Genomic DNA, 133,564 nt, shown 5'->3' on the forward strand with positions numbered 1-133,564 from the left:
ACACTTTAGGATAAATTGGAGACAGCCCAGAGGAGAGCAACCAAAATGATAAAAGGTTTAGAAAACCTGACCTATGCAAAGGTTAAAAAAAACTCAACCCGTTTAGTCTTGAGAAAAGGCTGAGGGGAGACCTGTGAACAGTCTTCAAATATGATGAAGGCTGTTATAAAAAGGATGTCAATCAATTGTTTTCCACATCTACTGAAAATAGGATAAGAAGTAATTGGTTTAATCTGCAGCAAGCTAGATTTAGATTAGATATTAGGAGAAACTTTCTAACTATTAGGATAGTTAAGTTCTGGAATAGGTTTCCAAGGGAGGTTGTGGAATCCCCATCACTGAAGGTTTTCAAGAACAGGATGGACAAACACCTGTCAGGGATGGTCTAGGTTTTCTTGGTCCTACCTCAGTGCAAGGAGGAATTGATAGGGTGACCAGATAGCAAGTGTGAAAAATTGGGACAGGATGTGTGTGAGTGTGTGTGGAGGGGGCGGCGGTGATGGTGGTGGTAATAAGTGCCTATATAAGATAAAGCCCCAAATATTGGGACTGTCTTTATAAAATCGGGACATCTGGTCACCCTACAAATTGACCTGTTGATGTCCCTTCAAGCCCTGTGAATCTATTATTTCAACACTTAAATGTTAGAAAGGGAACTAAGTGGGGCGGCTTCAGGCAGGATTTGCCATGTTTGTTTGTTTTTTTTTTCTCTCCCTTTTCCTTTTGTCATGAGTGGGTTTTATTCTTTAAACTATTATGGCTCAACAATGTTCAATGAAGATGGTTGTAACAATATTACATTTGGTTGTTATCTCATCTGATTTCAGGCCTAACAGTATATGGATGGGAGACTTCCAAATCAAATGACACAAAATATAACCTAAAATACCTTTTAGAACTCAAATTAACTGACATGTTTCCATGAGTTATCATGAGACATTTTGAATGGTTTGTCAGTAGGTGGCACCAGAACTACATGTTCTTTGGAAGTTTTGTGTTCCTCTGGCATTTCGGTGCTATATGTAGCAAGGATTCAGCAGGTGTGTAATTGCTATGGCTACTTTTTTCTAAGTGTTGTTGTTTCACTTGTAAGCTTACTCTGTTAAGCCTGGTCTACACTACGACTTTAATTCGGATTTATCAGCTTTAATTCGAATTAACCCTGTAACCGTCCACACAACGACGCCATTTAATTCGATGTAAAGGGCCCTTTAAATCGATTTCTGTACTCCACCCCAACGAGCAGAGTAGCGCCAAAATCGATTTTAGCAATTCGAATTAGGGTTAGTGTGGCCGCAATTCGATGGTATTGGCCTCCAGGAGCTATCCCACAGTGCATCATTGTGACCGCTCTGGACAGCAATCCGAACTCGGATGCACTGGCCAGGTAGACAGGAAAAGCCCCGCGAACATTTGAACTTCATTTCCTGTTTGCCCAGCATGGAGAGCACAGGTGACCACAGATACCTCATCAGCACAGGTAACCATGCAGGCTGATAATCGAAAAAGAGCACCAGCATGGACCGTGAGGGAGGTACTGGATCTGATCGCTGTATGGGGAGAGGATTCAGTGCTTGCAGAACTTCGTTCTAAAAGACGAAATGCAAAAACTTTTGAAAAAATTTCCAAGGGCATGATGGAGAGAGGCCACAATAGGGACTCTGAGCAGTGCCGCGTGAAGGTCAAGGAGCTCAGACAAGCCTATCAAAAAACAAAGGAGGCAAACGGTCGCTCCGGGTCAGAGCCGCGGACATGCCGCTACTACGCCGAGCTGCATGCAATTCTAGGGGGGGCTGCCACCACTACCCCACCTTTGTTCGTGGATTCTGGGTCGGGGATAGTCTCGACGCCTGAGGATTCTGCCGATGGGGTAGAGGAGGAGGAGGAGGAGGAGGATGAGCTTGCAGAGAGCACACAGCACTCCATTCTCCCCAACAGCCAGGATCTTTTTATCACCCTGACTGAAGTACCCTCCCAAGCCTCCCAAGCCAGTACCCAAGACTCTGACCCCATGGAAGGGACCTCAGGTGAGTTTACCTTTTAAAATATAAAACTTGTTTTAAAAGCAAACGGTTTTTAATGATTACTTTGCCTGACTTTGCATTCGCGGTCAGTTCAGCTACTGGAAAAGTCTGTAGCTACTGGAAAAGTCTGTTAACGTGTCTGGGGATGGAGCGGAAATCCTCCAGGGACATCTCCATGAAGCTCTCCTGGAGGTACTCCGAAAGCCTTGCCAGAAGGTTTCTGGGCAGTGCATCCTTATTCCCTCCTCCATGGTAGGACACTTGACCACGCCATGCTTGCAGCAAGTAATCTGGTATCATTGCCTGACAAAGCCTGGCAGCGTATGGTCCCGGTGTTTGCTGGCATTCAAGCAACATCCGTTCTTTATCTTGTTGTGTAATCCTCAGGAGAGTGATATCACTCCTGGTAACCTGGTTGAAATACGGGAACTTAATTAAGGGGACAGAGGTGGCCGTTCCTACTGGGCTGTTTGCCTGTGGCGGAAAATAAATCCTTCCCTGCAGTTAGCCAAGCGCAGATGGGAAATTGGCCCTGAAGTTTTCCGCGTTTGGCTAGCAGGGATCTTCCCTGTTACCAGCCATGCGGTGGGGGGAGGGTACCGTGATCATCCCAGAGAATTCATGGCGAGGGGGGGGGTCGGCGGCGGGGGGGGGGTAGTTTGGTGCCTGCAGGGATCTTCCCTGATACCAGCCACGCGGTGGGGGGAGGGGTACCGTGATCATCCCAGAGAATTCATGGCGGGGGGGGGTTAGTTTGTTTTCTGGTGCTGCTGAATGTTAACAGAAAAACCGCAGCACTCTACTTGCCTGAAGGGGCCCAGACAAGCCCCCCCACACTGCCCCCCCCCAACTGGCTGAGATTGGCCAGGCTTCTGCAGCACTCTACAGGCTATGCTTGGTATGTGGGAAAGGAGGGTGCAGAAGCTGTAAAACAATGGCTTACCATGGCCGCATGCAAGCCGAATTCTGTTGCCCAGACCTGTGATCTCTAGCAGCAAAGCCACAAGCACTCAGCATTAAGAGGCAAAATGCGACCTTGCACAGAAATCACATGTGCTATGTAATGTGAACAGTGTTGGTCACCGTGAAAGAGTATAAGCATTGTTCTGCAAAATGTAGCTTTTAAAACAATTCTCTCTTTTTTCCCCTCCCTACAGCAGCTGCAAATTCCTCAAGCCTCCCTCCTCCATCCCGAAGGTTATCACAGATAAGGCGTCGTAAGAAGAAGACGCGGGAGGACATGTTTTCTGAAATTATGCAATCCAGCAGGAGTGACAGAGCTCATCTGAATGAGTGGAAGGAAACAGTTTCAAAGTATAGGAAAGAAGTCAGTGAACGTGAGGAGAGGAGGGACCAACGTGAGGAGAGGAGGGACCAACGTGAGGAGAGGAGAGACGATCGAGATGAGAGATGGCGGCAGGAAGACCAGAGGATGAAGGATGCAACGCTGGGGCTGCTCCGGCGTCTGGTGGAGGTTCAGGAACGGCTGCTGGAAAACAGACTGCCGCTTCAGCCCCTGTTCCACCCTCCCCCCTCCCCATGTTCCGTATCCTCCTCACCCAGACGTGTAAGAACGCGGGGGGGAGGCTCCGTACACCTTCCCATTCCACCCCAGTAGACAGCCCAAGCAAAAGGCTGTCATTTTTTTAACCTTTTCTTTGTGGCTTTCTCCTTCCCAGCAATCCTCCTCCCAAATACCACCCGGGTTCCCTCCCTCTTTTTCTAATCTATTAATAAAGAATAAATGATTTTTAAATGATAGTGACTTTATTTGGTTTGAAAGAAAGCTGGGGGAAGGGGCAGGGTGGGTTCCTTACAGAAAATCAGTCAGTAAAGGGGGAGGGTTTTCATGAAGGAGAAACAAACAGATATTTCACACGGTAGCCTGGCCAGCCATGAAACTGGTTTTCAAAGCTTCTCTGATGCACAGCGCTTCATGGTGTGATCTTCTAATCGCCCTGGTGTCTGGCTGCGCGTAATCAGCAGCCAGGCGATTTGCCTCAGCCTCCCACCCCGCCATAAAGGTCTCCCCCTTACTTTCACAGAGATTGTGGAGCACACAGCAAGCAGAAATAACAATGGGGAGATTTCTTTGGCTGAGGTCAGAGCGAGTCAATAATGAACGCCAGCGACCTTTTAAACGGCCAAATGCACATTCTACCACCATTCTGCACTTGCTTAGCCTGTAGTTAAACAGCTCCTGACTCCTGTCCAGGCTGCCTGTGTATGGCTTCATAAGCCATGGCATTAAGGGGTAGGCTGGGTCCCCAAGAATAACTATGGGCATTTCAACATCCCCAACGGTTATTTTCTGGTCCGGAAAGTAAGTCCCTTGCTGCAGCCCTTTAAACAGAGTAGTGTTCCTGAAGACGCGAGCGTCATGAACCCTTCCCGCCCAGCCCGCGTTGATGTTGGTGAAACGTCCCTTGTGATCCACAAGTGCTTGCAGCACCATTGAAAAGTACCCCTTGCGGTTTATGTACTCGGTGGCTTGGTGCTCCGGTGCCAAGATAGGGATATGGGTTCCGTCTATTGCCCCACCACAGTTAGGGAATCCCATTGCAGCAAAACCATCCACTATAGCCTGCACATTTCCCAGAGTCACTAACTTTCGTAGCAGCACCTGAGTGATTGCTTTGGCTACTTGCATCACAGCAGCCCCCACAGTAGATTTGCCCACTCCAAATTGATTCCCGACTGACCGGTAGCTGTCTGGCGTTGCAAGCTTCCACAGGGCTATCGCCACGCGCTTCTCAACTGTGAGGGCTGCTCTCATCTTGGTATTCTGGCGTTTCAGGGCAGGAGACAGCAAGTCACAAAGTTCCATGAAAGTGCCCTTACGCATGCGAAAGTTCCGCAGCCACTGGGAATCGTCCCAGACCTGCAACACTATGCGGTCCCACCAGTCTGTGCTTGTTTCCCTTGCCCAGAATCGGCGTTCCATGGATAGAATCTGCCCCATTAACAACATGATCTCCAAAGCACCGGGGCCTGTGGTTTCACTGAATTCTGTGTCCGTGTCCGTGTCCATGTCCTCATCATGCTTGTCGCTGCGCTGCCGCCGCCGCTGCCTCCTCGCCTCGTTTTTCTGGTCCTGGCTGAGCATAAACTCCACGAGAACGCGCGAGGTGTTTGCAATATTCATGAGTGCTGTCTTGACCTCAGCGGGCTCCATGCTTGCCGTGGTATGGAGTCTGCAGTGTTCACCCACCCAGGAAAAAAGGCGTGAAAATGGTTGTCTGCCGTCCGTTGCTTTCATGCAGGGAGGGAGGGAGGGAGGAAGTGAGGCTGTACCCAGAACCACCTGCGACGATGTTTTTTGTCCCATCAGGCACTGGGATCTTAACCCACAATCCCAATGGGCGCGGGAGACTGCGGGAACTATGGGATAGCTATGGAATTGCTACCCACAGTGCAACGGTGCAGAAATCGACGCTAGCCCCGGTACTTGGACGCACACCACCGAATTACTGTGCTAGTGTGGCCGCACTCATTTCGACTTTATACAACCTGTTTCTCAAATCCGAATTATCTAAATTCGGATTAATCCCGTAGTGTAGACATACCCTTAGAGTGATGTGATGGCTTTGAACAGCAGGAGGTGCACAGCCTTAAAGGAGTGAAGATACTTAAAAAGGCTGGAATTTAACTTTTCAGAGGGCCCCAGGATGGGATCTAAGTGATAATTATTTTAACCCTGATGATAATTTTACACAGTTATGTTTTTGATTAGATTTGGCCACAGTGACATTTGTCTGTTTTTTCCCCTCCAACCCATTGCACAGCTCAATGCAGGTTCAGTTAATTTAGCAGTAGAAAATCCAACTTTGATTCCAACTCTGCTTTCCAAAAGGTTGTGATGAACTCATCAGCTTTGCTGGCTATGGGCATGTGGAACTGCAAGACAAGTAAACATGGCCACAGATGATGCTGACCATCAGCACAAGAACATAGATTTGGGCTCGGGTTTGCCAGTGGGCCAGCAGCACTGTCCATCAAGTGAACCACCTATCCATGGGGAAATCAGTTTGATATGGACAAGAGTAAGGAGCTGTTAAGAGGGACAAGAAATCCTCTCCATGTAACCATCTTTTGTGTGTGTGTGTGTGTGTGTGTGTGTGTGTGTGTGTTATTCTACACCTTGTCTTCTGTGACTGTCTGTCACTTCAGAGTATGTACAATATTCCCATTCAAATCTAGAAAACTACCTTAATTCATGTTGCAAGGAGCTGGGGAAAGATACTGTATTGTGAAAAGAAAAAAGTTAAGAAATTAGAAGCTAGGTTTTTTGGTTGCCTTTTTTTTTTTTTTTTATTTAAAGCTTAACAGACCAAGGGTTTTAAATTATGGTAGGAGCAGAGCAATAATGAGGTTTAAACTAGAAAGAGAAGTTTTGGGGAAATGAAAGAGTCTGTGGATTCATGCCATTCGCACCACCCAAAGGGAATTCAGTGATTGACATATTAACTCTAAGGCCAGGGTTACATTACAGAGCTATATCGGTATAACTGTCACTCAGAGATGTGAAAAATCCACTCCCCTGAGCAACGTAGTTTTACCAGCTGTGTAGACAGCACTATGTCAATGGGAGTGTTTCTCCCACCTACACAGCTATCACCTCTCAAGGAGGTTGATTCTTCCACTATGCTGATGGAAGAAACTCGCCCATCAGCATAGTAGCATCTTCACTAAAGCACTTCAGCTCAGCTGCGTCGATGCAACTGCACCGCTCTAGTGCTGTATGTGAAGACAAGCCCCGAGTCTGTTTCATCCCGGTGCAAGGATATTTTGCGTCTGAGGCAAAACTTCCACCTTGCGCTTCCCCTTCCCCTCCCCTCCCCCCCCGGAGCATTGCTTATTATAAACTTTCAAAAATGAATACTGCATAATGTGGCATTGTTCATTAAAATTAATACAAGGGGGTCAGAGGAGATGATCACAATGGTCCCTTCTGGCCCGGGGGAATCTATGAGCAAGGAGGAGGCTGAGAATGCTCCCAGCTTGCAGGGTCTCTAAATGTTCCCAGGCTCTGAGTACTTTGCCCTCCGGGGGGGGGAGGGGCAGGACCCAGGGGCAAGGAGGGCAGAACCAGGCTCTCCTAGGGAGCAGGTGAGGATCTCCCTGGGGATTAGGGCTGGCTCCCCGCATTGGCACAGTGCCACTAGAGGAGGGGGTCGGGGTTTGGAAGCGGCACCTGCGCCAGGCCTTTCCCCTCCGTCACACTGCGGGGTTTAGTTTCACTTTCCCTCGCCCCAGGTGCGGTGCGTTGGAGGGTGAAGCTCACCTGAGCTCAGGACCGTGTTCTGCCTCCCCCAACGATTCCAACCCTCTGCCGCTCTGGTCGCTGCGCCCAGCCGGCTGTCTCCTCCTTGCTCTGCCGCAAGCACCCACTGACCATCCTACATAGTGCCCCTCGCTGCAGGGGCAGGTTTGTTATGGAGGCCTCACTCCCCGCCCTGCCCCACTCAGCTGACTCCCACGATGCCGGGCACCGCTTTTTGGCACCCCCAAATCTTGGTGCCCTAGGCGACCGCCTAGTTCACCTAGTGGTTACACCGGCCCTGTTCATCCCTCATTCAGAATCTTACTTTGCTTTGATCCTGTTCATTCAAAATGAACCAAAAATGAACTAGATTTTGGTGATGTGTTAAAATTGTGATCTATTACTTCAAATTCTCAGGGGGTTTCCAGGTCCTGTTTACAAACAGGAGGTTCTGTACGGAAGCACGCTATCAGTGTCAGTCTGCAGACAGCCTGCTTATAGTAATGTGGGGTGAGTTGTGTTTCTGTTTTAGGGAGCAGCCTGCTTTCTCTCTTTCTGGTTTTGGTTTCTTTTGTATTATTATTCTGAATTCCAAAAAAGAAAGTAGAGTCATGGTGCACTTTCGAGCAAGAGTATGTTATGGTTTAATGTAACTTGTCTGTGTGTATGCTGTGAACATAACAGATTTGCTCCTGCACCAATGCATGAAAGACTCAGCTCTTTGGCAAGGACCAGTTCTATCTATGTGGTTTTAATCACTGGGGACAAGAAGCCATGTAATTCCAGTGAGCCTAAGAACCTCAGTGATGGTCGCTATCAGTGCAATACAAATGTTGATTTTGATTCAGAACAAAGATTGATGGAACAATACCACAAGGTAAGAAATGGCTTTTACTTGGTTAAGCAATCAATTCCTTTTCACCATTCTGGCATCTTTTCAAATATTTTTTAGAATTAACTTAAAGCTAGTAATAGGTTGGCAGTGTTGAAGGCTTAGCCACAGACTAGTGAAGGGCTCTCACCTCTAGAATTTGGTTCACTTGGATGTCTTGAGCTGTCCCTCACTGAAAACCCATTTATTTCCTCAGCATTTTGCCTGAGTTGGTGAGGAGAGGTCATATTTGCATTTCTTTTTATTTTATGTGCTAAATTTTGCAGTTAGCCTTGTCACAGTTTAAAAGTTAAGTGCACCTTTGACCCCCGACCCCTCCTCGTCTTCTTTGAGGATGCATATGTAAGGTTTTAGGCTTCCCAGCCATAACTTTTCTTGGGGAGGAGACTTGCATCTCTCTCCCTCCAGACTGGGGGCTTAGGCTTGCAGTCTCTCTGCACCTCACTGTGATGTCTCCAGTCAGGTCTGACCGGGGTGCAGCACCTGTGGTGAACTCTTTCTCCAGGGGCTACAACTGTGTGCCCCAGTTCCCAAGCAGCCTTCACAGAGCGAACTGCATTTACTCTTAAGGCAAAAGCTTTACAGAGGAAAAACATATAAAAGAACTTAACACACATGGTAAAAATTTACCAGAGCTTATCCCCAGATCCAACATAGGGCTCGGATAGGTGTTAGTCTTTCAGACCACACAACTGGGTTTTCCCCCATTGTTGCCAGTCCATGTCAGCTTTTAGATCAGGAACCAGACCCCAACTGCACTGTTCAGATGTTTTTTTTATGCAGCTCAGACCTTTGTTTTCTGGCTGTCGGAGCCCCATGTAAGTGGCACCATCCGGCCGGCTGTCCTGTTAGCCGCGCGCTCTGCATGGGGGGGTGGGGGGAAGTCCGGATATTTACAAATTCCCCCCGGATGCTATTTTTAGCTCAAAAAGCCGGACATGTCCGGGGCAATCCGGGGGAATGGTAACCCTAATTTACAGCATTGTTTATGCTGTTTGTGTTCTAAATGGCTCCAATTTTAAATCCATCTAAAATAAATAGAGACATTTTTAAATTGCCGATTTTCAGTATTTTTACTTTAAAAATGAAAATGTTTATATAGCTGTGAACTGGCCTTATGTTCTTTCAGATACAATGTGTTGACACTGATGCTGGCAGGCCAGGTGCCAATTCATGCCAAGGTCCCCATGCGTCAACGGAATACTGACAAATGCATAGCTGAAATCGGCCTGGCTCACCTGTCTGTTAGTATTGTTAAAATAGGTACTAGAATTATAAGAATATGTTTAGTTTTTAGACATTAGTGAATGCTTGTGAGCTCTGCATGCACTAATTTCACTTATATCTGTATCCCGTATTGTAAGGTAATATTGGAACAGTTGCATTGTGAACCTTTGTAACAGTATAAATCACCGAACAGGAGAGAGACATTAACTAGTGTGAAATGCTGGTCTCCAAAAAAAGGTGTTACATCCTGCACAACAAGGAAGGCCCATCAACACCAGATGGACTAGAGTAGAACATTAAAGAGAACAGTCTTTGTTTATACTCTTTTGCCCCCTTCCCCAATGAAGATGAGTCTCCCAAGTTAATACCTCCCATCAGCTGAGTTTGCAGCTCAAGACAGAAGGGAGGAAGGGAATAAAAACCCCAAACAAGGAGGAAATGTATCTTATTATCAGAATCAGAGGGACTTAAGACTGGAGACATGGCATACTGAAAGGCAGGAGGAAAGGCTGAGACTGACTGCACAGCTTTAGGACAGGGTCTCAGTGCAGGAGCAGGCACTTGCTATGCAGTTTCTGGACCAGCAATGGCAGCTAAGGAAAGAGGACCGAGCTCAGCAGAGAGAGCGCTCTTTGAGTGGATCATATCAGTCATGGCTGCAAGATTACTGACTCCTGCTGCCTCTCCCACACCATGGCCTGATTCTCCTGCAACATATTCTCAGAAACAGTTTGGAAAACTTCATGTCTGGGAGGCCCATGCAATTGGGCTCCATAAGCGGCTAGGCAGGGCAGCTAAAACCTTATGCAGTCCTCTGTCTTGACCCCTTTTCCTGTGGATACCTCCACTTCCACCCCAATGCCAAGTGTGCAGAAAATTGGGCAAGAAGGGAAAAGAGAACAGGGAACCTGGGGATATGCAGTCGTAGGTTTTTTTGGCCATGTTTGCACTTGTTCATGCACTTTTTTTCCCCCTCCTGAAATGTGTTTTTGTAACTGGTGTTTGGGTTTTGTAATGGCAGCTGGCCTGCCTGGCAATGGGAGACTGTTGTTAGAACAGTACGTTTTTATACATAAAGACTTTTATATAATCAAGAAAGCTTATTCCTCTCACTGCATCTCATCATACAATCATGATGTGAAATAATAAAGCTAAATACATGATCAGGAACAATTAGGAATTAGTAAGCAAACACTATTCCTCTGTACAATCAGGTACGACAATCCACACTTCAATCACTTCCGTTATATGAATCCACGCTGTGAATCATCCTCCACCCCCATTTCATAAGTCATGTCATTCATAACTTCATTGCATAGCAATCAATCCCCCACACCCTGCAATCAATTAGCCCTCCTCCCAAGCACATTCATAGAGGTCCTATTCCCCCTCTTCCACTGGGCAATGCAAGGCCAGGGTGTGGGAGCACAAAGCATCCCTGACTTTGGTAACCTGGGTGTATCCAGCATCAGCTGTGGTAGCTGCACTTTCTGGCTGAGGGGACCAGTTCAGCATCCCCTTGCTGCCATGGGTCCATTTGGTGGGAAATGGCTCACAACTGGCTTCGCAAAGATTGTGAAGAGCACAGCAAGCCACAGTAAAGCAGGCAGTATTGATGACACTGGTGTCCAAATAGGTCTGTAGACCTCTCCAAAAGCACATTCAACAATCATTCTGCACCTGCTGATAGTGTAAGTAAACCGTCTTTTCACAGGGCCTCTGAAATCAGGGTATGGTTTCATAAACCCAGGCAAAAGGGGGTAGCTAGGGTCCCCCAAATTAATGGTAGGGATAGTAATTCTGTTTATGACAATGTCATTTGGTGGGAATAGTGTCCCAGCCTATCCATGAATGTAGACTCCTGATTGACGAAAAAAATTGGCATCCTGAACTTTCCCAGTGCAGCCCACGCTGACATTCATAAATCAACCTCTGTGGTCCATGAGGGCCTGCATAACAATGGAGTATAGGATCTTTTGCAATTTATATAGTCACATGCTCCTTGAGGAGGGAAAACTATGGGCACATGAGTACCATCAATGGCTCCAGCTCGGTTTGGAAACTCCATTCTCATATCCAGCACTTACCTCAGGAATATCTTTTATGTCTGCCACTTTGGGGTAAACCAAATGCCTAAGTGCCTCAGAAACCTCTGCCACCACTTTACTCCCAATTGACTTTCCATCACCAAACTGGTTGGCAACAGATCTGTAGCAGTCTGGAGTAGCCAGCTTCCACACAACTATACCAACCCGCCTCTGGATAGGCAAGGATAGCCTCATGCATGTGTCTTTATACTGGAGGGTGGAGGCAAGCTGCTCACAAAGCTTCAGAAATGTAGCTTTCTTCATGAGGTTCTGGACCACTGCTGGTCACCCCAGGTCCATATGATGATGTGCTCCCACTAGTCTCTGCTTGTGGCCCTGCACCCAAAAGCACCAGTCTGTGTAGAGGGCGTCAACTACTTGTACCGAGCATCCTAAGCAGCATCAGCCAGTGCAAGTCTGCCATGCCAGGGTACTCTTTCTCCTCTGCTGTCCATCTGAAGCTCTGTCAGGTGCTTTTGGTGGGTCAGAAAACGCTGCTGAAATGTCCCCTAGTGCCTCACAGAAGCTTTGCCTGTTTCCTGACACAGGAGTGAAAGTGCAAGCGAGAGAACTTCTTGAAAAGGAGTCCCTTCTATGTTGCTCAGCAGGCAGTGTTTGTAAGCTGTCCAAACTGCCTGTAATGTGCAGGAGGGGGGCAGCAAAGTTTTCCCAGAGTGCACCACAGTCAAAGGGCTAGAGTGGGCACATTTAGGGAGGGCGCTAGGGAGTCTGGGATATGGTTGGTTTGACTTGGGTCTGTGTGCTGCAGTGTGAACGCCAGAGCCCCAGGTACCAGCCTGGGTTAGAAAATTCTTAATGTAGGGTTAAAAATCAGTGCAGATGCTTAAGTCCCAGGTTCTCTAGCTCCGATCAGCTGACCTGAGTCCCACTAACCCTGGGCTTACATTGCAGTGCAGACATACCCATAGACCTTGCTTATTATTGAACCTTCTATTATCTGCTGAAACTTAAGTTTGTAACTCATTTGTGTATGTATGTTTACCTGCTTTAACCTTGTAAATAACTCTTATTTCCTTTTCCTATTAATAAATCTGTATATAGTTTATTTTAGAATTGGCTGCAAGTGGTGGCTCTGGTGTGAGATCTAAGGTGCAATTGACCTGGGGTAAATAACTGGTCCTTTGGGACTGGAAGTAACCTGAATATTGCTGTGATTTGTGGTGTAAGGGACCATCAATCACAAAGGTAGGCTTGCCTAGGTGACCATATAGATCGGCGTAACCAAGGGGACGGTCTCTGACTCCATGTTTAGGCTTTTATCGTGCTTGAGGAGTTTACACTTGATAATTGGTTGGTGACATCTAAGTGTAGCATTCACAGCCAATTTGGAGCTTGTGTCCTGGTTCTTAATAGTCTGCCAGTCCTGAGGCTGGTACTCACACTCTTGAGTTACTGCAAGACAGCTTGACAACCACCCCACTCTGTTGAAAACCATCCTGTCTCTCACTCACTGGGAGTGGTATCCATGTACCCAATGAGCCCAGAGCATTTCATCATGATGTGCAACCAGAGGAACAGCCACCTCCTGGTTGCAGAACTGAGATCATGCCCTTGTCTTTCACCCACCTATCCTGTTGCTGTCAACTGGAGCGCATCCATCACAGGCGTTAACCTGTTCTCACCAGATTACTCTACTTTCTTGGGAGCCATTTGCCATGATAAATTCACCTTCACTGAACTCATTGATAAAGAAGGAAATTATACACGTTGCCAAAAAGGCCTCTGTTGCCATGTGATCTATAGGATGGCAGAGAAGTGACACGATGAGGTGTATGTACTGGGGGCTTTGGATGGGCTTCTTGGTTCTACCATCAAATATTATTGGCAGGTGATTTGTCTCTTTTGGTGTGTATGAAAATACAGCTTTTCCTTATGGCAATTTGGAGATTAAAGAATCAAATTGATAAATAATTTTGGTCTTGTTTTGAGAAGAACAAAGACAGTTTTCCTTCTAATATATGCCTGGCTCTTGTTCACTACAATGTTTTGTAAATATGCTGTCCTTGTCGTCTCACCTTGATCTGCACATTATTGAAGTGTAAAAGCACAGACTTGAAAACTTGTGGGTAACTACTGGCTACTGCTCAGGCCAGGTTTGACTCATTATCCTTCAATGGCACGTTTGGCACTAGTTATATCTTTCCGGCAGTCTTGATCAATGGGTTCAGCAGGTCCCTGGAGAATTTCAAGTAGGAGGATGCCCTTGAGCTATTTTGAATGGATCTTGGGGGTGCAAAGGAAATAGATATGGCAGCTAAATTGAAACAAACTCAATGCCAACTGTATTCAGGATAGACCTTAAGCGTTAAAGTTAAGTGTGTGCTTAAGTATTGTCTTTAACAAGGATGCATTCCTGAATCAGGACCTGAGTCCATAAACAAAAGCTTTCAGGGAATTATTTTTATTTTAATGTTTCTGTACAGGGCTAATACTTTAGGGGGTAGGGAAAACAAGTAATCTGAGACATATCTAACCTGATAAGTAGTTGTACATATAGAAAAGTAAAAGTACCATGAGTATCATGCATTAGTGGAACGCATAAAAAAATTAAAAAATGTTGACTTTTTGTTTTATAATGGTTCATTTCAATTGTTTTTTTCCACACAATGCACAGTCAACCTGTGGAACTCCTTGCCAAAGGATGTTGTGAAGGCCAAGACTATACCAGGGTTCAAAAAAGAACTAGATAAATTCACGGAGGGTAGGTCTCTCAATGGCTATTAGCCAGTATGGGCAGGGATGATGTTCCTAGCCTCTGTTTGCCAGAAGCTGGGAATGGATGACAAGGAATGGCTCACTTGATGATTATCTGTTCTGTTCATTCTCTCTGGGGCACCTGGCATTGGCCACTGTTGGAAGACAGGATATGGGGCTAGATGGACCTTTGGTCTGACCCAGTATGGCTGTTCTTATGTTCATGATTTTAACAGAATTTTTTATTTTCATTTAAAAAAAAAACAACAAATTTTTACCACAAAATGTTTTTATTCAGAAACTTTTGACCAGTTCTACATAAGAGATTGAATGAAATGTTAATTAGCTCTGAGGAGAAATCATAGTAAATAAACTGGAATGAGTTTGTGGTGAAAGTTTACCTTACAGAAATGCTCTTGTTCATTTTGTACAGTTGTCTTAAATGGGACTATTGCTTGCTGTTCAGTTTTGGACAGTAAAGCCTAACTGTTCAAAAGTGATTAGTGATTTTGTTTGCCTCAGTTTTTAGGTGCCCAAATTGAGACATTTTAAAAAGGGGCCTGAATTTAGGAGGAAGTCCTCAAGATGAGTACCTGAAAATTTTGAGGCATACAAAATAATTAGTTGCTACTGAAAAATCTTGGTCTGGGCAAGGGCTGACTGTATGTTCTGTCTTGTACAATTCCTGAGCACAGTTGACTCTTAAATAACATACTTTGTCAAGGTCTAGAAAGAGCCTCTAAGTGCTTTCAGGATTGACGTAACAATCACAAATGTGTGACTGTTCACTTAATGAGGCTCATGAGATGTAGCTATTAGCCATAACAGTTTGCACAAATGTAGTATGTCTCCATCATGATGAATTAGCTTCAGAGGCTTCAACATCAAAATGAGGCTTCATTAGCACACTGGAATGTTTTTAAAATGATGACTGTGATTTTTATTCTATTTTTTTCCCACTTCCTTTTTCTTAATGTGTTTATAACTTTGAACAGAAGCTCCTAGGAGACTTGTAAATGTAACAGTCTATCTAGGTATTTATCGGCCTGCATCACTACACCATGGGAGTAGCTCATAAATATGAGGTGAATTTATCATGTAAACTCGCTACCTATGAGGTGGATAGTATTATCCTCATTTCAGATGTGGGAAGTCAGAAAGAAAGGCTGAAGGACTGCTCCAAGGACATACAGGAAGTCTGTGGGAGAGCTGGATGAAATTTTTCAGCCAAAATGTTTTTTCATTGAGAAATGCAGATTTGGTGACACTGAAATGCTTCACAAATCTCTATTAGTTTCACGGGATTATTTTCTTTTAAAAAAAAATCAAAAAAATTGAAATATTTTGCATTGACACTTTTGAAATGAAATGTTTCAAATGTTGGGTTTGAAATGTGTTTTTGATTAAAAATATCCTTTATTTTTACTTTTTAAAAGTCCTAACATTAAAAATAGTCAAAATTAAAATGAAATGTTCTGATTTTGTCAAAATGAAACATTTCATTTGATTTGAACCTTTTTTTTTTAACATTTTGAAATTTCCAACAAACTAGAAAATCCATTATTCTCACAGCTCTGCCAAGATCATCTGAGCTCCAGTCCAGTGATTTAACCACAGATGTATCCTGACTAGTCAGTTTTTGACTTGACAGAGAGATTTAGGTCATGTGTGTCATGTTCCTAAAACTACCTTTAGTTAGACTGCTGCATCAAAGTATTTAACATTTAAGTTATAAACTCATGTCCTTTTATATGTCCGACAATATTACTGCTTTATTAATGGTTTATTTTTCATTCTTTCTTTAACTAGGTATAAAGTGAAAGACTTTTGAAAAGCAAGAGTGGTACATCTAAACCGGTCTTAACAGTGACACTTCTCCGGAGGTGGTAGGAAAAGGACCTACCACACCCACACCATATCTCCCCATGATGTTACTGTAGATAATTTACACATTTGCCATCACTTCAAGATAAGAATTTCCTGTAATGCATCATCTCCTTGGAAATATGGCAATTACTGTTTGTCTTTCATGTTATGCAAACTTATAATCGTGCTTTGCTTTAGTAAATATAGATCAATTTAGTTTAATTGCTTTCACTTACTGAGAAATAAGTCGACTGTCCTGGTATTTTGTGTCTACCTGCCTACTTCTTCCTTAATCACTTTTAAATAGTAGTTACACTTGGCTAATTAATTCTTCTAATTTTCCTGTAACACATAAATTTGGGCCTCACTTTCCTGTTGACTTGATCTTTTTATGGTGAGTGTGAGGTCCCTCAGGGATCTGTTCTTAGCCCTAGTCAATATCTTCATCAATGATCCTGAAGAAAATAAAACGTAAAAAACTCATTGCTTTGTAAAATTTGCAAATGATACAGAAAATGGTGGAGCGTTCACATGAGATGCATGTGTTTTAACGTAGGCAAATGCAGGCTAGATATCGGGGCACAAAGACTGTACATCACACTTGAAAGAGGGGGGAACTGTATCCTGGAATGCATTGACACTGAAAAGGTCTTAGGGTCTATCTGTACTGCAGTTAAACACCTGCAGCTGGCCTGTGTCAGGTGACTCTGGCTCACAGGGCTTGGGCTTGTGCAGCTGTAAAATTGCAGTGTAGCTGTTTGGGCTCTGGTTGGATCCTAGTCTTGTGACCCTCCCCCCTCACAGGATCCCAGAGCTGGAGCCCAATCTCTGGGACCCCATGAGGGGGGAGACTCCCAGAGCACGGACTCCAGTTCAAGCCCAAACTTCTACACTGCAGTTTTCCAGTTTGTAGCCCAAGCCCCATGAGCCTGAGTTAAGTCACACAGGTCAGTTGTGAATGTTTCATTGCAGTGTAGATATACCCTAAGGGGTTGTGGTAGATAGCTAATTGAACGTGAGATCCCAGTGTAATGCTGTAGCTATGATAGCAAACAATCCTTGGATGTACAAGGAGAGGAATATCAAGTAGGAGTAAGAAGGTGGTAGTACCACTGTATATGGCATTAGTGACACCACTACTGGAATACTGTGTCCACACTTCAAAGAGGATATTGAAAATTTGGGATGGGTTCAAAAAAGAGCTTTGAGAATGACTAAAGGTACGGAAAATGTGCCTTAGAGTTACAGACTAAGAAGCTCAATCTATTTAGTTTATGTAAGAGAAATTGACTTGATCACTGTCTACAAGTACGTTCATGGAGGAGAAATTTCTGATCGTGGATGGCTGTTAGCCAAAAATGGATCCAATGCTTGCAAGCTGAGGCTAGACAGATTCAGGCTTGAAACAAGGTGTACATTTTGTTCTGATGGTAAATCCATCATTTAGTTTTACCTACTGATGTGGTAGATTCTCCACCATTTGAAGTCTTTAAACCAAGACTGGATGACTTTCTAACAGATATAGCTTCCAAGGCCAGAAGGTACTGTTGTGATCATCTAGTCTGACTTCCTGTATAACACAGTCCATAAAACTTCCCTAAAATAATTCCTAGAACAGACCTTTTAGAAAAACATCCAAATATATAGCTATATGCTATAGCTCAAACAGAAGCAATAGGTGCAACTGATCAAAAAAATTTAAAGGAAATATTTTTTCATTGGAATTTGCTGATTAGTCAAAATCTATATATTCATAAGAACATAAAAATGGCCATACTGGGTCTGACCAAAGGTCCATCTAGCCCAGTATCCTGTCTTCCAACAGTGGCCAATGCTAGGTACATCTGAGGGAATGAACAGAGCAGGCAATTGTTGAGTGATTTATCCTCTCGCGTCCACTCCCACCTTCTGGCAGTCAGAGGTTTATGGACTCCCAAAGCATGGGGTTTCATCCCTGACCATCTTGGCTTATAGCCATTGATGGACCTATCCTCCAGAAACTGAACGAATTCTTTTTTGAACCCTATTATAGTTTTGGTCTTCACAACATGCCCAGGGAATGAGTTCCACAGATTGACGTTTGCGTTGTGCAAAGAAGTACTTCTTTTTGTTTTAAACCTGCTGCCTATTAATTTCATTGGGTGACCCCTGGTTCTTGTGTTAGATGAAGGAGTAAATACCACTTCTTTATTCACTTTCTCCACACCATTTATGATTTTATAGACCTCTGTCATATACCCCTTAGGTCTTCTCTTTCCCGAGCTGAGAAGTCTTTTCAATCTCTCCTCATATGGAAACTGTTTTGTTGCCCTTCTCTGTACCTTTTCCAATTCTAATATAGCTTTTTGAGATGGGGTGACTAGAACTGCTTGCTGTATTCCAGATGTGGACGTACCATGGATTTACATAGTGGCATTATGACATTTTCTGTCTTATCTATCCCTTTCCTAATGATTCCCAACATTCTGTTAGCTTTTGACTGCTGCTGCACATTGAGTGGACGTTTCCAGAGAACGATCCACAATGATCTCTTTCTCGAATGGTAGCAGCTAATTTAGATCCCATCATTTTGTATTTATAGTTGGGATTATGCTGTCCAATGTGCATGGCTTTGCATGTATCAGCATTGAATTTCATCTGCCATTTTGTTGCTCAGTCACCCAGTTTTGTGAGATCCCTTTGTAACTCTTTCCCAGGACTGACTAGGGTAGGTTTCTGTCTGCCAGGCAAGTTTTGAAACCTGACTGGTTTCCTGTCAGCACAGTTTTTCAGGCTTCCACCTGACAGGGAGTGGAGAATCTGGAAGCCCTGGGAACCCCAGTTTCCAAGCTTGTGACTCCTTGGCTGCTCAGACTCAGTCCCTGGAAAAATCATGCGCAGGTCCTCAAGGAATCAATTCTGAAGCACTTGGAGGAGAGGAAAGTGATCAGGAACAGTCAGCATGGATTCACCAAGAGCAAGTCATGCCTGACTAACTTAATTGGAGATAACTGGCTCTGTGGATGAGGGGAAAGCAGTGTTATTCCTTGACTTTAGCAAAGCTTTTGATACGGTCTCCCACAATATTCTTGCTGTTGAGTTAAAGAAGTATGGGCTGGATGAATGGACTATAAGGTGGATAGAAAGCTGGCTTGATTGATGGGCTCAACGGGAATTGATCAATAGTTCCATGTCTAGTTGGCAGCCGGTATCAAGCGAAGTATCCCAAGGGTTGGTCCTGGGGCCGGTTTTGTTCAATATCTTCATTAATGATTGGGAGGATGGCATGGACTGCACTCTCAGCAAGTTTGCAGATGACACTAAACTGGGAGGAGTGGTAGATATGCTGCAGGGTAGGGATAGGATACAGAGGGACCTAGACAAATTAGAGGATTGGGCCAAAAGAAACCTGATGAGGTTCAACAAGGACAAGTGCAGAGTCCTGCACTTAGGACGGAAGAATCCCATGCACTGCTACAGACTAGGGACTGAATGGCTAGGCAGTAGTTCTGCAGAAAAGGACCTAGGGGTTACAGTGGATGAGAAGCTGGCTATGAGTCAACAGTGTGCCCTTGTTGCCAAGAAAGCTAATGGCATTTTGGGCTGTATAAGTAGGGGCATTGCCAGGAGGTCAAGGGATGTGATCATTCCCCTCTATTCAACATTGGTGAGGCCTCATCTGGAGTACTGTGTCCAGTTTTGGGCCCCACACTACAAAAAAGATTCGGAAAGAGTCCAGCAGAGGGCAACAAAAATGATTAGGGGGCTGGAGCACATGCCTTATGAGGAGAGGCTGAGGGAACTGGGATTGTTTAGTCTGCAGAAGAGAAGAATGAGGGGGGATTTGATAGCTGCTTTCAACTACCTGAAAGGGGGTTCCAAAGAAGATGGATCTAGACTGTTCTCAGTGGTAGCAGATGACAGAACAAGGAGTAATGGTCTCAAGTTGCAGTGGGGGAGGTTTAGGTTGGATATTAGGAAACACTATTTCACTAGGAGGGTGGTGAAACGTTGGAATGGGTTACCTAGGGAGATGGTGGAATCTCCTTCCATAGAGGTTTTTAAGGTCAGGCTTGACAAAGCCCTGACTGGGATGATTTAGTTGGGAATTGGTCCTGCTTTGAGCAGGGGGTTGGACTAGATGACCTCCTGAGGTCTCTTCCATCCCTGATATTCTATAATTCTATGACTTCCTTTGCTACAGGGCAGCTATTCATATACAAGCTGCTGCAGGGTCAGTAATCCTAGGGTCTCCAGCTCCGGGGCAGCCCACCAGGTTCCCTGGCTCTGAGGGCATCCTATCTAGCAGAGCTTCCTGGAGTCAGGGATTCCACTAGAGTTGGTAATTGTATTTTTCAGTAAACCAGAGAATTTTGAATTGGAAGTGAATTTTAGCAAAAAGTCAATTATTTTCCTCTGCATTGTTAGTCTGTCTGAATAAAGATTTTTATTATCAGCTTATCTTTTCAGAATGGTTAATGTTTACATCATCCTGTTGGCTAAGATTTTTCCAACAGACTGTAAAGTAGTCAGACTCATATTGTGCAATGGCTGAACTAGTGAAATTCATGTGGAATGTACTGGAATTGCAGGGTGCTCTGACTTTGTATGAGGAACTAACTATTGAGAAGGTACTGTAAGCTTCCGTATCTTACATTTTGAACAAAGATTTGTTTCTAATCTGATACCTGAGAAGGGAGTTTTGTTTCAAAGCTGTGTATTCTGTGCTAAAGACTTAGGATAGATCAGTTATTCTGCAATGAATATTGGGTTTTATGTAAGAAGCACTGACAAAAATAAGACTTCTGTAGTAACTGAGATGAGTGATGGCTGGTGTGCAATGCACGCTGACAATTTCCAGTCAGTTTGTGTATGGTGTCTAGGGGAACATTGCCAATTGGTGCAAGCTAGGGAAGCCTTCAGGATGTTCTAACTTGTGCTGAGACCAGGACAGGGAGAGAGAATCAGGGAAATGTGACTAGCTAACACAGATTATTATTTAGAACAGTCGCTGTTGAACTTTAAGGAAGTCATTCATCTGTTCATTCACATCCTAGAAAGAAAACAGAGAAGAAGCAACATTTAGTTCACTCTGTGGCCAAAACCCCCCAAACCCAAACAAAATAAATAACAAACAAACCAATTCCCAAACCAAACCCCCTTCTCTGGGAAGAAAGGAAGACAGATTTTCTGAAAGAACTGGGATTTACTTATCTTGAACAGATGTACTGGGGTTGAAGAATCAAATGAAAATATATACAATTTAATAAACTCAACTACATCCAGGTTACTTTGTCTAGTTTCTAAAAGCAGCTCCAGATGGTATTCTAATGAACCACAAAGGTGAGGAAATTTTATGATAGTCTTTTCTGAGCTGGAATAGTTTGCTCTTCACTTGTCAATATTCCTTCCTGACATCCTGAATGCTTGCCAAGGCAAACAAGATCCACCTGTCCATGGCATATCTGATCACTCAGAAAGAAGGCAGTACTTTTGAAAAGGTCCTTAACAGAAGGTATCGATCCACAGCTAAACGTTCAAATGAAATTGTAAAAATGATAGTGTTGAAAAATAGGATGCCACACATTGTTGACTTAGCTATGATTGGTCGTAAATTTAGTGACATTTTTTCTCTCTGACTAAAATATAATGTCTTTCAAGTGCCTTTTTATTGCCTGCATCATACAAGATCCAAGAACTGCTTGCTATTGTAGTCTCTTGAACAAAAATAGACTAGTAAAGCATCATAATAGCTAAGGTTTCTTTTGTTTGTTTGCTTGTTTTAAAGAGAACAAAACCCTATTGCTATGTCCTCTTATGTATTTTTATCCAATGTGACTTCATATGGAATATACATAGTAAAATAGAAACTGATAGTCATGTGAAACAGAAGGTGGACTACAAAAGTTTTGTGATAAAAAAATTTATTAGCCTGTGGTGACTGCTATTAAATTGCAGGTCAAAATTTGAGCCCATTGAAGTCTGTGGAAGTTTTGCCACTAACATTAATAGTACAAGGATTTGACTCAATAAGTTTAATTTATGCAAACTGGATGCCCATCATTATTTTTTCAAAAAGGCATTTTAATTTGGCTTGAAAAATATTGTTACAATGTTACTTATATTGAGCTCTGAAAATCATTATACAAAATGTTAAGCAAAACTTTGATTTTTTTCACATACAAATATATTTTACAAGTAACAAAAACAAAATAAATCAAAGCTCTGCAGATACTTTTCTTCCTTGGATTTTAATTAATATCTTTTAAACAGTTAAAAATGTAGGAAAATAACTCTCAAAGAATGTTTCTGATAAAATTGGTTGGAACTGTTCAAATTTTGAAATTTAAATGAAATTTTTGTTAGTAACAAAAATATTTTCTTTATGTGTATATAAAGAAAACAAGGAGTTGGAAAGTACTGTAGGGAGGAGACAATTTCGACAGGTATACTGTACTTCTTTCATCAGACCTTATCATAAGATTATAGTGTCCTCACACGTGAGGAAGGAAGTAATACATCCTATAGTGTCTTGTAGAAAAGTCAAAAGCAAAAATAGATATTCTTTATAAATCTAGGAAACTCTGAAATACTGGTCCCTTCCATGGATGAATCTTGCTTTATCTTTTATAGTCACAAATTGTCTTATGAAGTTCTTGGCAGCTTGGACTTGCTCGGCCAAATTTTATTCTGAATTTGAAACTCCATGGAACTAGATAAGCAAAGGCCTTTCTAACCTAAGTGTTTTTGTTTAGCATTTATTATTATGGTATCTAAATTCTGTTATCTAATAGCTGAAGATTTCCTTCTACTTTCTCCCTTTCCTCTCCACTAGGTTATCAGGAACCCCAACTGTGACAAGGTATCTGCCCCTTTATTAGGCAGTACTGACCTTGTTAATCAACCCTGCCAGGGCTCTTAAAAAGTTGAAGGGTCCAATTATAGATACAAGGATCTGGGAGAAAGGAAGCGGCCTGGGAGTAAGAAGTATTCGGGAGGAAATCTCGTTACTGTTTCTTTAAGGGAGCGGAGCTAGGAGGCTCCCCTCTCACCCAATCAATTGGGAATGAAGAGATAAAAGGGGACTAGATTGAATACTCCTCCTCCCTCATAGCAGGGCAGACACCAGTAGGAGGAGGCTGCCAAACCCTCAGAGCTTCGGGGCTAAGTGGGGCCAGCTGAGAGAGAAGCTGGATAAGACTCTACAATGGGCTGAATTGCAACCCAGCTCCAGGAGGAAAGCTGGGGACTCCTGGTAAGGAGAGGGATAATAATTACTTGAATTACCCAGCTCCAGGAGGAAGTCTGGGGCTTCTGCCATAAGGAGAGGACACAGAGACAGCACTGAGTGGACACTAGGAAAAGAGCTTAGAGGGCAAGTGTCACCAGAACCCTCTAAGCCAGAAACACCTTGTGTTTATTTGGGACTTTTTGTTATGGATCCTCTTGCATGAAGTTCTATAATGAATGAGCCCCAAAGAGAGTACTATTGAATCAAACATCAAGATTGCTTGAAGTGGAGTTACTGGCTTTCTGAGAAGGGAAACTGAGGCAAGGAGTACATGCAGCACCACGCTAACTCAGCAGGGGGTGTTCCAGGGTAGGCATGCCCTATGACACCAACGTAATGATCATTGAAATGGGTTTTGATAAAAACAAAGGGGGGCAGATTTGCATTTGATGTAAACTCGTGTAGCTCCACTGAAGTAAATGGTGCTACACCAATTTACACCAGATGACCCCACAGCTGTATAGACAGAGATGTTCCCTATTTAGTCATGTATTCGTAGGGTCTCTGGATTTCTTCCCTATATTCAGTCCATCAAAGACCTCAAATCACATTGGCTTGGCATAAGAAAATGGGATTTAGCTGATTCTGGAGGCCAGTAACACTGCTCAGAGCATCAGCTGAAAAAAGGTACTATACTATAGGCATAGTGCTTCCTGGTCCACAGGTGTCCAGTCTTTGGCAGAAGTTGAGCATGATGCCCCTGCAGAGCTCCCAGTCCCAGATAGGCTGTGGATTGCATACATTTAGTTTCTCAAGAGATTTTTTTCTCTCATCACGTGAAAATCTGACACTGTGTGTGTGCATGTGCGTGTGTATACGTACATTGACTTACACACACATGTATATGTACAACATAGGATTTGGGTTTGTAGGTGACCAAAGAATCAAAGCTGCACAGAAATCTGATTGAAAATATACAAGATTTTATTGCTCGTTTCCTCCCCCGCTGCTTAGTATCTCCCTCCTTCCTTTTGTTACTATAGCTTTTATGCTGAACTGCCTTGTAATACATAATGCAAACAACTATGAAAACACATAGTAACGACCCAGTAATTCATCCATAGAAACCTATTGTTTGGGGGGCAGGGAGAGGGAATTGTTTGCCCAAGCAGAAATCAAATATATTCAATACAAGAAGGGAAGAGCTAGTTTTTTAACATGGTCAGTAGAGGAAATTGGCCAGCCTTTCTGGTAGCTAGACTGGAAAATATCAAGTACTGGCAGGTGTGAGTAAAAACACTTGCAGTAGTGCATTACCTAACAGATGTCATTCAGAGATGTTTCAAGAGCCAGGGCATCACGTGACTGTGTATAATGGTAAGAATTGTAAAGAAAAAGCCTAAAATTAGTCTCTCTCTTTTTGTGATATAGCAGAACGCTCAAACAGTCATTTTCTTAAGACTTTATGAAACTCTGCTTAAATGAATAGAGTAGACACTGTATTATTCCATGCTAATACGTTAGATTTTTACCAGACTCTTTGAAAAGAAAAACTTAATTTGCAAGGAATGTTTTGAGTTCTGCATTAACTTTATGGAAGAAGTAGGCATGGAACTTCTGGAACAAGAGTTCTCAGTCAGACCTCTTTATGTGGGTCATTTTATACAATGGGGCTTATATTTTTCATTCCGAACTTTTCTTGTGGACTACCTCCTCTTCTACTTCCAGTGGTGTGGTCCACATCAATCACACAAAACATCGCTGTGACTATTAGAATTATTTCCTTCTATAGAAAAATATTAGGAAAGGCTCTTGTTGGTGTATTTTTAATTGTCTTCTGATTTAATTTAGCAGCTGGAAATAAAGTGGAGGAGACAGCACCATGTGATCAACTAGTTCTCGGCAGACCACCAGCCAGTGTTCCATAGATCACAATTTGAGGACCTGCACTCTAAAGTTTTGAAATGAATTTCTGGGTTACAACTGATCTTCCATTGCATTTTAAAACCCACCTTCCTTGCATTTTAAAAACACCGTGGACTCAGTCCAGCCTTCCATATCTTGTTAGACTTGTCTCACTCCATTTTCCTCCCCACTCCCTATTTAGCACTAGGTGGCTGCTGAAAATATTCTTTGAGGGGGCTAAGCCCGCCCTCAGCTCAGCCCACAGCAGTAGCACCTGTCCCATGGGGCTAGGTCCAGCTCCTCACTCCAACCTGTTGGCTCTTGCTGCTCCCAGATTCGGAGGCGCTTGCTACGGTGTCATTTGATGCATGCATCAATGCACAGGTGGGGCCCTTCCTCTGTGACTCCCTGCCCCTTCCTGTCAGGGGGAGCAGAGGGCTGATGGGGCAAGGGAACTGATAAGAGGGTGCAGGGGCTGATGGGAGCATGGCTGAGGGGAGCAGAGGGAAGTGGAGGGGATAGTGGGGCATCATTATTATCAGAATATTTATGAACATGCCATTTTTTCTGAAGAGAAGCCCCCACCTCCACTCCATGGAGCAGTCCGGAAGAGGAACCCCTTCTGAGTCCCCACCCCATGGAGTTCCTCCCCCCCTCCCATAGAGCAGTCAGGAAGGGGACCTCCCCTCTCATGGAGCTGCCCTCCCAACCCCATGGAACAGTCAGGAAGAAGAGGACTGCCCCTCATATTGGAGACAGACACTGACCCATCTTAGGGTATGTCTACACTGCAATTAAACACCTGAGTCAGTTGACTTGGGCTCAGGCTAAAGGGCTGTATAATTGCAATCAAGATGTGGGGTCCCAAAGCCCAGGTTCCAGCTCGAGCCCAAACATCTGCACCGCAGTTATACAGCCCCTTAGCACAAGCCCACATCAGCTGACACAGGCCAGCTGCGGGTTTTTAATTGTACTGTAGATGTACCCTGGGAGCGCAACAGGCTCTTATTGGCCCTTCCTTCAGGCTCTCCAGGAGGATGGACGGTGCTCACTGCATGAGTAGCTATTCAATATTCAATATTTTATTTTGTTCTCATTACTTAATGTGTAGCCCAACCTTATTTACTGCGCACTATTCAAACTCTGCTCCAAAGACAGAATTATTAATTTCTTCATGGACTTTCCTATGGTGCTCATCATTGTAAAATCTGTGTGACACTGAGTACCTTTCCCAGAAGAGCTCTGTGCACACTCCAAAGCTTGTTTCTGTCACCAACAGAAGTTGGTCCAATAAAAGATATTACCTCACCCACCTTGTCTCAAACGTTAACTAATTTATCATCCTAACACCTCTGTGAGATATGGGGTGGTGCTATTCCCACTGTGCCAATGGGGAGTTGAGGCATAGAAAGATTAAAGTCAAAAGTATTCAAACTAACTTTGAATTTCCAATGTGAGATGACTAGAACCTGTTTTTTCAGAGTACTTACTGTTATATAGCACTTCTTATACTTCAGGGGCAGTTGTAAATGCTCAGCACTTCTGCACTTCCCCAGGGTCTCAAGCCAGGTATTCAGAAAATGAGGAAAATTAGTGACACCTCTGACAAGTTTGGTTTAAGTGACTTGTCAGCATCACACAGGGAACTCTGTGGCAGACACAGGGATGGGAATTCAGTTTTCCAGGCAGCATTCAACTGTCTTAACCATGAGGCCCTCCATTCCCTTCCTGCAACCCCCTGTCTCGTTCACTACACCCCGTCCAACTACTGCAACAAATGAAGCAGGAGTTCTACAAACAATAGCCTCCTTCACTACATAACTCTGATTTGTCCCCAGAGCAGGCCCAGGCACTTCCAGCCCTGTGGTCTCTTCCCTGGCTCCTCATCCAATCTCAGTTCCCCCCACTCTCTCCCTAGCTCCTTGTCCCAGTCTTTTTGCCCAGCCAGTCTGAGTTATTTCTCCACAACCCAGCTCCTGGTCAGCTCTGTCTCTCTTTCCTTTGTTTCCTCAACATAGGTTTCTAGTCCCAGTCTCCTTATCCAGTCAGTTCCAGTCTCCCCTAGGTCCAGTCTACCTCCCCCCTCCTCCCAGTCAGTTTCTTTCTCTTGCAATCCCCTGCAATCCCAGTGTCACTGGACTTCCTGTTCTAATCTACTCATTTCCCACCCTTTGGTCCAGCTTTTACCTCCTCTACATTTGAATCAGACAGTTTCCTCTCCCATGCTGCCTGAGTGCCACAGGATGATCACTGAAATGATAGGAGAGACAGAGTTCCAGGGCCTGTCCCCAGCCTAGCCTGGAGCAGCTATTACAGGGATAGGCCTTCTGAGTCCCTGTAGCTCTGGGCTGGAGCATGTTCAGCCACTCTGTGGAAATGGTGCCTGTGCAGTCTGGTCACTGTAGGAGCCGTGAAGGGATGGAGAATGCTCAGAGAGTATGAAAACTTCAGAAATTTTAGCTTTTATGTTCTAGCAAGTCTCTACTCTGCATGTGAAACTGCAGTTTTTCAAAGACTTATAACTTGGCCAAATTTGGGCACACTTTCATAGACCTGGAAAAAGGCACATCCTGGCCACAAAGACCGCCCATCCCTGCCCAATTTCAACTCCCCAGTAGAAAGCCTGGAGGCACTAGAGCATTTCAAAGAAAAAGATTGACAGAATTTTTTAACCTGGGCAAAATAACATACTTTCCCTAGCCTTGTTCCCAGAAATGGCTGAACCGTTTGAGCTAAAAATTTCCAAAAATGTTCAGCCTGAGGCATACTCAGCATGGACAATTTCAGGCCAAATGGCTAAAGTTTGGCAAAGGGCAACTGAAAACAGGAACTTATAATGGGAAATGTCAGACAACCTTAATAATAAGTAGTGCTACCAGCCATACTGTAATTAGATCACAATAAACACTGGTCTTTATTTAGTATACTTATTTCCATGACCCTGGTGTGGCATTAACAAAAAAGCATTTATCTTCCTCTGTATTGGTAGATTGTCTGAGGAGAGATTTATTATTTGCTTATCGTTTCTGAATAGTTAATGTTTACGTCATCCTGCTACTGAAGATTTTTTCAACAGCCTGTAAAGTAGAATCAGACTCAAATGTCCAACAGCTGAACTAGTGGGATTAATGTGGAATGGGTCACTAATGCACTGGAACTGCAGGTTGCTGTGACTTTTGATGAGGAACTAACTACTGGGTAGGTACTTTAAGCTTCTGTATCTTCGATTTTGAACAGAATTAGTTTCTAGTCTGGTAGCTGAGAGAAGAATTTTGTTTCAAAGCTGTGTATTCTGTGCTAAAGACTTAATAACGTCAGTTATTCTACAATGAATATTGGGTTTGACACAATGACACATTGATAGAAATAGGACCTCTGTAGTAGTGGAAAAGATCAGTAAGAAAAGCCAGTCACAACAGCTGAAAGGATAACACAGCTAATAGTTAAAATTCTGCTTCCAGGTACAGAGTTCTGAATTCAGAATAAATCCATTGCCTTCTGCAGAATTACGCCAGAGGCAGAAGGTGTAACCGAGAGCAGAATTTAGCCGAAGGTTTTACAGTACTTTGGTTTGGATCATATATTGCTGTTCCTTATGATTTTTTCCCTTCAGTTTTTCTTCGGATTTGGGAGATGTTCCGCTGTAATAAGTATGAGACAGCAATGAATATTTGTCAACTCAGGATGCAGACCTGCAGTCCCTGAGCACTCAAAGCTCCCACTGACCTCAGTAAGAGGTTTGAGGGCTCAAGAAATGCAGGATGATTGAGCTCTGCTTTCAGATGTGGTTGGGAGTAAAAGCAAGTCTTTCACACAATGCAAATAGAACAAATGCTATGATTCTGATAATTCTGTGGAGTTTATAAAGCACCACGGAGCTTACTCCTGCTCCCATAGAATCATTGGGAATCTTGGCATTGATTTTAGTGGGATCAGGAGTGGCTCCTTGCTGATGAGTAACAAAATGTGCTATTCTGTGACAGATGATGGATATTAATTATCATGGCAGTGATATTGAGAATGAAATCTCTGTTTTGACATTATGCTCATGGTGTCGTTATGCTAGTGGATTTGGACAGCTGAGTTTTGCTTTGCTATAAAACCTCTTTTTTTTCTTTTTATATTTGAAATTAATTCATTTTATCGTGTATTTAAAGAGGCTTAAATTTTCATTTTTGGGGGGAAGATACATCATCACTTCCCTCAGCACAACTAGAAAGAACGATACAAAATACCAGTTTTGCCTGTAAATAGCTATTCCCAAGTCTTACGCTTGAGAGAAAAAATATCTATTTATACTAGAGTAACAGAATATACTGTGGGAAAAAAATATAAAGGTCAATCACTTACTGCTCTAAATTGCCCTGGTGTAAACCTGGAGTCGCTCCAAATTAACTTCAATGAAGTTACTCCAGATTTACATCAATATACTTTAGAGCAGTATTTGGCACAACCTCTTCTCATTTTATCCTTGTGATTAAACCGTTACTTTGGGGAACAGTGTTTAAATGACAAATCTAGCTCATTCTCCTACAAAGCCCCAACACATTAAAATTAACGTGATTAATTACATTAAATCATATTAATCAAGGTCAAAATCTGAGTACATTTGTTTTTTGTCCACTTCCATTTTCTTCTGAGGGTTGTAGATATGGGTGGGTAAACCTAATGAAGTTTAAGGTTTTGTAAACCTATTTGGAGGTGTCTCAAGATTTACAAAATTAATTTGCAAAGGGTATAAGTTTTTTCTCCAAGGGGGAGTCAATTTTAAGAATGTATTCTAGGTAAAGGGAAACCAGTGCTTTGTATGAAGGATAAAAGATCCCTGACCCTAAAACAGGCAGCTTAACTTAAGTGATACCCTGTATATGGTAGACCTATCGGCCAATGGTATTACATCAGAGATCAGTTTGGCCCTGTCTTCTATTTTTCATTATGACTTTTTCTCACTCCCCTCCCTGATCCTTTTTCACAGTCTTTCCTAAGAAGGACAGAAGCCCAAATTTGGTTTCAAGCTGAATTTTTGAACACGATGCTGCAGTGAGTTTGAAATTAGGTAAAACAGGGTTGCCCATTCCTAATTGTGCTGTTTTCCATTAAAATCATCCCTTATTTTTAAAAAGTCTATTTCTCCCCACATGCAAAACCTAATTGTTTCATGTGACCTGAGATACTCTAGGCATTTGTGTCTTTTTCTGCTAATTAATTTCCTTTCCAAAAACCTGAAGACTGAATAGTCACGGCATTACAAGTATAAGTCTCACAGAGAGGAAAGAAACAGCAATACCTCTTCAGATACACTTTTATTCTGAGTTTTTAAAAAAACACAATAGTGTTCTGTTGTGTGATTGTGATTTAGGAGACCTACCTCAAAGAGCTGTTGAACAGTTACTCTATGTGAGTGCTTTGAGATCTTCTGATAAAAGAAGCTAAGTATTCTTCTCATGAGTACTATAAATATTAATGGTGAGCATATCAGTTTGAATCTAAACTTGCAAAAGCAGCATGAAAATTTACTCTTCTTTTTTATTTCCACTAGTAGAAATTAAATCTCACTCTGTGTTTCCAGTGCCACTCTAATATTATTGAACTGAGCTGACTCTCAGGGAACCCAGAGGGAGCAGTAGAGAACATTCTCCTGTGTTGCCCGGTAGCTCCGTGGGAAAGTCAGATATATATTTTTTGGTCCTTTCTCAAACCAAAGCTGTTTACATTCTTAAGCTGGCAAAGAAATGGTATCAGCCCTTCAGGAATGACAAATACGGTCAAACAAACTGTAAAGGTTAATAAAAATTGAACCATTTACAAAAAGTCTTAAGAGGATGAAGTCCTCTTTGTTTGACACAGTAGGAAAAAAATCACCACTAAAGTGCATTCTTTTTCCCAGATGCTGTTCTGCAGCAAGGAAGAGCTTGGCACAGCTCCAGGAAGGGAGTGTTCAAACCTGACTTTAAGGAACATTTTATGCCCTACTGCTCCTGGCGCTGGTCCAGTCCCTGATGCAAGTTGGAGCAGCCTCAGGGCTGCTCTAATTTGCAACAGCAGCCAACTACCCCAAGGGGCAATTCCATCTGGGGTTTACTGGCGTATAATGATGTCCTGGTCACACCCACTGTACTCGTGGCCAGGAAGGAGATAATGCAACTGCCACTATACAAGCTCTGTGCCCCTCACTGATTCCTTGTGTAAGGGGAATCCAACACTGGCTGGTTACACTGGTTTAAGGACAATTTAGCATCATAGGGGTGACCCAAAGGTGGCCAAGCAACTTGAAAATTTGATGCTAAAGTGTCCATGTGCTGCTTAACATTAATTCACACCTTACTTGATGTTGAGTTAATTTACAATCATTTCACAAAATACACTGTTAAACACCCTTCTCAGCCCTGCTTTAACTTGCACCTTCCTAGAAAGCCTTCGCATGTGCGTTAAACTTATTACACATCAGCAGAGTGAGTCTGAATAAAGTTACTGTAAAGAAATCTAGATTACACCACTCAATTACATCACTTCTGAATTTGGTCCTCAATCTTCCTGTTTCCCACAGGATTTCTTTGCTAATTTATTGGATACTCAATAATTAGCAATGACAAATTGTGCCTTTGGCTATGCACTTTGACCATAAAAGTGGAGTGCATTTGGAGTGTAAACTGTTTAGAATTGGGTACATGTGCTTATGTTGATTTGTCCATTATACATTGCTGGGGTAGCCTCTGAGACCTTATTTACTTGATTCCCAAGAACTCAGCTCAACTCCAACTTGTCACTGAGGTTTCTTCATTGGCATACAATCAAACTATCAGGCTCAAATGTAGAGGGTGGGTACAGGGCATACTACATATCCAAAGTTACACAGCAAACCTCTTCTTTTATATACATTTACACATTATGTTGTATGTACCATACATTGCATTACACATATTGGGATTGGCTTGGTTACTTTGCAGGAATCAATTCTTGTATAGCATGCTATATCTATGTACCACCTATTCTTTACCCCACCTTTATGTTCCCATCTTATTTTGGCCATTGTTATCTTGTTCTTCATAAATAGTTCCCTGGGTATTCCCCCTCTTACCTAAGCTAGTATAGACATTCTGTCTCTTAGTTTACCAACCCATTTACCTCTCTAATCATATCTCCCAAGAAATGAGGCCTTCCCAATGTCCATTTACTCATGTAAAACCAGGCCTACAAAAATAAGTACCTGGAAGTTGGAGTGTCTTGGTCATGGATGAAAGAGTAAATATGCCAATAAAGAAACCTTGGCCCTTCAGCTCATGCCAGGTGACGAGAGAAAGATGGGAGAGGCCACTGCAGCAGGTGTGTGTGTGTGTGTGTGTGTGTGTGTTGCATTGCTTAATTTGTAATAAAAGAGGTGCCCAGGCTCAAGCAATTATGTTCTGGGGCCCAAGAAATTTTTTTACTTTCATAACTGACGCGGCAAGCTCAGAGATGCCGGGGCTATGAATTGCCAAGCCTAGAGGTGCCAGGGCTCAGCCCTGGGCAAGTCCTGACACAAATTAAAGTAGAGGTGTGTGTGTGTGTGTGTGTGTGTGTGTGTGTGTGTGAGAGAGCACAACTCTGACACGTAACTATGTCAGCATGCTGAACTGACTCTCAGACTACCTTGTAACCAATATGTTTGAACGGGCATAAGTAAACACAGAATTTGCCCTATTATCTGTACAATCTAGCTTTATATAATATATATAAATCAATATGATAAGTTACTGAGGGTGGTTTTCACAAAATTACATAGGCACCTAACTCCCGTAGATTTCAATGGGAGTTAGCCACCTAAGTATCTTTGTGAACCCCTCCCCAAGATTATTAAAAAGAGACTGAGCTATTGGGCATTAGTTTAGATCCCTGTGCATACAAAGTAATGTGTCAGGTGACCTATAAATGTGGGGGATATTTTGCTACAAACAATACTTTTTTTAATAGTGGAATAATGAAGGAGCAGCTAATTGTATTTGTCCTGGAAAGAACAAATACTTCACTTTGCATTTGACAAAATCAGCTTATGGCCACCATATGTTATATCAGTGATGTTCAACCTAATACTATATCACTGGTGTTCAGCAACATCACAATTTTAAAGGAATACTGTGACATTTCTATTGGGAAGCAGGAAATTGTTGCTTCTCAACAGTAGATGTTATGCCTCCACTAGTAGGTGGTTAGGTATTTACATTAAACACATTTCTAGTAGCTGCTTTTAGCAAGTAGATAGTAGCTGATTAGGCTGCTGGATTCAATCTAAGAAATGTGCTCCAGCTCTCCATGCTGAAATCTTCCATATGCAGCTCTTGTTTAGTTGTTATGGTCCCTCCCTCGTGTGCTTTGGTTGTTTGTTGTTGCTCTGGCAGAAAGTCACATGCCTGATATTTGTTACATTTTACTATTTTGAATGGATTTTGCTATTTTTAAAAAGAAGGACCCACTAAGATTTTTCAAGATGGCACCATTTTCATGGTAGGTCAGATGTTTAGACTAACCAGTTTCATTTTCAAAGGCAATATCAAGGTTAATAATATTTTATATAAGGAAGAAAACAAATGGAATTATATTTACCAAAGAATCCCCGAATCTAAATACAAATGTACAGGTGACTTTCATTTTTTTACAGTAATATTTTTCTGAACATTAAAAATATCTATACCTTACAAAAATGAAAACTAGTTTTCAAGGGTTGTTATGTATTAAATGCCCTTATAAAACAGGCACAAATGAAATCAAGTGTTACTTTTAAATATGAAGCAGCAATCCAGGAATGAAATTTGTGTCCTCAGGAAAGCACTGGAGCTGAATGAGTACTGGGAAATGTTTGAGAATATTTGTCTGGTTTATTTTTCATTGTTTGCTCCTCTTTTGCGTTTGCCTTGTGAAAATATTTTAGGAAATGAATTTCCTAACATTCACAGAAACAGTGAATGGTAAGTGAATGTTTTAGAATAGTAATAGAAAGTGACTTCTGAATTAGTAATCTTGCATAACCACATCAGAAAACAGATTTATAAGAGTTACTCAGCTAATCGGGAAATAGAAGTAATACATGTGACCCCTATCTCCAGTCAAGATAGCTTGAATTTCAAGTATTGAATGTTTTCAACTAAATGTTTGCAAACAAGGTACAGACTAAAAAATATTCACAGAAATGGTTCAGTGAATAATGGCAAATGATGAATAAATCCAAGAAAATCACTATACTTTCACTGACACTTTTTGATCAGAAAATGAGGTAATTTTTTGTCTAGTAAATTACTTGTTCTGAATTATTTACTCAGTTCTAGTAATCAGTAAAGGTCAAATCTGAAGATGGGCCTGAATCAGAATCCCAGATCTGAACTGCCTTGAACTTTGTGGATTTGGGTTTCACAGCTACATGAAAATTTTCCTCTTTAGCTCCTGTCAAATGTGTCTTATCCTGAGTGGAATCTTTTCTGGGTTCAATTCCAATGAAAATTTTAATCAGACTATAGTCTTACCCCCAGTTTATATGCAATGAGGTTCTGACCCTTGGAAAATGAGCCTATACTTAAAAAAAATTGAAGTTGTATTTCAGGGCATAAAATCATCACATGATGATCATTTATCTGCAGGAAATCCCCTTCTTCTCCATAATTACTATTCTAATTAAATAGAAGACAAAAACTGTAAGTAGTGCTTTCTAATAGCAAACTAAAGGTGGCAAGGATCACAAATGCATTGAATGTTAGAGTTGAAATACAGTAGAATGCAAAAAAGTTCATTAACACAGAGTAAGGTTGTGCAGTGACAACTTATGTCCTCCAGAATGTCAAGTTCAGCAAAACTCAAACATCTGAAAAGGGTCCGAGTCCCCCCATGTGTGTCAGAAAAGGAAAGAGACGCATATGTACCTTGCGGTTCCAGTCTGCATCATTTCAATACAGAATTGTGTAGGTAGCAGGGCACTGAGAACTTCTTGCTATGGGTATGGTCAATAGCGAGGTGGGATATGAGAGCAGTCTGTGGATTTAATGCTGGGTAATGGAAAGTAGAGGTTTAGGTGGTGTCCTATGTGTAAGTGTGAAGGGGATGAAAAAGGGATGAAGTTGTTAAATTTTACAAGTGTGGTATTCTGTCAGGAAGCAGATTCCACGTTTGAGTGTAGCGCAGGAGCAGGAAGTACCTGTTCATTACAGTGAAAAGCCGAGTGGGGGTATGTGTGTTATGGATGTGTTGGAGCATTGCTCAAAGAGGGCAGAGTTAAGGTTGCATGGGCATTTGCTTTAACTCTGTATTTCCTGCTTTCAGAAGTTTGAGCTTTGTGTTCTCGAAGGGCAGGCACTATCACCAGGCAACCTTAACTCTGCATTAGCAATTTACCATTTAATTTCCTAATTTTTTAAACAGAAAGAGAAATGTTCATTGGCAGGTAGTACATTTAGTTGTAGTTCGGACTTACGTTTACAGTTGACGACATGCTACTACAGCTAGGTAATAATCTAAAGACCTACCTTTTATGTAGTGCTTTTCAACAGAGGCTCTTATCCCCATTTTACAGATGGGAAACGGAGGCACCAAGAGGTGAAGTAATTGGAGGGACAGGAAAGACAGTCTCAGATACCTCAAGAGTCACAGGCTTGCCCAGAACACACAGCTCAGACCCCTGCAGAGAGGTGCCCCCCACCCCAGTTTCCAGTAGAAACACAGAAAGGGAGAATTCGGGGCTGAAAACCCACCTACTTCCTCTACTATCCCTGTTATTCTCCACCCTCTCCTGCTTACATTAACCCCCCCATCCTCTCTTCCCTCTCCTCAGATTACATTTCTCCAAATGTATCTATATCAAGAAAAATGATCCTTGACAGAGGCAGATTTTTCCCAAATGTTTTCAAGTCATTCTCAGATTTCTGCCCAGGGTCTTATTAGCCACTCCAAGAGCTGGCAAACTTGCACCAGCAAGGCAGTCAGGCTGTTTAGAGTATTGCATTTAGTTGCCTTTATGGTCATAGGCTTACAGCTGTATTGTAAAATATGCAATCTTGGCCAGCTAAGCCAGATTGTTATTGGAGAGAAGGAAAACGGAAAAAGATGAGAAATAGAAGAAATAAAGTAGGGAAGGAAAAGAACACAGGGGTGGTGGAAGTGTGTGTGGGGGGAACACAACAAAGATTCACATCCCAGGTGGTCTCAGGAGGCAGCCATGATGGTACATCTCATTCCTTCCCCCTCTTTTAGTCAGCCATTGTTGCATTTCACTTTGCCTCCATCCAAAGTCCACCAGTTAGGCCTAATTTCTGACACACCTAATTTTGGTTCATTGATTTTCTGTCGCACACTTCTCTCTCTCTTTTTTTTTTTTAATCAGGTGTGATCTTAACATAGTCCTTGAATTATATCAGTAGGCCTTTTTGTTTGTACTAATTTAGTCTGTTTATCTCCCTTTTGTGCCGTTTCCCATCAACATGTATTGGTTTAGCTTATTGTGACACTTTATAAATTTGAACTCACTTTTTATTGGTGTCCTTATGGTTAAAGTTGTGGGCCCAATTATTACAACCGATCACATTCTCATAAATGGGCAGCCTCTCCCCAGATCCTGGCACACGGGCGGGGGAGGGCAGGGAGCAGGGCTCAGATACCCTGCCCCAATAGGCAAATCCACTCCAGAGCTTGGCTGACATAAGGGAGGACAGGAAAGGAGGTGTGTGTCACCCCTGTAGATGCGTTGTGGGCACCCAGACATGCAGGATGGAAATGTGGGGCTGATGGGCACACCTGCCTCTATTCTCCCCAGTCTCCTTTTCACTCACCCTTATATTCCTCTTCCCAGTGTCCCACTGCTCCCATCCCCTCCCCATCACCTGACTGCCAGCCCATCCCTCTCTATTTTTGCCTACTCTTCCACGTTTAATCGCTCTCCCCTCCCAGTGAACATTTGCTAGTGTATTTTTTTATTTTATTTTCAAAAACTAATTTCAGTGCTTTCTGAATATTCCCCTGTACTCAGATTACATTTCCACAAAATAAAGATTCCCCTTTGATAAAGGCAGATTGGAGCAATATGCCTGCTTTTTTAAATTCAGATTTCACTCCCTATAATGGAGTTGAACTCTCAGTGGCTGCGGTGGGGCTCAAAGTCAAATACTATTATACATAGTCAGATACACCAAGGTCCTATAATGTAGAGGTAGTTTTCCAGATAATTAGCCTCTCTCTCTGCACATGCTCAGTATAATCCATTAGGTGCACAAATAGGCATGCAGACCTTCTCAAGCACCTAGCTGGAGAAGCAAACTCTTTTTGGAACGTTTTAATTTGATTTTCCTGCAAGAGTTGGTGGGTGCCAGGCACTCTTTTCGGGCATCCTTCCAGCACTGGAGACCCTGGTGCATAATGATTAAGGATAGGATTCAGTCATGGAGATCAAGGATTCTGTGACTTTCCAGGAACCCCAGGGCTTCCTCTGGGGCAAAGCTGGAACACCTGTCAGCCCAGGACCACTAGAGCAGCAGCCCCAGGGCTGGAGCAGCGACTGCGGTTGGGTCAGCATCCTTGGGGCTGGAGCAGCAGTGGTCAGGCCCTGTCGCAGGAGCAGTGGCAGGGCTGAAGCAGCTGCAAGTCCCCAGCAGAACTCTTTGTCCCCCTCCCGGAGTATTTTTAGTAAAAGTCAGGGACAGGTTACTGGCTTCCATGAATTTTTGTTTAGTGCCCGCAAACCGTCCCTGAGTTTCACTAAAAATACCCATGACAGAATCTTAACCTTAATGATGATCTGAGCCCTGGTTTAATGTCTATCTGTGAACAGAAATAATTTGCCAGAATCTGTCAACTTTAAAAAAACTTTTTTTTTTCTGGGTGCTGTTCCTCAGGAACCCTGTGATCAAATTGTCCCAAATTTGGATCACTAACAGAACTCCACATCGTCATGAGTCATGCCAAAACACAAGCAATGGTATGGATTTTAGAGCACTGAGAATAATCAAGCTTTAAACAGAATTTGGTCTTAACCATAACTATAGCAGCTTGTTTTACTTCCATGAATAGTCCCATTGACTTCAATGGGAGCAGGATCTTGCCCGAAGTGTTTGTCCGATAAACTAACCAACCAACCAAAAATAAACCCAATTGCTTAATCTTAATGACTTGAGCAATCCAGTCTTCTTTACCATAATAACAAGGCACCCTCTAATTTCCCCTATTGGATAAATAACCAGTGCAAATTGGCAGCAATGGTGTCAGATGCACAAAAGTGGAACATTAAAAAGTATAAATCCCAGAAGAACACAACTGTGCAGCAAACAATTACAATGACTTTGACACAGGGTATTTCATGGGTAGTACTGACTGGAACTACTGGGTGGGTTGAGGTTACATTTCAAGCCATAAAATCATTGCCTGTTAGTCATTTATGGACAGGAATTCTCCATCCTTGCCTTAATTATTATTCCAATCATATAGAAGATAAGAAAATGTAAATAGCTTTTGATAATAAACTACTGTGTTTGTCCTCTGAAAAAACAGAGGACATAAAAGAGATTTCTTCTCTCTTTCCTCATTTGTTTGATGGAAGCCAATTTTTACGGTCATCAAAGCCCAGATTTATCTTCTCTAAAGCACAAAACCTAGCTTCAAACTGGTGTGCTGCTTCCTGTACCATGGATGGACTTTATTAAATATTGCAGGTGTGGTTTAACTCCTACTAGTGATGATGGGGAAAAAATTAAGCATAAACTATACATGAATAAGTACTGCTTGTAATTAATGTTTTAGATCCTTCAAAATGACTTTTTTTTAATCTACAGTTTTTAAAGTTAGAGACTTCTATTAAACCCTGAAGCAAGTGTCTTCTTTTTAAACATCTGAAATAAAATATTTACATGGTTTAACAGCATGATGAGCAAAAGCAAATATCAGATGTACTGTGGAAGGTTCATTGGTAATATAAACATCTTCTAAATGTAATGTTCTGGGGCTTGGGTGCTTTGTTAATGTTAGTATAAAGGAAGCTAGAGTACGCGTTAGTTGAATACAGTATTTACACAGTAATTTTGTATAACAAAAAGGAGCCACTGGCATTGAGATTAAGAAAAAATTGTGAGAAAAGGCAGCTGTTTAAACTATAGTTAATACTTAAGAAAAAATGCTGTTCCATTATATTTTGGCAGTGAGAGTTCACAGAGCTTAATTTTTAATGTTAGGTCTTTCCTAGTATCATATCTGTGGTAGTGAAAGAACTACTAGGGATCGGGTGCTGCAAGTGTGAAAGACCCATGAGGTTGTCTGACTAGTTTTAGTTGGGGGAAGATTGTCAATGTTTCCCTGTGGGGTCAAGGCACCAGCTATTCTTAAAGAAGCAATTGTGAGGTTTCCTTTCAAGAAACAAACTCTCGACACTAACTTTCTTGGGAACTATTTACCAATATCCATCCTTTTTTGTTTTCTGGGGAGAGGCAAGGAAAAGTAATTTAGAAAAGTCCTGCAAGGTCAGCTCCGACAGTATTTTTATATCTGCTGATTTATTTTTATTTTTATTTTATCCTGGACAGTTGAATTATAGGGCTTGCTCGGGAGTGGAATCTGCACTGGTTGCATAAGTCATAAGTCCCATAGCTACAGATGATATTGCTACACTAGGGCCTCTCTACATCCACTTTAAAAGTCCTTTATATTTCCAAGTATGACTGTTCTGATTCTAGTAGGTCCAACAGCCACCTGTGTTACCATTGACCACAAGTTTTTTGTTGAGGCATCTGCAGACCCTAGCAGGAGTGGCTGAAATTGCTTTTAATGGCTCTTCTGCTGTATTTCTGAGTAGTGGTGGGCAATTGTACCTCTGTCCTAGGCTTCTGTCATGCAGGGTACCCAGGAGATTCTTTTGAATGAGTATATCATTGGTAGGGCTAATGAGAGGATATGGGCTACAATGTATTCAGTATTCTGGAAACATCCACCTTTATGTCTATATCATGTCTGACAAAGTTAGTGGCGATTGGATATCTAACATAGTGAACGCCAGTGAAAATGAGGTCGGACCTGAAGCTAAAATAGGGAAAGAACAAGCTAAAAATTACTTAGACAAGTTAGATGTCTTAAAGTTGCCAGGGCTTGATGCAATGCCTCCTAGAATACTCAAGGAGCTGACTGAGGAGATATCTGAGCAATCAGTGATTATCTTTGAAAACTCATGGAAGACAGGATTGATTCCAGATGCCTGGAAGAAGGCAAATATAGTGCCAATCTATAAAAAGGGGAATAAGGACAACCCAGGGAATTACAGACCAGTCAGCTTAACTTCAGTACCCGGAAAGATAATGGAGCTATTAATCATCAATCAGTTTGCAAACGTCTAGAAGGTAATAAGGTGATAAGTAACAGTCATCATAGATTTGTTAAGAACAAATAGCGCCAAAGCAACCTAATAGTTTTCTCTGGCGGGGTAACACACCTTGGGATAGGAAGGAGTAGTATATCTTGAATTTAGTAAAGCTTTTGATGCTGTCTTGCATGACCTTCTCATAAACAAACTAGGGCAATACAGCCTAGATTAAGCTACTATACGGCAGGTGGATAACTGGTTGGAAAACTGGTCTCAGAGAGCTGTTATCAGTGGTTGACAGTCTAGCTGGAAGGGCATATCAAGTGGGGTCCCACAAGGGATTGGTCCTGCGACCTATTCTGTTCAATATCTTCATAACTGATTTAGATAATACCAAAGCAAGTACACTTACAAAGTTCCCAGACAATACCAATCTGGGAGGATAGGATTAAAATTAAAAATGATCTGGACAAACTGGAGAAATGGTCTGAAGTAAACATGATGGAATTCAATAAGGACAAATGCAAAATACTCCACTTAGGAAGGAACAATCAGTTGAACACATACAAAATGGGAAATAACTGCAAAGGAAGGAGTATTGCAGAAAGAGATCTGGAAGTCGTAGTGGATCACGAGCTAAATTTAAGTCAACAATGTAACGCTGTTGTGAAAAAAAGCAAATATTCTGGGATGTATTAACAGGAGTGTTGTGAACAAGACGTGAGAAGTAATTCTTCTGCTCTACTCCATGCTGATTAGGCCTCAACTCGAGTATTGTGTCCAGTTCTGGGCAACACATTTCAGGAAAGATGTGGACAAATTGGAGAAAGTACAGAGAACAGCAACAAAAATGATTAAAGGTCTAGCAAACATGACCTATGAGGGAAGATTGAAAAAATTGGGTTTGTTTAGTTTGGAGAAGAGAAGACTGAGAGGGGACATGATAACAGTTTTCAAGTACATAAAAGGTTATCACAAGGAGGAGGAGGGAGAAGAACTGTTTTCTTTAACCTTTGAGGCTAGGACAAGAAGCAATGGGCTTAAATTGTAGCAAGGGTGGTTTAGGTTGGACATTAAGGAAAACGTTGTAATTGTCAGGATAGTTAAGCACTGGAACAAATTGCCTAAGTAAGTTGTGGAATCTCCATCATTAGAGGTTTTTAAGAACAGTTTAGACAAACACTTGTCAGAAATGACCTAGTTACTATGTATTCCTCCCTTGAGTGCAGAGGACTGGACTACATGACCTTTTGAGGTCCATTCCAGTCTTACACTTCTATGATATGATTCTGTGATATGACTGGCGTAGTGGAATAAATACCTTGGTGTCTAGATGAGCTTGTGGCTTGGATAAGAATTGGTGCGCTGTGTCTCAAGCCATGCACAATGGAGATAATTTTGGTGAGCTGAGGAAAGCAGCAGAAGAACTGATGGAACTTGGCATGCTTGATTGACAGTGTGGGACTGCCATTTGTAACATAGGGTTTGCAGCTTAGAAGTGATACCGGATGCTGGGCTAATCTGGATGTTCAGGTAGTGGTTGTGATCATGAGCACTTTTTTCATCTGTGCCTAATCAGAAGAGTGTGATCTCATCCATCTAATGTAGCTCTTGCTACACATACTCATGCTTTTGCCACCTCAAGGTTAGACTTTACACTGAGACCACTTTGGAAACTGAAATCAGCACAGAATGTGACAGCCCATTTATTAAGCGGAGTGTCATATCAGAAATACATTTTCCACAGTGATCTGGACCTGCACAGGCGAGCAGTCAGATTCTCCAGCTGGAATTCAATGTGTTGGTTTAGCTTATAAAGCCATGAATAGTTACCTAAGGAACTTGTTACCTCTCTCCCCATGATATAATGTCAGAATTAATATTGGAGCATGTTCACAAGCTACATGCCACTTGTCATGAACAGGAAGGGCTGCTGGCAGGGCAGTTTCAATGAAAGGTCTGATCAGAGTCTGGATCTGCTAATCTTTAGGGCACACTGCATCTTTCCTCCCAGGCATTTGGAATGGGGACTGTTGAAGACCAAAGAACATTTGTTGTTCATTGGGGGAGTTATTTTATAGTTGGGGAGGTCGTTGGGAACCTATTGTGAAATTAAATTATAGCCGGGTGCCCAGAACTTGGCATGGGTGTCTACAATGTTGTTGTAGACACACACACACACACGTTTTTGTCTAATACCCTTATAAGGCCTCTGTCCCGGACTTGTCCAAGACATGCCTGCTAAAATGAAGAAAGGCTGCTAAAATTCTAAGTACACTTACGGCTGAAGTTCAGTCTGATTATACATAACCATTTGGCAAGATGCTCATTAGAACTAGGGTGGGTCCTTGCTTTGTTGTTAAGAAAAAAGAATGCCCTTTATTTTAATACCTGGTAATAAGCTACTTTCTTCCTCGGGCATAGCTGTAATTGGGAGCTAAACTGTGATTCTATTCTCTAAAGCTACAATAAAATCAGACACAAAAGACTAACATTAAAGGAAGCTCTGCGAGTAAAGCAGTTCTAAAACTCTTCAGTTTATCATTTATTACCTGTACAAGATGGATCTGTAGAAACCAATCTTTTATGGACCACCTATTTTCTTAAGTAATGGAAGAGGCAGTGGGATGCTACATAAATATCACTTCTGAAGGAATTCTGAGGGATGACTGTCTACACTTAACATTTTTTTAGAAGACAATCAGGCCTGGTTTACACTAGGAAAGTAGGTTGGTATATCTCCATTGCTCAGGGCTATAACAAATCCACACCCTTGAGTGACACAGTTAAACTGACCTAACCCCTGGTGTAGACAACGCTAGGTCAATGGGAGAATCTTCCCGTCAGTCTAGCTACTGCCTCTCAGGGAGGTGGCCTACCAACGCATATGGGAGAAGTCCTCCTGTCAGCATCTTCACTGAAGCGCTAATTTGGTGTTGCTGCACTGCTACAGCATTTAAAGTGTAGACAAGCCCTAAAGGTATGTCTATGCTGCAACTGGGAAGTGTGACTGCAGTACATGAGGACATGTAGATCACGAGCAGCGTATGTATGTCAAAGCTAGCTCAAATAACAATAGCAGTGAACTCACAGCAGCACCATAAGTGCCCAGGGTCCTGGGTGGGCAAAACTAACCCATGCCTGGCTTCCTGCTATTGTTCTGTGAGCCTCTGTAGTAATCTGGTAAGGAGCAGCAGTGTTAGAACTCTGGCACTGGTGGAGTCTCCAAGGGCACTGGGGAAACCCTAGTGCAATGCAGCTCTTTCTACTCATTGAAAAAGGTGCGACTTGTGTTTGCTGCAGTGCTCCACTATTGGTACTTACCAATGCAAAGGGTGGGACTGGAGTGCCATAGTCATGACCGTACCCAATTCAAGCATATATTCTTTGGGTTGGTAAGTGATTCCAATGATACCAGCCTGCACCCATCCTTTACCATGCTTAATGAAGCCAGCCAAATGGTGTCTAATCCCTGTATTAAGTTCACTAGAGTCAGGAAAAGGCTCTTTGGGTCTTTTCCTACTTTAAGTTCACTTGTACTGGGCCAGCCAGAGTTTGGTCCTAAGATGTTATCCTAAATCTATTCAGTGTGTGTGTGGGCCAGGTTCTCAGTTGCAACACCAGAGAGTTTTAGAACTGCTTAGTTGGAGAGCTTCCTTTAATGTTAATCTTTTGTGTCACAGCTTGGTTGAAGTCAATTGAGCTAAGCTGATTTACACCGACGGTGAGGCCCTGACCTTATATTTTTTTCTATGAAAAGACAATGTATTGCTGTGAAGACTGTTACTGAAAGCTAATATTTTGCACGTAGCAATTACAAAGTTCATTTTATTAAAAAACAAAAATGCTTATTAATAATAATACCCTTTATATTGCAGTGGTCTTAAATCAGTTTGATTTTATAAAGAGAAAGTGATACATTATAATAAGCCTATTACAAAAATAGCACAGTCATGATGATATGGCAGCGACCAAATGTGTTTGCATATCAATAAAATAATGAATCCTAGCATGTGGGAATTTTATAATCTAAGGCAGGGGAACTGATCAGAGAGCAGAACTGATTTAACCAGCCTCTGAGTACGCCTGGATATTACTAATTTTATTGAAGATAAACAGAACTGTTGACAGTTCAATTCATTTTCTTACACAAGCAGTATAAAAGAGTGTGGTATGTGTCCAAAATTATGGAATACAGCAGAACTGAGGAGGTGTGAGTTACGAGGTTACAGTAAGTATACAAATAATAAAAGCACAATAAAAGCAGTATCAATATTTTCAGTCCATTTCACTTGGTCAATGATTCCACAAATAGTTCAGTTATTCATCAAATACATGAAGTAAATCAATGCCTCTTAATTATTTTATTTTTGTCAATTGAATTTCTATCCTAGATATTTTGATTTGCAGCCATTGACATGGCATGTATTTACTGCCTGCAGTCATATGGATTCTAAATTTCTTGTTTAAGTACAGGAAACCAGCACATTTCTCTGCTGCTCAGTATTACACAGAAAGGACAGCGGAGGATGTGCAGAGAACTGCTACTAACTATTAAAAAGTAAATGTGATGAAAATCTAGTGAGGCTTGTCATTTAGAACAGATTTGATTAATCAGCTGTCAAGAGAGAGACCCATTTACCAATGTTTATTGGTTTTGGAGAGATAAAGAACATACTTCGAATTTCAGAGACCCATCAGAAAAGAGAACTAGAAAGAGGAAATGCAAGATAATAAACAAATATTAAAATGATCAATTATAAATGGGAACTTTACAGATATAGATACAGTATATATGGAGATTTCTTTAGGAAAAATTAGAATTTGTGTTTGTTGGGATAGAAGGAAAAATATGGCTGTCAATTATAGCTATGTCTAAAATTTTTAAAAGCACTAGTGACTGTCCCTATAGCAATGTTCTATCACTGTGTTTTTTGAGTATTATACAAAATTGTTTGTTGAATTATTTGCTCAGCCTTTTACACAGGTGGCCAAACTTTTGCCATATGGACCCTGGGCTACCAATGAAAGTGAAGGATATGGCAAGCTACATCTCGTAGCAGTTGCTCTGAGTGGTAACAACTTGTGTATGCGGCACCTGTGTGAGTGCACGAGCACTATGTTCACTATAAACAAACAATCTTTACAAAACAAAGTTATGTTGGGTAAAACTGAAAGCTATCTTTACTGAAATATCAGTGAAACATGCTGGGAATCTTTTTCCTAGTAACATGCTGTCTGTATATGATTTAGTGTTTGTTTTCACTGTACAGTAACTGAGTGCAACCCAACAGAAACTCATTCATACCAGTTTCCACTACTTTTATAGATACTGCGCCTGTGCCCAAATAAGAAGGAAAGAACAAAATTAAAAAGGAAAGCATTTAGTTTAGTTTATAAAATTGCTAAGAACTGAAATTGTCAAAGCAAGGGGTGTTTTAATAGTATTATATTAAAGAGATGTCTATATTGTTACAAATATATTCAAAAAAGCATACTTCTAACATCTAGGATTAATAATGACAATAATGTAGACAGTGGCATCCCTTTTCTTCTAAAGTCTTTGAATTAAGTCTTCGCACTTACTGATCACTGCTGTACTTAAACTGTACCATGGTATTGATCTGTGGTGTCAACCAGATAAAAAAAAACACACTGTGCTGCTGCAAATAAAAAATAATTTTTAAAATGGACAGATGTGCATACTTTGGTCCTGATTCTGCTCTCAGTTATCCCATGTCAAATCCAAAGCATCTCCATTGGTGTAACTGAGAGCAGAATAAGGCCCTACATGCCCCATACTATATTCTCTCCACAAACAGCTTCTGTTTCTTCACGTAGGCCCTGAGCTTGCACACTGTTTCATATAGGTACATCCCCGCTCCTCCATGGAGTCTCACTGAATACATTAATAACAGGCCCTAGCTCTTATGTATGGCTTTTCATCCATAGATCTCAAAGCACTTTACAAAGGAGGTCAGGATCATCCCCATTTTACAGTTAGGAAAACTGAGGCACAGAGAGAAGTGATTTATCCTGGGTTCCTCAGCAGGCCAGTGGGAGTGCTGGGAAGTGTTCTATTCACTAGGCCACATTAGCATTTCCACACTATATCATCCCCCACAAACAAAGACAGACATTCTTATTTATTCACTGAGCGGGTGCTGTATTCCGACACTTTAAGAAAGATAGCCCTTAGGAGTTAGCAATCTATAAAAAAAATACAGACAAAGGGCTTTTCATAATACTTATGCAGCCTAATGCAATATTTCAAAAAAACAGAAGACTGTACCAGGATCTCTCACCTAAGTTATAATGATGCTGAAGCAGGCAAAGAGCCCTAATTAAGAAATGGATAGTCTCTGTTGTATAGCTGTGCATCCACAAGCAAGGCAATGGTGTTGAGTGGCTTGTTCCAGAGAGGCCAAAGACTTTGAGAAGAAATGGGAGCTGGGGCAGAGACCCATAGACTCCAAAGCTGTCCACATTGCTTTCAAGATCAAATAAGCCATGATTTATCATCCCTGCTCCCTGATTTTAGGAGGTTAATATTATTATTTTAGATAATATGGGTTATAGGCTTGCCAATTAATTTGATCAGAAGATAATAAGGTTTTTGTCCCAGAATTAGGCTACACAGAGTTTGCAAGGACCCCAGAGATGTATGACATGGACACTCACATTCAGACAAATATAGCCTTAAAGACTTCTATTGAGATAAATTGAATAGTAATCAAATAGTAATTAAATGATAAAAGAATCAGAATTATAAGGCAATAATATTGTTCTAGAGACACATGTGGTATTATATACTATAAAGCTTTTGATTAATATACTTTCTTGATAACCTGGTGGTAAGACACAAAGGACCAACCTCACCTCTGGCAGGCCAAGAGAGTTGAGGTCCAGGTTCCTCAATTCTTGAGTGGGAGGTGCAGAGCTTATGAGACACTAGAGAGCTAAAAGCTACAGAAAGACTAGAAAAGCTGACATGAGAGTTTTACTTAACTAACTGACTTAAAACTTAAGAATTAAGAACTATCAATTAATAGACTAATAAAAGAATGATGAACCCAGAACTAAGAACAAAGAAGCTACCGAGGCATGGTGGGTTACACTTATAGAGCTTGACACTTGCGTCCTCCTTTTATGTTTAAACTTAATTTTTCACCCACAAAATATCAGAGTACACTTACTTTACAGGATGGCATGTTTGTGTGTACGGATGACATATGCATACATATTAATGACCATTAGCTCATTTTTAAATCTGTTATTTTTGGCCTAACCTGTTATTTTCATGTTCTTTGTGGTGTATCTGTTAAATTTAAAGGTCACAACCATATATGGACCTTATGCTTTAGTTCATCACCACATATCTAGGTGAAAGATCCTGAACATATATCCACTAACTTTGCCTAAGTTCAACATACAGGGTGTGGTCTGTAGGTCCCTTGTGTTATAGCCAAAAATACTCTAATATAAATCTATAGACCTATTATAATAAAACAAATAATCAAACCCATATGTAAGCGGGGGAGTGGTCCTGCTATTGTGGGGAACTTTCCTGGCTTCTGCACTACCCTGGTGAAGTGGGCTAGCGAAAGGATCTGAGTCCTCGCTCCCACTTCCTTTACCCAGAGGCCTCCCTGCCCTTGAGGACTCCCCTTCCACTCTCCTGTCTAGCAGAGTCCTCGTAACCCCCGACAAGGCTGGGCCCAGAATTCCTGGGGGTCTCGACCCCCAGCCCTGCTGTGGTCACCCAGGACAGGGGCTAGGGTGTCCCCACTCCAGGGTACTCTCTCTGCACTGGGCACCTCCCCGACCCACTAATCATTTCATACAATTTAAAGCAAATACAAGTTGTTTAATTAACAGTTAATTTAAAAAAAGAATAAGGAAAAATGGGAAAAGTTAAAGGAAAACACATCACCCCACTCTGTGGCAGGGAACATCACAAACAGTGTCTCTGGAACGTCAGGGCAGTTCACAGGCTGTTCCTTGTAGGTCCCAGGCTCCTTCTCAGGTCCTGGCTGTGCTGCAGAGACGCTGTAGGTTGGACACTTGCTCTGGCGGTGGTCACACGCTCTCAGGCTCTAAGTGGCAGGACCCTTCTTCCCAGTGTCACCCCTGCTCCGTCGGGGTTACGGTCCCCCTCCAAGTCTGGCCTGCAAGGCCTCTTGGCTGAGGCATCTCCCTGCCCAGGGTCCCCCTCACTCTCCCCAGCTGCTCACCGCACCCAGCTCCGGACTGCTCCAGCCCCAGCCCTGGCCCCAGCTCCAGCTCCAGCTCCACTCGGCCTCAGCATGGCTGCTGCTGCTGCTGCTCTGCCTTCAGCTCCCTGGGCTGCTTCTCTGGCTCTGGTTGCTGCAGCTCTGCCCCCAGGACAGGTCTGCTCTGCCGGCTGCTTCTGTGACTCTGCTCCCAGCTCTGACCTGCTCCCTGGCGGCTTGTCTGGCCCCTCTGGCTCTCTCTGGGCTGTGCTTTGGCTTTGGGGCTGCAGCTCTGCTTCCAGCAACTTAGCTCGGGCCCCTGCTCTCTCCTTAGCTCGGCCCCACTCTGTCTGACTCAGGCCATTCCAGTTCACATGGAGGACGGGACTCCCCCTGGCCTCCTGACTCCCTGGTTAGCCTGCCCGCCCTGTCAATCAGGCTGATCTGGAGCATTGGCCTCTCCCCATTGTTCCTGGGGACTGTCAGTCTCAGGCTCCTGATTTGCCACCGACCCTTCCCCTTTTAGTGCTGGGAGCTAGCCAACCAAAACACCCCCACTGAGTGTTAGTAAGGGGGCAACAGTCCGCTTATACATAGAAAACCCATAAGAAAAGATATATAGGCAAGCAAGCAGGCTAGCCCTTTAGGCTACACTGATCATAGCCAGAAGGAAGGAGAAGAGTCCTGGGACCTACTGTCAGCATAACAACCAATCAAAGCATCCAGAGACAGGCAGTCTGGGAGGGAGAACAGGATTGATGGACAGAGGGAAGATGTGACTGTAGGTAAGTGATATTTACTAGTTGCAGATCTCAGAGTATTTGTTGCCAGAATGGACTCTTCCTTGACTTAGTGGAAACCTTCTGTTCTCTCCAGATGTTACCATCTGTGTGTCTGGCCTGTCCACTTTGACGTCTATGTCTTTGATTTATGTCTCCAGGAAGCTGCAGCCAAGTGGGCTGCAGAATGTAAAACAAACAGTAGCTGGTGGATAAGTGGGGCCAACAGGTGTCCTGCTGCATTATCCGGGCCATGATTCAGCCCAAGGAGAGTCTCAGTTCAGAAAAATCTAATGATAAAAGTGTAATTCTGTTTCAAAACCAGTTTAATACCCTCCAAGACCTTAATGAATTAAAGAAAATTAATTTCCTAAAAGTTCTGGTAGATTAATATGTTTATTATTTTCTTTTTTCTCTCTGCAGTTACCTTGGCCAGATGAATACCCAGGAAAACAATAAATAACTCTAAATGTATTTCAGCATTAGGACAAAAGTTGCCTGTGCAACATCCAGGAGGCTGAGACTACAATGTACTTAAGTGGGTTTGAGATCTCAGGAAGGATGCAGTTTTGCTGTGAATCTGTAAATGGCTCCTGCATAAAGAGCAGCTGGTCAAGCAATATCCGTATCCCCATGTATAGCTTCATGGTGTGCATCATCCTGGCCACGTTGGCTGGAAATCTGACAGTTATCATCTCAATAACACACTTCAAGCAGCTCCATACGCCTACAAATTTCTTGATCCTTTCCATGGCCACTGTTGACTTTTTGTTGGGGTGCTTCATCATGCCTTACAGCATGGTGAGGTCTGTGGAGAACTGCTGGTACTTTGGAGAACTCTTCTGCAAAATCCACACTAGCACAGACATTATGCTAAGCACAGCCTCCATTTTCCATCTTTCCTTCATTTCTGTTGATCGCTACTATGCCGTGTGTGATCCACTGAGATACAAATCTAAGATAAATACTTGCATCATAGTGGTCATGATCATCATAAGTTGGACCATCCCTGCCATTTTTGCCTTTGGGTTGATCTTTCTGGAGCTAAACTTAAAAGGAGCAGAAGAGATTTTCTATAATCATATCCACTGTGTTGGAGGCTGCTTTGTCTTCTTTAGTGAAACTTCAGGTGTGGTGGCCTCAATGATTTCCTTCTACATCCCTGGATTTGTTATGTTGTGCATCTATGGGAAAATATACGCGATAGCCAAGAGGCAGGCAAGATCCATTAGAGATGCAGCTATCCAAACGCAGATCAGATTTGAAATGAAGCACCACATTTCACCAAGTAGAGAAAGGAAAGCTGCAAAGACATTAGGCATAGTGATGGGTGTTTTTCTCATATGTTGGTCTCCATTTTTCTTCTGTACTGTCACTGACCCCTTTATAAATTACTCAACACCACCTATTCTTATTGATGCGTTGGTGTGGTTTGGTTACCTGAATTCTACATTTAACCCATTAGTGTATGCATTTTTTTACATGTGGTTTCGCAGAGCACTAAAGCTGATTCTGTTTGGTAAAGTTTTCAGACCAGACTCTTCCAGGACTCAATTATTTTTAGAATAATATACTTATAGTTTTTGGACTCACTACATTTAGCAATTGGTTGGAGATTGTACTTACACAGATAACAGCTAAAAGAGACGAAAATCAACAGCTGTTTGTTTACCCATTTGTGAAGTCTGGTTCAGGTTGCAAACTGTGGTACCTTAAACCTTGTCTCAGTACAGACTAGAACTTGCCTCAAATTAGGCTTAGTGCTTTGGTTATTATGATTAATGATTTATTTAGCACTTACAATGTGCTGAGCTCTCTACAATATACAAAAGGGAGCTTGCAGTTTAAAAGAACATTAAATCACTTTGTGAGAGAAATCATGTAATTCTGATATACTAAGCACTGTTTTCTTTTGGAAGGCCTGTCTCACACTTTTATAAAGCAAGCACTCAACAGATTTCGTTGCTGAACTGAGGTTTGTATGAATCTGCAGCCCTCTAAGCAGAACAACAAAGGGCTTTCCTTTTGGATTTCCACTGATGACCCGAAGATGAAAGAACATAGCTTTTATCATAAAGCTATTCTCCTTTCAGTATATATTAATATTTCTTAAGTGATAATTTTAAGATCCCAATGTTAAATGGTATCAAAACAGTACCAAAGGTAAGTGAACTTTAGCAAACAGAACTCAGAAGCAACACTGAACATCTAGGGGCTAGAATCTGAAAATCATTGCAAATTGTATTGGCCAGTGTCCTCTACTGGTTGCAAGTAGATGATACTGTTCTGTTATGTAAAACGAACAATGTAAAATGTGTAGCGACTAAAGGTTTTAGCTAAGATGTATTGTTATTTTAACAAATGGCAACAAAAAATTGTTGATTGACACTTTTTGTTGACTTTTAAAATATAACATTGCTATGCTAAAATGAATATCATGCTCCCAAACTGAAACAGAAATAATATCTCAGGCCTGATCTTGCAAACACTGCAAGGAGTAATACTTACTACTGGACACAGTCATTACTGAGCAGTCAGTGGAGCGAGACTCTATAGTAAGAGCTATACGCAGTAATAAATGATTACAGTATCAAATCCTGTGCTGATATGGATAGGAAAAGTGTGTGCCATTTGTTGCATCTTGTCTCTTAGTCTGTGTTTTGTACAACACCTAGCATAAGGAGAATGCAAGTTGCCTATTAATGTTTCACTGGGAAATTAAAATAATGCTCCCTTTCACCAGACCAAACTATCAATACTCCCTGTTGTCTCTTTTATTCTATTATTGTTACACTGACATCTTGTAAATCTGTATCCCCCAAAACTAACTAAAATAAACAATCACTGGATTATACTGCAGCTGGCCAAATGTGTTATTGAAGGTTTTTATCTCCAATGATAGTATGACTATTTCATTGCTTTATATGCATTTATAAATTATTAAGAAAGTAACTAATAACAGATAAATTAACTGATAATTAAAGAGTAAAAAATCAGCCCTCTTTTCTTCCTTGCTCTATAGAGGAAACAAATCCTTTTTTGGTGCAGCTTACTTCCCTCTCCCTGATGACTCTGATAAGCTGGCTGGCAGGGTGGGTCCTCCTTACTCCTGTCCACTCATTTCTTTCTCACCTGCACAGTAGGGATTTTAGGGATCCTGCAGTGAATGTCCCCCTTGGCCCTGAGACATAGGTAGCCAATGCAGGGAAGAAAGGGGTCTCATTATGTCATGATACTTCCCTGCATAAGTGCACAGCAAGGGTCATGATCTGGCCTTGGGGAAAAAACTGGAAAAACTATGAAGTGTTGTTCTTCGATGGAATCTTTTACAACATATAGAGGATTGAGGGTGGTCTTCTGGTAACAGTTCCCTGAAAAACATCATCTACAGCCAATCACCAAGCAATGAAGTCATCTGCTCTGAACTAGAACATAAAGTCACCACTACCTTAGCATCCTTCAAATCCTTCCTCAAGACCAACTTCTACAATGAAGCTCACAGAAAACTCAACTGACAAAGGCTAGGGATGTAGCCAGGAGAGGCTTCTGATATTTATTTGGTTTATATGTTAAGTATCTTATAATTGCTTTAGGAAATGATCTATTACACAGAAATGTGAATATTGAGATTGATGAGTGGTGTAAGCAAGAAAGACCATGCGAGGAATGTGTGTGTATGTTAGAGCCATGAAGTCTAAGTAACACCCATACATGAACAAATGAGGGATTGCAGGCTCAGACGGTTTGGTCACTGGCGTGACACTCCAGATTCTTCATAGAAATAGTGTTATTTGAATATGGCCTAAGATATATTTTTATACAAGATGGGTCTTGTAAGATATTAGTGGAAAGGTTATAATTTACTGAATGTGATTATCCAATTTGTATGCATGTATCATTTCTGTATCTGATGTTAGGAATATTGACTATGTAACTGTAACCCTTCTGCCCCTCTTAGTTGGCAGCAACAAGGGCCGGGTTCAGTATCTAGGGGTTCCGTTTCAATAACGCAATACAAAACCAGCTCGAGCCCCCACCCAGTGACCTGGGACAATTACATACCACCCCCCCAGGTGCCTCTAGGAGGCAATACTTCCCCTCTCGCAAGCACGGAGTCTGAGTGTAGCAAAAGTCTTTTAATAAAGGAGGGAAACAATGAGGCATTTACATTGTGGAAACACCAGGATTCATAACACAAACCATGAGCAAAAGACCCACCTCCAAGTAAGTTTGGCAGTGTCCTTTTCCCCTCAGGGACTTAAGTCCAATCACCCCAAAGTCCAACAACCCCAAAGTCTCTGTCCCTGGTCAGTGCCGCCCCAGAGTTCAAAAGTTTATCTGCAGGGTTTTACCCCGCCAGCCTGGGCAGAAATGGGATGTTAAGGGGCACCTTACGTGGTCAGAGGCCGACTGCCCCACCTCTCCATGGAGTTCTGCTGCAGCCTTTACCACAAATGGCTCCGCTCTACCCGTCACTCCGCTCCGCTCCTCCAGCCATCCCCGCAAACTGCTCCGCTCTGCTCCCCGTTCCATGGGCCACTCCAACCGTCCCACAAACTGCTCAGCTCTGCCAGCCACTGCACTCCACCAGCTGTCCCATGAACCGCTCCAGCTGCCCCCACAAATGGCTCAGCTCCGCTCCGCGCCGCTCCGCTTGCTGTTCCATGGGCCACTCCAACCGTCCCACAAACTACTCGGCTCTGCCAGCTGCTTAGCAATATATCTTCAGGCTCCCCCACAGGTTAACACAGCACTTACTGATCTCAGCTCAGCAATTTTAGCTCTTTTAGTGATTTCAGCTTGTAGTAGGGGAGCCCCAGTGCTGGTGCACCATTGGCCCAAAGTGAATTCAGTTCAGCAACTTTTAGCTAGACTCCTACAGGGGTCTGTAAGAAGAAATAACTGGAACTCTAAGCTACAGAAACTCTGCAACTTGCCTAAAATAACATTTAGGGTGAAAATTGCTTCTTGAAACAACTCTTTTTAAGATCTTGAGCTTAGTATGCATATTTTGTTTTATTTTCTTAGTAATCATAGATTATTAGGGTTGGAAGGGACCTCAGGAGATCATCTAGTCCAACCCCCTGCTCAAAGCAGGATCAATCCCCAACTAGCCCCCTCAAGGATTGAACTCACAACCCTGGGTTTAGCAGGCCAACGCTCAAACCACTGAGCTATCCCTCCCCCCAATGGAGATATCCCATCGCCTAGAACAGACCTTGAAAGGTCATTGAGTCCAGCCCCCTGCCTTCATTAGCAGGACCAAGTACTGATTTTGCTCCAGATCCCCAAGTGGTCCCCTCAAGGACTGAACTCACAACCCTGGGTTTAGCAGGCCAATACTCAAACCACTGAGCTATCCCTTCCACCAGGGATGGAATCTGCTTTGTTCTGTTTGGTAGTCCTTATAATCACTTAATATTTATCTTTTATAGTTAATAAACTTATTTCTTGTTTATAACATAACCCAGATTGTGCAATTTATAACTGGGGGGGGGGGCAAGAAGTTGTGCATATCTCTCTTCACATTGAAGGAGAAGGCAAATTTTTATGAGCTTGTGCTATGCATATCTTTCTATACAGTGCAAGAGAATATTATCTTGGGTGTATTTTCCAGAGGGAAGCTGCAATTTCCTAGCTGAACCATCTCAGAGAGAGCTGTTTGCAGACTCTGTGTGATTCTACAGCTGGTGCTCCTTACCTGTGTGTGTGCTGCCAGAGGCCAGAGAGCCTGATTCAGCAAAACAGGGAGACAGAGCCCAGGCTAGTGGAGCAGGTGGGCTCAGTGAAATCCCAGTACATCAGGTAACATCCCAGAAGGGGGGTCCAACCTGTCAGTCACCTAAAGCACAGTCCTGGTAACTATCTGGGTAAGAGAGTCCAGAAGATAAGGAACTGAATGGAAAAGACAGAGGCTGGCCCAAGAAGGAGTGGTGGAATGTCATAAAGGAAGACATGTTAGCGTGTGGTGTGATGGAGGATATGGGACAGAACCACTTTCAAGGGAGAGGATTCATAGAGTGGATCCCATTTGATGAAGGAAGAATTTGGTTTAAATATTAATAGCTGACTACAAATCATCTTGCTGAGCTCATAGCTGGCCTATGTAAATCCATGCTCTTATTGTTTCCCTGATTCTCCTGCCCTCATCCCTTCTTATTATTATTATTACATCCACTGTTTCATCATGTCTTTTACTCAATGTTTTGACCAGCACCTAGAATAATGAGTCCCTGAGCCTGACTAATGTAGTGCATTGGGTGCTACCGTAGTACAGATAAAAGTAACAATAAGGATCTGACAGCTGTATGCATCCATATTTTTATAACCATTTGATGTGTATTAGAAGTTCTTCATGGCAGCAACTCTGTATTTATCTGATTTTAGGAGGCATCATGCACATCTAATTGAACTATCTAAGGAATATGTAATATTATTATTTAGGTTACACTGGGGAAAAGGTAACTATGCCCCTCCTTGAAATGTTGAATAAGGTTAACCACATTTGGGGTTATGGTTACTGGGTGGCATAACATTCTACATCATGAGGTAAGCTGGGTTGGTAATGGCATATACAAATCCAGAACTTCACAAGTTCATAAGATTAATTCCCAAGTGGCCCACTTGCCAGTCTAAATTGCTGGGAGCCACTATCCGGGTAGCTGAGTAATGTTCACAGCCAGTGCTGTGTCCCTATTCCTTCCTTCCCTGCACACCTGACCGCTATACATACTTTTCAGGATTGGGTTGTGTAGGTTTGGTTTGGTTTTGGGACATTTGCTCATATGCTAGGTTCTGAACCCTCAAGAAGCCTTATTAAACTTTTCAAAACCATTGCAATGAACAAAGCTGAATGTAGCTGTCTGGTTTCATTTGAGTTTAAGGGTTCTAATAAGCCTCACTCAAAGGCTTTCAAACCACCTGACCTGAAACCAACACAAATGTTCTTTGAAGCCCATACAATACTGGATTGCAATAAAAGTAAATGAGGTTAAAAGGGTTCATTAATTTCATTCACTATTAAATGTTTCCTTTCTGAAGGGCCTGATTTTGAACCCACTAAAGTCAACGAGTTTTGCCACTGACTTCAATGGGAGCAATTTCAGACACTAGATCTGATTATCTCTTTGTGTTTTTTCCTTTAGAACATACTAGCTGTTTCCTTAAAACACATTTCCCTCTCCCCATGTTTGTCCACTCCTTTAAAACCTCTGCCCCCTCTCCTCCAATATCTCATACTGCAACAACCTCTTATTCATTAATCTTTCCTCTCCCCTATATCTGCCACACCTATTCACTTCACCACCACTCTGTCTCCTCCATTCTTATCCTTAGTCTTTCTTCTGCCATCCAAACCCATTACTACAGTCCTAATAGCGCTTCTTTACCAGGCTTCCACTTGCCCATGTCACTGCTGTTTTGGGCCTCTTTCCAGCAGAGAATTTTTTCCCCTTTACACTTCCTTCTCCAGGAAGTACTTGCAGTAGGCAGCACTAGCATTAAGTTAGGGAGTGAGGAGCATCTGTAAGTTTCACATAAACTGAGGGAAGGTTGAAGCAATGGTGAGAGGCCAGTTGGCTTTTAAGACCAATTGTCTGGGGCTAGCACTAAGGATGTGCTCTAGGGATTAGCTACTGACACACACGACCCTCACATTGAAGTTTGAGATTTGGGCAATTATTCAAGGAGGTGAAAGTATAACCCAGTATTGGAGTTTTAGCTGAATATCCCCACTTGCTTTTTTGTGGGGAGTGGAATGGTGGTGAGAGTAGTGGTGCAGGATTCTGGCTTCCTCAAAGCACTGAGGCCAGTCCTGGCCAGTGGGGTAGCAAATGAACCAAAACAAAAGAACCACCCTGCTAGTTTGTTGTACCAAATCATCACAAGCTGTGACTCTAACATCTCAGACAATGTTAATGTGATAGTGATAGTAACAGCATTAACGTCCAGCCGCGCCTGTGACAGAGCAATACCCTTCATACCAACTAGGCCAGCCACAGAGCAGTAGCTGCAACAGTAGCAGCTGGCTCTGGTAACAGCTACAGCAGTTTGTGTATGTCAATTCTCTGCAGAAATCACTAGTAGAGGCCTTCACACAAAAACTACTAGCAAATTGGAATATGGGCCTCACCACACTCAGAAGGCAGATTTTCTTGCTCTTAGTAATTTATGGCTATAACACAAACTGTTTTTGCGCATGGCACAATTGAGAAAAAGTTTCAGAAATAACTTCTTTCTCTTGTGTCTGATTAGCTAAAGTTTATAGTTTCCCAAAGCACCTTGTTGCCTTCTGTTTACAGACGCTGTGGTCCCTGGAGGCACAGCTACTTTAATGAAGTCCTGAACTATTTACTTTCATTAGTCCTAATCACTGCCAGTTATTACTCGTGATGACGAAAGCAGACAAAAGAGGTGTGTTAATGAGGCCCCATGGTCTCTATTTGAACCCAACAATTTGGTAAATTGGAAGTGAGAAAAATGCTTTGTGCTTTTGTCAGATTGGATTATAAATTATGGTCAACCAAGCAGAATATAAGCAAGTGCACCTTCAAAGTGTCATCCTGTAAATGAAGTGCTAAGGGCATTGTTAAATTTGTTATCCACACATCTAGTTACTGACCCTATTAAACACTTCCCAGATGACTGCCTTTTTCAAAACAAATGTGTCTCTAATGGCTGAGATCATGTTTTAACTTTTATGAAAACTTCTTTTAGCAATTATTCTGGGCTTGAGAAAGCATTTTCTCTTGTTAAACATGTGTATGTTCATTTTGTGTACAATTGCCTCCATTTCATAGGTGCTGCTGTACCCCCTGGCTTGAAGTGGTTTCCATCATATCCAGGGTTTACAGTTTGGTTCAATGGTTCTCAGCACCCCCACTATACAAATTGTTCCAGCACCCCAGCTTCATTTTGCTGCTAATAATGTCAAAGGCAAAGGTCCCATTGACCCAAAGTCTATAATTTTGATTTTGTGCTTTATGCATTTCCAGAACCCTGAGACAGATTTACATCCCAACACAGGAGTATTTAAAACAGTTTCATTAAAAAACAAGCACACAACAGCACCAGTGCAACGTTATGACTGACATATTAAGCTGTTTAGCAGTATATCAAGACCAAGCAGAGGAGGCTAGAAGAAGAGCGGGTGAGTCCTGTTCCTGCCCAATAGGCATGGCTGGAACACACAGCGATGTTAGGTGTATCGGTGGGAACTGGCTCTATGGCAGAAACTGAGCCAATTCTCCGTGAGTCTGGACCAGGCCTCCCCGATCAGAACATGAGATCTAAATGGAGATGCTTCTTCCTGTCATGGGGTGAACCCAAATCCTGGACCTTGACACACTGAACGCAAGCACTAGAAATCCAGATCCAAGCCCAGCCTTCTCCAAGCTGGTGAACTTGTCTATGGATTGACTTAGTCTAATACACAGCAGTCGGCAGCTATGAACTTGGATCCAAATACAGCTCCCAGGTGGGGACCTAGGAAGGATGGGTTTGGGCCCATCTCTGATTAATAGTGAAACTGGGGGAAATCTTATTATAAAAACATGAGTGATTTCATGAGCCTCAAGTGATTGCTTTTCCATGGAACCAAGCGCCTTCCCTGTTAGGCCAGGGCTTGCTATATACCTGGATTACCTCATGTAGCTTCCAGACACAGCCCCTGCCTCTATAGCAAGAGGAAATGGAATCATAGAGTCATAGGACTGAAAGGGACCTCAAGAGGTCATCTAGTCCAGTCCCCTGCACTCATGGCAGGACTAAGTATTACCTAGTCCTGACTGACAGGTGTTTGTCTAACCTGCACTCAAAAATCTCCAATGGTGGAGATTTCACAACCTCCCTAGGCAATTTATTCCAGTGCTTAACCACTGTGACAGTTAGGAAGGTTTTCCTAATGTCCAACCTAAACCACCCTTGCTGCAATTTAAGCCCATTGCTTCTTGTCCTATCCTCAGAGGTTAAGGAGAACAATTTTTTCCCTTCCTCCTTGTAACAACCTTTTATGTACTTGAAAATTGTTATCATGTCCCCTCTCAGTCTTCTCTTCTCCAGACTAAACAAACCCAATTTTTCCAATCTTTCCTCATAGGTCATGTTTTCTAGACCTTTAAACATTTTTGTTGCCCTTCTCTGGACTTTCTCCAGTTTGTCCACATCTTTCCTGAAATGTGGCGCCCAGAGTTGGACACAATACTCTGGTTGAGGCCTAATCAGTGTGGAGTAGAGCAGAAGAATTACTTCTTGTGTCTTGCTTACAACACTTCTGCTAATACATCCCAGAATGATGTTTGCTTTTTTTGCAACAGGGTGTTACACTGTTGACTCCTATTTAGCTTATAATCCACTATGACCCCCAGATCCCTTTCTGCAGTATTCCTTTCTAGGCAGTCATTTCCCATTTTGTATGTGTGCAATGATTGTTCCTTCCTAAGTCGAATTCTTTGCATTTGTTCTTATTGAGTTTCATCCTGTTTACTTCAGACCATTTCTCCAGTTTGTCCAGATCATTTTGAATTTTAATCCTATACTCCAAAGCACTTGCAACCCCTCCCAGCTTAGTATTGTCTGCAAACTTTAAAAGTGTACTCTGTGCCATTATCTAGATCCTTGATGAAGATATTGAACAGAACCAGATGCAGGACTGATCGCTGTGAAATTAGGACACTTCAAAAGGTAAGGGTACCCACAAATCACACCGTATTTTATCCTTTACATAAATAGCAAATAATAGCAGATTGATAACAAGGAAAACAGGAGTAGAAAACATGAAATGCACGCAAACATGGCTGTGTTTACTTTCTTGGGAGCAAACCTTGCTTTTGCAATTATCTGTCTATTTTAAGGCTTTTTATAGTGCTCATAACTATGGTGCCTAAGGCCCTGATTCAGGAAAGCACTTAAGCATGTGCTTAATTCCTTTCCTGAATAGGGTTGTTTCCCTGGATCAGAGCCTAGGGCCCAGGTTCTCAAAGGTATTTAGGCACCTAACTTGCACTGATTTCCAGAGGAATTAGGTGCCCAAATACAGGATCTGGACCTACATCCTGAAATTAACATACTTGAAATCCTACTCTCAGTAATGCATTAAGTAGATTTGCTTACACTTCCTTGGTTGAGTGGGATTTTTACTAGAGCTTTTTACCTCCAGCCTGCCAGTTTAAATCTAGCCAAAGTCAGTATTTACTAAAATACTTGTAGGTCATAACTGTTCAGTGGTCTTCATAAAATGAATGTGAGGTCTCAGTCCAATTCCTAGCAGGAAATTGTCCACATCACAAAATCACCCTCCCCCCTCCAATGGGCACACTTGTTAGCAGATTCAGCAGAGATATCAAGAACTGAATAAGCTGTGAGCCTAGTATGCCTACACTGAACAGTTAGCCCATGGTCTTACCTGGGTTTCAGCTTTAGCCCACCCCTACCATGCACCCAGAAAACCTCTGACCTTAGATGTGCTCTAAGCCTGTGGTAGCTTACTCGGTTTGGGTGTGTGGGTTAAAGCCTAATGCTGATAGTCCTTCAAATGCCTTCCCACAATCCTCCCCCCCCCCCGAAAGGACAGACAAGTTCTTTCCCCCCCAGAGCCTCTCAGCACAAAGAACCAGGGGAAGGAAAGATAGAAAATGTGGCAAAAGACCAACTTGGCTTAACCACGAGATCTTGCATGGTCTAAAAAATAGAAAGGAGTCATATAAAAAATGGAAACTAGGACAAATTACAAAGGATGAATATAGGCAAACAACACAGGAATGCAGGGGCAAGTTTAGAAAGGCAAAGGCACAAAATGAGCTCAAACTAGCTACAGGAATAAAGGGAAACAAAAAGACTTTTTATCAATCCATTAGAAGCAAGAAGAAGACCAAGGATAGGGTAGGCCCACTGCTCAGTGAGGAGGGAGAAACAGTAACAGGAAACTTGGAAATGGCAGAGATGCTCAATGACTTCTTTATTTCGGTCTTCACCGAGAAGTCTGAAGGAATGCCTAACATAGTGAATGCTAATGGGAAGGAGGTAGGTTTGGAAAATAAAATAAAAAAAGAAGAAGTTAAAAATCACTTAGAAAAGTTAGATGCCTGCAAGTCAACAGGACCTGATGAAATGCATCCTAGAATACTCAAGGAGCTAATAGAGGAGCTATCTGAGCCTCTAGCTATTATCTTTGGAAAATCATGGAAGACAGGAGAGATTCCAGAAGACTGGAAAAGGGCAAATATAGTGCCCATCTATAAAAAGGGAAATAAAAACAACCCAGGAAACTACAGACCAGTTAGTTTAACTTCTGTGCCAGGGAAGATAATGGAGCAAGTAATTAAGGAAATGATCTGCAAACACTTGGAAGGTGGTAAGGTGATAGCGAACAGCCAGCATGGATTTATAAAGAACAAATCATGTCAAACCAATCTGATAGCTTTCTTTGATAGGATAACGAGTCTTGTGGATAAGGGAGAAGCGGTGGATATGGTATATCCAGACTTTAGTAAGGCATTTGATATGGTCTCGCATGATATTCTTATCAATAAACTAGGCAAATACAACTTAGATGGGGCTACTATAAGGTGGGTGCATAACTGGCTGGATAACCGTACTCAGAGAGTAGTTATTAATGGTTCTCAATCCTGCTGGAAAGGTATAACAAGTGGGGTTCCGCAGGGGTCTGTTTTGGGACCGGCTCGGTTAAATATCTTTATCAATGACTTAGATATTGGCATAGAAAGTATGCTTATAAGTTTGCAGATGATACCAAACTGGGAGGGATTGCAACTGCTTTGGAGGATAGGGTCATAATTCAAATTGATCTGGACAAATTGGAGAAATGGTCTGAGGTAAACAGGATGAAGTTTAATAAAGACAAATGCAAAGTGCTCCACTTAGGAAGGAACAATCAGTTTCACACATACAGAATGGGAAGAGACTGTCTAGGAAGGAGTATGGCAGAAAGGGATCTAGGGGTTATAGTGGACCACAAGCTAAATACGAGTCAACAGTGTGATGCTGTTGCAAAAAAAGCAAACGTGATTCTGGGATGCATTAACAGGTGTGTTGTGAGCAAGACACGAGAAGTCATTCTTCCGCTCTACTCTGCGCTGGTTGGGTCTCAACTGGAGTATTGTGTCCAGTTCTGGGCACCGCATTTCAAGAAAAATGTGGAGAAATTGGAGAGGATACAGAGAAGAGCAACAAGAATGATTAAAGGTCTAGAGAACATGACCTATGAAGGAAGGCTGAAAAAATTAGTTTGGAAAAGAGAAGACTGAGCGGGAACATGATAGCAGTATTCAGATATCTAAAAGGGTGTCATAAGGAGGAGGGAGAAAACTTGTTCATCTTAGCCTCTAAGGATAGGACAAGAAGCAATAGGCTTAAACTGCAGCAAGGGAAAAAGTTCCTAACTGTCAGGGTGGTTAAACCCTGGAATAAACTGCCTAGGGAGGTTGTAGAATCTCCATTTCTGGAGATATCTAAGAGTAGGTAGATAAATGTCTATCAGGGATGGTCTAGACAGTATTTGGTCCTGCCATGAGGGCAGGGGACTGGACTCGATGACCTCTCGAGGTCCCTTCCAGCCCTAGAATCTATGAGTCTATGAATCTATATGCCCCCCAGACTCAATCACAGTCCATTTTGGTCAATTTCACAGTCATCGGATTTAAAAAATACTAAATGTCATGATTTCAGCTATTTAAATCTGAAATTCATGGTGTTGTAATTGTAGGGGTCCTGACCCAAAAGGAGTTGTGGGTGGGTTGCAAGGTTATTGTAGGGTGTGTTGCAGTACTTATACCCTTACTTCTGTGCTGCTGCTGGTGGCAGCCCTGCCTTCAGAGCTGGACAGCTGAAGAGCAGCGGCTGCTGGCCGGGAGCCCAGCTCTGAAGGCAGAGCTGCCGCCAGCAGCAGTGCAGAAGTAAAGGTTGCATGGTATGGTATTGCCACCCTTACTCCATCTCCTTTCTAGAAGGAAAGAAGGAAGCCCCTTCCATGCTGGCTTTCATCCATTCCAAATCACCAGAACAACTCTCACAGGTGAGTGTGTCAGTGCAGATGAAGCAGGCACAGATATGGATCCTGTTATGGAGGACAGAACAATCCCTTCAGGGGACCTGGCTTCATTTATCTCTTGTAGCAGCAACCCCCTAATGATTCTTTTGGCTTAAATTCTCTTGAGACCTGACTGTAATGTCATAAAAGTGCAGTAACATGCATTTCCTGGTTATTCTGGGCAAAGACACCAACGGGCTCTACCCTTGAAATTCAACATTAATATTTCACATAAGCTGGGCAAGAATAAAAAAAATAAACCTTCAAGAATATATTGATGGTGTTATTTAGCCTGATGCAGGTAGGGGCAGGATAAAGAAGCATGAATCTATAGTATTTATTTTAAATCTTGTGTTGCTTGTATGTTTATCTTTTCTTACTTTTAAGACAATATCTGTTGGGACAGAAACAATGGGGCTGAGCTGTTCCCCACATCACATGTTTCTTTACATATAGGCTGACTTGGCATAGATATGGTATCTCTCTCTGCTTTTATTTTTTATATAATATAGGATGATCTCTAGCAGAGTATGCAGAAGGGGAGAAAGTGGTGAGGCTGTGTTTTCACAAAGAAACTAAGGGCTTGATCCACCTCTTGTTGAAATCAATGGGAGTTTTTCATTCACTTCCATTGGAATGGGATCAGACCCTAACAGGGAAGAAAATAGAATTTGCCGTCTCTTGCTGCATAAGCAAGAATCTGCAGTGCAGAAAATAACATGCCATGTTTTTAGAAAAAAGGATTGATATGTCTTAGAGAATTTTTCACTTGACCAGAGCTCAAAGATAATAACCCTTTGCAGATGGTGGAAAGATATTGTAATTACATCCTCCTCAGCATTCACTTGGTTGACAGCCTTCAGATTTCTTCAGGGCTAAAACTGAAAGCTTACGAATAGTACAAATAAGAGAGAATACAGACTTTATTGTTAACTTGTTATATACATTTTGTTCAAAGTAATGTTCTGAAATGGCTAATACACAGGGTTTGATTCGCCTCTCTCTTATACTGGTGTAAATGAAGGGTAACTTCATTTCAATCAGTAGTGTTACAATAGTGCAAAACTGGTGTATTTGAGGAGAAAATAAAGGTAGGGATATTTGTTATCTTTTTTTTGTCTCTTATTTCTTGTTTTTACAACCAATTTTAGTTACAAATGTTCCTGGTAGGTACTTTATCATCCATAGCATGTGAGCTTAGCACCAGCAGGAGTGGCTAAAAGGCAGAGAGTGGAGTTTTGAATTTGTGACACTTGTAAGATCAGTGTTTGTGGAGTGTAACTCATTACCTGACTTCTCAAAGGACTCCAGGGAAGTGTGAGCTGAGTACAAAACTCCCCTTACTGAACGGGCTTGCTCTGAAGTAGTCAATTTGTTAAAAATAGCAGCTCTCAAACTGTGGTTTGTGGAAAAGCAGTGATCAGTTCCACGCAGTAGGAGGTAAGGAGAAGAAATAGTCCATGTGGGAGAATTAATTTTACAAAGTAGCCCATAGAATGAAAAAATTGGAGACCCAGCTAAGTAGAAGTCAAAATTCCAGACCAAGCGCAAACCCTCTCACCACCTCACAATAATAACTGTAATTCTTTGCTTCCCCGCCTCCCTTTTGAATGTTTGGCATTAGTTAAAAGAGCTGATTTTGACATCTGTAGAAAATAAATAGCTTTTTAAAATGTGGAACTTAAGTAATAGATTGCAGAAAAGAAATGTGATACTAATAGTCAAATTAATGATGTGAAAAAAGTATGTACTTTTAACAGTTTTATTTAAAAACATTTTTGTAAATGATATTCATCATCATTTCCAGTGTCAACCCATGTAAATTACTTCAGCATCTATCACAGAAATGATGGATGAAAGCCTGGCCCTACTGAAATCAATAAGAGTTTTGTCTTTCACTTCCATGGGACCAGGATTTCACCTGATAACTTTAAACAATGTTTAATGGTTACTTCCAATTAACTTTACATTGTATTCTATGTTAGGAGTTGTAGTCCATTGAAAACGCCTGAACATTAAAACTGCACATAAAAACATTAGGGGGGAGGGATAGCTCAGTGGTTTGAGCATTGGCCTGCTAAACCCAATCCTTGAGGGGGCCACTTAGGGATCGGGGCAAAAGCAGTACTTGGTCCTGCTAGTGAAGGCAGGGGGCTGGACTCATGACCTTTCAAGGTCCCTTCCAGTTCTAGGAGATAATAAATTAATGGAGATATCCTATTATTTTATTTATTATTAACATTGTCTATCTTAACAGGAAAATATCTGATAACAGATTATGGCTTTTCCTAATATCTCCAAGCACTGGATTAATTGCTTTGAATTTGGAAATGGATCTTGTCCTGGAACGTTCAGATCATCAGGTATTCGAGGTGCAATGTATTTGTTCATGACTGGAGCGATCTTCATCACCATCTTTGGGAATCTAGCCATAATCATTTCAATCTCCTATTTCAAACAGCTTCGCTCTCCAACCAACTTCCTGATCCTCTCCATGGCTGTCACAGACTTTCTTCTGGGACTCACCGTTATGCCCTACAGCATGGTCAGATCTGTGGAGAACTGCTGGTATTTTGGGCTCACATTCTGCAAAGTCCACTATAGTTTTGATGTGATGCTCTGTGTAACTTCTATCTTCCATCTTTGTTCCATTGCTGTTGATCGCTTTTATGCTATCTGTTACCCACTGCATTATTCTAGCAAAGTAACCATCTCTGTGATAAAGCGAATGCTAGCAGTTTGTTGGTCAGTACCAGCTGCTTTTGTTTTAGGGGTGTCTTTCTCAGAAGCATATGCTTCTGGAATAGAGGGCTATCAGATTTTAGATGTATGCTCTAGTTCCTGTCTAGTTATAGTTAATAAATTATGGGGAACAGTTTTGTTCACAGTTGGCTTCTTTACTCCTTGCTGTATTATGCTAGGAATTTATGTCAAAATTTTTTTAGTATCCAAAAAGCATGAACGTCTTATAAGCAGCATGCCTGAAAATGCAAATCACAAAAAGCCAAATCAACTTTCCAAGAATAAAGACAGGAAGGCTGCTAAGACACTGAGTATAGTCATGGGGGTGTTCCTAATATGCTGGTTTCCATGTTTCTTCACAGTTTTAATTGACCCATTTTTAAATTTCTCTTCTCCTGCACTGTTGTTTGATGCCTTAACATGGTGTGGCTATTTTAATTCTACCTGTAATCCATTAATATATGGTTTTTTCTACCCATGGTTTCGAAAAGCACTGAGATACATATTAGGTAAAATATTCCAGACACACTTCTATACAGCTAGTCTGTTTCCTGAAAATCAATAATGTGTCTGGTTATAACAAATGAATCCAGTGGTGATTTTCAGTTAAAAAGCGGGCATTGTTTTGTTGAATATTATAGTGTAAAATTAAAGATGTCTTATTCATCTTTCATAATTATTATTACAGAATGCTATCATCTAATAGTTTTCACTGATTATCTCCCAACAGTATGAGTGGCAATACAGAGTGAATGATTATGTTTAAGTAAGCTCTTAGCAGAAAATGTCAGTACCTGTCTCTCATAATTCAGTAATATATACACATCTACCTCAATATAACGCTGTCCTCGTGAGCACTGCTTTACCGCGTTATATCAGAATTTGTGTTATATCAGGTCGCGTTGTATCGGGGTAGAGGTGTGTGTATATATATATATATTTGCAAAGGATTATCAATCTAAGTGAACATTTGCAACCAGAAAATGATGAAGCAGAGCAACACCTTCAACAAAAGAATGGATTAAGCAAAGCTGGCACAAGGTGAAAATTTCATGTTAAGTTCTACATGAAACAGATTTATAGATGTGGACTTGGTAACAAAGAGCTATCACCTGACTTACCAAAACAAAAACCCTACTTATGATTAATAGAGCCCTAGGGAGGCTGCGCAGCAGGCAGTCAATTAGAGAGAGGCTGTGTGGAGCAGCCAATCAGGGCCAGGCTGGCCCATATAGGAAGGGCTGCAGAGCAGCTTCAGTCACTCCCGGGAGCTTGAGGAGAACTGGCTGTCTTGCAGGCTGAAGGCAGCAAGCACCCTGGGCAGAGCAGTGCTGCAGGCAGAGACCCAGGGAGTTTAAAGGCAGCTCCTGGCAGGCTGGAAGGATCTGCAGGCTGAGGCCAGCACAAAGAGGGTGCTAGCAGGGCCATCCCTAGCTAATCTGAGGTCCTACGCAGACCCCCTGTGGGGGGAGGGGGGCAGGCCTCTGTGGGGGGGGGGTTGGCTTGGGGGATAAGGGGGGAACTGTTCACAAGCGGTGCGGCTGGGGCCGGGTTGCTGCACTTCCTGTCACCGGTGAGTGCAAGCCTGGCTCTGCTTCAGTCCTCGGGGGAGTGGGGGCGGGGCAGGGGCAGAGCAGGGGCAGGAAGAGGTGGGGCTGGGGTGGAGAAAAGGTGGGGCTGGGATGGAGGCCATGGGGAAGAGGCGGGGCAGGGGCTGGAGCAGCATGCAGCTGTACAGGGCATCAGGAAATTTGGTGACCCAACTTTGTGTATGGGTAAGGATGGCCTTGGGTGCTAGGGCCACAGGGAAGTGGCCCAGAGAAATCTATTGAGGAGTGGGAGGAGACGTAGCAAGTAGTGGCCATCTCCAGGGTCCCTGGGCCAGGACCTGGGGTAGTGGGCAGGCCTGTGTCTCTCCCCACAACTGAGGAAGTAGCAGACAATTGGCTGCAGTAGCCACTGAGAGAAGTGGCTTGACAGCAAACTGCGATACTGTCCCCTGGAAAGGGGGAAGCACAGAGTGCAGCACAGTCGGAGGGCTGTGTCATGAAGAGGACACCGCAGTCCTGGGAGTGACCTGGGTCCAGGAGCAGAATTGATGGCGGCAAGACATCACCAGAAGAGGGCGCACTGGTGAACAGAGCTAATCCCCAGAACAGCCAGCAGGAGGCGCTGCAGTGGTGAGTCTATCCCGTCACACTACTGAAGTCAATAGAGCTCCATACAGGCACAGGACTCCACCTCCACAAGTCAGCACACAGGATCCAGGCCCAAACAAGCAATTGAGTAGATGTGGACCAAATATAAAGAAATATTTTAACCACTACAAACTGTATTTGTCTTATTATTGTTTGCAGTGTGTAGTAGCCATATTAGTCCCAGCAAATGAGAGAGACAAGGTGGGTGAGGTAATATCTTTTATTGGACCAACTTCTGTTGGTGGAAGGGAGAAGCTTTCAAGCCTCACAGAGTCGAAGAACTCTGTGGAGTTTAAAAACTTGTCTTTTCCACCACAGGAAGTTGAGCCAATAAAAGATGTAACCTCATCCACCTTGTCTCGCTTTTATTATTGTAATTCTAGTACAGCATTGTAATTCAATTTTCTCTTTATGTTACTTGTCTCAGACTTCATCCCCTTAATTTCTATTCTTTCCTTTTGTTTCTTCAGTAAGTGAGCTATCTACATTCTAGTCTAACATGCCATACAAGTGTACAGCTGGGAGCTATAGTAGGAAATATGGGGTGAAATTCTGGGGAAATATGGGGAATTTTTCCATTGACTTCAAAAGGGTTTCACCCATGTAGTCTCCTGCAACATGCAGTGTAATCAGTACATGCATTTCACTATTTTTTTTAAGTTCTGAAATTAAGATGATGGTGGAAGGAAAAAAGCAATGAATTTCATAATCTTCATTTTAAAGCATAGGCAGAGTGTCTGGGTCACACAATAACGCACAGTGGGAGGCAGTGACTGCACCTTCTCCCTCTCTGCTCAGGATTTTGCAAGTGTGTGATATGTCCATCTTCCTCACCTCCCAGTCCCTTCCCACCTCTGTGGCTTCCTTCTCCTTCTCTCTTTTGTCTGGTGTGGAGGTCTCCCATGGTCCCACTATCCTGAACCTCTCAGCTAGTCCCCTTGACTCCACCCCCTTTAATCTCCTAACCAACCTAAATTCTTTCCCTCTTGTCTCGCATCATTTTGAAAGAAATTAAACCATTTTTATTGCATTGCAATACTTTTCTTTCATTTTGATTCAATTTAAAAATTTGGTTTGTTTCAATTTCATTTTAAAATGGTTTTCATGTTTGTTTGTTTTTTCCTTTTTCTCTCACTTCCCCTTTATTTGACTGGAGAGGGTAGAGGGAGGGACAGAAAGAAGGGGAAACAAAACAAAACAAAAAACCCACCACACCACCACCACCAACCCAACACAATAATGTTTTTCAATCAAAATGAAAATTTTAGTTCCAATAAAATTTCAAATATAAACATTTTCATGAAAATGTTCATGTAGTCAAAAAAGCCATTTTTCATCATAAAAACTTTAACTGAACATTTTTGATTATCTCTAATAAGCCTCATTTCAATACTTTAATACAGCTCACAGCACAAGATAAACTTTTTTTTTTTAAGAAAAAAGAGAGAGAGAGAAGTTCAATCCCACAGAACAGAATAGTCTTAGGAACTCATAAGAAGCACACTAAACACAACTATTAATTCTCCTTCCTTGTATATTGCTTCTTTCCCGCTCTGGTTTTCTGTATTTTGCTTGTTTAAACTGGAGGCTGGCTTGGGCAGGGGTCTCTTTGGTACACTTCTGTAAAATACCATGCAGTAGTAATAACAATGATCTTCAGGGCAGGCAGCAAGGTCTAACAGACCAAGCATTAGCTGGGGACTCAGGACACTTGAGTTCTATTTGCAGCTATGCCACTGCCTACTGCGTGACCTTGGGCAAGTCGCTTTAGCCCAGACAGATCCACAAAGGGATTTAGTCACCTCATTTCCAGTTTTAGGTATCATTGTGATCCACATAACCCTGCCTGGCTGCCACCTATCCTGCTAGCTGCCTAAACTCACTCAGCACCAACGTTTTTGCTATAAAAGGTCCCCTAGGCACATACCTCTGAGCATGAGTACTGCTGCCACAGGCAGGCATCCCGATGCCTGTCTTATGACTAAGCCCCAGTGTGATCCTCAAAGCAGATGAAGAGAAATTGTGCAATGTCTATTTCCTCCATGGGGCCCAATTCATTAGGCATGCTCAGAGCACATCTACTGCCACAGAAATTGGCTGTGAGGGGAAGAGGTGGTAAACTCCCTTATAGCCTTTAGCCCAGTGATTAGGGTATTCACCAGTATGTGGGAGATCCTGGTACAATTCTCCCTTTTGTCTAATGAGGAGAAGGCATTTGAACAGGTGGGTGCCCTAAGCACTCGACTGCAGAGTGATTATCACTCTGTCGCTAGCCCAACTAACATTTAATAAAAGAGGAATGACTTCAACAAGAGAGACTGAGCAAGACCCACATCAGAACATACCATAATCTAGATGCTCATGCTGCCACCACCGGGCCTTCTTCTCTTCCTCCACCCCTTCCCCCCCCCCCCCCCCCAGCCAGCCAGCCATTTTCTGTGGAGTTCTTGCAAGAAATGGCTTAGGTGTCTAAACTGCTCTGGGAAAGGGATTCCTCGCTGTGGGTCACAAGCAGCAATAGGTACCTTCCTGCAGGCTGGATTTAGGTGCCAAATATTGTGTGAGGGGTGTGGCTTAGGACACATGCCTCTCATTGGCATCTTCCACTATCTAGTTTTGGATTTTGTAGATCCCATTCTTTGGCCCCTGTCTTTCCCCAGGTACTGTATAGGCAGCCTAGGCACCTAATTCTGACTTTGTGGCTCCCATTGTTGTTCCACTAATTTTCAAGACACCTAGAAGTTAGGCATTGAAATGCCTAAATTCCTTTTTGGATTCAGGCCATCGCCTCTCTGCACCAGTTTCCCCATATGTAAAATGGGGATAATGATACTGACCTCCTTTGTAAAGAGTATTGCAATATGCCGATTAAAAGTGCTATATCACAATATAATTTAAAACAGTAAGGAGGAGAGATCTTGGGCAGGAAACATGGAAAGGATACCCAGGGAAATGGACAAAGAAAGAATACATCCATGTAAGTACTATTAGCAAAGTCTGCCAAAAGTTGGTTTATATGTAGTACCTTAGACTCTACACCCACCCTGATCTGCCGTAGGTTCAATGCTGTAGACAAATTTCACATAGCATTACTATGTAATGCTTGACTCATCCTAACAAAGGTGTAATGTGACAAAGCACACTCCAGTGAAAAATTAAATACGAGGATAATGTAGCCATTGTGAAGATACCAGTACAATGGTATTAATATTATATATTTCATTGTGCTTTAAGCTGCTGATTGAGAAAGTTTTAAAACCTCATTCTAGAAGTGGAAAAAGATAAGAGCTTTGATTAACTATGCACCAGGATAATGAGGCTTTGGAGTCTATCTACTTGTGTGGTTTTCATCATTACACTATTTTGTCTCTTTCCAGTCATTAGTGGATTTATCCTCAACACACCAATGAAGTTAGTAAACGTTATTTACAAATGGGGAAATTGAAGCATGGAGTAGATTAAACGATTTATCCAAGGTCATGCATGTGGCCACCTGCATCTTTAGGCTCCTAAATCTGTCCCTTAGCCTGGTATTTATAATCTTTTCTATGTTTTTTGTAAACTTCTGTATCTCTGGAAAACTGAGAAATTCATGCTCTATCCAACTTTTTAAAAGAGAAGTATATTGTAGGTTATACTAGGATTTGCTACAATATTTATAATTGTATTTATAATCTATAATTCATAATTTATAAATAATATATTATAATATACATTTAAATAATCTATTTATATTTATATAATCTATACTTTATATATTCTATAATTTATAATTGTATGATAATATTTATAATCTTTTCTATTTTTTGTAAATCTCTGGAAAACTGATAAAGACATGATCTATCCAACCTTTTAAAAGGGAAGTATATTGATACCCTAATTTAAAATGACCTTGATTACCCACTGTGACATTACACCCCACATTCTTCATAGAAATATTGTTATGATATAAATATGGCATATCTAAGATATGTTTTATGTAAGATCGGTCATGTGAGGTATCATTGAAAATGTTTAGATCTACAAAATATGTTTATCCAATTTGTATGCATGTATCATTTCTGTATCTGAAGTTAGGAATATTGACTATATAACAATTACAACTACGTGTGTACTTGGGGGAAATGCTCACCAGACAGTAGGCAATCAGCCTGAATGAGCCATTTAAGAAGGACAATAGAACTTTGAAGATACTAATCTCCCACCTTCTTGAGGAGCTGCCTGGGATGTTGCTTTGATATCACCTGGTATGAAGTACCACCTTGGACACTGCTGGCATTTTTCCACTGGAAACAAAGGATTGCCACCTTATGTAAATCCTACTTAAGGCTAGGAAGTAAGTCAATCAGGGCTTTTCTCCATTGCCTCCCTGCCCAAGAAAAAAGACTGCTTAAAGCACCTGAAAAGACAAAGGAACTAAGCTGGGGAAAGGCAAGGGCTGAGTCCAGGCTGAGACAGGGGTCTAGTCTGTAAAGAGAAATAACTGGAACTCTAAGCTGCAGAAACTCTGCAACCTGCCTAAAACACCATTTTGGGTGAGAAATCACATTTTGTTACCCGTTTCTTTAGTGAATTAAGATTAGGTTGTGTGTTTTGTTTTATTTGTTCAATAATCTGTTCTGTTTGCTAACCCTTATAATCACTTAAAATTTAACTTTTGTAGTTAATAAACTTATTTCTTGTTTATTTCAAAACCCAGTTTGTGCAATTCATATCTAAGGGGGCAAAAAGCTGTGCATCTCTCCCTCCACATTGAGGGAGGAGGCGATTTTTATGAGCTTGCATTGTACATATCTCTCTATACAGCACACTACAATATTATTTGGGGGTTTACACTCCAGATGGTGTGTACACTGGAGTGCTAGCCATTCCACTAGCTGAATCCTCCTACACAGAGTTGATTTCAGTCTGTGTCTGCAGCTGGTTGTGGCCTTGCCTGGGTGTGTGCTGGAAAGAGGCTTGACAGGGGCTGGCACAGCAACCCAGTGCAAGGGAAACCCAGGCTGGTAGGACTGACAGGCTCAGTGGGACCCCAGCACATCTGGTGGCACCTGGATAGGGGGGTCCAACCCATCACACCCACCTTTGGGAAGACTGCAAAAAACCCATGGCTTGGCACTATTCATCGCAAAGACTTAAGCCTGGGATGAGGACATCAAAGAATGTAACAAGTCAGGATTGAAGTTGATTGGCAAGAACAGTGTAGGGAAATATACTGTAGGGATAAATTGTGTCTCCAGTTCATTCACCATAGGCACTGACTTTCCCATGGGTGGTCCCCACTCTGCCCCCACCCCCGTTCCACTCCACCCCTTCCATGAGGCCCCGCCCCTACCCTGCCTCTTCCCACCCCTGCCTTGCCCCCATCCCAACCGCTTTCCCAAAGTCCCCGCCCCAGCTCCGCCCTCCTCCCTTCCCCTATTCCAACTCCTTCCCCAAATCCTCGCCCCTGCCTCCTCCTCTGAGCACACCACGTTCCCACTCCTCCCCCCTCCCAGAGCATGCTAATGCTGCCAAACAGTTGTTTGGCAGTGGCTGGGCGAGAAGCACTGGGTGGTAGGCGGAGGAGTGGGGACGGGGCACACTGAGGGGAGGGAGAGGAGGAGGAGGAGACAGAGGTGGGGGGTGAGGGGAGCTTGGCTACCACCCAATTACCACCACTAATTTTTCCCTGTGGGTGCTCCTATAGCATTCACCATTAACTGATATCTAGATCCTCAGAGGTATTTTTGGTTCCTAACGTCAGTTGATTTCAGTAGAAGTTGGAAGCCTAAATACGTTCGGGAATCTGAGCCTGTTTGGTTAAATAATACAGGATTTGTCCTACATTATGCAGATATACATGATCCTATACTCTAAGGAGCTCTTATCTGACCCTCATTATCTTTAGCATTACATTCACTTTAATATTTTTAAAAGAAAAAGAGAGGCTTGTCTTTGTACCTAGCACTTAGTGCAAAGAGCGTGTTTTAGCTGCAGAGCAGTTCACTATCGTACCTCAATCTTCACACCCTTTTGTGATGTAGGTAAGTGTTTTACATGCCTGTTTTACAGAGGGGGAAACTAAGGGCTGGTCTACACTAGGAAATTAGATCAGTATAATTACATGGCTCAGGGATGTGAAAAATCCACACCCCAGAGTGACGCAGTTAAACCGACGTAACCCCCAGTGTAGACAGCATTAGGTTGGTAGGAGAATTCTCCTGTCAACCTAGCTATCACCTTTCAGGGAGATGGATTACCTATGCCAATGGGAGCAGGGGGCGGCTCCAGGCACCAGCACACCAAGCATGTGCCTGGGGTGCAAGTCGCGGGGGGCAGCCTGCTGGTCCCTGCGACGGTGGCAGTCAGGTAGCCTTCGGCAGCATGCCTGCAGGAGGTCCGCCGGTCCTGAGGCTTTGGTGGCAATTCGGTGGCGGGGACGCCGAAGGCGCGGGACCGGTGGACCTCCCACAGGCATGCCACCGAACCCATGCTACCAGTGGACCTCCCGCAGGCGTGCCACCGAAAGCCACCTGACTGCCATGCTTGGGGCAGCGAAATACATAGAGCCGCCCCTGAATGGGAGAACCCCATCTGTTGGCATAGGTTGTGACCTCACTGAAGGGCTACAGCTGTGTTGCTGCAACGTTTTAAGTGTAGACAAGCCCTAAGGCAAAGAGGGTAAGTGATTTATCCAAAGTACAGAAAAAGTCAGTGTTAAGAGTATGAATTAGTACTCAGGCAATCCTGTCAACCTGTCTTCTGTTCTAATACCGGAAACATGCTATTAACTTTTATACAACACACTGGAGCATAGGACAAGAATGAAGGACAATTGTTACTGAGTCAAATTTCCATAGTGGTAATGTTTCTGGAAATATTCTGTCGGATAGTGAGAAGCAGGACATAACATACTATCAATACTGTAGGAAACAAAGGAAAAGATGATAAATATCTCCTGCCATTCAAAATGATTAGAAAGGTATTTAAACTGACTAACCACAAATGCACCAAAATTCAAACATTGTGTATTTTTGTTTAGGAGCAAATCTTGTTTAGTAGTTGCCTTTGCCGCAGGTCTGTTGTGCACTGTGACCAGAAGACAGTAATTACATTTCATAGAAAAATCACCATAATTTTAAAGCCAGAGCAGGGCTCTGTAATTACGTTAACAGAAATCATGGCTTCAAAATGATGGTATTGTCTTAAGAGTCACCTCTAATCAAAAGATTGGAGCCATTTAATTGCTGAAGGTAAAAGAAAAATATGGAGGAGGCAAAGGAAGCAAAAACCAATGTTGAGATCTGGGGAGATCACATTAGTACCCCCCAAGAGATTTTCCTTCATTTACTTACTAAAGGCCAAATAGTTCTAGGTTTTTTTCCCATTTGGTTCCAAATCTCCTGAGATCTGTTTGTAAAGCCATAAAAGCACAGCGTGTTGTATCCATTAGTAATCGTCTACACTGGCAGACCTCCAACCCCTGCTGAGCTCCACTGATTTCTATGCGGCTCTACTGGGGCTCTGGGTCTACCCACATGGAGCCACTTCCAGGACCACAGCCTAAGAGTTTTTCTTTTCTCATTGAAGTTAATGGCACAGGGCTGCCCAGAGGATTCAGGGGGCCTGGGGCAAATTGCCCCACTTGTCTCCCCCCGACCCCCACCCGGGCAGCCCTGTAATGGCAGAGATCCCATTGAGCTCAGTGGTGCAGGATCAGGCTCTAAATGCCGCTTTATATGAAAAGTTGAATTAGGCATGAAAGTGAAATCAGCTTCTCCTTTTTGGTCTTATTTTAATGTAGAACATTAGTTTCAAATAGGGAATGCAGAATGATGTCAGTAGTTTCTCCTAGAGACATTGTTACATGGGAGAAAACAGAATCTACCCCTTGTGTGCTCTCCCCAGACCTGAGTGTCTGCAATTCAGAAATAACATGCATTGACAAAAGATTAAGGTAAAATATGAACTATGTGGGCAGATGGCATATCCTACTTACACTGTGCATGCTGCCATACCAAGGGTTACAAACAGAGGGCATTCCAGGTGAATTGTGAACCCAAAAGAAATCCTCGATATCCTTTACTGCTTATTTATGATGCCCCTTCTCTGCACTGCCTACGCTAAAACTGAGTATCCTTTCCTCATTCAGTTGGAAATGAGATTAAAGTCAGTTCTTTCCCAGATGTCAAGTTCCCCCAGGGAGGAGAATAACTGATTATATAATGTGACAAAGTTCCTCCTCTACCTTGGTGGGTCCTGCGCTTACTGGCGGATTTGCTCACTTCACAGATTCACCCTGTGGGTCACGAAACAGTCCAGAGACCTTCCCCTCTGGTAGAAGCTATAGTCCAGGTCAATTCCTCCTGTGTTTGATCAGGAGTTGGGAGATATGGGGGGGAACCCGAGCCTGCCCTCTACTCCGGGTTCCAGCCCAGGGCCCTGTGGACTGCAGCTGTTTAGAGTGCCTCCTAGTACAGTTGCACGACACCTACAACTCCCTGGGCTACTTCCCCATGGCCTCCTCCCAACACCTTCTTCATCCTCACCACCGGACCTTCCTCCTGATGTCTGATAACGCTTGTACTTCTCAGACCTCCAGCAGTACGCCTACTCACTCTCAGCTTCTTGCACTCCTCTTGCTCCCAGTTACATACATACATACATACATACATACTTACTTACTTACTTACTTACATACATACATACATATATATATATAGACACACACACACACCCTCTCCCCTGGAGTGAGCCCTTTTATAGCATCAGAGGGGCCTTAATTAGAGTCAGGTGCTTAACTGCCTCACCTGACTCTTAGCAGGTTAATTGGAGTCAGGTGGTCTATTAGCCTGGAGCAGCCCCTGCTGTGGTCACTCAGGGAACAGAAAACTACTTATCCAGTGGCCAGTATATCTCCCTTCTGCTACTCTGCTGTTCCCAACTGGTCTGGGTGTATCACAATAAATATAAATGTAAAAATAAATAGATTGAAGTTCTCCCAACCTCTTGGCTGCCATCTGACCCGGGTTTACAAAAATAGTTCATGAAGTTGTCTTGAAACATCAGGATGGACCAGCAAAGACCAGAAGCAACTTTTAAAATAATTTTGCTTCATAGTTCACAGTTTAAAATATGTAATGAGAATAAAAACCACAAGCTGTATTAGTAGTGGAAACATGAATGTTTCCAATGTCTGATAAATTACAAGATATATTTTAATCTAATATTGTCAGTGAAAATCTGGTGACCTTTATGTTAGCACTTCACACGGCACATAGGGAGCTGGTCTTGTTTGGGATTCAGGGCATTACTGTAATACAAATAATAAATAACTAATCAGTTTATTAAAGCTAATAATATAAAATAGGGATGAAAAATACATGATATTGAATTCACTACTCTTCCGTTCCCTCCCTGAATGCTTACTATTTAATTTGTTTAATTTTTTCATATTGTTTTACATCAGCTGAGATCATTAAATAGTTACTGTCAACTAACTGTATGTTTTATTCTAATATATGAGCTATATTGCTACGAATATTACAAGTCACATACAAATATTATTGTCTGACCATATTAGCTAAAAGATTATGGTTTCTTCTAATACAACCAAGAACTTTATTGATTGCTCCGAATTTGAAAATGGATCTTGTCCTGAAATGTCCAGGTCATCAGGTGTTCGAGGTGCAATGTATTTGTTCATGACTGGAGTCATCTTCATCACTGTCCTTGGAAATCTTGTCTTATCTTGGAAATCTTCAATCTCCTATTTCAAACAGCTTCACTCTCCAACCAACTTCTTGATTCTGTCCATGGCTATTATAGACTTTCTTTTGGGATTCACCATTATGCCCTACAGCAGGGATGGGCAAACTTTTTGGCCCGAGGGCCACATCGGAGGGCCGGGTAGGAAGGCTGTGCCTCCCCAAACAGCCTGGGCCCCGCCCCCACCCACTTCTCATCCCCTGACTGCCGCCACCCAGTACCCCCTGACCCAAATCGCCCCCCCCGGGATCCCACCCCCTATCCAACCCCCCCTGCTCCCTGTCCCCTGACTGCCCCCCTGGGACCTTCTTCCCCCTATCCACCCCCACCCCCTGCAGCATGGCTGAGGGGGAGGGAGGACAGCAGGGGAGGGCCAGGGGGCTAGCCTCCTCGGTTAGGAGCTCAAGGGCTGGGCAGGACAGTCCTGTGGGCCAGATGTGGCCCACGGGCCGTAGTTTGCCCACCTCTGCCTTACAGCATGATCATATCTGTGGAGAACTGCTGGTATTTTGGGATCACCTTCTGCAAAGTCCACTATAGTTTTAATCTGATGCTCTGTTTAGTTTCCATCTTTCATCTTTGTTCCATTGCTGTTGATCACCTTTATGCTATCTGTTACCCACTGCATTATTCTAGCAAAATAACTTTTCATGTGATAAGGCAATTGCTAGCAATTTGTTGGACAGTGCCAGCTGCTTTTGCTTTCGGGATTGTTTTTTCAGAGGCATATGCTTCTGGAATACAAGGCTATAAGATTTTAGTAGCGTGCTCTAGTTTGTGTCCTATTGTGTTCAACAAACTATGGGGAACAGTTTTGTTTACAGTAGGTTTGTTTGCGCCCAGCTGTGTCATGATAGGGATATATGCAATTTTTTTTGTAATATCCAAAAAGCATGCGCGTGTTGTGAACAACATGCCTGATGATGCAAACAATGATGTTAGAAGTCAACTTTCCAAGAAAAAGGACAGAGAGGCTGCTATGACTTTGAGTATATTTATGGGGATGTTCCTAATATGCTGGTTTCCATGTTTCTTTACATTCTTAATTGACCCATTTTTACATTTCACTACCACTTTAGTTCTGTTTGATGCTTTAAACTGGTTTGGTTACTTCAACTCTACCTGCAATCCATTAATATATGACTTTTTTATTCATGATTTCAGAAAGCATTGAAATATATCTTAAGAGGTAAAATATTCAATCCACAGTCTCATACAACTAATCTTTTTTGCTAAAAATCAACCACAATAGAATATCTGAACTTGAAAACAAAATCCAATAGCAAAAAAAAAAAAAAAAAAAAAAATTCCCTATGAATTACTAGATACTCATTGTTCAGTATACATGGTCTGAAAGATGCAATATACACTTTCACCAAACACTTTAGTTAAAAGAAGACCTTATGTTTTATCATGATTTTAATTTATTCTTTTTTTCATATACCCCTTTTCTAGGGTAGTATTTAAATTCTTAATATTGAATACGTCTTTTTAAACGTATGGTTCCAGAAATCATTTGAATAATAGGTAAAATATTTAATCCACATTCCTGTATGTGTACAGCTAATCTGTTTTCCGAGGCACACTATAAGTGGCTTCTTAGAGCAAACATAACTGATACTAACAGTGTAACTCTCTGTCCTCCTCTAGTGGCTGGACCATGTGTAGATGTTTGAGGCTGCTATTGCCGCCAAGCAAATAGATCTGGTGTGAAACTCTGGCCCCACTAATATCAATGGGAATTTTGCAGTTGACTTCTTTGGAGGCAGGATTTGAACCCAGTTCTTTTAGCTCAGACAATTGAAGCTGATGCTTTCTGGTCCAGGAGGCATGTATTCAGTCCTCACAGATGACCCACTCAGATATGTTGTTATGCAATATTAATATTTAGTTAATAGAAGCCCCCATTATATTCATGGTAACATGTATTGTAGATCTAGATTTAAATTTGACATTAACGATTTAATATACTGTAAATGCATTGCATTCTGACTGCTAAACTACAGCGTACTTACTTATTTATTTACTGTTTTGTTATATTTTTAGTGCTCTCTTATTGCTTCAGTACCAATACACGTCTTTGCTGAATTTTTAACACAGGTGCCATGAATAATATCCATTTGGATCTCAGAAGGGGTGGGCTTAAAACCCAAAGTGTCAATTGCTTCCTCAAAAGCAGATGGGACTGAAATAGGAAGGACATATTTGACAGGCTGGCTGCTTGCAACCCACTGATGAAAGTTAGAGATTGGAGTGTGAGCAAGTCCCACCTCCCATGAGCAGGTATGGAAACCAAGGGCCTGATCCAGTGCCCTTTAAATCAATGGAAAGATGTGCAGTGAATTCAGTGGGCATCGGACCAGACACCAAAGCAGGGAATGGAGCTCAGGGAAAGAGAGATTTGGCATCTGGAGAGGACAAATGGCAGGAAAAAAAGCCATCATCTACATTTTCAGTCATGAACAATGGCCTCTGAAACCCTTTAAGGGAGGCACTCAGATCCCATGTGCTAAAATTACATGGATAAATAGTATGGAAAATCTCCTGAGCAGTAAGAAGTCAGCAGAGGGCACTGTGATGAAACAGCTCTGGGTGAATCTGCTACTGCTTTTCTGGCTCCTGACCAGATAGAGCAGCCAGGAGAGGAAAGGTTCCCTGGCAGCTGAGATGGCTGGAAATCTGTAGCAAAGTGACAAAGGCAGCTGTTCCTGGCGAGGTCTAAGCATGGCAGAGCTGGGAATGGTTGTGGGTGCAGGTGGTGATTTAAGACTGAAAGGGCATGTATGTAAATAGTATAGATAAGGGTATATGCATCATGTAAATAAACAAATTGCACTTAAGATATTTGACTCTGTGATGTTAAGTTCTCTCCACCAATGGAAAATGACCTGCTGCAAGGCCTGAAAATTCACCACTCTCAGTTAAAGGGCAACAATACATTAGATAAAATATCAGGATTTGGAGGCAACAAACTACAAATGTTTCTGATGTTTGTATGTTAAATGGCTTCACTATAGTCGCTGCCAGAATTACTCTGGTTTAATATAATGATTTAACAGATTTGGGAGTTCACACACACACACACACACCACACCACACTCTATTTCAAAATGGTTTTATAGCTTCCTCTTACTAATTCAGTAGCCACACTGAGGCCTAAAGTTCAGTTCCAAAATCCATATTTAAACCCTGCATAAACTCATAGTACCTTTTTAGGTGCCTAAATATGGATTCAGGAGCTAACTTTAGGTACCTAAGTTATTTTAAATGTTGATCAGAGTGTGCCATCAACATACCGCACAATTCCTCATTAGTTGGCCCGGTCAGTACATAGCATGTACTCCAATAACAACATTGCTTCTGGATTGCAAATCCTCAATTCTAGCTATGAACCTTCTCGATAGGGTAGTACTTTGACATTGGAGAAATTGCAACATACTCTTTTTTGGCTGTAGAAGTGTTTCTTCTCAGCCAGCCTTTGTCCTATATGAGACACAGGAGATCTTAACAATGCACTGCTTCTGATGAACATAGCTTTTGTGGAATGGTAGCATGGAAGTATCTTTGCTGTTGGGGGAAAAATACGCACTTTTAATTAAATCAAATGTGTTATTCTCTCCTGCATATAAACACTGCAGATCTGCCCCATTTTCCATGGTATTCAGTGATATGGAAAATGGCTTTTCAATTACATGTCAGCCTATACATCAAGACATAGACCTTGTTGATCTTAATGGACCAAAGGTGATATTAAGACATTTCCCTCATTCCTTTCCACCTTCAGTGAGTCTATCTGGACTTTTGTTAGTGTCTAACTCCTGCTCTGCCTGTCTAAGCAGTGACTGGTGCTGTCTGCAGATCCAGTGATTTTTGTTCACACAAGTATTCTATTCGTTAGCCTTCCTTATTCTGATATATTATAGCTAAGAGATGTTGCAACTCACAAATCCCTGTAGATTTATACAATGCCTTCTTCTGGCAAGGATATAGAATCTTTATCTGTAAATACCTGTGTACTGTTTGTATGATCCTTTGTGTCACAGTAGGAGCTGTTATGGACTGGTGTTCTGTTACCTTCTGGAGAATATAACAGATAACGCAAGCAAAAATGGGCAGAACATATCTTAGCTTTTCTGCTACATATCCATGCTAGAAGAAAATTAAAGAACATCCAAACAAGCATAGCCATTTAGTTTTTTGATGAGAAATTGTAAATTTCCATTGAAAACAGACACTTATTGCAAAAAAAAAGAAAAAACGGGGGGGGGGGGAAGGCGTAGCCAAAAACCCAGTTTTCCAACTAAAAACAGTTTTGACAGAACATTTTCAACCGGCCCTACTCAGCAGAGTAAATGACAGCCCCATCCCATAAATCTTATAATGTAAAAGACCTTTCATGGCTTTCTATTTAACATATTTAAGTAGAGGCAAAGTTCTTCCTCCCATTTTCCAGTATGACTGTGAATCAAATCAAATAATCTCCTCACTGGGATGTTTGTGCATAATTTTTTTCAGTTGTGGTAGCAGAATGAAGAGTTACAGAGTAAAACTGCCAAAGGAAAGAGATGATAGGAGACTAGTGAACTCACCAGAGACAACTACAGGTCTTCTCTGCTGTATATATACTAGCAGCAACCCAGTTAATCTAATAAGAAAAGAGGAAAAAATTCAACTGCATTTTCATTGAGCATTTCCAGAAGGAGTCATATGGAGAAAAAAAGCAATCAAACAAGCTTTGCGAGTTATTACGAAAAAGAAGATTTATACACACTTTGCTGGTAAGTTCTAAAACTGTTCATTGATTTGAGTCAGAAAATTTTCAAAGTCAAATCAAAGATTAGAAACAAAAGCAAAAATCCCAGCCAAAAATGTTTTCAATGAAGAGATGAAGTATGGAGAGAGATCAGGTAAAACATTTTTACTCCAATGTACTGATGTAACCAACTGCATTTTGTAAAGTACTAGAAGAACTGCAATTTATTTGATTTTCCAGTCTCAATAGTGGAATGACTATATGACAAAGAATTTTCTAATGATTCTTTCAGAGGACATGTTTGTCTCTATATCATAAAAATAATTTGAACCACTATGTAAAATAAAGAAGTCCATTGAATCTGAAAATGTTTGGCAAGATCATTTTGAAACTGACTAGAGAAGAACAGCTGGATCATCTTCAACAACTTATGCTATGCCAGTGACAGATAGAACATCTGTAAATTGTATTAATGAGCTGATAATTACCAATGTGAGGACTGCAGGGCTGGGCTAGAAATTTTGTTTTTCATGAGATTGCAATCTATTACTGAGCATACACACTGTGCTATTTCTTATGCATGTTAATGTCATATGTCCTTTTAAAGCACTAAGGCAAGATAATATACAAAAATCCTTTCCTGAAAGCACTCTTATTCACTTGTGGGTAAACTCAGTAAACACTGGTGCTACTCATAGGAGTAAAGTTATACACATGCTTAAATGCTTGTAGGAATAAGCCTTATTAGACATAAAATCTAATATTGATTCCATCAAAGTCAGTGTTAAAACTCTCGATGACTTTAATGGGGTAAGGACTTGGATTACAATAGACCTGATACTTTCTATATCTTTGATGTAAGAGGTAGAGAGGTGAATGATCACAAAATGTTAAGCATACACACAGCATAATTGGCTTTTGGGTGCATTCATATTAGAGGATTATTTATATAAAATAAAGAACCCTACTATAATGGCTCTATATTTTGATATCAGCCTGGCATACCTGTTGTAAACCTGCAATATGTTTATAATTGCAAATGTTCATATTCTTATCATACAATGGAGTTTCAAATGGATTTTAGAAAAGTATGCCAGAAAGCTTTCATGTACTCTGTGGTACAGAAATAGCCTTATATGAACCTGACATGCTGGGAGAAAGAAAAGAAAAGCAGGAATAGGTGAGGGACAAATAAAGGGGATAGATAACACAGGAGAAGGCATATGGACCCATAGAATTGAAAGGAGGAAGAAATGGGGCTTGCAGAGGGGGTAGTTGATTTGATCAAAATCTGTATTCTATTGAAGAACGAGTGTCTGACATGCACAGAATCTAAGTATCTAATTAAATTTGGTGACCTTGTAGCATGAGAAACGCCCAAAACTTGAGTATTGTGGTTTATGATGTTGCTAGAAACTCTTCTTGGCATTACTGGGGAACAGAATTCCTTAGTTTACTACTGTGAAATAATGTTAATTAAACTCCCAAACTCTAATAACATATATATAGCATGTGTTTACATTCATGTATATGTGCGTATGCATGCACACACTAGCATATGGGATGTACCTTCTCAGGCCAAACTCCATCACTTTCATTCTATTGTACACAAAGAACTGTGCACCAGTTTGCTGGCATAAGGAATAGCATGTAGAGGAGAGTGTGCAGACTGTAATGTGACATCTTTTTTTTTCTTACACATGTATATTTATGATAATAAATACTGGTTTAAATAAAAAAAACACAGAAGTATTAAATAACAATTATCCATAATAAAGGATTAATACAGTTCACTAAACTGGTGTTGTTTTACCTGTTTTTCAAATCTTTCAATGCTTTGAGGCACAGATTGTTCAGCAAACCTCCGGACTCCTCAGCACGATGCTATTATATTTCTCTTAATCCTAGCCAAGTATGTGTTGAGGATATGCACCTCAGTGGATTAATATTACAATCAGAAACATGTCTACAGGTATACATTCAGTGGCCTACTGGCAAGCATGCTAAAACGAGGATGGTGTCAATGAGTTTGTGTCACTCTTTTACCTTGAGGTCTGGCCAGCTTCACAAAGTGTTGCATGTTAAAATCTTTATAGCATCAACCAGTTTGGGTTTCCTGATGCTGTAATGTCTCTCCTGGAAGTATGGGCAGTACCTAAAGGAACAAAGATCTCCAAGATGATGCGTAGAACTGTGCAATCAGTGGTGGATTAGCCACTGGGCCAATGAGGCCCATGCCCTGGGGCTCCGGCCAATTGTGGGGGCTCTGGAAAAATGAGTGCCCTCACACCCCGACCTGCTCTGCCTCCCTGGTGCTCCTGCCAGGAAGCGGGGATGGTGGGGTGGAGGCTTTCCCTGCTCTGAGTGCCTGCCCAGTGCTCCTGCTGGGGAGCAGGGGAAGCCTCTGCACCTCGACCCTGCTCCCCGGCAGGAGAACCAGGCAGGCAGAACAGGGCAAGCCTCCCCACGCCCCAAACCCATTTCCATGGCAGAAGTGTGGGGGAGGTGCGAGGGGCGGGACTGCAAGCGGAAGGCGTGGAGAGGGGCCCCCACTTACTCTGGCCCAGGGCCCCACAAAACCAGAATCCGCCTGTGTTTGCAATACAGGGGAGTGTCATATGTTTGAGGCTTTCATTGTGCAAACCTCTTATCAAGGTGCTTAAACTGTTGAATGTAAACTCCATAGCACAAATATCCAATATTACTTAGAATTTTTGAGCATCTTAAGATTCAAAAGTATTTAGGAAAAGATTCGGCCCTTTTTTCTTTTTTTATCATTGGGCCAAATTCTGCTATCTCTTATACTGGTGTACATCTAGATTAACTCCTCCGAAGTAAATGGGGATTGTTCTGAATTTATGTTATTGCAACTGAGAGTAGAATTAGACCCATTATTTTAATGTTAGGTGTTAATCAACTAATCTGAAACACAGGTCTGCAGATGTTCATGTCACTTTGTTTAAATTTTCTTTTCCCCCAGGACTGGCTGCATTGTAATACTTTTGAAAAAGTTACTGTCGATGATCCCAAATCATGAATTCATCCAACCTCTGGAGTCCACAGAAAGTGCAGTATTGCTTTGACTTTGTTAACAATTCATGTCCTAGAAATGTAAGGTCTACAATCAGTCTTTGGGCAATGTACATCTTCATGGTGGGAGCAATAGTGCTCACAATGGGTGGGAATATGCTTGTGATCATTTCCATCGCTCATTTCAAACAGCTTCACTCTCCGACCAACTTCCTGATCTGCTCCATGGCAGCTACTGACTTTTTGCTTAGTTTCATGGTTATGCCCTACAGTATGATCAGGTCTATTGAGTCATGCTGGTATTTTGGAGACCTCTTCTGCAAACTCCATACTTGTTGTGATATAATGCTCTGTACCACCTCTATTTTCCATCTATGTTTTATCTCTGTTGACCGTTACTATGCAGTTTGTGACCCATTGCATTATGTCACCAAAATAACTATCCCTGTGATAGTATTATTTTTATTAATTAGCTGGTCTGTCCCATTCTTATTTGCCTTTAGCCTAGTTTTTTCACAGTTGAATACTGATGGCATTGAAGAATATGTGACTTCTATTGACTGCAGTGGTTTCTGTGCACTGATATTTAACAAGCTTTGGGGAGTGCTGGCTTCTCTTATAACCTTCTTTTTCCCAGGCACAGTGATGGTGGGGATCTATGTTCACATATTTACTGTGGCAAGAAAACATGCTAAACAAATTGCTAAAATCCCCAGTGCAATAAAATGTGTTTCTGCAATGAAAAACAAAATCTCCACAAAAAAAGAGAACAAAGCAACTAAGACTTTAAGTGTAGTCATGGGGGTGTTTGTTTTTTGTTGGCTGCCTTTCTTTATTCTTACGATAGCTGATCCTTTTATTAACTTCTCAACACCTGAAGACTTGTACAATGCCTTCCTCTGGCTGGGATACTTCAATTCTACTTGTAATCCAATCATTTATGGTTTATTTTATTCTTGGTTTCGCAAAGCATTTAAAATGATTGTGACTGGTACAATCTTCAGACCGGAATCCTCTACTCGTACTTTATTTCCCGTATATACTTAATTAACCAGGTAGGGCTTTTATGAATAAAAATAGATGCCTATGCTGTTTCCAGAGATCTTTTAGAACAGTTCACATAGTGCCCTATATATTGACAATATTTACAAGAATCTGCACATGCTTTTGGAGTAACTCATTTGTAGCGTGTCTCTATAGGTATTGTTTAAGGATTAGCATGCTATCTTAGTGAGCTGTCTGGATAATAGGAAGTGAGAGAACAGTCTGGCAAACTATACACTACATTCTATCCAGCTTTGTTCCTGTATATACAGTGATCATTTTGACAACTATCCTACAATGTCATTTCTGTGCAAGTACCAGTTTGAGACTCCAAGTGCAGCATTTAAGTATTAATTTATCTAGTTACCCATGTTTGAAAATGGATTCCCTATTGTTGTGGGCCCGATAACGCCAGCCTTACTCCAACTGAGAGTATTTTTCTCTAATTCTCAGCATGAATAAGGGTAACACAACTCAGCCCAAAATATTTTCTCTGGCTGAATAACTGGTCTTTATCTACATACAATCTACCCAGGCCAGTCTCATATACACAAGTCAATGAGTTATTAAGTCTCTAGCGGGAAAGTGTTCTGAATGTTCATTGAGTCAGTGTTCATTTTGGGTTGTAGCTGCTGCACTTGAGAAATCACCTGTCTCCATGCATTACCAAAGTAGCTGAGGTCAGCTGAGAACCTTAGCAGTCCTGATTAACATGTGGGAGTTTGGAGGATGCCAGGGGATGTTGTGAGAGTATGACTGGGTTAAAAAAAGAACTAGATATGTTCCTGGGGGGATAGGTCCATCAATGGCTATTAGCCAGGATGGGCAGGGATGCAACATTATGCTCTGTGTTTCCCTAGCCTGTTTGCCAGAAGCTGGGATTGGATCACAGGGGATGGATCACTTGATATTGCCTGTTCTATTCATTCCCTCTGAAGCTCCTGGAATTGACCACTGTTGGAAGACCGAATTCTGGACTAACTGGACCATTGGTCTTATAGAGTGGGGCATTTCTGAGGGAGGGCAGATGGTGGTGCCTAAGTTTGTTCTCTTTACAGTCTGATCCAAACTCCACCTGTTTATGCTGGCTCCTGCCAGAGGGACCAAGAAGACCTCTTGTGGTGAAGGGCTACTGCTAGTTCGTATTTTCCATACTAATTTTGTACTGCTTATGAAACAACATTGATAAGATAGAGTTTAAAATATGGGAATAAATAAAATCACTGATAAAATATCTTATATTTAAGGCCTTTGCAGAAATTGCAGATCCCACAATATTAGGCTTCCCCTGCAATTTTGCCAGACACCGGGGAATGACAGCAGGAGCCCTGGGCAGCTAACACCTGGGGCTCCTGCTCTCAGCCACTGGTGGCTGGTGGCCGGGACTCCCACTGTCAGCCCCTTGCATTAGTAGTTGCCACAAAATGTCTGGTTATCAAAAAAAAAAATTAGCAGGCATAATATACTTTAGTGTTTATATTGTTCTGGAAAAATTTTCTTTCACAAATAGGTCTTCTCTGGCTTTTCTAAATTTCTGCAATTAATAAAGCTCCATTGTTACTTTTTCAAGATTTTCTATGTCTTGTCTGCGACTCAGCCATGATTATTTCACAATTATCCCACGATTCAAGTAGGCCCTTCCTTATATTACTATACGTCTACATATTTGCCCACCAGCATATATCTGGGATGGTATTTGTTATGTCTGTTAGAGGGTGGATAGACACTAGAGGAGTCTTAACCAGAGACTGGGTTCCCCTTTCTGGTGATTGGACTCACTGTTTATGTATTGTGCACATTACTGTAGTTGGGAATCAAACATGAATAGTTCAAAAGCAGCTGCTCTATTATGTGAGTATGGGATCCTCTCTTAGCTGAGCCAATAGGAGTTACAGTAGGCTTGTCTCAGTTCAAAACTATTCTGTAAATCTAACACTATTATTAACAAAAAGTGCTTTCATATTCACCATTCTATGTGGCCAGAAATCACCAATCTATTCAAGTGCCAGTGCTGACATTGTCAGCAATGGAAGGAGCTGGAGATATCCCAAAGGCTTGGTAATGAGCCATGAAGTGCCTCACATTTCAAACCCAGCCCAGTTTACTAAAGCTGCTAATATCTGATGGCTCATTCAAGAGTTTATTGAAAAGAGTTGCACTTCCCGATTTTCTGAAAATGGCAGTGAACACACAATCAACATTGAAACCTTGTTTAAATGCACTAAACAAACATTTGGGGTGTAATCATCAGCTTGACGCAGCTTATGGGGTCAAGCAACGATGGCTGTCACCCACCTTTCTAAGCCAGGACTGCACGGGGGCCAGTCAGAACAGTCAACTAGAATGGTCCCGTGATACAGCCCCCCTCCAAAACATTCCCTTCTTTTCCCAGCTGACCCTGCCATGTCCCCAGACCCTGGAGAGCCAGGAAGGAATGAAGTGAGGCTGGTTATACTGGCCTTTGTATACTTAGATATGTAGGGCTTCGTTAGAGAGAAGAGCCACAGAGAGTTGGCTGTAGCTCCCAAATCTGAGGTTGCCCATCTCCAATGCAAGTTATTTCTGTACAGTGATATTAAGCTACTGGAGGATTGGACATAATGGATCACTGCACCCTCCCTCTCCTTAGGCTGGGCACTGTGGGGTGGGGATGCAGGAGGCAGCTATGCTACCCCTGCCAGCTTTATGCCAATGCAAAATTTCCTTGTTTAAAGGGAACTCTAGGCTGGCCATCTCCACTTTGTGCTGCTTACATTTATGGAGGACAAAGCAGACTGGAGAACCTGGTCTTTGATTCCTTGTTATTCAGGACCTCTACCATTTTGCCCTTAATGTACCATGCCACTCAGCATGGTAGCAGCTTCTTTTTTCCCAGATTCAAAGTGACTTTTTAAAATAAATTTAGTGTTTAGTTTTGATATGGAGTGAGATTTTACAGGAGCTTAAACAATGTTTTAAAAAACCCTGAACACTGAGCAGGACATCAGACAATGCTCATGGGATAGACCTATGGAAGCTGTTTTTCTTTAAGGGTTCCCATGTGAGATTCATGTTCTCTCAGTAGCAAAAAGCAGCAAAACAGCCAAGGGAATCAGTGAGAGGCTATAAGGGGTGTCTCATGAACCGTCTTTTTGCAGACCTTAAATACCCATAATTAATGTGACTCTTCTTAAGAGAACTTTTCAACTAAAGCTGTTTCAGATAGAACTCTTTGTTACATTCTGGCTCCCGAATAGTTGGCAGAATGAGTACTTTGTTATTATACAAAGGCCACAAGTCCCAGGAATTGCCTGCAAAAGAAAGATAATGCATGATAATCTCTCTCCCATATCTTTTGTATTTCCTCTGCTGGTCAGATTTCTGCAGTGTTCGTCGTGCTGGTTTCATCCACAGTTGATGTGGCAGTGAACAAGCAATGCCAGTGCACTGGTAGCTCCTCCACTCCCTGCTTGGAGATTGTTTTTTTACATTGTACTATTTAAACCTACATGACTGAATCATCAGCAGAGGGTGTACTGAAAGTGCAGGAAAAATGCCCATGGATGGAATGCACTCGCAACCCCCCACCCCCATTTGCTCAATTAAGTGGATATTTGCATACATAGATCAGGTGATGGCATATCCATGGGCATGATAGCACAAAAACTGTGTAATGTTATGTTAGGTATTTTGCAGGTGTGTGCACATTTCTGTGGCTACAACAGCTGAGTCACTCTGAAAAACGGACACAAAATTAGGGTTACCATACGTCCGGATTTTCCCGGACATGTCCGGCTTTTTGGGCTCCAAATCCCCGTCCGGGGGGAAATCCCAAAAAGCCGGACATGTCCGGGAAAATCGGGACATGCGGGGCCAGCGGTGCTGGGCTGGGGGCCGGGCCGGCAGTCGGCGGTGCCGAACCGGGGAACGGGGGGTGGCGGTGCTGAGCTGGGGGCTGGGGACCGGGCCGGCGGTGCGGTGCCAAGCCAGGGACCGGGCCGGCAGTGCGGTGCCGGGGGCCGGGGGCCAGGGCCGGGGTCGGGGGCCGGGGGATGCTGAGCCGGGGGCCTGGCTGGGGACCATCAGTGCTGGGCGGGCCGGGGGTGCTCGGCCGGGGGCCCGGGGGCCGGGGCTCGGCAGTGCTGGGCAGGCCGGGGGTGCTCGGCCAGGGGCCGGGCCCAGGGCCGGCACCCCAGGGCCCGAGCCGACCCAGGCTGGAGACGCCGGGGGGGCCAGACTGGGCCGCACCTCCTCCCCCCACTCCCCCTCCTTACCTGCTTCAGGCTTCCCGCGAATCAAATGTTCGCAGGAAGCAGGGGAGGGGGCGGAGTTGGGGCGAGGACTTTGGGGAAGGGGCGGAGTTGGGGCGGGGGGGCAAGGGCAGGGCTGGGGGCGGAGCTGGGGCCCCGTGGAGTGTCCTCCTTTTGGAGGCTCAAAATATGGTAACCCTACACAAAATGGTCTATACTGACTGCACTGGATATCAGAAGCCGCTGTTCGTTCAATCACATACAAGATATATATAAGATACGGGTAGTACTCTGATGGAGATACTTGTACATGTGGATTGGAATGAATTTCTTGCATATTGAGATAATAATGGAGATGCCAAAAAAAAAAAAGGACTAAAATCCAGCAATGAAAATCCTGAAATTATGGGAAACTGATTACATGGGATATGCCCACTTCATCCTAATAGATAATCCTTACTCAGTGTTGCAGAGGATGATGAACGACTCCTAGATAGGCCACAGGTGGTTATTAGGCTTGACTGCACTACACAGTTTTGTTAACAAAAGTCAGGTTTCATTGACAAAACAGTGGAGATGTACACTCTACAATTCTCCTTCTGATGACAAAACTCTCCTGCTTCCTTGCTGACAAAGTTAAACCACCATGACGAGTGGTGTAGAGCTTTTTGTGGCAAAGTTATATCAACAAAGCATTTGGTTATGTCGCTGTAAATGGCCTCCAGGAGGTGTTCCACAATGCCCATCCTGACAGGGGCGTGCACAAGGTTGGGGCAAGCAGGGGCACAGCCCTCCCCTTCCCCCCCTCGCCCCCGCGTAAACATTAGGCACACATAACTTCTCCCGCCCTGGGGCCACAGAGGTAGGGAAGAGAGAGCTCCTGGCGAAGGCAGGGCGAGGTGGGGAGGGAAGTTAGAGCGAGTTCCTGCCGGTGCCAGGGCATGGGGGATGGAAGGGGGAGCTCCTGCCAGGGCCAGGGCAGAAGTAAGAGTGTGTTCCTGACAGGGACACCGTGTGGTATCTAAACTGACACTTGGTCAATATAACTTTGCCACTAAAAGCTCTATACCACTCCCAAGCTGACCCGTTATATGTCTGTTATACATATATATTATATGTGTATATATATGGGTCGAACAGCACTTCCAAGCTGTCACCCTCATATGCCCTGGGCACCGCACTGGAATAGAGCATGCCTGAGCAGGCTGGGTCGAGCAGCACTTTCAATCTGCCACCCTCATATGCCCGAAGTTGACCACGTCCCTATCCCCTCTTTCACGTTACAATTGTTCTGGTAGTAACCCACTTGATGAGCAAACCCCAAAGGATATTTGGGCATGCAGGGATCTTTAGCTTAGGTATGAGAAGTGTTGCTGCAGAGCAAATGAGGAAGCCAAAAAACACCCACGAGAAAGAAAGTAAAGTAACCAGCTTAACCATGAAAGTTATTTATTGCTAGGCAATAAACACACAAGGGGAGCCAAACAAACAAAACAGTTATAATATTAAATCTAACTTAAATTTGATTATAAAAGTCAGGTTTAGAAAACTATAACTGATCACACAAGTCAGGGTCAGAAGGCTATAGCGAGAGAGAGATAGAGAGAGAGTGCGATAGGTTCTCAATGCTCCGTGAAGCTTGAATGGATCAGAGTTCCCAGGTGGTGGTGGTATCTGAGGGTCTGGAGTGTTGGAGACAGACAGAGCCCCCAGCATGATCAGTCAGGAGAAGATGAAGTCCCAATGGAACTGATGCAGATTTTGGATCCAGGCTTCGGAGCACTTACTTGAGCCTGGGTAGGGGTTTTTGTAGGGAAAGAACAGGGGTTCAAGGGAGAACACAGATTTGTTTATGGGTAAATGAATGGCTAAAGGGAGAGGATGGAAGATAATATACAGGTAGCATCTGATGAGAAACAGTCAAATGAAAAAAAGTCTCATTCAATTACATCATGTAATGGGAAACAGATAAAAAGTGACAAAAGTGCTTACATGCCAATGCTAGAAGTCTAAATAATAAGATGGGTGAACTAGAGTGCCTTGTATTAAATGAGGATATTGATATAATAGGCATCACAGAAACTTGGTGGAATGAGGATAATCAATGGGACACAATAATACCAGGGTACAAAATATATCTGAAGGACAGAACAGGTCATGCTGGTGGGGGAGTGGCACTATATATGAAAGAAAGTGTAGAATCAAATGAAGTAAAAATCTTAAATGAACCAAACTGTACCATGGAATCTCTATGGATAGTATTTCCATATTCAAATAATAAGAATATAGCAGAAGGGATATATTACCGACCACCTGACCAGGATGGTGATAGTGACTGTGAAATGCTCAGGGAGATTAGAGAGGCTATAAAAATTAAAAACTCAATAATAATGGGGGATTTCAACTATCCCCATATTGACTGGGTACATGTCACCTCAGGACGGGATGCAGAGAGATAAAGTTTCTTGACACCTTAAATGACTGCTTCTTGGAGCAGCTAGTCCTGGAACCCACAAGAGGAGAGGCGATTCTTGATTTAGTCCTAAGTGGAGCACAGCACAGGGATCTATATGATGCAAGCTCATTAATTAATTTGCTCTCCCTCAATGTGGGGAAGATATGCAAGAAGCCTGTGTTTCCCAAGTTGAGATTTCCCCAGACAATTCACTTAAATACACGCTGGTTAAGATAAAGTCCCAATGGATTTTAAGTAATTATAAGTGGTAGCAAACAGATCAAAGCAGATTACCTACCAAAAAAACAAAACCTGAAACTAAGCATAATGTACTAGATAGATAGGATTTGAATCAGACATGCCAAACCTGTGAAAAAAAACATAGAGATTTGTCTTGTTTTTGGCTTAATTGGCTTGTGAGTTGCTTGTTGGCTAGTTTTTGGCTTGTAGCTTGTTGCTTCTTTTTTTCGATCGGCTCCCGGCAAGCAGGGGCAAAGCGGGGTAAGCAGGACAAAGTGGGGAGAGAGTCAGGGGTGCACAGCAGGCCCACCACAGCCCCAGACTGCACGCAGGGGGGATCTAGTCACATAGAGTGTTGGGATTCTTAGGGATTGGCTTGTTTTGAAATGGAATTAGCTTGATTTTTGGCTTATTGTGAAAGTGGGGTGTTTATTTACCACATAAAAGTTGGCAACTGTGGATTCAATTAGCAATATCTCAACCTGACGGACGATACAAGCAGGCTTGCAGAGTCTTAAGGCACAGGCTGCAATTGCTGTGCAGCCTGGGTTCCTCTCCCCCATTCCAAGTCCTTTGTCTTCCAGAGGTTCTTTCGGTTGTTAAGTTGTGGGGAGAGTGAAGACAAATCATGATGTCACTTCCCATGTTATATAGTCTCTCCATATGGTGGGAACCCTTTGTTTTAAGCTAAGTTCCCAGGCAGTTTGTGGAAAAATACAAGTACCAAAATGGAGTTTAGTGTCATGTGGTCTGGTCACATGCCCTTGTATACCATGCTGAGTCATAACAGCCATTACTCATAGGCTGGCTGAAATGCTCCCAGGTGAGACAAACCTTTTCCATGGTCCCTTGTCTTTCCTGATGGACCATTAGCACTGTCTAGCTTCTTCATTGTTGTACCTGAAAGGCTAGCTGAGGGTGTTTTAAACTTCACAACATCTTTCAGTAACAAATACAGAGCAAAACTTTATAACTTCACATACAATGATAAAACATACAATCCAACAGCTCTTAATGTTCAATGGATCAAGACTTTTAGAGTGATACCTTACAAGGCGTACTTAGTACAAGATGCCACAAAATTATACCATAATCATATTATATTGGTGAATATGGAGTGGAGAGTGTCATACCCCTGTTATTGGGAGTGTGGAAGAGCTGAAGGAGGTGTTGCCAGCTGGTAAGGAAGAAATGAGCTCTGTCCAGAAGCCCGGCGCTAATGAAGTGGTGTCCTCTCCATTGTGCTATGAAGTGAATGGTTCCTGCTCCAGAACGCTTCACACCAGGAATGACCAGAGCTTTTAAATAACACTGTATGTGAACATAGCTCACAACCTTAAACATGGCCCCCAGGAGGAGACCCTTTCCTTTTAGTTATGTATTAAAGTGGTAAGAAATGAGAAAAAATACTGAGAACATGATAAGAAATAAAAACTCTAGGAAATGTTACTGACAGATTATTTCTGCCCAATGAAAGGGTGAGGTTTTCAAAGCAACCTACAGTGTTGGGAGGCCCAATTCCTCTAATTTTATTTAGGCATCTTTGAAAATCTGAGCCAAAATGCTGAAAGACAACAACCTAAAAAGTCCAGGAAATACTGAACTACAAATCATCAAAGGAGTTTTCATAATGGTTACTGGAACATTCAGTGAGCTGCCATTATTCAACTCAATCTCCATCTTTTTCAAAGCAGTTAGATTGGACAGACCCCTTACTTGACAATACATCCTTGTCATTTACCTTCCAGAACAATCATGTCTGCATCTAAATTGTCAAAGCCTTTTGTTTGTTTTATAGAGTTGGTAAACTTTTAAAGCTCTGATATTATCAGTAGACTGCTCTGAATGTACTTACCAGAAATTTTTCTAAAAATCTGTTAAATATAGTAAAATCTCTTTTACAAAAATAAATGAGCAACTAAGTAATTACTTAAGTATTTTTTCTATTTGTTTTCGATTGTTTATTTAGTTGTATATAAACACATTGTTGATATGAAAACTGGTAAAAATTTTAAGTCTGAGGATTTTTTTTAAATTAAATCGAGACTTAATTATTACAATTTAACATCTACATTGCAATAGAACACAGAGACCTCTCAGACAGGCTAGGGTCCCATTGACACTAGAAAATAAGGGTTTTTCCCCTGTGACATTGTGCAGTCTATATGGTTTTATAAAAACATGATAATAAGTGAATATAATGTAACTGGGATAGTTTTATAAAGATTTGATAATAAGTGAATATAATGCAACTGGGATATGCGTCATGCAAAAGGTCTCTTGTAAGGTATCATTACAAAGCTCATAATCTACTGAGTGTAATCATCCTATTTGTAGAAATGTACCACTCTTGTATCTAAAACTAGAAATATAAAACATAACTCTGAAGGCCTATTGTAATTATGTAAAGTGTGGGCCATTAAGGATGGTTTAGAATCTTGATGACTCCCATTAACCAGGACCATTGTCTGCAGATGGCTGTGTTTACCTGTGAGTCTTCCTGTATATGTGTGTGCTGGCAAGTTGGTAATGAAGTCTTGCAGAGACATGATCATGTCACCTGAACTGGAATCCATCTTACCTGGTGCTTTTCCAGTGAGGAGGGGTGGAAACCCAGAAGGACAAAGGGTTCCCGCCTTATGCAAAAGATATATAAAGGGGTGGAAGAGAACAAAGGGGGTGAGGAGCCATCATGAAGAATCCCCTAGCTATCACCTGAGCTGGAACAAGAGCTGTACCAGGGGAAAAAATTGGGCCCAGGCCTGGAAGGTGTCCAGTCTGAGAATAACTTACTGAAGCATCTCTGAGGGTGAGATTATCTGTATTTAGTTTGATTAGACATAGATTTCCGCATTTTATTTTATTTTGCTTTGTGACTTACTTTGTTCTGTCTGTTACTACTTGGAACCACTTAAATCCTATTTTCTGTATTTAATAAAATCACTTTTTATTTAGTAATTTACTCAGAGTATGTATTAATACCTGGGGGAGCAAATAAATGTGCATCTCTCTCTATCAGTGTTATAGAGGGTGAACAATTTATGAGTTTTCCCTGCATAAGCTTTATGCAGGGTAAAACAGATTTATTTGGGTTTAGACCCCATTGGGCGTTGGGCATCTGAGTGCTAAAGACAAGCATACTTCTGTGAGCTGTTTTCAGGTAAACTTGCAGCTTTGGGGCAAGTGATTCAGACTCTGGGTCTGTGTTGGAGCAGAAGGGAGTGTCTGGCTCAGCAAGACAGGGTGCTGGAGTCCTGAGCTGGCAGGGAAAACAGGAACAGGGGTAGTCTTGGTACATTGGGTGGCAGCTCCCAAGGGGGTTTCTGTGATCCAACCCATCACACCCCCCATGGAAAATATCAATGAAAATGAAAAATAATTCATTTTGGTTGGAAAATGTTTGAGTTCTTTGCTACTCTAATGCCTCCTGGGTGCTCTAGTTCAAGTGCCTCAGGCCCCATTCTCCTCTATAGGCTGCGCTCCCTTGTTGGACTACATCTTCTGTGATGTGTGTACCACAGTCTCCGCTCTGGCTGAGTGGAGGTTATATAGCATGAGAGTTCCATGGCCATGGTGCATTATGGGAGATGAAGTCTGGCTGTGGAGAATTGGAGTGGAGTGTGAAGAGAGGAGAATTGGAGTGTCAGGCACTCGAATTACAATTCCCATGAGACCCTGTGGCAGCACTTCAGAACTGAAATATTTTGGGTTTGGGATGAAATATTTTTGCGTGTGGCCATTCAGTTTTTGGATGAGAAATGGAAAATTTCCACTTATTGCAAAAAATATATATAAAAATGTGTTTAGCTAAAAAAACAGTTTGCCAATGAAAAACAGTTTTGACAGAACGTTTTCAACAGTCCTACTCCACAGAGTGAATGACAGCCCCCATCCTATAAACTTTCTAAGGTAAAAGACCTTCCATGGCTATATATTTAACATATTGAAGTAGAGATAAAGTTCATCCTCCCATTTCCAAGATGACTGTGAACCAAAACAAATAATATCCTCACTTAGATGTCTGTGCATCATTTTTTTCAGTTGCGGCAGCAGAAAGAAGAGTTACAGAGTAAATCTGCCAAAGCAAAGACACGATAGGAGAGTTGTGAACTCCTCAGAGATAGCCACAGGTCTTCTGTGCTGTATATATATACTAGCAGCAACCCAGTTAATTTAATAAGAAAAGAGGAAACATTCAAATGCATTTTTATTGAGCATTGCCACAAAGGAGTAATATGGAGAGAAAAAAATAATCAAATGAGCTTTGAAATTTAATAAGAAAAATCAGATGTATACACACTTTGCTGGTAAGTTCTAAAACTGTTCATTGATTTGAGTCAGAAAATTTTCAAAGTCAAATCAAAGATTAGAAACAAAAGCAAAAATCCCAGCCAAAAATGTTTTCAATGAAGAGATGAAGTATGGAGAGAGATCAGGTAAAACATCTTCTACTCCAATGTAATGATATACCCAGCTGCATTTTGTAAAGTACTAGAAGAACTGCAATTTATTTGATTTTCCAGTCTCAATAGTGGAATGACTGTATGACAAAGAGTTTTCTAATGATTCTTTCAGAGGACATGTTTGTCTCTGTATCATAAAATAATTTGAACCACTATGTAAAATAAAGAAATCAATTGAATCTGAAAATGTTTGGCAAGATCATTGAGAAACTGACTAGAAAAGGACAGCTGGATCATTTTTGAGAACTTATGCTATGCCAGTGACAGATAAAAACATCAATACATTGTATTAATGAGCTGATAATTACCAGTGTGAAGACTGCAGGGCTGGGTTAGAAATGTTGTTTTTCATGAGATTGCAGTCTCTTACTGAGCACACACACTGTGCTATTTCTTATGCATGTTAATGTCATATATCATTTCAAAGTACAAAAGCATGACAATATAGCATAATATACAAATATAAGATCCTTTCCTGCAAATACTCTTATTCACTTCTGGGTAGACCTATTGATTTCAGTGGTGCTACTTGCAGGAGTAAAGTTACAGAGATGCTTATATGTCTGTAGGAATAAAATGTATTAGACGTAAGGTCCAATATTGCTTCCATCAAAATCAGTGTTAAAACTCTCAATTAATTTAATGAAATAAGGATATAGCCGAAAATAAATCTGATATTTTCTAAATCTTTGGTGTAAAAAGTAGAGAGAAGAAAGACTACACAAAGTTAAGCATACACACAGCATAATTGGCTTTTGGGTGCATTCATATTAGAGGATTATTTATAAAAGATAAAGTACCCTACTATAATGGCTCTACATTTTGATATCAGCCTGGCATACCTGTTGTGAACCTGCAATATGTTTGTAATGGCAAATATTCATATTCTTATTCATATGCAATTGAGTTTCAAATGGATTTTAGAAAAGTATGCCAGAAAGCTTTCGTGTACTCTTTGGTCCAGAAATAGCTTTATATGAACCTGACCAGCTGGGAGAAAAAAAGAAAAGCAGGAATAGTTGAGGGACAAATAAAGGGGATAGCTAACACAGGAGAAGGGATATGGACCTATAGAATTGAAAGGAGGAAGAAATGGGGCTTGCAGAGGGGGTAGTTGATTTGATTAAAATCTGTATTCTATTAAAGAACGAGTCCCTAACGTGTACAGAATCTAAGTATCTAATTAAATTTGGGAACTTTGTAGCATGAGAAACCCCCAAAACTTGAGTATTGTGGTTTATGATGTTGCTAGAAACTCTTCTTGGCATTACTGGGGGAACACAATTCCTTAGTTTACTACCGTGAAATAATGTTAATTAAACTCCCAACCTCTAATAACATATACATAGCATGTGTGTACATTTATGTATATGTGCGTATGCATGCACACACTAGCATATAGGATGTACCTTTTCAGGCCAAACTCCATCACTTTTATTCTATTAGAGTAGAACCTCAGACTTATGAACACCATTACGAACTGGCCAGTCAATTACACACCTCATTTGGAACCAGAAGTATGCAATCTGATAGCAGAGAGGGGAAAAAAGCAGATAATATACAGTACAGTACTGTGTTAAATGTGAATTCTTAAAAAAAATAAAGGGAAAGTTTTAAAATAGGGATTTGACATGATAAAGAAACTCTTTCTGTGCTTGTTTCATTTAAAAATAAGAAGGTTAAAAGAGCATTTTTCTTCTGCATAGTAAAATTTCAAAGCTGTATTAAGTCAATATTGACTTGTAAACTTTTGAAAGAACAACCATAATGTTTTGTTCTGAGATACGAACATTTCAGAGTTATGAACAACCTCTGTTCCTGAGGTGTTTGTTAACTGAGATTCTGCTGTATACACTAGGAATTGTGTAGCAGTTTGCCCGTGTAAGGAGTAGCATGTAGATGAGGGTGTGCAGACCGTGAGGTGACATATATGGTTTTTTTCTTCTTACACATGTATATCTGTAATAGTAAATACTGGTTAAATAAAAACAGTGTCTTAAATAACAATTATCCATAATAAAGGATTAATACAGTTCACTAAACTGGTGTTGTTTAACCTGTTTTTCAAATCTTTCAATGCTTTGAGGCACAGATTGTTCAGCAAACCCAAATGACTCCTCAGCACGATGCTATTATATTTCTCTTAATCCTAGCCAAGTATGTGTTGAGGGTATGCACCTTGGTGGATTAATATCACAAAGAGAAACTTGTCTGCAAGTATACTCTCGGTGATCTATTGGCAAGCATGCTAAAACGAGGAAGGTCTCGGTGAGTTTTTGTCATTCTTTTAGCTTGCACTCTGGCCAGCTTCACAAAGTGTTGCATCTTAAAATCTTTATAGCATCAACCATTTTGGGTTTTCTGATGCTGTAATGTCTCTTCTGAACGTATGGTCAGTACCTTCAGGAACAAAGATCTATGAGGTGATGGGTAAAGCTGTGGAAATCAGGTGAGTATCATGGGTTTGAGGCTTTCATTTTGCAAACCTATCATCATAGTGCTTATAGTGTAAAATGTAAACTGCATAGCAAAAATATTCAATATTCCTTAGCATTTTTGAGCACCTTAAGATTCAAAAGTATTTAGGAAACGGTTCAGCCCTTTTTTTTTTTTTTTTTTGTTATTGTTGGGCCAAATTCTGCTATTTCTTATACTGGTATACGTCTGGAGTAACTCCTCTAAAGTAAATGGGAATTGTTCTGATTTGATGTTATTGCAACCGAGAGTAGAATTAGGCCCATTATTTTTAATTTTAGGTGTTAATCAACTAATCTGAAACACAGGTCTGCAGATGTTGCTACTGTTCATGTCACTTTGTTTATTTTCTTTTTCCCCAGGACTGGCTGCATTGTAATACTTTTGAAAAAGTTACTGTTGTTGATCCCAAATCATGAATTCATCTAAACTCTGGAGTCCACAGAACGTGCAGTATTGCTTTGACTTTGTTAACAATTCATGTCCTAGAAATGTAAGGTCTACAATCAGTCTTTGGGCAATGTACATCTTCATGGTGGGAGCAATAGTGCTCACAATGGGTGGGAATATGCTTGTGATCATTTCCATCGCTCATTTCAAACAGCTTCACTCTCCAACCAACTTCCTGATCTGCTCCATGGCAGCTACTGACTTTTTGCTTAGTTTCATGGTTATGCCCTACAGTATGATCAGGTCTATTGAGTCATGCTGGTATTTTGGAGACCTCTTCTGCAAACTCCATACTTGCTGTGATATAATGCTCTGTACCACCTCTATTTTCCATCTATGTTTTATCTCTGTTGACCGTTACTATGCAGTTTGTGACCCACTGCATTATGTCACCAAAATAACTATCCCTGTGATAGTATTATTTTTATTAATTAGCTGGACTGTCCCATTCTTATTGGCTTTTGGCCTAGTTTTCTCAGAGCTGAATATTGATGGCATTGAAGAATATGTGGCTTCCATTGACTGCAGTGGTTTCTGTGTCTTCATACTTAACAAGCTCTGGGGAGTGATGGCTTCTCTTATAGCCTTCTTTTTCCCAGGCACAGTGATGGTGGGGATCTATGTCCACATATTTACTGTGGCAAGAAAACATGCTAGACAAATTGCTAAAATCCCCAGGGCAATAAAATGTGTCTCTGCAATGAAAAACAAAATCTCCACAAAAAAAGAGAACAAAGCAACTAAGACTTTAAGTATAGTCATGGGGGTATTTGTTTTTTGTTGGCTGCCTTTCTTTATTCTTACGATAGTTGATCCTTTTATTAACTTCTCAACACCTGAAGACTTGTACAATGCCTTCCTCTGGCTGGGATACTTCAATTCTACTTGTAATCCAATCATTTATGGTTTATTTTATTCTTGGTTTCGCAAAGCATTTAAAATGATTGTGACTGGTACAATCTTCAGACCAGAATCCTCTACTCGTACTTTATTTCCCACAAATACTTAGTTAGCCAGGTAGGGCTTTTATGAATGGATTAGCATTAATAGATGCATATACTATTTCTGGAGATCTTTTAGAATAGGTCACATAGGGCCCTATATATTGACAACATTTACAAGAATCTGCACATGCTTTTTGGAGAAATAGTTACGTGCTGGCTGCAGCTTCCCGCAGCTCCCATTGGCCAGGAACGGTGAACCACTGCCATGGGGAGCTGCAGGGGGCTGTGCCTGCGGATGGTCAACATCCTCAAAATGTCTCGCAAAATGTCTCATGGTCCACAATCAGCTTACCCTGTTGGGCCGCATGTGGCCTGCAGGCCGCAGGTTGTCCACCACTGCTCTATCGGTATTGTTTAAGGATTAGCATGCTATCTTAATGAGCTGTCTGTCTAGATAGTAGGAAGTGAGAGAACCGTCTGGCAAACTATACAGTACATTCTGTCTAGCTATGTTCCTGTATACACAGTGATCGTTTTGACAACTACACCACAATATAATTTCTGTCCAAGTACCAGTTTGAACCTCCAAGTACAGTATTTAAGCATTAATTTATCTAGTTGCCCATGTTTGAAAATGGACGCCACCCTTACTCCAATTGAGAGTATCTTTCTCTAGTTCTCAGCATGAATAAGGGTAACAGGACTAAGCCCAAAGTATTTTCTCTGGTTGAAAAACTGATCTTTATCTACATAGAAGCTACCTAAGCTAGTCCCATACAACCAGTGAAAGAGTAACTAAGTCTCTAGCGGGAAAGTGTTCTGAATATTCATTGATTCAGTGTTCTGTTTGGGTTGTAGCTGCTGAGAAATCACCTCCTTCTCCATGCATTACCAAAGTAGCTGAGATCAGCTGAGAACCTTATGAGTCCCCAAAAACATGTGGGGGCTCGGTGGATGCCATGGGATGCTGTGAAAGGCCAAAATTATCACTGGGTTCAAAAAAAGAACTAGATATGTTCCTGGGGGGATAGGTCAATCAATGGCTATTAGCCAGGATGAGCAGGGATGCAACCCAATGCTCTGAGTGTCCCTAGCCTCTGTTTGCCAGAAGATAGGAATGGACGACAGGGGATGGATCACTTGATGATTATCTGTTCTGTTCATTCTCTCTGAAGCACCTGGAATTAGCTACTGTTGAAAGATCAGATACTGGACTAAATGGACCTTTTGTCTGACCAAGTATGGCTGTTTTTTGAAGTGGGGCATTTTTGAAGGAGGGCAGATGGTGGTGCCTAGGTTTGTTCTCTTTTACCGTCCAATCCAAAATCCACCTAGCCCCTGCCAGAGGACAAAGAAGACGTCTTGTGGAGAAGGGGTAGTGCTAGTTCATATCTGTCATACTAATTTTGTACTGATTATGAAACTATGTATCTTCATCCAGAGACAACAATGATAAGATAAAGTTTAAAAACTGGGAAAAAATTAAAAAACGGATAAAATGTCTTGTATTTAAGGCCCTACTTTATTTGTGATATTGCAGAAATTGCAGCTCCTGCAATATTAGGCTTCCCCTGCAATTTTATCAGCCACTGGGGGCTGACAGTGGGAGCCTCTGGCTGCTGATAGCCCCACTGTCAGCCCCCAGAGGCTGGTGACCAGGGTTCCCGTCGTCAGCTCCGCGCATGGCAATGCTTCTGTATAACCCCTCTCCAGAACATCCCCTTTTTTTCCCTGCTGCCCCTGACATGGCTCCTGACCCTGGGGAGCCAGGAAGGAATGCAGTGAGGCTGGTTATACTGGCCTTTGTATACTTAGACATGTAAGGCTTGATTAGAGATAGGAGCTGCAGAGAGTTAGTTGTAGCTCCCCGATCTGGAGCTGCCCATCTCCAGTGCAAGTTATTTCTGTACAGAGATATTAAGCCACTGGAGGATTGGACATAATGGGGCTCTGCCCCCACCCCCACTGCACCCTCCCTCTCCTTATGCCAGGCATTGTGGGGAGGGGGCAGTCGATGCAGGAGGCAGCTGTGCTACCCTTGCCAGCTTTGTGCCAATGCAAAATTTCCTTGTTTAAAGGGAACTCTAGGCTGGCCATTTCCAGAGACTTTAAGGCCACTTTGTGCTGCTTACACTTATGGAGGACAAAGCAGATTGGAGAAGCTGGTCTTTTAGTCCTTGTTATTCAGGAAGTCTACCATTTTGCCCTTAATGTGCCATGCCACTAAGCATGTTAGCATCTTCTTTTTTCCCAGATTCAAAGTGACTTTTTAAAATAATTTCAGTGTTTAGTTTATACAGGGAGTGTGATTTGTCAGATGTATAACAATGTTTTAAAAAACCTTGAACACTGCTCAAGACATCAGACAGAGCTCAGGGAATAGACCTATAGAAGCTGTTTTTCTTTGAGGATTCACATGTGAGATTCATGTTCCCTCAGCAGGAAAATGCAGCAAAACAGCAAAGGGAATGAATGAGCTCTGGGGAGAGGATATAATGGGTGTCTCATTAACAAACAGTCTTTTTGCAGAGTTTTCATGATCTTAAACACCCATAATTAATCTGACTTTTCTTAAGAACTTTTTGACTAAAGCTGTTTCACATAGAACTCTGTTAAATTCTGGCTCCCAAATAACTGGCAGAATGTGTACTTTATTATTATACAATAAGACCTTGAGTCCCAAGAATTGCCTGCAAAAGAAAGAGAACGCTGCATGACAATCTCTCTCCCGTATCTTTTGTATTTCTTCTGCTGGTCAGATTTCTGTAGTATTCGTCTAGCTGCTTGCATCCATAGCTGATGTGGAAGCTAACAGGCAATGCCAGTGCACTCATAGGCAGCAACTTCCTCTCTACCTCCCACCACCCGAAGCCCTCCCTCACTCCACCCTTTCCCCCAAGTCCCCACCCTGCCTCTTCCCACCCCTGCTCCACCCCCGCCCTGACTCTTCCCCGCCTCTTTCTGCCCCTCCCCCAAGCACGCCCCATCCCCACTCATCCCACACCCTCCCAGTGCCTCCTGCCTGCCGGGGAACAGCTGATTGCGATGGGCGGGAAGCACTGGGAGGGAGGCAGAGGAGTTGATCAGCGGGCTCACCAGCGAGCAAAAAGTGCTGGAGGGAGCCGGGGGCGCTGGCTGCCAGTGGATGCTAAGCACCTGCTAATTTTTTTTCCATGGACATGGAGTTGGAGCCTGTGAGTGGACCGCTACCTCCTCCACTCCCTGCTTGCAGATTGTTTTTTAAAACTGTACTCTTTAAACATACACAACTGCTACCTATGTAGGCTAGAAGAAAATTAAAGAACACCCAAGCAATCTAAATACCTGGGGTATGAATCCCTGGCTGAAAATATCACAAGAACAAGTTTTCTTTTCACCTATGTGTTACTTACTGTTTTGAGTTCTAATTCAGCAGAACAACTTAAGTGTTTGTTTAACTCAGTAGAACCGAACCTTGTGTTCAAAGTGAAGAACATGCTTTAGTGCTTTGCTCAGTAGGGATGGTCTCCTGAAGTGAGGCCTTGGATAGAGATAGGGATACAGTGAGAACAGTTTGCCTTGTGGTATTTCACTACTTGTATGTCTAGTTGTGGCTTGAATTTAGACGTGCAGAGACACATGGTGTTATACCAATAGAATAAAAACCAGCAGGATCTTATTAAGAGGGATAAGGCAAAGATGCCACATTTATTGTAAATATACTGATAAAGCAAAAGATAAAAGTAAACAACATTGTTTGACTACTTATTTCTTATAGACACACACACACATATATATATATACATAGAGAGAGAGAGGTTCATTCACACAATCATTCATTCAAGTTCTGTCTAGGTGTTATAGTTACCAGGCTAAAAGTTGCTCATGCCAAGTTACTGGCCAGGTATCTTGGTCATGAGGATGGAGCCGAGTCTGTGTCAGGTGCACCTGATGCTCCTGGAGGCTGGCAGCAGAACCAGAGACTCAAAGTCATCAGTCTTTAGAGTCCATTCTTATTGGAATTAATTCCTATGTTAGTCTATGGGAACTGTTTCATCCTGCTGTTGCTGACTCAGAGTGGCACATTCCTGGTGGCTCCACACTGTCCAAAGTTTGTGTTTTTCATCCTTCTAGGTGATGGGGTGGATCCCAGTTTACCCTCCGGGGGTTGTCTGGTGGTCCTACTTGACACATTCTTCAGCCGATGGATACTCCCTTTCTAGGCTGGCACCTCCCTAACCATTTATGTGCATCAAGCATTCATCAACATACATTTCATATCTTAACCATATTTTAATTTACTGTCTCCACCACTTTCAGTGTGTGTGCTAATTCATTTGAGACTCCCGGCCCTTTAATCACAGAGGGTGGGGATCTGTCCTAGGAGCCGTTGAATGAAGTGAAAGTCACTTAACAGCTTATAGTGTTTGTTTACATTGTATCAATTACTTCAAGAACAAAGTCAATTAACTTGTTTGTAAGTTTTACATAGTAATAAAGTATCTTTCACAGGATAGATATAATCAATGGTTTCTACAGACAGTAGCTTACAAGTTTTAACAGAAGACCCAAGAGATTTTTGTACTTGGTGAAACTGTTGGATTTTAAAGTGTGGGGGACAAATTATGAGGGGGTCACTGCCACTTGGGGGAATCACTGTTAGTCCTTCTTTTATATCCCTACAATGGTGAGCACGATCATTCAAGACCCTTCATAATGTTTAGGGGATTGAAATGGTCAAAGGTTGAGCTGTGAAAGTGGAAAAAGGAGAACGAGACACTTATAATTTCTAGCATATTTTGCCCATCCATAAATGTAAATCACCATCTTTAGATTCCCTTTCTCTTATGAGGCATTCCCCTGTTTTAGAAGTCATTAAAGTAGTTCCTTTTTTCATTTATATCAATTGAAACTTAATTATTATAATTTAACATCTACATTGCAATAGAACATAGAAACCTCTCAGAAAGATTAGGGTCCCATCAACACTAGAAAATAAGGGTTTTCCCTCATGGAAAATATCAATGAAATTGAAAAATCATTCATTTTGGTTGGAAAATGTTTGGGTTCTTTGCTACTCTGATGCCTCCTGGACACTCTAGTTCAAGTGCCTCAGGCCCCATTCTCCTCTATAGGTTGCGCTCCCTTGTTGGACTACATCTTCTGTGATGTGTGTACCACAGTCTCCGCTCTGGGTAAGTGGAGGTTATATAGCATGAGAGTTCCATGGCCACGGTGCATTATGGGAGATGAAGTCTGGCTGTGGAAATTGGAATGGAGTGTGGAGAGAGGAGAATTGGAGTGTTAGGCACTGGAATTACAATTCCCATGAGGCACTGTGGCAGCACTTCAGAACTGAAATATTTTGGATTTGGGATGAAATATTTTCGCTTGTGGCCATTAAATTTTTGGATGAGAAATTGAAAATTTCCACTGAAAACAGGCACTTATTGCAAAAAATATGTCTTTAGCCAAAAACCCAATTTTCCAACAAAAAGCAGTTTTGACAGATTATTTTCTATCAGCCCTACTCAGCAGAGTAAATGACAGCCCCGTTCCATAAATCTTATAAGTTATCATTTAAAAGACCTTCCATGGCTTTATATTCAACATATTTAAGTAGTTGTAAAGTTTATCCTCCCATTTCCAATGTGGCTGTGAACCAAATCAAATAATCTCCTCACCAGGTTGTTTATGAATAATTTTTTTCAGTTGCAGCAGCAGAATGAAGAGTTATAGAGTGAATCTGCCAAAGTAAAGACACGATAGGAGACTTGTAAACTCACCAGAGACAGCTACAGGTCTTCTTTGTTGTATATATACTAGCAGCATCCCAGTTAATCGGATCGGAACAGAGGGAAAATTTCAAATGCATTTTCATTGAGAATTGCCACAAAGGAGTCTTATGGAGAAAAAAGCAACCAAACAAGCATTGTAAGGTAATAAGAAAAAAATTATGCACATTTTACAGATAAGCTCTAAAACTGTTCATTGACTTGGATCAGAGGATTTTCTAACTGAAATCAAACACTGGAAACAAAAGCAAAAATCCCAGCCAAAAATGTTTTCTATGAAAAGATGAATTATAGAGAGAGATCAGGTAAACCATATTTTACTCCCATGTAATGATGTAACCAGCTGCATTTTGTAAAGTACTAGAAGAACTGCAATTTATTTGATTTTCCAGTCGCAATAGTGGAATGACTGTATGACAAAGAGTTTTCTAATGATTCTTTCAGAGGACATGATTGTCTCTGTATCATAAAATAATTTGAACCACTATGTAGAATAAAGAAATCAATTGAATCTGAAAATGTTTGGCAAGATCATTGAGAAACTGTCTAGAGATGAACAGCTGGATCATCTTCAATAATTATGCTATTCCAGTGACAGATTAAAACATCTGTAAATGGTATTAGTGAGCTGATAATTACCAATGTGAGGACTGCAGGGCTGGGCTAGAAAGTTTGTTTTTCATGTGTTTGCAGTCTCTGAGAGTTTACTTTTACAAAATCTGTTACTGAGCAAACATTGTGATATTTCTTATGCATGTTAATGTCATATATCATTTCAACGTACTAAAGGAAGATAATATACTAAGCTCCTTTTCTGTAAACACTCTTATTCACATGTGGCTAGACCTATTGATTTCAGTAGTACTGTTCATTGGAGTAAAGTTATACACATGCTTAAATGCTTGTAGGAATAAACTTCATTAGACATAAGGGCTAATATTAATTCCATCAAAGTCATTTTTAAAACTCTCAATGACTTTAATGGGGTAAGGATTTGGCCTTCAATAGACACTATACTTTCTATATCTTTGGTGTAGAAAGATCACAAAATGTTAAGCATACACACAGCATAATTGTCTTTTGGGGGAATTCATACTATAGGGTTATTTATATAAAATACAGATTATAATGAAGCTACATTTTGGTATCAGCCTGGTATACCTGATGTAAACCTGCAATATGTTTATAATGGAAAATGTTCATATTCTTATCATGCAATGGAGTTTCCAATGGATTTTAGAAAAGTTTGCCAAAAAGCTTTCATGTACTCTTTGGTTCAGAAATAGCTTAATGAACCTGACAAGCTGGGAGAAATAAAAGAAAAGCAGGAATATGTGAGGGACAAATAAAGGGATAGATAAAACAGGAGAAGGGATATGGACCTATAGAATTGAAAGGAGGAAGAAATGGGACTTGCAGATGGGGCAGTTTGTTTGATTAAAATCTGTATTCTATTGAAGAATGAGTCCCTGATGTGTACATAATCTAAGCATCTAACTAAATTTGGAGACCTTCTAGCATGAGAAACTCCCAACAACTTGAGTCTTGTGGTTTATGATGTCACCAGGAACTCTTGTTGGCGTTATTGGCTGTCATGGAGTCTGAGGGAGACAAGGCCCTGCACCCCCGGCTTCCTGCGATTCACCATGACTCTCAGCCAGCCAGTAACACAGAAGGTTTATTTAGACAACAGGAACACAGTCCAAGACAGGTCTTGCAGGTACAGACAACAGGACCCCCTCAGTTAGGTCCCTCGGGGGGGGGCGGGCAGGGAGGCCAGAGCCCCATCTAGGCTCCCCTCCATTTTCCCAGCCAGCTCCAAACTGAAACTCCCTCCAGCCGTCTCACTTAGCCTCCCCCCATCTCCTCCCCCAGCCTTTGTCCAGTTTCCTGGACAGAGGTGTCACCTGGCCTCCAACCCCCTTCCTGGGTTCTCATGTTACGTGTTCAGGTATCTTCCCCCAAGGAAAGTCTCCCATCCCCCCATGCAGACAGTCCCAGCAAAGCTCCCCTGCAACCTTCCCAGGCCAACACTCCCCACTCAGCATTCAAAGAACACATTAAGAACATTCCCACTTTGTCACACTGGCAGAATACAATTCCTTATTTTACCACTGTGAAACAATATTAATTAAACTCCAGAACTCTAAGAACATATAGATAACGTGTACATTTATGTATATATGTGTGTGCACACACTATCACACATCAGGGCCGCCCAGAGGGGGGGGGCAAGTGGGGCAATTTGCCCCAGATCCCGGGCCCCACAGGGGCCCCCACAAGAATATAGTATTCTATAGTATTGCAATGTTTTTTTTTTATGGAAGGGGCCCCCAAAGTTGTTTTGCCCCAGGCCCCTGAATCCTCTGGGCGGCCCTGTCACACATAGTCGCCACTTTCAAACTCCATCACTTTAATTCTATTACAGTAGAACCTCAGAGTTACGAACATCAGAGTTACAAACTGCCCAGTAACTCACACACCTCGTTTGGAACTAGAAGTACATAATCAGGCAGCAGAGACCCCAAAAAAGGAAATATTGTACAGTAGAGTACTATGTTACATGTAACCTACTAAAAAGAAAGATTAAAAAAAAGGGATTTGACAAGGTAAGGAAATTATTTCTGTGCTTGTTTCATTTAAAATAAGAAGGTTAAAAGCAACATTTTTCTTCTGCAAAGTAAAGTTTCAAAGCTGGATTAAGTCAATATTGACTTGTAAACTTTTGAAAGAACAACCATAATGTTTTGTTCTGAGATACGAACATTTCAGAGTTATGAACAACCTCTGTTCCTGAGGTGTTTGTTAACTGAGATTCTGCTGTATACACTAGGAATTGTGTAGCAGTTTGCTGGCATAAGGAGTAGCATGTAGATGAGAGGGTGCAAACCGTGAGGTGACATATATGGTTTTTTTCTTCTTACACATGTATATTTGTAATAGTAAATACTGGTTAAATAAAAACAGAGTCTAAAATAACAATTATCCATAATAAAGGATTAATACAGTTCACTAAACTGGTGTTGTTTAACCTGTTTTTCAAATCTTTCAATGCTTTGAGGCACAGATTGTTCAGCAAACCCAAATGACTCCTCAGCACGATGCTATTATATTTCTCTTAATCCTAGCCAAGTATGTGTTGAGGGTAAGCTCCTAAATGGACTAATATTACAAAGAGAAACTTGTCTGCAAGTATACACTCAGTGGCCTACTGGCAAGCATGCTAAAATGAGGAGGCTGTCGGTGAGGTTTTGTCACTTTTACCTTGAGGTCTGACCAGCTTCACAAAGTGTTGCATCTTAAAATCTTTATAGCATCAACCATTTTGGGTTTTCTGATGCTGTAATGTCTCTTCTGAACGTATGGTCAGTACCTCCAGGAACAGAGATCTATGATGTGATGGGTAGAACTGTGGAAATCAGGTGAGTGTCATGTGTTTGAGGCTTTCATTTTACAAAACTCTTATGAAGGTGCTTATAGTGTTGAATGTAAACTCCATAGCAAAAATATCCAATATTACTAAGAGTTTTTGAGCACCTTAAGATTCAAAAGAATTTAGGAAATGATTCAGCCCATTTTTTTTTGTTAGCATTGGGCCAAATTCCGCTATCGCTTATACTGGTGTAAGTCTGGAGTAACTTCTCTGAAGTAAATGAGAATTATTCTGAATTGATGTTATTGCAACTGAGAGTAGAATTAGGCCCATTATTTTTAAGTTTAGGTGTTAATCAACTAATCTGAAACACAGGTCTGCAGATGCTGCTACTGTTCATATCACTTTGTTTATTTTATTTTTCCATAGGACTGGCTGTAACTTTTGAAAAAGTTACTGTCGTTAATCCCAAATCATGAATTCATCCAATCTCTGGAGTCCACAGAATGTGGAGTATTGCTTTGACTTTGTTAACAATTCATGTCCTAGAAATGTAAGGTCTACAATCAGTCTTTGGGCAATGTACATCTTCATGGTGGGAGCAATAGTGCTCACAATGGGTGGGAATATGCTTGTGATCATTTCCATTGCTCATTTCAAACAGCTTCACTCTCCAACCAACTTCCTGATCTGCTCCATGGCAACTACTGACTTTTTGCTTAGTTTCATGGTTATGCCCTATAGTATGATCAGGTCTATTGAGTCATGCTGGTATTTTGGAGACCTCTTCTGCAAACTCCATACTTGCTGTGATATAATGCTCTGTACCACCTCTATTTTCCATCTATGTTTTATTTCTATTGACCGTTACTACGCAGTATGTGACCCACTGCATTATGTCACCAAAATAACTATCCCTGTGATAGTATTATTTTTATTAATTAGCTGGTCTGTCCCATTCTTATTTGCCTTTGGCTTAGTTTTCTTAGAGTTGAATATTGAGGGCATTGAAGAATATGTGACTTCTATTGACTGCAGTGGTTTCTGTGCACTCATATTTAACAAGCTCTGGGGTGTGATGGTTTCTCTTATAGCCTTCTTTTTCCCAGGCACAGTGATGGTGGGGATCTATGTCCACATATTTACTGTGGCAAGAAAACATGCAAGACAAATTGCTAAAATCCCCAGTGCAATAAAATGTGTCTCTGCATTGAAAAACAAAATGTCCACAAAAAAAGAGAACAAAGCAACTAAAACTTTAAGTGTAGTCATGGGGGTGTTTGTTTTTTGTTGGCTGCCTTTCTTTATTCTTACAATAGCTGATCCTTTTATTAACTTCTCAACACCTGAAGACTTGTACAATGCCTTCCTCTGGCTGGGATACTTCAATTCTACTTGTAATCCAATCATTTATGGTTTATTTTATTCTTGGTTTCGCAAAGCATTTAAAATGATTGTGGCTGGTACAATCTTCAGATCAGATTCCTCTACTCTTACTTTGTTTCCCACAAATACTTAATTAACCAAGTAGGGCTCTTCTGAATGGATTAGTATGAATAGATGCCTATGCTGTTTCTGGAGATCTTTTAGAACAGTTCACATAGTGCCCTACATATTGACAACATTTACAAGAATCTGCACATGCTTTTGGAGTAACTCATTTGTAGCGTGTCTCTATAGGTATTGTTTAAGGATTAGCATGCTATCTTAGTGACCTGTCTGTCTAGAAGTGAGAGAACAGTCTGGGAAATTATACAGTACATTCTGTCCAGCTATGTTCCTATATACACAGTGATCATTTTGACAACTACTCTACAATGTCATTTCTTTCCAAGTCCTGTATCTAAGCACTAATTTATTATCTAGTTGCCCCTTTTAATAAATGGACTCCCCAACATTGTGGGCCCACTAACTCCACCCTTACTCCAATTGAGAGTATTTTTCTCTAAGGCCTGGTCTACACTACGAGTTTAGGTCGAATTTAGCAGCGTTAAATCGAATTAAGCCTGCACCCATCCACACAATGAAGCCATTTTTGTTGACATAAAGGGCTCTTAAAATCAATATCTGTACTCCTCCCCGACGAGGGGAGTAGCGCTGAAATCGACATTGCTGGTTCGAATTAGGGTTAGTGTGGATGCAATTTGATGGTATTGGCCTCCGGGAGCTATCCCACAGTGCACCATTGTGACCACTCTGGACAGCAATCTGAACTCGGATGCACTGGCCAGGCAGACAGGAAAAGCCCCGCGAACTTGTGAATTTCATTTCCTGTTTGTCTAATGTGGACAGCTGATCAGCATAGGTGACCATGCAGAGCTCATCAGTACAGGTAACCATGTAATCCCAGAATCAAAAAAGAGCTCCAGCATGGACCATACGGGATGTACTGGACCTGATTGCTGGATGGGGTGATGAATCCGTGTTATCAAAACTCCATTCCAAAAGACGGAATGCCAAAACATTTGAAAAAATCTCCAAGGCCATGATGGACAGAGGCCGCAACAGGGACTCAACATAGTGCCGCGTGAAACTTAAGGAGCTGAGACAAGCGTACCAGAAAGCCAAAGAATCAAACGGACGCTCCGGGACAGAGCTGCAGACAAGCCACTTCTACACTGAGCTGCAGGCAATTCTAGGGGGAGCCGCCACCACTACCCCACCGACAGCCAGGATCTTTTTCTCACCCTGACTGAAATACCCTCCCAAGGCGGTATCCCAGACCATGAAGCCGTAGAAGGGACCTCTGGTGAGTGTACCTTTGTAAATCTAAAACATGGTTTAAAAGCAAGTGTTTTTTAATGATTAATTTGCCCCGAGGACTTGGGATGCATTCGTGGCCAGTACAGCTACTGGAAAAGTCTGTTAACGTGTCTGGGGATGGAGCGGAAATCCTCCAGGGATATCTTCATGAAGCTCTCCTGGAGGTACTCTAAAAGCCTTTGCAGAAGGTTTCTGAGAGCAGCCTTATTCCATCCTCCATGGTAGGACACTTTACCACGCCATGCTAGTAGCAAGTAATCTGGTATCATTGCATGCCTGGCATCATATGGTCCCGGTGTTTGCTGGCATTCAAGCAACATCCGTTCTTTATTTCTCTGTGTTATCCTTAGGAGAGTGATATCGTTCATGGTAACCTGGTTGAAATACGGGAATTTAATTAAGGGGACCTTCATAGGTGGCTGTTTCTACTGGGCTGTTTGCCTGTGGGTGAAAAGAAATCCTTCCCGCAGTTAGCAAAGCGGTGGGGGAGGGGGCCATTGGCGCTGAGCTGTTCGCGTTTGGCTAGCAGGGATCTTCCCTGATACCAGCCACGCGGTTGGGGAAGGGTTAAAGCGATCATCGCAGAGAAAAGATGCGGGCGGGGGGTATTAGTTTGGTTTCTGCTGCTGCACGTTAACACGAAAACTGCAGCCCTAAATGGACAACTCAACGGGCTTTGCTTGGTATGGGAAAGGAGGGTGCTGCTGTTATGAAGGTTGCAGAAGCCAAAAGACTATGGTTTACCATGGCTGTCTGCAAGCCGAATTCTGTTGCCCGGCGTGTTTGATCTCTAACACCAAAGCCGCAGGCACTCAATATAAGATGCAAAAAATGACCTTGTACCGAAATCACATGAGCTATGTAATGTGAATAGTGTTGTTCACCGTGAAAGAGTATACCCATTGTTCTGTAAAATGTATCTTTTTAAATACTTCTCTACCTTTTTTTCCTCTCACAGCTGGAAATGTTTCAAGCCTCCCTCCTCCGTCCCAAAGGCTATCTCAGATAAGGCGGCCAAAAAAAGGCATGCACGATGAAATGTTCTCTGAGCTCATGCAGGCGTCCCACACTGAAAGAGCTCAGCAGAAAGTGTGGAGGGACACAATAGCACAGGACAAGAAAGCGGCCAGTGAACGTGAGGAGAGGTGGTGGCAGGAAGATCAGAGGAGGCAGGATGCAATGCTGGGGCTACTGTTGGAACAAACGGACATGATCCGGCATCTGGTTGAGGTTCAGGAATGTCAGCTGGAGAGACTGCCACTGCAGCTCCTGTTTAACTGCCCTCCCTCCTCCCCAAGTTCCATGCCTCCTCACCCAGACACCCAAGAACGTGGGACGGGGGAGGCTCTGGGCACCCAACACTCCACCCCAGAGGACAGAAGGCTGTCATTCAACAAGTATGGAAGTGGCCTTTTCATTCCCTCCTCCTCTCCTCCCACACCCCACCCAGGCTACCTTGTGAGTTATCTCCCTATTTTTATAATCAATTAATAAAGAATACATGGTTTTTAAATGACAGTGACTTTATTTCCAAGCTGTGATCAAAGGGGGGAGGGAGGTTGGCTTACAGGGAATTAGAGTCAACCAAGGGGGTGGGTTTTCATCAAGGAGAAACAAATAGAACTGTCACACGGTATCCTGGCCAGTCATGAAACTGTTTTTCAAAGCTTTTCTGATGTGCAGTGCTTCCTGATGTGCTCTTCTAATCGCCCTGGTGTCTGGCTGTGCGTAATCAGCGGCCAGGCAATTTGCCTCAACCTCCCACCCCGCCATAAACGTATCCCCTTACTCTCACAGAGATTGTGGCACACACAGCAAGCAGCAATAACAATGGGGATATTGGTTTCGCTGAGGTCTGAGCGAGTCAGTAAACTGCTCCAGCGACCCTTCAAACGTCCAAATGCACATTCTACCACCATTGTGCATTTGCTCAGCCTATAGTTGAACAGCTCCTTACTACTGTCCAGGGTGCCTGTGTATGGCTTCATGAGCCAGGGCATTAAGGGGTAGGCTGGGTCCCCAAGGATAACTATTGGCATTTCAACATCCCCAACAGTTATTTTCTGGTCTGGGAAGTAAATCCCTTCCTGCAGCCATTTAAACAGACCAGAGTTCCTGAAGACGCAAGCATCATGAACCTTTCCTGGCCATCCCACGTTGATGTTGGTGAAATGTCCCTTGTGATCCGCCAGTGCTTGCAGCACCATTGAAAAGTACCCCTTGCAGTTTACTGGCTGCCTTGGTGGTCCGGTCCCAAGATAGGGATATGGGTTCCGTCTATCGCCCCACCACATTTAGGGAATCCCAATGCAGCAAAGCCATCTACTATGACTTCCACATTTCCCAGAGTCACTACCTTTGATAGCAGTAGCTCAGTGATTGTGTTGGCTACTTGCATGACAGCAACCCCCACAGTAGATTTGCCCACTTCAAATTGATTCCCGACTGACCGGTAGCTGTCTGGCATTGCAAGCTTCCAGAGGGCTATCGCCACTCACGTGTGAACTGTGAGAGCTGCTCTCATCCTGGTATTCTGGCGCTTCAGGGCAGGGGAAAGCAAGTCACAAAGTTCCATGAAAGTGCCCTTACACATGCGAAAGTTTCGGAGCCACTGGGAATCATCCCAGACCTGCAACACTATGCGATCCCACCAGTCTGTGCTTGTTTCCCGGGCCCAGAATCAGCGTTCCACGGCATGAACCTGCCCCATTAACACCATGATGTCCACATTGCCCGCACTTTGAGAGAAGTCTGTGTCCATGTCCTCATCACTCTCGTCACCGTGCTGCCGTCGCCTCCTGGCCTGGTTTTTCAGCTTCTGGTTCTGCATAAACTGCACGATAATACATGAGGTGTTTACAGTGCTCATAACTGCTGCGGTGAGCTGAACAGGCTCCATGCTTGCCGTGCTATGGCGTCTGCTCGAGCAACCAAGGGAAAAGGGCCTGAAATGATTGTCTGCCGTTGCTTTCACGGAGGGAGGGTTGACTGACGACATTTACCCATAACCACCCAGGACAAATTTTTGGGAGCATTGGGAGCTGAACCCAGAATTCCAATGGGCAGCGGGGACTGCGGGAATTGTGGGATAGCTACTCCAGTGCACCGCTCGGAATGTCGACACTTGCCACGATACTATGGACACACACCGCCGAATTAATGTGCTTAGTGTGGATGCATGCACTCTACTTTATACAATCTGTTCCCAAAAATCGACTTCTGTAAAATCAGAGTAATTTCGTAGTGTAGACATATCCTAATTCTCAGCATGTATAAGGATAACAGAACTAAGCCCAAAATGTTTTCTCTGACTGAATAACTGATCTTTGTCTACATGCAAGCTACACAAGCCAGTCTCATACACACCAATCAATGAGTAATTAAGTCTCTAGCGGGAAAGTGTTCTGAATGTTTGTTGATTCAGTGTTCGGTTTGGGTTGTAGCTGCTGCACTTGAGAAATCACCTCTGTCTCTATGCATTACCAAAGTAACTGAGATCAGCTGAGAACCTTAGCAGTCCCAATGAATATGTTGGAGCTCAGAGGATACCAGGGGATGTTGTGAAAGGCCAAAAGTATAATTGGGTTCATAAAAAGAACTAGATATGTTCTTAGGGGCCTGGGTCCATCCATGGCTATTAGCCAGGATGGGCAGGGATGCAACATTCTGCTCTGAGGGTCCCTAGCCTCTGTTTGCCACAAGATGGGAGTGGACAACAGGGGATGGCTCACTTGATGATTATCTGTTCTGTTCATACCCTCTGAAGCACCTGAAATTGGCCACTCTTGGAAGACCAGATACAGAACTAGATGGATCATTGGTCTGACACAGTATGGCTGCATTTTTGAAAGAGGGCAGATGGTGGTGCCTAAGTTTGTTCTCTTTTACGGTCCAATCCAAACTCCACCTCTTTATGCTGGCTTCTGTCAGCAGGACAAAGAAGACAAAGAAGACCTTTTGTGGTGAAGGGCTAGCGCTAGTTCATATTTACCATACTAATTTTGTACTGCTTATGAAACTATGTTCATCCAGAGACAACAATGATAAGATGAAGTTTAGACACTGGGAATAAATAAAAAACTAATAAAATGTCTTATATATAATGCCCTACTTAATTTTCAATAGTGGAGACATTGCAGATCCCGCAATATTAGGCTTCCCCTACAATTTTGTCAGACCTCAGGAGTCCTGGGCTGCTGACAGCTGGGGCTCTCCCTGTCAGTCCCCGGCGGCTGGTGGCTGGGTCTTCCACTTTCAGCTCCCTGCATTGCAGGGCGCCTGGAAGAGCCTTTCTCCAGAAGATCCCTTTCTTTTCCCTGCTGCCTCCTAACATGCCCCCTGACCCTAGGCAGCCAAGAAGGAGTGAAGTGAGCCTGGTTATACTGGCCTTTACTCCCCAGGGAATTCTGCACCAAAAAATTAAAAATTCTGCGCACAATATTTTAAAATTCTGCAAAATTCTGCAAATTTTATTTGTCAATAAATAATGTGGAGACTCCAGCATGGCAGTGGGGAGCACATGCCACTGGCTACATGGAAGTGGGAGATCACCCTTCAGCCCCACCCTCCACCCAGGACATGGACCTGATGGTGAGGCTGTACCTGACCCCGAAATAATGCAAGGGCTGGGCCTGCCACTGTAACACCCCAGGGTCCTGTCCCTATCTGCTAGGTATACCAAGTGTAGGCAGACAGGCAGGATTCAAGTGTGGAGAGGCTTAGTGTGGGGGGATCAAGGTGTGGGGTAATCTGGGTGTGGGTAGCTCAGTGGGGGAATCCAGATGTGGGGGGATCTGGATGCACAGGGGCTCATGGTGGGGAGTCTGAGTGCGGAGTGCAGGGGCAATGGGACAGGTTGGGCAGATGGGGGAGCAGCTCCCAGTACAGTGACCCCTCTCCCGGTGGCTGAGGAGAGATGAGGCAGGAAGCAGGGTAGAGGGGTTTGGAGACAGGACAGTTTTCTGGAGTTGGATTTGACTCGGGTCTGGCTGTTTTGTGTAGGAGAAGTGCACTCCTCCCCCTCCCCCAGCCTAGCTGGGAATAGGAGCTGAGCCCATTGCAGAGTAGGAGCCACTGGCTGTGGCTGGGAAGGGCCAGGTGTGGGAGGTGTGGGGCTCAGCAGAGGGCTTGGTGGGGGGGATTCTGGTGCGGGGGGGGAGACACCAGTAGGGGTCTGGATGCATGGGGGATTGGTGGACGGGGGAGGGGGGCGGCTGACCTAGCCCCTGGCCCACTCTCCACCACAGTGATTTGCTGCACCACCAGCTGCTCCAGGTGCCCAAAACCATGTGTCCATGCTTAGGGGAGAGACACATGACTGCTCTTGTGGCTTCCATTTGCTTCCCCATCAGAAAGTAATTTTTCTGCAGGGAAGCAAATAAATCTGTGGGGGACACGAATTCTGCATGTGCGCATTGGTGCAGAATCCCCCCAGGAGTAATACTTAGACATAAAGGGCTTGATTAGAGATTGGAGCCACAGAGAACTGGCTGTAGCTCCCTGATCTGAAGTTGCAAGTTATTTCTGCACAGTGATATTAAGCCAGTGGAGAACTGGACATAAAATATCATTATCCCAGCCCACATTGGACCTTCCCTCTCCTTATGCTGGGCACTTTGGGGTGGGAGCAGTTGATGCAGGAGGCAGCTGTGCTACTCCTGCCAAATTTATGCCAAGGCAAAATTTCCTTGTTTAAAGGGAACTCTAGGCTGGCCACCTCCAGAGGCTTTAAGGCCACTTTGTGCTGCTTACACTTATGGAAGTCAAAGCAGACTGGAGAAGCTGGTCTTTCAGTCCTTGTTATTCAGAAAGTCTACCATTTTGCCTTTAATGTGCCATGCCTCTCAGCATGTTAGTGGCTTCTTTTTCCCAGTTTAAAAGTGACTTTTTAAAATAATTTCAGTATTTAGTTTTGCTATGGAGTGCGATTTCACAGGTGCTTAAAAATGTTTTTTAAAAACTTGAACACTGAGCAGGACATCAGAGAGAGCTCAGGGAATAGACCTATAGAAGCTGTTTTTGTCTGAGGATTCCCATGTGAGATTCATGTTCAGTCAGCCGCAAAATGCAGAAAAACAGCAAAGGGAATGAGTGAGCTCTGGGGAGAGGATATAACGGGTGTCTCATTAACAAACAGTCTTTTTGCAGAGTTTACATGATCTTAAACACCCACAATTAGTGTGACTCTTCTTAAGAATTTTTTGACTAAAACTGTTTCACATAGAACTCTTTGATAAATTTTGGCTCCCAAATAATGGACAGAATGTGTACTTTCTTATTATACAGTAAGGTCTTGAGTCCCAGGAATTGCCTGCAAAAGAAAGAGAACGCTGCATGACAATCTCTCTCCCGTATCTTTTCTATTTCCTCTGCTGGTCAGATTTCCGCAGTGTTCGTCGAGCTGGTTGCATCCACAGCTAACAGGCAAAGCCAGTGCACTACTAGCTCCTCCACTCCCCGCTTGGAGATTGTATTTTAAAATAGTGCTCTTTAAACATACACGACTAAATCATCAGCAGAGGATGTATTGAAAGTGCTAGCAAAAATGCCTGTGGATGCAACGCACGCACAACCTCTCCCCCCAACATCATTTGCTCAATTAAGTGGGCATTTGCATACATCAGGTGACGGCAGATCCATGGGCATGATATTGCAAAAACTGAGTAATGTTCGGTTAGGTATTTTGCATGTGTGCAGATTTTTGTGGGCTCAGCAGCTGAGTCACTCTTTGAAAAACTGACACAAAATGTGCCATATTGACTGCACTGGAAATCAGTTGCCTCTGTTTGCTCAAACAAATAAAAGATATATATATAAGAAATGTGTAGACCACGTCTCGCCTTTTCCAGAACATAATGCGCAACTCCGCTTTTTTTGTGAAAACCTTCTGTCATAAATATAAAGGGAAGGGAAACAACCTTTATGTAAAATCCCTCTTAGCCAGAGTTACAGAATCACTTTACCTGTAAGGGGTTAAGAAGCTCAAATAACCTGGTTGGTACCTGACCAAAAGGGCCAATAAGGAAAAAAGATACTTTCAAATCTGGGGGGGACGGGGCAGAGGTTTTGTTTGTGCTCTCTTTGTTTGTTCCCTCTCTGACTAGAGAGAGAGACCAAGCAGATAGACCATCTCTTGAAAAGATACCTGAAATGATATATCTAAAATTACAGAAATTGTAAGTAAAGGCAAGGAAATGCATTAGATTATCTTTTGGTTTAGCTTATGAATTTTCTCTATGCTAAGAGGGAGTTTTATTCCTGTTTTGTTTTGTTTATTTTTGTAACTTTGACGCTAAGCCTAGAGGGGAATCCTCTGTGTTTTAAATCTTTTTATTTACCCTGTAAAGTTACCTTCCATTCTGATTTTGCAAGTGTGATTCTTTTACTTTTTTTTTAAATAAAATTCTTCTTTTAAGAACCTGATTGATTTCCAGTGTCCTAAAAACCAAGGGGTTTTGTCTGTGCTCACTTTGTAACCTACTGGTTAGTAAATTATTCTCAAGCCTCCCCAGGAAAGGGGGTCAAGGAGCTTGGGAGAATATTTTGGGGAAACAGGGACTCCAAGTGGCCCCTTTTCCTGGATTTTTGTTGAAATCACTTGGTGGTGGCAGCAATATTGTCCAAAAACAAGGAAAGGATTGTGCCTTGGGGAAGTATTAACCTAAGCTGGTAGAAACAGGCATAGGGGGTCTTTCATGCGGGTCCCCAAATCTGTACCCCAGAGTTCAGTGTGGGGAGGGAACCCTGACACCGTCTCTCATTGATTAGATGGTTTCTTGTCACATGGCTGGGAAGCAGAAAGAGAAAGAAATAAAAGGGGGGGGGAAACCCAAATGTATAATGGTGAAGTGGATAATTGAAGTTGCTTTGGACAGTTAAGACCTGTCTATAGTTTTGATATTTGCTACCTAAATACAATGGTGATGAAAACTTTAGAAATATCATAATTAGATAATGTGAGGGATTGCGAGCCACAAAACCAGGCCCATGGGCCCCCAGCCAGTATGCAAATTATGGTCACCACCTACCAGCTTACCAAAGCAGTTGAGAAGAGGGCCAGCCAAGCTCTAGCTCACAAAATCCCCACCCACAATGCTTCTAAACTGGGGGAATCATCTAGCCCCTCTGATTGGCTGGGAAGCAATACTTAAACCAGAAAGAGGCACAGGAAGCTGTCTAAGCAACTAGATGATTCCCTGGCTGGCTCATATTATGCACACTGCCTACTTGCCTGACTCCTAAGCCCTGCCTTCCTGCCTGTTTCTGAAGCCCCACATTCCCTCACAACTTCCAACCACCAGCCTGGTAGATTGGGAAGGCTACAGTCCTGAAGAGTGCTTCTGGGAACAGGCAAGAAAGTCCAGGCTCCTCACCTGGTAAATGCTTTCCACAAAAAACACTATGGAAAGCCCAGACCACTACCCACATATTTGAAGAGGAGGGGGGTGATGTAAGAGTTTGCAAGCCTCAAACCCCGGTGTTCAGACCATGGCCGCCATCCAGCAGCTCATCTGAACCAGTGGAGAAGAAGTCCGGCCAAGCTCTAGCTCACAAAGGCCTTATCCACAAAACTCATTATTGGGGGAGTCATCCAGCCCCACTGATTGACTGGCTTGCACTATGTAAACCATAAATAGGCCCAGGAAGTTGTCTGAGAAACTAGGTGAATCCCTGGATGGCTGCTACAATGGACTCTGTATACTTGCCTGATTCCTAAGCCCTGCTGTCCACCCTGGTTATGGTTCTTGCCCTTCTTAACCCATTCCCCCATCTGTTCCTGGTTCTTTCTTTTCTGCCTTGCTCACCATTCCTGCTTCTACATCTTACCCTGACACTGACTCTGACTTCAATCCCTGGCTTGACTCCTCACTCTGACTCCAGTTCTGACCTTTGGTTTGACTCCTGACCCATCTCTGGATCTGACCTTTGGGTTCGCATCTGACTCTGATCAAGTTGCCAGATGCCTGACTAACCATTAGACATAACTGCCCATGCCGTTGTCCCTACAGATAGATATATACTTAGATAGAGAGGATTATTATTCTGATGTAGATACATTCATACTTGGAATTGGAAAGAGACCTTGAATTCATTTTATATTAAAACGTAGAAGAATATGAAGATAGTGAAGATGATGAAACAACAAAGACAGATAGATACTATATTAGTAATCTGATGAGCTATTCAATGCCCATAAAAACCTTTGATATTCTAAACATAATATCTCTCTCTCTCTCTCTCTCTCTTTCTCTCTCTCTGTATATATGTCCAGTGTTTGGAATTGACATGGCAGCAACCTTTTTCTCTGGCAGTTGGTAAAGCTATGAAAAAAATCACCATTTTTTCATTTTGAATTTTTTTATATAGGGTAGAAATTTTCATGTTGCAAAAACACAAATGGAAAACTTCAAATGCCATTGGAAAAATTGTCCAAGGCCTTGCCCTTATAGTCTGTATGAAGAAAGATTTTGGGAAGTTTTTTTCCACTCAAGGTAGAGGACTTAGTATCAATTCTTGAGATCTGCCATGGGGTGTGTTCCAGTTTAGAAAGATAAGAACAGGCTCCAACTTCAGCATAATCCCCTCTTAAAGATCCATATAAAAGGTGTGCCTCCCACTTTTACCATGGCAATCTTTCTGCGGGACCTCCACACTTTCTTTCGCATTTTTGTTTGCTCTGCTACACGCTGCATTTGGAAAACACTTGGCAGAAGCCGAGGGAATGAGAGGCAAGGGAACATCAAGGGAGTGGGAAATGGGAGTGTGATGTTGTCTAATTAAAATATAACCATGCAAATTATTATTCCTACCACTGTTATGTAATTGCAACGAATCTTATACAAAGTGTGACACATGGCCAGAAAGGGTTAAGCATCCTGCAGGCTAACTGACCCAGGGTCAACCTGTAGAGACATGTTAGAAATGGTAATTAGGGCCATTCCATGGTAGATAGGCTAGAACTTTGAAGTGCAAACCTGTATTGTTAGAGAATTAGAGGTGATACTAATTGTGAGTGTTTACTTATATCTTAAATGCTAGTCATAAACAGACACTTCCTGTCTGTCACTATAGCTATTGATTCAGAGATCAACAGGGAATATTAACATTTACATGAATCTTGGGTGAAATAATGTCATTGTCTATATGTCAGTTAAAGTTTGTGATAGACTGCCTAATGGATAAATTGCCTTATGTAAATCCATGTAATTAATTACTGGCAACGCTTAGGAAATGAATCTACTTCAAAAGTCCCCATTATTGCCTATTGTTCAACGAAGAACTCTGAACTGTCACAAGAAGACCTGAAACTGTATAAAGATGTTTGGGTCCCAATCCTTTTTATCTCAGGTCTGCTTGGTGCTTCATGAAGGGGAAGCTTAAGCCACAAGTCTGAGATCCCAGTCCTGACTGGACCACCCTAAATATAAACATTGGACTATAACCTATGAACTAAGTCTGAAAGAACTCTTTGAATCTACAAAGCTCACCATCTCTGCTATGAATCTGAATCTCAAGAATTGTACTCATGTCTGTATATATACTGATCTTTTAACCAATACTCTCTTTTCTTTTTTAATAAATTTTAGTTTAGTTCATAAGAATTGGCTGTAAGCATGTATTTGGGCAAGATCTGGAATATTCATTTAACCTGGGAGGTAATGTGTCCGATCCTTTGGGATTGATAGAACTTTTTTATGAAGATTTTCAGTGATCCTCATCATATTTGACTTGGGTATCTGGGTGGAGGCCTGAGGCTGGGTTGCTTTAAGGGAACTGTGTTGTTGGCTTCTGGGTAATCAGTGAGGTATTATAGAGGCTGTTTTGTGCTGGCTTGGTAAATCTAAGTATTGGAATATCCACCAGCTTTGGGGATTGTCTGCCCCATTATTTGCACTTCAGACTAATTGAGTGACCTCAGTTGGCTCCCCTGGGACGCTGGTCACAATGGATTCTGGTGAGGAAAGGCCATGGGCAACTGAAGGCTTGTTAGTGAGGGGACCAGAAGTAGGGAGGAAGTGTGGCAAAGGGCAAAGATCTTGTTTAGGGAGCACATAAAGAACCTAGAGCTGCAGGTCAAGGCAGCAGATATTGTGAGGAGAGTCCAGGTGAGAAAGGATATTTTCAGGGAGTCTGTAAAAGATTTGTGGGTAGTCAGAAGGTTTTTGAATTTGAGATCAAAAAAGGAGGGAGGAATTTGTGGCTATGAAGGGTTTAATCTGGGAGCCAGGAGCCTGTTTTAAAATTCACAGCAAGTCTATTGGGAGGGAAGGTTGTAATAATCACCTTTTCTGGGTGATGAGAAAATCTTAGTTAGTCAGGAACTTCTTATGGGATTGGGGGCAGGATAGGCTCTCACAATGAAATATGGAAGATCATGGGGTGTTGTGATTTCTTGCTTGGTTTTTGAGGTAAAAGGGATGGACATTGGGAGCCTATTACCATGTGGTAGAGGAAAAGTCAAAGGAGGGCTGGAATCTGCAGAAATGAGTGGGGATGGAGAGATGTTACAAGAAGACATGGTCGTGAGCTACTAGAACCCTTCCAAGTGAAAGCCATAGGCAATGAGGTTAATGGGCATCCTCTGAAAGGGGTTGATAGATTCTATGGGCAAGTGAGCATGAGTGTGTTTAAGACTCATTGTTCTTTAAAACAAGTGACGTTCTGTTGTACAAATAATGCTTTGTGCATTCCCTCAGGCATGTTATTCATCTGAGGGACCCATCTCTCCATCTGGATTATATAAAGAGTTGATTAATCTCACCTCTCCCAAGTATGCCAATGGATACATCATTAGAAGAGGGATCCACTCACTGTAATATAGATCACATGAGACAACAATAGGTGATTCTATTTTACTGTAAGTACCACTGATTTATAAGCATAGTTTTATAATTATATTTTATTTCAGTTAAGAGAGATCCAGCATCATTGTGTGTGTGTTTGTTCAGAAATTAACTTCCTTCACTAATTCTGGCTGCAAACTTAGTGATTATTAAAACATGAAATAAAATAAAGGAAAATATATACTTAAGTATATCTGTCTAAATGTAACTTTCAAGGAACATAATTAATATGTGTTTAAAATCATATTGGTTAATTATTTGATTCGTTAAAAATACTCATTGAAAATTCTCATGTGTACGTCTATATTTATTATGGTTAATTTTCCTGTTGAATAAGGAGTTACATAGCAACGACATGGGAGAAAAGAAGCGATAGTGTTTTAGGAAGTCTGTTAGTCATTACAATTGGTTAGTTGAATGTGGAATTTTCAGTCTTATACTGGTTTTCTAGATTCATCTCTGTAACTGGAAGTATACAAAAATGAGCAATTTGCCCTTTTGTATTTTCCATCTGCAATATGGCATGGCTTTTTTGTAAGAAAAGATAATTTGTCCATAAGAAACAAACACAGTTTCTAGTCAGTCTCACAATAAAAATAATTATTTTCATTACTGATTGCAAACTTCTCAAAAAATTAATTGAAGGAAAACATCACTGCTGGTGGAAATTCACAAGAACTAATTCATTATTATATAGGGTCAGCTATAAAGACCTTTTCACACACCCCAGCTTCCAGAGAATTGTACTCAATATACTTCCATGACAGAATGTTTACTCAATCTCCCTTTTGGTTTAATTTGCTATATTTCCTTCATTTATTCCAAGCAGTTGCATAAATAAATGTTTTTGACTGAGAAAGTAAATGGAAAATATATATGAAAAACTACGCCTTAAAAAGTTATAGGAAAATTCATCAAAGAACTGGCCTTTTTCATTTGAAAGATAGAAACTCTCCAATGTATTCATGAACATCTGGTTTTCTTTACCTCCTACCTTATTTTTTATTCTTTTTCACATAGAAGATAAAGTGTCTGGATCCCCATTAAAAGCTGAGTCATTTATTGGAAGTGTGGAAGAGCTGGAGAAGGTGTAGACAGCTGGTAAGGAAAAAATGAACTCTGTCCAGAAGCCCGGTGCTAATGAAGTGGTGTCCACTCCACTGTGCTATGAAGTGAATGGTTCCTGCTCCAGAACGCTTCATTCCTTTGGCATCCAGCTGGCCATCTACATGGCCTGTGCCATGGGCATGCTGCTCACAGTACTGGGGAACCTGATGGTGGTGATTGCAGTCTCCCACTTCAATACCCTACATACCCCCACCAACTTCTTACTACTCTCCCTGGCCCTTGCAGATCTCCTCCTGGGGATAACGGTGCTGCCCTTCAGCACTATCCGATCTGTGGAGAGCTGCTGGTATTTTGGAGATGACTTTTGTAGGCTGCATACCTTTCTGGACACTGTCTTTTGTTTGACCTCCATATTTCATCTGTGTTTTATTTCCATTGATCGTCACTATGCTATCTGTGATCCTTTGCTCTACCCCACTAAGTTTACTATAAGAGTGGCATGCATATATATAGTGATAGGGTGGGGGGTACCCGTGATTTATACTTTTGTCTTGCTCTATACCGATGCAATTGAAGAAGGGTTGGGCCATTTCTTACAAGACATGCCCTGTGTTGGTAGATGTCAGCTGCTGTTCAACAAACTTTGGGGCTGGTTGAACTTCCCTCTCTTTTTCTTCCCTTGCCTCATAATGATAACTTTGTATGTGAAAATATTTATTGTGGCAAACAGACAAGTTAGACAGATAAGCAGCATGAACAAGAGTGCTGGATCTGGGCTACACTTAGGAGCATCAAAGAGGGAAAGAAAGGCAGCTAAAACACTCGGTATAGCTGTAGGAATCTACCTCCTGTGCTGGCTGCCCTTTACTATAGACACTCTGGTAGACTGTCTTCTAAATTTCATTACCCCACCGGTTCTCTTTGATATCCTAATCTGGTTTGCTTACTTTAATTCAGCCTGCAATCCCTTGATTTATGTGTTTTCCTACCGTTGGTTCAGGAAGGCAGTGAAACTAATTTTAACTCGCAACATGTTTGGTTCCGGGACATCTACCGTAGACTTGTACCAGGAATGACCAGAACTTTTAGATAACGCTGTATGTGAAAATAGCTCACAACCATAAATATGGCCTCAAGGAGGAGACCCTTTCCTTTTAGTTATGTATTAAAGTGGAAAGTAATGAAAAGCAATACTGAGAACATGATAAGAAATAAAAACTCTGGGATAGGATACTGACAGATTATTTCTGCCCAATGGAAAGATGAGCTTTTCAAAGCAACCAACAGAGTTGGGAGGCCCAATTCCTGTCAATTTTATTTAGGCAGCTTTGAAAATCTGAACCGAAATCCTGAAAGACAACAACAGAAAAATAGTGAACTACAAATCATCAAAACAGTTCTCATAATGGTTTTTGGAACATTCCATGAGCTGGCATTATTCAACTCAGTGTCCATCTTTCTCAAAGCAGCTAGATTGTGCAGACTCTGACTTGGGTTTCACATATTAGACATACTTGTCACTTAGCTTCCAGAACGATCGTATCTGCATATAAATTGTCAATGCTTTTTGTTTTTGTTATGGTGTTATTAAACTTTTAAAGCACTAATATTGTCAGTTTGTGCAGAATAACCTAACCACCCTACTGTGAGGATACCAATCTGGTTCTGAAATAGAATGGTTTTTGCATCCCTCCTTCCCCCATGTTCCTGAATGAGAAAAATGCTGTTTGATTAAAAGCAAAGGTAAATTGTTTCCTCTTCTCTCATCACCAAGTTAATCATCATTTTTCTGTGTGGCATGTGATATAAAATCAGCAATATATTAAAAAAAAACCATGATAGTGTATAGGTTACCTTGTAATCACACATAATTGTCATGTTCTTAAGCAAAATTTTAGGCCCTGATTTAGCAAGGTCCTTGAGCACATTCCCAATTTTAAGCACATGATTAGTCCCAAAGAAGTCAATGAGACTGTTTACCTGCTTAAAGTTAGGTGTATGCTTAAGTATCTTGCTGAATGTGGCCTCAGTCTATACTTTCAGTTTTTTTCTGGCTATGATTATATGCTTTTACAGTGTAAATGTTAATAAAAGGGTCAGAAAAAGTTGAGACATCTGGTCTGCTGCAAGTTCTGCATTACAGCTTTCTAACCAGACCTATGGGAATTATCTTGTCACATCTCTAGGCTCCTATGAATGTGCTTACCAGAAAATGTCCTTTTTAAAAAAACATAGTAAAATCTCTTTATAAAATAAAAGAGTAACTAAATAATTACTTAAGTATTTTTTCTACGTGTTTTCTACTGGTTATTTATTTGTATATAAACATATTGTTAGATATGAAAACTGGTCTGTAGCATAGTGGTTTTTTTTAAAATCACTGCACGTCAGTCAGATTGTACATATGTTTTTGCATCACAAACAAGGTAAAGTACAAAGTGTGGTGTATGATTGTACAGTTACAGTTAAAGAACAGATTGCATATAGCTAACAGTAAGATAATCAGTGTGAGCCAGATGCGAAACACACTGAAGTCAATAGGAAGCTTTTAATTGACTTAACAAATGAGGGCTTATATGTAGAAATACAACAAAAGGGGTTCACACTAGCAAGCGTTACATATGAAATCAGTACAGTATAAAGTAGGAACTGAATTACTTAGTTGCTTGAATACTATAATCAGCATATTTAACAAAACAAAGCCAAATAACATAATGTTTTGCCCCCAACAGAGTTTCATATTAGTAAACTTTTTCCATGACAAGAATACAGTTTGCCTAATGAACTTTCCAACCAAGGTACAACTGGGGTAGGTCACTGGGCTATCGCACTAAGTACATTCCCAGCATCTGAATATTTCACAATGCATGCCATTTTTATTAATCTAAGAAGTCCACAATCTCTGTCCCCAATTCAGGAAAACAAACATATTCAAGACAGCCCTAAAGCACATGTTTATGGGCTGTCCTGAATAGAGATGCACTTAAGAATGTGTGTAAGTGTTTTTCTCAATCAGTGCATCTATGATACTCACTACTTCTATCGACACTGACATTCAACTTCACTTCATTTATTCACCATCTGTTGTTCCTTCAGTTTTATTTTGGAAACTGCTGAAGTAACAAGCCACTCTAATTCCAGGAAAAAAAGAAAAACTAACAGTGCAGGAATTATTTCCTCCAACCAGGGCCGGCTCCAGGCACCAGCCCAGCAAGCAGGTGCTTGGGGTGACCAAGGGGAATGGGTGGCACGTCGGGCTGTTCGGCAGCAATTCAGCGGCGGGTCCTCTTGGAGGGAAGCACCTGCTGCTGAATTCCCGCCGAAGAAGAAAGCAGCGCGGTGGAGCTGCCGCCCGGAGTGCCGCCGATCACAATTGTCATCGCGGCTTTTTTTTTTTTCCCACCGCTTGGGGCGGCAAAAACCCCGGAGCCGGTCCTGCCTCCAACCAGCAAGAATCACAGTTAACTGGTTTGAGAGGGGATTGAATAAATCTTACACTTTTACCCCAGCAACAGGGGAGAGAAAAAAAATCACATGATGGGGTCATCTGGGAGGTGACATCAACTTCTTTGAATTCTCCATCGGAAGAAGTACTGATAGTATATCAAACCCAAGTACATTAGGCAAACTGCCGTGCTAGATTGAGTCTTTCTCTTGCCTTGGACAGAAATCAAAAACTCTATCCTCATCCTCCTGTCCACTCCATCCATCAGTAGAAAATAAAAACATTACCCCCATCACACACCTGGAGATTGCCTATAGTGTGAGCATCAAACTTAGCAATCAAATAAGCAAAAGAATGCATTGGACACGAAGTCCGAGTGACTGGAGCGGTGTACAGTGGGCCACAATGAAGCATAGAACTGAATCAAATTTAAGTACATCTGGGAAACATTATGAACAAAAAATCCGTTTATATCAGTTTCGCCTATTCAAGTTTCTAGTGTAGACAAGCCCAAGGTCTGAAGCAGGCTCACTGATGTTCCTAAGTAAAATAAATGCCTGTGGTGAAGGATGGGGACACTAAGATGACAACAAGGTGTAAAAATCATTATTAAGTTGTATATGCTGCAAAAGAGTCCCGGCGGAGCACGCTAGCCCCGGCCCGCCCCGGCCCTGGTGGCTCCAGGTTGGCTCGGGCCCCGGGAAACAGGCACCGGCCCCGGCCGAGCGGCTCCGGCCCCGGTGGCTCCAGCCCGTCTCGGCTCGGGCCCCGGGGCACCGGCCCTGGTTCCGGCCGAGCGGCTCCGGCCTGCCCTAGCCCTGGCGGCTCCAGCTCAACTCGGGCCCCGGGGCACGGGCACCAGCCCCAGCTGAGCGGCTCCGGTCCAGGGCACCAGCTGAGCATCTCCAGCCCCGGTGACTCCAGCTCGGCTCGGGCCCCGGGTCACCAGCCCATCCGGCCCCGGCCCCAGCACCGGCCCGAGCCCCGGCCGAGTGGCGCCAGCCGGCCGGCGGCCTAGCACCACCGGCCCCAGCGGCTCCGGCTCCGGCCCCAGCGCGGATCCAGGCCCCATGACCCCTCCCTATTTTCCCGGACATGTCCGGCTTTTTGGAATTTCCCCCCGGACGGGGATTTGATGACCAAAAAGCTGGACATGTCCAGGAAAATCCAGACGTATGGTAACCCTACTGGACACCCCAGAGAGATGCCCAAAGGATAGGGTTGGTGTGTGCTTATTGCTAACCTGTGTAGAGAGAGTGAGGCCTGCAAAGGCCTGGATTCAAGGTAGTGCTTGTATTGCCAGAGGCTGCTGGAGTCAGGGAGTGGGCCCACAGCAGATACAGACAAGACTACCTCATGTTAAAGACTGATAGAAGTGAGATGCCTCACAACTCTGGTGACCCCTGGGACACGCACATTTATTACCTTGCTCCAAAGAGACAGGGAAGTAATCAAGGCCGGTTCCAGGGTTTTGGCCACCCCAAGCAGCAAAAAAAAAAAAAAAAAGCCGCAATCGCGATATGCGGCGACAATTCGGTGGGAGGTCCTTAGCTCCAAGCGGGAGCGAGGGACCGTCTGCCAAATTGCCGCCGAATACCTGGACGTGCCGCCCCCTCTCCGGAGCGGCTTCCCCAAGCACCTGCTTGCCAGGCTGATGCCTGGAACCGGCCCTGGAAGTAATGTTATCCCCATATTTACTGACAGGGAAATGAAATCCGTAGAAATGAAGTCTGTGTACAGAGGAAGAACTTGAATCCAATCTTCTTGAGTCCCACTAGGGTGTCTTAACTACTGGATTGTCTTTTTGTACTATCTCATTTTAGAATTGAGGAGACTTTGCATAATTTGAAATAATACATAGCTTGTGCATTTGGAACCTAGATACCATGATGGCCAGCACATTAGAAAAATCCAAAATAGACATGATCCTATTACCAATCTCCTGAGTCATCTAATACCCATAAAAAGAAGAACAGGAGTACTTGTGGCACCTTAGAGACTAACACATTTATTAGAGCATAAGCTTTCGTGGACTACAGCCCACTTCTTCAGATGCATATAGAATGGAACATATATTGAGGAGATATATATACACACATACAGAGAGCATAAACAGGTGGGAGTTGTCTTACCAACTCTGAGAGGCCAATTAATTAAGAGAAAAAAAACTTTTGAAGTGATAATCAAGATAGCCCAGTACAGACAGTTTGATAAGAAGTGTGAGAATACTTACAAGGGGAGATAGATTCAATGTTTGTAATGGCTCAGCCATTCCCAGTCCTTATTCAAACCGGAGTTGATTGTGTCTAGTTTGCATATCAATTCCAGCTCAGCAGTCTCTCGTTGGAGTCTGTTTTTGAAGTTTTTCTGTTGTAATATAGCTACCCGCAGGTCTGTCACCTTCAGCCCCCAACTAAAACCTCTCCAGCGCATCATCAGAGATCTACAACCTATCCTGAAAGATGATCCTTTACTCTCACAGATCTTGGGAGACAGACCTGTCCTCGCTTACAGACAACCCCCCAATCTAAAGCAAATACTCACCAGCAACCACACATCACTGAACAAAACCACTAACCCAGGAACCTATCCTTGTAACAAACCCCGATGCCACACATCTATTCAAGTGACATCATCATAGGACCTAATCACATCAGCCATACCATCAGGGGCTCGTTCACCTGCACATCTACCAATGTGATATATGCCATCATGTGCCAGCAATGCCCCTCTGCCATGTACATTGGCCAAACCGGACAGTCTCTACGCAAAAGAATTAATGGACACAAATCTGACATCAGGAATCAAAATACTCAAAAACCAGTGGGCGAACACTTTAACCTGTCTGGTCATTCAGTGACAGACCTGCGGGTACTTTTCAATGCTGCTGCAAGCCCTGGTGGATCACAAGGGACGTTTCACCAACATCAACGTGGGATGGCCGGGAAAGGTACATGATGCTCGCGTCTTCAGGCACTCTGGTCTGTTTCGAAAGCTGGAGGAAGGGA

At 42.2% G+C, this 133,564-nt stretch overlaps 7 protein-coding genes and 1 pseudogene across 7 annotated transcripts; all 8 read left to right on the plus strand.

Annotated features, from left to right (window-relative positions):
• Positions 1–7,987: 7,987 nt before the first annotated feature.
• Positions 7,988–16,495, plus strand: LOC128834258 (pantetheinase-like; annotated as a pseudogene).
• Positions 16,496–28,328: 11,833 nt separating this feature from the next.
• On the plus strand, positions 28,329–52,287 carry LOC128834564 (trace amine-associated receptor 1-like). The gene is made up of 2 exons (XM_054023473.1): positions 28,329–28,387; positions 49,897–52,287. Exon 2 carries the CDS (start codon positions 50,002–50,004, stop codon positions 51,040–51,042), a length of 1,041 nt encoding a protein of 346 aa, XP_053879448.1. The 5' UTR covers positions 28,329–28,387; positions 49,897–50,001; the 3' UTR covers positions 51,043–52,287.
• A 13,575-nt stretch (positions 52,288–65,862) lies between these two features.
• LOC128834259 (trace amine-associated receptor 2-like) lies at positions 65,863–66,824 on the plus strand. Its single transcript, XM_054022873.1, has 2 exons — positions 65,863–65,880; positions 65,979–66,824. The coding sequence occupies exon 2, from the start codon at positions 66,012–66,014 to the stop codon at positions 66,822–66,824; it is 813 nt and encodes a 270-aa protein (XP_053878848.1). The 5' UTR covers positions 65,863–65,880; positions 65,979–66,011.
• Positions 66,825–78,101: 11,277 nt separating this feature from the next.
• Positions 78,102–79,381, plus strand: LOC128834621 (trace amine-associated receptor 2-like). The gene is made up of 2 exons (XM_054023556.1): positions 78,102–78,310; positions 78,685–79,381. The coding sequence occupies exons 1-2, from the start codon at positions 78,102–78,104 to the stop codon at positions 79,379–79,381; spliced, it is 906 nt and encodes a 301-aa protein (XP_053879531.1).
• A 6,609-nt stretch (positions 79,382–85,990) lies between these two features.
• On the plus strand, positions 85,991–87,037 carry LOC128834642 (trace amine-associated receptor 4-like). Its single transcript, XM_054023585.1, has one exon. The coding sequence runs from the start codon at positions 85,994–85,996 to the stop codon at positions 87,035–87,037; it is 1,044 nt and encodes a 347-aa protein (XP_053879560.1). The 5' UTR covers positions 85,991–85,993.
• Positions 87,038–101,308: 14,271 nt separating this feature from the next.
• On the plus strand, positions 101,309–102,355 carry LOC128834596 (trace amine-associated receptor 4-like). The gene has a single exon (XM_054023513.1). The coding sequence runs from the start codon at positions 101,312–101,314 to the stop codon at positions 102,353–102,355; it is 1,044 nt and encodes a 347-aa protein (XP_053879488.1). The 5' UTR covers positions 101,309–101,311.
• Positions 102,356–111,909: 9,554 nt separating this feature from the next.
• On the plus strand, positions 111,910–112,956 carry LOC128834613 (trace amine-associated receptor 4-like). Its single transcript, XM_054023546.1, has one exon. The coding sequence runs from the start codon at positions 111,913–111,915 to the stop codon at positions 112,954–112,956; it is 1,044 nt and encodes a 347-aa protein (XP_053879521.1). The 5' UTR covers positions 111,910–111,912.
• A 14,199-nt stretch (positions 112,957–127,155) lies between these two features.
• TAAR5 (trace amine associated receptor 5) lies at positions 127,156–128,187 on the plus strand. Its single transcript, XM_054023622.1, has one exon. The coding sequence runs from the start codon at positions 127,156–127,158 to the stop codon at positions 128,185–128,187; it is 1,032 nt and encodes a 343-aa protein (XP_053879597.1).
• Positions 128,188–133,564: the final 5,377 nt, after the last annotated feature.

Source organism: Malaclemys terrapin, chromosome 3 (assembly GCF_027887155.1).
Source record: "Malaclemys terrapin pileata isolate rMalTer1 chromosome 3, rMalTer1.hap1, whole genome shotgun sequence".
Lineage (NCBI taxonomy): Eukaryota > Metazoa > Chordata > Testudines > Emydidae > Malaclemys > Malaclemys terrapin.

Excerpts from the sequence above, each read along its gene's own strand:
- LOC128834564 (XM_054023473.1), top strand. The coding sequence starts at position 50,002 with ATGTACTTAAGTGGGTTTGAGATCTCAGGAAGGATGCAGTTTTGCTGT.
- LOC128834259 (XM_054022873.1), top strand. The coding sequence starts at position 66,012 with ATGGCTGTCACAGACTTTCTTCTGGGACTCACCGTTATGCCCTACAGC.
- LOC128834621 (XM_054023556.1), top strand. The coding sequence starts at position 78,102 with ATGTCCAGGTCATCAGGTGTTCGAGGTGCAATGTATTTGTTCATGACT. Across the intron at positions 78,311-78,684 it reads ATGCCCTACAGCAGGGATGG|CATGATCATATCTGTGGAGA; the intron begins GCAAACTTTTTG and ends TCTGCCTTACAG.
- LOC128834642 (XM_054023585.1), top strand. The coding sequence starts at position 85,994 with ATGAATTCATCCAACCTCTGGAGTCCACAGAAAGTGCAGTATTGCTTT.
- LOC128834596 (XM_054023513.1), top strand. The coding sequence starts at position 101,312 with ATGAATTCATCTAAACTCTGGAGTCCACAGAACGTGCAGTATTGCTTT.
- LOC128834613 (XM_054023546.1), top strand. The coding sequence starts at position 111,913 with ATGAATTCATCCAATCTCTGGAGTCCACAGAATGTGGAGTATTGCTTT.
- TAAR5 (XM_054023622.1), top strand. The coding sequence starts at position 127,156 with ATGAACTCTGTCCAGAAGCCCGGTGCTAATGAAGTGGTGTCCACTCCA.